The 144179-nt window shown below is 40.3% G+C and overlaps 4 protein-coding genes across 8 annotated transcripts; 2 read left to right on the top strand and 2 right to left on the bottom strand.

Annotated features, from left to right (window-relative positions):
• The first annotated feature begins 7006 nt into the window (after positions 1-7006).
• Positions 7007-17780, top strand: nap1l4a (nucleosome assembly protein 1-like 4a). 3 transcript variants are annotated; one of them, XM_086163884.1, is made up of 15 exons: positions 7007-7090; positions 8000-8037; positions 8438-8513; positions 9718-9862; positions 10408-10512; positions 11388-11522; positions 11604-11675; positions 11773-11912; positions 12716-12861; positions 14135-14154; positions 14268-14387; positions 14550-14585; positions 14728-14781; positions 15747-15781; positions 16138-17780. In XM_086163884.1, the coding sequence occupies exons 2-14, from the start codon at positions 8022-8024 to the stop codon at positions 15750-15752; spliced, it is 1071 nt and encodes a 356-aa protein (XP_086020010.1). In that variant the 5' UTR covers positions 7007-7090; positions 8000-8021; the 3' UTR covers positions 15753-15781; positions 16138-17780. The 3 variants fall into 3 exon arrangements, with proteins under 3 accessions (XP_086020010.1, XP_086020008.1, XP_086020009.1); XM_086163882.1 differs by lacking the exon at positions 15747-15781; XM_086163883.1 differs by lacking the exon at positions 15747-15781 and having other exon boundaries at positions 7015-7090; positions 8441-8513.
• A 12564-nt stretch (positions 17781-30344) lies between these two features.
• On the top strand, positions 30345-31589 carry phlda2 (pleckstrin homology-like domain, family A, member 2). Its single transcript, XM_086163414.1, has 2 exons — positions 30345-31132; positions 31225-31589. Exon 1 carries the CDS (start codon positions 30655-30657, stop codon positions 31069-31071), a length of 417 nt encoding a protein of 138 aa, XP_086019540.1. The 5' UTR covers positions 30345-30654; the 3' UTR covers positions 31072-31132; positions 31225-31589.
• A 20710-nt stretch (positions 31590-52299) lies between these two features.
• On the bottom strand, positions 52300-93867 carry osbpl5 (oxysterol binding protein-like 5). 2 transcript variants are annotated; one of them, XM_086163191.1, is made up of 23 exons: positions 93732-93867; positions 79275-79336; positions 66982-67141; positions 66727-66800; positions 65687-65767; positions 65165-65266; positions 64636-64839; positions 64306-64390; positions 64044-64206; positions 58748-58961; positions 58441-58625; positions 58209-58290; positions 57186-57284; positions 56934-57030; positions 56411-56509; positions 56066-56163; positions 55875-55964; positions 55198-55334; positions 54783-54962; positions 54389-54518; positions 53680-53830; positions 53185-53284; positions 52300-52993 (listed from the first exon to the last, which is right to left on the bottom strand). In XM_086163191.1, the coding sequence occupies exons 3-23, from the start codon at positions 67115-67117 to the stop codon at positions 52858-52860; spliced, it is 2643 nt and encodes an 880-aa protein (XP_086019317.1). In that variant the 5' UTR covers positions 67118-67141; positions 79275-79336; positions 93732-93867; the 3' UTR covers positions 52300-52857. The 2 variants fall into 2 exon arrangements, with proteins under 2 accessions (XP_086019317.1, XP_086019318.1); XM_086163192.1 differs by having other exon boundaries at positions 53680-53794.
• Positions 93868-95505: 1638 nt separating this feature from the next.
• Positions 95506-131110, bottom strand: LOC147224862 (receptor-type tyrosine-protein phosphatase eta-like). 2 transcript variants are annotated; one of them, XM_086163677.1, is made up of 31 exons: positions 130544-131110; positions 115342-115363; positions 115033-115212; positions 114455-114703; positions 113935-114192; positions 113438-113692; positions 112501-112758; positions 112045-112317; positions 110806-111075; positions 110448-110711; positions 109463-109723; positions 108789-109049; positions 106874-107134; positions 105628-105894; positions 105294-105551; positions 104129-104398; positions 103760-104026; positions 103259-103534; positions 103011-103160; positions 102111-102315; positions 100847-100962; positions 100675-100762; positions 100544-100588; positions 100276-100363; positions 99927-100017; positions 99222-99298; positions 98911-99045; positions 98132-98248; positions 97670-97830; positions 97111-97246; positions 95506-97025 (listed from the first exon to the last, which is right to left on the bottom strand). In XM_086163677.1, the coding sequence occupies exons 1-31, from the start codon at positions 130598-130600 to the stop codon at positions 96867-96869; spliced, it is 5775 nt and encodes a 1924-aa protein (XP_086019803.1). In that variant the 5' UTR covers positions 130601-131110; the 3' UTR covers positions 95506-96866. The 2 variants fall into 2 exon arrangements, with proteins under 2 accessions (XP_086019803.1, XP_086019804.1); XM_086163678.1 differs by lacking the exons at positions 95506-97025; positions 97111-97246; positions 97670-97830; positions 99222-99298 and having other exon boundaries at positions 98130-98248.
• Positions 131111-144179: the final 13069 nt, after the last annotated feature.

Genomic DNA, 144179 nt, shown 5'->3' with positions numbered 1-144179 from the left:
GCAACAGGAAACGCCACAGAGAACATTCCAGTACAACTAAAAACAGTCCCCTGAAAGTTAGGAGAACAAACAACAAAAACAAATACAAGACAAAAATAAATTAGAGTAAAGTGGCAAAACAAAGACATCACAGAGCAGTCATGCAGTAGAAATACATAAAAAATATCAACCCTAATCCTGCATGTACTTATGCTATCAGTCTGCTGAACCGATCAGGACTAAATACTTCTATCATCTTTTAATGTGACATTTTTGATTGAAATGTTGACTGAAATGCAAATCCACTTTTTGCTCCTTGCTGAGTTCCACCATTAGCACCAGTTTACATACATACAGATTTAGTTAATTTAGCAAATCCTCTGTATTATTTTTAACTGCAAAAAATAAATAGTTCAGTTCAGTATTAAATTATTGCACAATTTATTTCATAATGCACCCCATTTTTCAAAACAGAAGAGTAATAACACGATGAAGGGTAATCCTATTACACTGTTTCATGTTGTCATAGACGCATTTATCACGTAATGCAATGTTACACGCCTAATATTACAATGTTTGCACATGTGCGAATGAATCCCCAACCTCTGATCTGCTCCAAGTTTCATTGGAAGTGACTTTTTGTTTGGTCACACTTTTGCCAAAAAAATAGAAAATGCTGTAATTACAAATTTAAATGATTGAAACATGCTGTTTCACCAGAGACGCAAGTTTTACTTTCCGCGAGTTTGTCATCTTTCCCAGTGACTAACTGTCTTGACCATCCATGTGACAGAAGCGCCGTTCCGCTGGCCCTCGGCCTCAGCCATCCAGAGGGATCACGGATAAATGGAGGGAGGATGCTGTTTCTTCCTCTCTTAATTTCCCACTAATTTAATATAAAAAGCTTACAAAACTTACAAAAGCAACCCACTCCATCAGATAAAACGAAACAAGATGCACTACGAGGAGTCGTGTCAAAAAATTCCCAGGAGTACTTCAAAGCAGAACCCCAATCAAGTATTTCCAGTATAAGGGAAAGGCCTTTACAGCTTGGTTACAAGAAGTGCATTTACCGAAACTAAACTCCTTTTTCTAACATTGAGATGTTCCAACTTCGGGATCAATGGTTTTGAACTCAGCCTCCCCCCGAAGCATCGGGATGATGAAGGCCTACAATTTAACCCTATCAGTTTTACACCTGCAACCGTGCCTCTCTGACGAGTCTGCTGCTTTCATTGAGGCAAAAAAAAACCTTCTTCTTCTGGAAAAACTAAATAATTCCAAACATCATTAGGAGAGAGAAAAACCAGGAGATGTTCAGCTGTGTTTCTGAAATGAAGCTTGATCTTGATGGTCTCGTGGCACCAGTCATTTTGAAATAATGCACTTTGTACTAGACAAGCTGTCTTCCCACACATCATCTAAATTAGGAACACCTTTTTTTATTTTTAAACAATTTTTCTTTTTTTTTTAATAACAGTACTTCATTTGCAGCTACAGAGGGAGAGGGATGTCTCAAAAACAGACGCTTATTCAGTTCTTAACCCGGGTGGGGAAGCAGCCGGGTAGCCATCACAGGACGATGAGATTTTAAATAAGTTAGAGTGCTTGCAGTAATAGTACGTAAAGGCAGAGGCCACTCTTATTTATATCCCTCCGTAAATGGAGTTAAGGAAAGCAAATGGTCGTTCGCCCTGGCGGATGAGAAAACAACCAAATCTAGGGTGAGGCAAGTCCGTGGATTTTGGGAAAGGTAAGGAAATGTTTGGAGGCGCAAGCAATTTTATCATACGAAAAACATCAATTAACAAGTTGAGCAAAAATGTCACTAGCCGGCTGTTTAAAGCCACTCAGTGCTTAAACTTAAAAAACTAGTAGCATAAAATCAATGTAGGGATTTCCTCAGGAAGGGAAATACGGGAAACCCCTTTAATCTTCAAGTATCGGCCCTTAATTACTAAGGAATTCCCTCAGTCATTGTCAGAGCGTCCACGGTGGCCATTTCCTCTAAAAATGTATTCATAGCAGTGAAATAACATGTGGAAAAAGAAGATAAAGGCTTTATCAAAAAAACGTGGTGACTGAGAGAACCTTGTGGAAACAGTGAACAACTCAGACTATTTTTAAGGAGCTAATGGTAAATGCTGTCAAGTAACATGAAATAATGATGTGACTGAGGTGTATCTAAAAGGCACAAAGTCGTGGCTTATAAATGAGCACGGCAAAGTACCATTTGTATCCAAGGAACCGGGACGTCTAGAGATTTTACATCCGAAATAGAACCCGGTGGGGAGAAATTCTCCTCTGGAGGCGTGATATGACTTTATCCCTGTTGATCATATGTCCTGGCGGCTTCAGAATGAAGCGTTGGGTTTGGAAAGACGGATTCCGTCTAAAATCGGTGAATAGCACACCATGCACACCTGGGTGATTCCTAATTTTTATGAAAAGAAGCTCTGTAATAAGAAAAATGTGGTGAGAGGGGATCAACATGCCTTACGCTGGGCAGCAACTTAAAAGGTTAAGATTTATCTCTATTAGTGAGAACAGAAGATACTGGATTATTTTGACCCATTCTACAAAAGTTCAGCCCAAATCCAAAACAGATGTCTATTTCAACTTGCTCTACCTTCAATTGTGAAACTGTAAAAAAAAATATATATATATCTACATGAAAATAACTTCATTAATATAACTGTTCAGTAGATTTCTGACTCACGGTATAAGAATCATGAACGCAAGTGATAAGAGTCTCAATATTTCAGAAATATGACAGAGTTCCAAAGGTATTGCAGCTAAAGTTCTGGACCATTTAGCGCCAAAATTCTGCACTTACTATATCCATGGCAACCTCTGTCTGCACTTGAACCCTTCAAGCTGATTCAGATCAGTCATGTTTTAATTATTTTGTTTTTGCAAATTTATGATCACAGATGGTTTGTATTTGGCCTTTTCAAAGAGAATATTTTGGTCAGACAAGATAAAGATCCATTTCACTGAAAGTTGTTTTCTTTAGACAAATGTTTTTTCTTTCGTCTTCTGGATTTAAATTTTATTCTTTTCACCCGCTGCATATAGCCGACTTAAATGTCAACCACTTCTGTTTGTTGATAGCTGTACGGGGGCTTGGGTTGTGGCTGCACATTTAGGCCTGATTGAATTAGAAGAGCGCGGGGCCCCTCGAGAGACTCCCGGCACACAGTCCGCACTTAAACAGCAATTGTGTTTGGGAAGTAGCTTTGTCACCAACTTTTATTTATTTATTTTATTTTCAAGACACAAAGGGAGAGCAGTTGAGAGATGGAGAGAGTAAACTTCACTCAATGACAAATGAAATGTTTTCAGCAGATGCAAGTTTGGACTCAGGGAAAGGGTAATATCACTTGTGCTGTTAGTCATCACAGGGCCTCTGCCATGAGCAATGTGAGTGTCTCAATCTGCTCTTCGCGGCAGTATTATGATTATGTACAATGTATATTATACTCAAGTTTTTTTTTCTTTTTCCAAAATTGGCCTTGGCAATGTTACAATTCGCCAACTGTACTTTATATGCATTCCTTATGCAGACCGTAAAAAGAGGAAGTGATCCAGGAGCTACAACACCACAACCCACCCACCCACCCCGGCCCCACTCTCCTGACCCCTTTGATGGATTTTTGCTTGCCAGTCCACATAAAACACAAGAACATTTTCATTTGCCTATTAATGTTTTATCCTCCTTTTTTGGGTGTAATTCAAAGACTACTTTGGTTTATCTTTGACTTGTCTGACTTCTTTTCTGACTTATATCTGCAACAGACCTCTGTGTCTTCGCATCGTGTTTTTTTTTTCCCACAGTTTTTGAACTGTATACCGTGGGGTGCAGATTGTGTTATCATGTTTTCCTATTCTCTTGTTCCCCTTACCACATCCCATTGGCGGATGGGACACAATTTCAATGACATTACTGCTAGAATATCCTACTCACATCCTCCCACGCTGAGGTGCAGAATACAAAGGTCCTGATTAAATCTCATCTGAGGTGTTCCTCATTATGGGGGTCAGTAAAAGATCAACCCAAATCCTTCAAATTCGTGACATCATGACGCTATGAAAATCAACATGAGAAGTCAACCTCGGCAGTGACACCACCGTCACTTGACCTCAGCCTGCGGAGGATGTGTCACAACACAGCACTTTCATCTGCACAACTCTTTAACACCAGGTAATCATCCAGCTAATAAGTTTGCGCATGAACATCTGCACAGGAAGTTTACAGCAGGATAAGAAATGATTTTTGTGCCTTTCGTTTCTCGTGTCCCAGCTGAGGCTTCGACCGTGACTCGCTGCAACAAGAACAGACCTCATCGTACGATACACGGATTTACTTCATCTCTATAGAGAAGCGTTCTTCAAATAAATACGGTTTTCACATCCAAGGCCAGGCCTGCAAAAACTACAACAAAGCGGTAGTGAATGTTTTGCCGGCAGGACTGTGGTTTGCTGAATAGCTTATGGTACTACTACAGTCTGGTCTTGGGGCGTCACATGTTATCAAGACCGGATACAGATGCTGGTCACCAGAGGAAAATTGATTGGAAACCGGGTCTTTGCCGGGTCTCTCGTTGCTGGCATTCTGATAGATGGTGCTGGTAATACTCTCTGCAGTTGATTTTATACACTAAATGACAAATTGATAATGTTGTTCAACAACATTGCTGAAGTGCTTGAAAGTTTTGATGCTGCCAGTTCAGACACCTGATAAATGTTTGTCTCGTATCCTACACGTGTGCACGATATTCAAATCTTATTACCTGTGACATGGCAATTGGAAAGGCACCAGAAAATAGAATAGAGCGGTCAGGTGGGAGCTTCTGTCTGCACAGGAGGATTCAGTAGAGATGAGGACTTACTGAAAGTACAGCTGTGTGTGCACGAGAGCTAAAGATATACAGGGCTGTCTCAGAAAACTAGAATATTGTGATAAAGTTCTTTATCTTCTGTAATGCAATTAAAAAAACTAAAATTACTTTTTCGCGATATTCTTATATTTTGAGATAGGATTTTTGAGTTTTCTTAAGATGTAAGCCATAATCAACAATATTAAAATAATAAAAGGCTTGCAATATTTCAGTTGATTTGTAATGAATCCAGAATGTATGACTTTTTTGTTTTTATAATTGCATTACAGAAGATAAAGAACTTTATTACAATATTCTAATTTTCTGAGACAGTCCTGTATAACTGTCTATTCTTTTACCACGATCAAGTATCACGGGGCTTTTGATCAGATTTATGCCCAGACAAGGCATCCAATTGTATCTTTTTTTTCTTCAACAAATACGTTTAAACTCATTTTTTTGTAGATAAAAACAATCCATTATATATAACAATAACTGGCCAAGGCTCCACTGACTACATCTCGTATCAGCTTCCACATATTTTGCCAAAATTAGCTCTTACTGTATGTTTATTTCTAGATCTTTGGCTCTTCCCAAATGCTACACAATCACATTTGATTTCTGTTGTAAGTACAAATCCTCTCTGGTAAATGTCACACAGTGACAGGCACAAAGTCCGGTCACCACAATTAAACCCCAGGGGCCTCTGGCACTGTCACTTCCTCTCAAGTGTATAGACAGCGCAGTGGTTGATAGCAAACAGAAAGAAGGCCAGATTTTATTGTCCTCGTGTCTTTTACTGAATCTGGTATTTCCGCAAAAAGCACATTTCCAAATGAAAAAAAAGCACAATGATGCATCACTAGATTACCAAAAATGAACAGCTGACTACCATTTGGATCGCCGATTTAGCCTCCTTACTTGTTTTGTCCGTGTTTTTGGAAATTTAAAAATAGGTTTGAGAAACGAACAAGGTGTGATTGACCTGTTTATTTTCTAATTCTCAGTTATGAACAATAAATAATGTAGCGCTTCCCAAATTGCCCCAAACTACTGAAACATACCACCAGTGTAAAATTCACTTTCTGTTTGCTGTTGTTGTTTGGTTAAGTCATTTTTTTCAACTGACTATATTTCTCCATGAACAGGGAGCCTTACGATATCACGAAGCAAAAGTACAATATTCAAGCAACTATAACAATGAGACACCCATAAAGGTTTTGATCCCCAGACACAAATGCTCATCAAGCAATATAAAAAAATGTTAGTTTATCACCACAATCCTCTGCTGGTTCTGAAGGCAGTGAACAATGTTGCTCCACAATATTTACAGGAGATTTTATAATTTTGCACTGCAATCATCAATCAACATGACCAGCTTTCTCTCACAAGCAGCAATTGCCACCAACACATATTTTTGCTGGAATCTATTAGTGCACAGACAGTATTTGAGTTACCAGTTTGGTCAAAGATCTGGTGTATGAAGCCCTCTTGTGGTCCAAACAAAACATTCATCACTACCTTCATCACTCGATTGAAGTTTGTATGACACTAAAAGAAAAACGAGAAAATGTTGATTTCAAAAGTCTGTGTTATTTCTGTGAAAATGAGGAGTTCCAGAAAGTTGTATTTGAAATATACCTGAGTGGTCATGCAGCAGCTCAAGGTGCAGCTCACGTCAGGTTACTTTCTTTCATTCGGGTCAGTGTTTCAACACATTTGCCACAAAGGAAAATAGCAAAAATTACTGCAAAAACTGCCTAAGAAGAAGTCTTAAAATGGATAAAACAAGGGAAGAAATCTGAAAGTGCAACCCATTTCCAAAACGGCCAATACATTCAGTAGATACAAAGAGACCACTGCCCTAAAAAAACTGCAAAACATTTCTGTCACAGGTCATTTGGATTAATAATCGCTACACATATGTATTTCAATCTTGATGCAAAGCCATTTTTCCCATTATTCATAAAGCAACAATAAATAAATAATTTCAGAAACTATTAGCAACATCTCGTTGAGAGTTGAGAAGGCCGAACTGAAGCGACTACCGTCGACACTCCGCGGGAATTTAATTTTCAGAGCATCACCTGAATGCAGCATTGACACTTGCTTTCGCAACTGTCCAATCAGAATACACTATGCTGAGGCGTGTGTGCTGTTCGCGCGTGAGTGTAGAATCTAAGACGCGTGAGGAGCGAATCGTCAAGCGTTCCGATCAGTACAGACCAGAGGTAAGATTTGTCAAAAACTGATGGTTATTTCTTACATTTACCTCAGTCACGTCACGGAAAAGCGTCTTATTTTGACTGACAGCTGCTGATGAGCTGTATTACAGACACGTTGCTGTGCTTCCGTGCTTTTATTAAGCCCGAATGCTCACGGTAGCTAGCTGATATTAGCTTGCCAATTCAGCTAGCAGTGCCTGTCTCCTATGTCGTTAACGATCAGTTTTTGATAGTAACAGTCATGGCTGTTTTACGCCGATCCTTCATTGAAATAAGCTCTAAAATATCCTTTGAGTGGAACAGTGACAGTACTGTAAAATGTCAACCTTTGTACTTGCACTTAGCTCGATCATAGCCTATAGCACGTTGGCTCGCTGTTTATTGCTCAATAGCTAGCCCAGTTAGCCGAGGTTGGCTTTTTGACACCGCCCATACTTGGTTATTAGTAAATATGTATCTAATTGTGGAACGTTTTCCATGTTGTGTTTGCTGTTAACTGTAATTCTCTGTCGCTGTCAGTGGCGGCAATCTTCCCCGAATAGGTGAAATGCTTCCCTCAGTTGTGGTAACGGTAGCCTAGCCAACTGCCATTAGCCTACGAATGCGTCATCGGCCTGCGCTCCCATGCTCAAACCATGTTGATCGGATGAAGTGAGCTCAGCTGGTCTGCCAGTCACTCCCAACTTCCTGCCCATGCTTGTCCTACGCTTGAGTGGGGCTTTCAGATAATGAGACTTGATCATCGTTTTATTGATGTTAGTCAAAGCTACATCATGCACATGCAGAGGGGCCAAGTCAAGTGACATAAAAACACTTCTTTTACTCCTTTTCCACTGTCAGCTCTGTTTATGTAAATAAATTGTATACTTACCCTCTATATTCACAAATGTATCCTGTGTGCTTTTTTTTAATCAGAAGAAAAAGCTGCCACTCGGTAATGGAGGTCAATAAAGGTAAATATAAATGCTGCTGCTTTGTGAAATGCCAGATTGAGTTTTACCCATAATGTACAGAGAGCTTGAATCCCTCTTTCTAATTCTTTTGTTATGCATAGGTAATCTGTTTCATACTTTTCTATCTTGTTTCTAAGAAGTCTGTTGATGTTGATAATCAGAATTTCTGCAATCGCCAACTAGTTCTCAAATACAAGGAATTTGCTGAGATTTATTGGTGCCTATCCTGTATGTGTAAACTATCCTGTATAAAGTTTGAATAGTAAGAGGATTTTAATTATTAGGAAAAGGTTTGCATTTTTTATGTTTTAAGTTGGGTTTAAAACATGATCAATACAGTTAGGCATGTGTCTTGTATTGCCAATAATTATAGTGTGTGTGTATAACTTTTTTGCCTCAGCAGGTAAAGGGGAACAAGGAATGCCGAATCCAGGTGGACAGATGGACAGGCCTGTCGGCTTTCATTACTTGGAGAGGTCAGTAGAATCAGTGAAGGTCCTCCCAGTGGCGCTGTCGCGTTGGTAGAGTTGGTACCTATCAAAGCTCCCAGAGTGGGTAAAACAAAGAGAATATTGTTGCTGGCCATGACAAAGCATACAGTTGTCAGACTATTATCATGCCATTCATCAATCAATTTTCTGTTCTGCTTTGTCTAAACACAAGGTTTTAGTAACCAGTAGCTAGCCAAGCCATCACTTGCTTATTTACTCCTATGTCAAATATAAAGTTTCTGATTATCCTCACTTTATTTACAACCCAGCAGGCCAAAAATGACAATAGCTTATATTCTTCAAACTTTGTTGCTGTTTTTCCCCAAATACTGATTGCCTCACTAAATCTGATGAGATGAATATAAACATCTGCAACTGGAAATTTAGTTTGTTTGCATCTGTCTTGAATGATAGTGTTAGTTGTTTCATGGTTTTGAGCGATTTTTCATCTGAATATTATGTTGAAATTTCCCCTGCAGCACCTAAATATAATCTGCGAGTGACACCTCAATCTTTTCATCTTCATCTTTTGTTGGGTTTGTTTGGTGTAACACAATAGAAACTTAGTAGTTTTGAAAAAAAAAGCTCAAATAACACTTCAATGTTAATGTGTTTAAAAAAAAAAAAAAAGTTCTTATATATTTTTTACAAAGTTGTTATTTTATAGTAACACATAAATATCCACACGACTGGTGCATTTCTTCACATGTGTTTTCAAGCCACTGTGTTTCTTATGGTGTTTTACACTCCCATATTTACAGATTGATTTACACTTTCAAAGATGTGGTTTTGATTCAAATGTGATTTTACTTTTTGAATATTTGTTGTAAGATTAAACTTAACGGTTATTTGCACACCAGGCACAAGTGGCTTGTGCATTCCTCCTCTGTTATTTGCATTTCTAGCTAACTTGTGTGACAGCACTGGTTTATCTTCATAGTAAATGTAAATGCTGGCTAATCCAGACTAGTTGTTAAATATTCTAACTAAATGGAAAAAAGTGGGAGGAAGAGAATCTTTAAGACCAGATAACGGCTAAATCAACTATGATGCCATGGAGAGATTTGGTCTTAAATGTATAAATACATTGTGTCTTTTTACTTTTCACATTGTAGATGAGGCAGGTTTTTTGTGTGTTTTTTTTTTTTTTTTTTTTTTAAATCTTATTCTCATGTTTTCTCTTTGACAGCATGCTTCCCACTGCTGTGAAGAGGCGAGTGAGCGCCTTGAAAAGGCTACAGGTTCAGTGTGCTAACATTGAGGCAAAATTTTACGAGGAGGTTCATGAGTTGGAGAGAAAGTATGCTGCCCTTTATCAACCACATTTTGACAAGGTAATGTGAATTTTTTTCCAGGATTTTTTTTTTCAAGATTTCCCCTTTTTCTTTACTGTGATAAGACAGGTCATTTTTATTTAACTGATACAAATAATAATTGTAGCGCTGTATCAATAAAAACGTAAGCCTTTTGATTAACTGGTTTCCTTTGCACCAACAGGAGATATGAAATGTCTCTCTGGTCTAGCTAAGGTCAGAGAGGCCAGATCCGTGGTGCAAAATTGATACCTAGCATGACGAGTAGTCAACTGTTCTTTTGTCAGTCAAGGCTATTTCCAGTGCTAGTGACAAGAACCCAGCCATTCATAGTATAGGATTGGCAGCTGATATCCTGCAGCACCTGTCAGTTGTGTTTGCATGTGTGTGCATGCAGGCGGGTGTGTGGAAAGGGGGAGGGGTCTATTCTGTGCAAAATAGTTTGGGTTTCAGTGTGCATACTGAAAGTATTTCAAAAGAATATGCCACTGTTTACTCACTTCCACCACAGAGACCCCAAACCCTTCTTTACAGCTGTCATAATGTGTGTGCATTGTGTTTTATAGCGACGAGCCATTATCACAGGCACAGTGGAGCCCACGGACGAAGAGTGTGATTGGCAAAAGGAAGATCCGGTCGAACCACACAAAGCAGAGGAAGTCGAACTAGCTGTAAGTACAGCTCCGATTGGCCCGTCTTAACTGCATGATTTTTACATATTAAATTTATCTTTTTCATTTGCAAATTGGAAAATTTCCTGCAAGCCCAAATGGTAGTATTCAATTATAACAGCTATTGACAAAATTGATTTTCATCACTTGAACTACCCAAAACTGAAATGTTGCTGGGCATAGAGAAATATTTAACGCATTTTTCTCCCCAAATTAATTTCGTATTAAAAAAAAAAAAAAAAAAATTGTGACACATCCAGCTCAACAGCCAGAGTGGATCAGGTTCCAGTGTTTCAAGACACATACACAGCCACATGATTTTCACAGGTGTAATACTAACCAAGCATTGGCTGCCTCAGAAGATGATAATCAGGAAACTTATATTACAAAATGTCAAGACAAAGCAGACAAACTCTTAATTTTTTTGTTAATATGCACTCATGATTTTTCCATTGATGGAATATTCTGTTTTTTCTGTCGACTCCACTGCCATTGTCCATAACTCCCATCTGTTTTGTGCATCACAGTGTTGGTGCTCAAAGCAAAAGGCTTTACGATTTGTTTTCCATGAGAAACAAAGTGAAGTCCACTGGGAACAACCATGGTCAACATTTTTTGTCCTCTTCAGTAAAACAAACAAGAGAAAACACATTAAATGGATGAGGTCAAGCCTTGAAAGAGGAGGGGCTGTGCGTTCTAAGGATGAATTGAGAAACACTGTTCACATCATTTTTATTTACCTCCTTTGAATGAATACAAACAAGGATTTTCTGGAAATAAAATCTTAATTTTCATGGAAGCTCTTTGAAGGTTAAACAAGCCATAATTGTAAATGATCAGTGTGTGCTAATGGGTTCTCCGTTCACTGTCTGCAGGAGGAAGTAACGGAAAAAGCTGTTATTGAGGATAAAAAGAAAGAAGAACCCACACCAGAAGGAGACCCGAAAGGCATCCCTGAGTTCTGGCTCACCATTTTCAAAAGCGTGGAAATGCTTAGCGACATGCTTCAAGTACAGTTCACTGATGCCTCATAAACACTTTGCAAACACGTCCTCACACCCTGACTATCTGACCGTGCCGTGTCCCAACAGGAACACGACGAGCCCATCCTGAAGCACCTCAAAGATATTCAAGTCAAGTTTTCTGAACCAGATGAGCCCATGGTCAGTTTCAAAAAGGACTGTTTTTTTACAAGTCAATATTGAAGACCGCTCCTTTCAAATGCTGGGTGAAATAATCTACCATTGTCGTTCTTCACAGAGCTTCACATTAGAGTTCCACTTTGAGTCGAATGGTTACTTCAATAACGCCGTCCTCACTAAAGTCTACAAGATGAAGTCAGAGCCAGACTCTGTAGACCCTTTCTCATTTGAGGGACCAGAGATCATTGATTGTGAAGGGTAAGGACCAGACGCGCCCGATGTTTATTTGCTTTTCCACTTTTTATGATTCCTGCTTTGATCCATGCAAAAATTCTGTCCATTCGGCTCCTTTTAACTGTGTTCTTTAGAAACTGGAATGAAAAACAGGTGTGAGAAGGAACAGAGCCAAAGCCATAGAAGCTGCCGGGAGTAGCAAATAGAGACCGTCTCTTAGCTTCTCTGCGCACAAATCTGAAGCTAAATATTTCAATTGATGATGTAATTTGTGGGTGGCATGTTGGCACAGTGGTTAGCGCTTCTGCCTCACACCAACAAGGTTCATGGTTTGATTCTGAAGGAAGGCCATTCTGTGTGCAGTTTGCATGATCTCCCAGTGTCTGCTCGAGGCCCCTCTGGGTTCTTCAGTTTCCTCATACAGTCCAAAAGCATACAGTGGGTTCATTGCAGACCCTAAATTGCCCGGACGTGTGAATGAGAGTGACTGATTGTTGTGTCTCTATGTGACATGTGAATGGTTGTCTTTATATGTGGCCCTGTGATGGGCCGGTGACCGGTCTAGGGTGAACCCCGACTCTGAGTGGGGTAAGCGGTAGATGATGGATGGATGGATTGATTGATGGATGGATGGCAATGAATGAATGAATGAATGAATGAATGAATGAATGAATGATTGTAGTTCGTGTTCCCATGCCACCCAGTGGACCAGGATTCCCTGGTTTCCTGGAGTTTCTGCTTTTGTACGTTTCGCACAGCTGCCTATTCATCGCACCATTTCGCAAACCTTCCCTTGTGTGTCTTAATTTCCTCCTCTGCGTCTTTAGATGTCAAATAGATTGGCACAAGGGGAAGGATGTGACAGTGAAAACGATCAAAAAAAAACAGAAGCACAAAGGCCGTGGCACTGTCCGCGTTGTTACCAAACAGGTTCCCAACGACTCATTCTTCAACTTCTTCAACCCCATCAAAGGTAAGAATGCACACCAAAAATAGACACACCCAGCTGTGGACAGCAGTACTTATTCATCTCACCTCCAACAATAGCGTAATCCCTTTGCTCGATAGGATTTTTCGTGGTCTGCGTGCGAAATGAATATATCATGAGTTATAACACAAATGGGGAAGCAGCTTAGAGCAGGGGAGTGATACTGAATCATAACCTGCCAAAAGAACCTCTGTCTGTGATATGAGGCTTCAAAAGGGTTCTACATTTTGATGAGGCGGGTCTTTTTGACACACCCTTGAAGGCAACACACACTGACAAGAACGATAATCCCTGCATTAAATTCAACTTAACAGCAGGTGTCTCCAAAGTTCTTGGTATGGGTTCCCCTTTAGTGTGGCAGATATTCCAGCTGTCACTTCTACTTGTCTCATGTTAGTGTCAGTTCAAGACTGACTTCCAGTATGGTTTTTACAAAATGTTTAAATATGGTTGTCTGGACATTTGTTTATCCAGGAATTGAAGATTGATCTTATATGACAAAATTTGATATTTTGTCATGGGAAAAACCAAACCACCTTTTCACATACCAAAATATTACCTTTTTTTTTCCAGTGTTACACATATGGGATGTAGCCAGTTTGCCATGTATTGTAAATCATGTCAGGGGGGAAAAAAAAAAAAGACTTTCCAGTGGTAATAATTGCAGATAGGGGTTTTATGTTATCCACAGTTAAGTACTGTAACCAGTTCCAAACATAAAATGTTTTGCCCTAATGAGCTAAAATTTAACAAATCAGGAATCCCCAGAACGTAACATTGACTGTCAGGGTCTTCCTCTGGAAATGTTGTTAGGCCCAGTGGGATGACCCTTCTGAAAGTCAGGCAACAAAACAAAGTGACCGCAAAGTGAACAGTACAGCTCATCGATGGAAACACAGAAACGAGAATTTTTCAAATCTATAAAACTATTTCTTTGCTTCTGTTCAGCTGTCATCTGACGATGACCCCTTGCCAGTCCATACTTGGATTTTGCAAAGCTGTTAAAAATCTCAGACTATTTTGTTAAAAAAAAAAAAAAATCTGAAGGGATTTCGGCAGTCTTCTTCATCCTGTGTCCGCCACTGACAAGGTGCAACATCATGTCAACTTGGGTCCCTGAAAGGATGGAATGAATGCAAACCAGCTGAGCCAAGACCTGATGTTTGTGTTGAATGTAGCAGTAGTTTTGACTGAAACCTTAAAGTCCTTTATAAATATTTCATGATTAAAAATGTATGCATTTCTTTTTCATTCACAGCCTCACCCGATGAAGAAATGGTGAGTGCAGTGTGACTTATTCTAACATTATCTTCCGCATGGTATTTTTCTACCGATGGGTTGGATTTGTAGCTGCCGTCTTGAAGTGGGCTCTCTTTGTTCTCCTTCCACAGGATGAGGACTCTGAGGTCACTCTAGCCACAGACTTTGAAATTGGTCATTTCTTCCGTGAGAGAATAGTTCCCAGGGCTGTGCTGTATTTCACTGGCGAGGCCCTGGAAGACGATGAAAGTGTGAGTGTTTTGTTTTTTGTTTGTTTTTTCCCCATAACCTGCTCTGTTATTTGCATCTGTGTTTACGGGCCCAAACCTCAAGATGAAATGTTAAGAGACTGGGAATCAACACATAAGCTGAGCACCTGATCACTGTTGTACCTCTGTTTTTTTTTAATGCAGTTTGACGATGAGGAGCTGGAAGAAGGAGACGAAGAGGTATGTAAGACAATTTTTATTCGCAAACTTAATTAATTAATGTAAATGAGAAGTACTTTAACTGTCTGCCAAACCCTCCAATTAAAGGTTGACATTTTTCATCAGACTTGATTGGATATTTCACAATCTTTCTATTTTCCAGGAACAGGATGACGATGAAGACGACGACGATGATGAGGGAGATGTCGACCCAAGGGTTTGTATCAATTTTGGTTATTATCACATGTACGTGTGTGTGTTTGCCTTCATATATTTTTTTTAGCGGAATGGAATTTCCTTAATGAAAAAGACACAATTAATTAACTCCGATCAACAACTTGATCCCCAGATATTTGAATTACAGCTGGCGTCGTTTGACATCAGCTTTATATCCCGGTTGTAGTATATGCCATGTGTTATATTTGTTAGGCCATACACCACCACCCTCTGTGACAACAAGGGTGAATTTAATGCTTCCCCCTTGAAGTAGCAGGGACCGTTGTGTACAAAATACTTGAAAAACAGTGTATTCAGAAGATCCTGCACTATAAAACCTGTAGGAATATTTTTTTAAGAGCATGAAAAAATCTTCCTTTATAAAGGAAAACCCTGCAGTGTCCAATCACCTTTTCAAACTCACAAAAAACTAGAAGCCACACATGTTGATGACTAATTTTAGGGAGGCCAACTGCAAAAAGAGGCTTCTATCAAATATCAACCTGCCGACCTTGCATTGGATACATGTACACAAGCGTGTGAAGATATCCTGCTCGTGGCTGAGGGGAAAGACGCCTTCTTTATTGGCACCGTCAGTGTTTTCTCCTGATATGGTAGGAGAACTGCATACAGAACAGAGTATAGCACAGGATACAGTCTGAAGAGCCCTTTTTTTTGGTCCTCCTTTTTTTTTTTAATTAAAAATAATCAGTCGTTAAATAAAATTGGGTACGAAAGAAGATATGTAGGGCTTTATCGGTGCCTTGTTCTTACCGCAAGAACCTGGCAGATTAATTATCAGAGAGACACTGTAATTTTCTATTTTAGCATGTCCGATTGACCAAACTTTGGGTTTATACTCAGCAATGTTTTTTTTTTTTTTTAATGTCATTTCATTGTGATTGTGACCTTTTTAATCCATTCATAATGTTGTCTCTCCCTTCCCTGGACTCCCCTTCATTACAGGCATAATCAATCATTCTCACCCAATGCGTTTCTAGGTAAGGAGGACAGGGTCCCCTTAGGTTTCTCACTGACCCGGTGTAATTTTCTGGCTGCTTTCTTTTTCACTGCATTTTTGTTCTTCCCTGTTGTTCAGTTGAGTAGACCACTCACTCCTCTGGATAGACGCGCCCTCTGATCTCTCCTTTCCCCCTGTGCTCGTTTCCATCTTTATAAACCAGAGCCAGACTCTTAACATCGTCTGACTTGCTGTCTGTTTTCGGAAAAGAGGCGTTTCTTTTTCTAGCTTCTCCTTTCCTATTAACCGTCTGGCATTTGCCGTTGAATCGTCAGTGGTTTGAATATATGTTTACTGATATGGTTGTCTCTCTACCTCCTTCCCCTTCGCCCACAGAAAGAACAGCCCCAGCCTGCTGAATGCAAACAGCAGTAGCCGTAGTGAGAGGACGTGGAGACCTGCTGTCATTTATAACACTTCTTCAGCAAGTCCCCACCCTTCTTACAGGCTCCACCGTTTCTTGAACTCTCATCTAATTGCAATAGGACACAAACAAACCAGTGTTTCTACAATGTGCATGATTTTTTTTTTTTTTTTTTTTTTCATTTTTTTTCTTTGGTCTCACTCCTATCTCACCCTTCCTTGTTTGGCTCTCATTCACACTCTAAAGTGGAAATGACTGTAACTACAGTACACGGCCTAACACAGGCAGCCGATTGGTGTCGAGGTGGAGCAGGTTTCTACTGCCAGGAGTCTCTGAACTTCACCGAACAGAAAAGGGAGGCAAGGAATTGATCCCAACATGAGTTTTCACAGAAATAAATCTGTTACTCAGGGTTTTTTTAACGCCAACAAGAGAAATGTTAGCTTACTATGAAACTGCTGAACAAATTAGATATATCCTTTATCTGGGGTTGCTGAAGTGTTTTTCTTTTATGTTCTTTTTTTTAGACCTATAATTTGTCAACTTAATTTTCATATTTAAAGCTATTCATGGTCACACCATTCGACTATTTATTCTCATGTCTTGCAGCTATATGAAGTGGTGGGTATTTGGGAACCCACCTGAGGCCCAGCCACAGTCAGAGGCTTCCTTCCCATTGGCTCACATCTGCATTCAGGCCTTACAGGCTGACAGAACATAAATATTGCCAAGTTGTTGTTTTCCTTTTTTTTTTTGTTCATGTTTAATCAAAATGTTATCCTAACACTGAAGAGTTGTACTGCTTAGCCACGGCCACGGCCAGGTGTATTGGGCATAATAAGCATCTAAATTTAGCACTTGAGTGACAGATGTAACAGGCCTATGAGGACGCATACAGATGGTCTCTCCCAGGCGTCTGACGTCTGCACCTGTTTTTCTCCCATCAACCTTTGAATGCTCTCAAACCCCGGTCAACAAGCAGAGTAACAATCCTTATGATTTAAGTACTTTTCAAGTAATTTTTTTTTTTTTTTGTCAGGATTTCTGCAACCCAGTCAGTGAATGAAACGGTCAGTGAATGTTGTGCTGACTGTGTCCAACCCTGTACCCCTTTTTGTCAAGAGAGCACTGTGTTGATCTGGGTCTTCAACATTTCTGATGCCAAAATAACAATGAAAGAAACTTTGTTGGCTTAAGTTTCTTGCCAGATGTCATTAACACAGTGTAATCTAATACTGCGTTTGAAGTTGGTTAATATATAAATATATATATATATATTAAAATTTTTCTGTTTAATGATTCAATAGGATGCTTGTGGGAATTAAATGGAACACATTGCCAATGTATTTTTTACGCTCTTGGATTCTGACCATCCTGCTGCCTCCTAGTGGCCGCTAACAGTGACGTCTAAATGCTACCCACCCCTCCCAAAAGATTGTAGATCTTGTTGGACAGATCCCAGAGCCAGGATTGACATCTTCAAGTCTACCACATTGGATCATTCGCTAGCAATGGCCTTAACTGGTTCGTATTCGCAATTTGTTATTCGGGCAAGATTTCTTTGCAATTTGTACAGAATTAGTTAAGATGTTCTATTAAAAGTTGTGCAACATCAGTGTTTTTTGTTTTTTGCCTTCACTCTGCTAGTGTTTCACACCAGATTCTAACCAGCCCTGCCAGTGGTGGGGTTGAGCGTACGTAATGGATGGCCCACGACAACTTTAAGAAAAAGCGCTAGTCTATCAAAAGTCACTCGTTCATGTCTTCTACTTCAGAGCCAGCGAATCATTATTGTGTCCATGCACAGCAGGTGTCAATTGCAGACAGTGTGTCACTGTAAAAAAAAAAAACAAAAAAAACTAGTTTTTGCTCATTCAAACGTCCGTGTCTCCTTCTGGGTTTGAAACCTTTATTCTTGTTTTGACTCTGCAATGCTTGGACGTTACAGTTCTCCGGCTATCAGTTGATCTAAAGCATTGCTTGAGATGCTCAATCCAGAATTAAAATAACCCCGGCTGCCATTGTACGCTATATTTAGTTACACAACAGCAACTGCCACCAGTCTTAACTTAATTATTGTAACATTTAGTGGTGAAGTCATTGTCAGCCTGGTATTGCCACGCGCATCCCATCACTCTGTTTTGCTGAGGTCGTGAGGTTTGATTTGGACTCGTGAACCAACACGACTAATACTAAAGACAATCATCACTTCTATTCCAAAAATATGTGATATGTACTGTAAGAACAATCGGACCGATAAAGTTCCTTAATATGGAATCTTCATGTTATACCTAAATAGTCTAGATGTGTGAATGAGAGCGAGTGCGTGCTCATTGTCTATACGTGGCCCTGTGATTGTCCCGCGACTGGTCCAGGGTGAAGGGTGAACACTGCCTCTCACCCAATGACAGCTTAAACGGGCCCCAGCGACCCTAACCTAGGAAGCCACCGACCTAGGAAGCGCGGTATATTCAATGAATGAACAAAAAAAGTTCTTTAAAACCCCCAAAGTGATTTCGTTCTACCACATCGTAGATGCTGAGGATTTGTCTGTCAGATCCCAAGGTTAGAATTAGAATGGAAGGAACACAAGGTGACACACTGGTCCTGCTGGGCCTTTATCCATGACATCACTTCCTGGGTAAACAAACAGTAGGGCAATGAAGGCCGCTGGTACAAATGTGACTTCTTTTTGTTTTTCAATTGGCATCAGCCAGCAATGAATGTCATGAGTATCTGGTGTAACGAAGTCATCACAGCATGCTGTCACGAGAAGGGTGCAACCTCGGCTTCCTTGCAGATGACATGGTGGTTTCCAGGCCAGAGGAATTTGCTTATGGTCTGCCCAAGATCAGGCAGAATGTCAAGCATTCCGTCTTGCAGATAGAGAGAGAACGCACTCTTGTATGAGAGACCCTTGTAGTGCATTATGGGAGATAATGGCTGAGTGGCTTGAAGCCCCTGGAAGAGGATGGAAGCAGAGTGTCCTGGCATCCCGAGTCTCAAGTGCTGAAAGATGGTTTCTTTCTTATCCTGTCACCTATTTCAGCGACACCTTTAGCTGCCTGAGTTTATACCTCTGGCTTCGTGGCAGGAGGAGTGACAACATGTGAAAACAGGAGGCTCCGTCCTGAAAAAAGAAACCCAAACCGATAACCTTATCGGGATGATAATCCTTTTTTAATGTTGAGAAAGGCAGAAGCAGATAACTCCGGATTGCAAGCCGAAGTGACTTTCTCTCCTGTCTCAAACTGTAAGCCGGGTGATTCGGAACAATGTGCTATTCATGTTACTGTGTGGGGGTTTGACCATCGCCTTGCTGTAACAAGGAGTCCGATTGTGTGTGAACATGGACAAATGGAGCTGCACCGGGAGTCTGCCCTTTACGCTTCATACCCAAAATGAGGATCCGAAGCAAAAATTGCCTTTATTTATACCCTCAAGATATGTAGGGGAATTTCGGTAATGAAGTCGCAAAAATTTTTTAAGTGATAAAAGATGTCTATTAGACAAACAAATCACTTTGTTGATGTTACTTTGGCACAGATCTGGCAAAATTGATTTTTTGGACGCCTAATAAAACAAAAAAAGTCATACAGAAACTGAGTCATTACCCTTCTGGAACTAAGAAAATACACTATGAATATAAAATTCAGACCATAGGCAGATCTGCTGTGTCATTTTGAAAAGGTGTGGAGTGGGTGGTGGGATACATGCGGGGGACTCGTCACTTGAATTAACTCATTTGCTCTTTTTGAATGCACAGAGGAACGTGGGGGCGGGGGGTCGAAGAGGGGACCCCCGTTGTCCGGTGCACACTCCTCACACGTGTCTGTGCAAGGAAGCGAAAGGAGGTTTAATTAACAGAAGAGAGAAGACGACGGCAGTCCAGTGCGGACTCTTCGTAACAAAGGCGAGTATTCATGCTGTTGGGATTATCCCTGAATGATGCCATCGGCCACCGTGTCATCTTCCTCTTGCCAAGTCTTCATCCCCTCCCAGCTGCAGCTGCACCCGCCAGCCTCTCCTTGGCTCCAAGGTGCTTTTGGCAGCACTTCTATGGGTGTGAGAGGACAGCCAAGGGCGTATGTGTGTGTGTGTGTGTGTGTGTGTGTTTTTTTTATGTGACCACGTGGTGGTTGGAAGTGATGCAAGCCAGGCGGAGGTCCAAAGAGAGAAGGAGCTTTATGGAGCTCAGCTCAAGGTGGTGTTGAGAAGAGAATAAGCTGCGCTGGCAGGATGATAAAGAGTTCATTACCCCTTGGGTCTAATCATTATGGGATATTGCTACTTTTTTGTCTTTCTATAAGGTGTCAGAAAACTGGATCTGAATATCACCATCAATAGGAATATTTGAAATTGGGTGGACTTTTAATAAAGTCAAGCCTGATTTTATTTTCATGGTGTCAACTAACAACACATCTGTACAGAGCAGGTCTGGGCTGTGCTGAGGAAAAACTGTCTTTGCAGAAGCCTGGAACGGATCCGAGCTCAATGCAGGGTGCCTCTTGACCCGACCAGTTCGGGTAGAAAGATAGAAATAGAAAGAGAGTGTGTGATAGAGATAGAGGGATATGAGCGTCAGGAGAGACAGGCGCAAATTATCTCTTTCTAATAACAGCATCTGTGCTTACGGCTACAAGGTTCTGGAGATGGCAGACGGTAGCGCAGCTAGAAGGTCCCGGGTTCATTTCCCAGGCCTGACGGGACCTTTCTGTTTGGAGTTTGCATGTTCACCTTGTCTATGTAGGTTTCCTCCAGGTACTCCGGTTTCCCCTACCACTAAAAACATGTACAAGGATGAATGAGTGTGTTTGTGAGCGCAACTGTGGGACAACGGATGCAAATTAGCCCATGGCTACTAGCCAGAGTGGTGTGTTTACATGCATGACTCATATGTGTTCATTAACATGCACTGTCCCAACCAAATAAATAAAATAAACATAAACATGAAACTTGATGCAATACTAGCTTCAATATTCATGGAAGTAATGAAATAATGGTGGAGTAGATGACATTTGGGAGGTTACCATCATGCATTAAGGGACATGAGAACAGACAGGGTAAGAAGAGTGGAAGGAATGGGAGCAGAGTAAATCCACAGCAGCATAACTAGGGGTTAGCCGGGCCCTAACTATAGCTTATCTAAAAAACAAAGGTCTTAAGCCTGCTCTTAGACAAAGACAGGGAGTGCATAATCCTCTTTAAAATGTCCACTTCAAAAAGTCATAGTAAAACGAAATCACTGCAGAGGAAGTCATGCCAGTCAGCCACCTGCACACACACACACACACACACACACACACACGAACATGCATAACCTAAACCTTGTTTTAGCATTGTGAGCTGACAGGTTGTAACACGTCACAGACTGATGTGTAATGAGAAGGTGGCGGCGTCTCGGTGGGGATGATCACTTTAAGTCGGTTTTGAGGCGCATTGTTATGATTTCCTCTGCACTATCACTGTGATACAAATAATACCCAAGGTAAAAAAAAAAAAGACATCTAGTGTTGAATAAGAACTGCTTATTTATGTTGGCAATATGTTTTCCAAACAACTACTGACACCTGCCATGACCAAACGAGGCAGTTGATGGTATTTTAGCCATATTTAGACACAAAAACTCATTCTGAAGACTGTATGGGAAACCTGGGGTTTTCAAAGTCATGAGGCTGTTAGGTGCAATTTCCTCAAGGTGGAAGCCGAGAGATGGGCTGGCAGACTTTTCAGGGCTTTGTGAAAACAAATCACAATTTGTGTTTTTTTTTTTGTGTTCTTGTTCCAAACACACAGACATACTCACATACACACACGCAAATGGGCATAAAAGAAACTGTAAAAAACGTCTTTTCAGGTTTGAAATAAACATCTCAAGGAGCTGATTTCTGATAAAAAGGAAAAAAAAAAGTCATTTAAAAGTCCAAATGGAGATTATGTAAATATACCCTGTGTTATAACCACTCCTGCATAATTTGATGAAGCGAAATGAGGTATTTGGCACATCCTCTACCGGAGAGAGTCTTCTATTATGTTTATCTACAATTCTAATCCAAATATTTAATCTTGTTTGTTTTATCCTTACCCAGCGGTTTCCTCTCTGCCAAATATGCATGGGACCAACTTCTCTGCCAATCACAGCGGGGCACCAGGCGGCGCCGATTCATGAATGAACAAGGAATGAGGCGTGGTGAGTCCAACCTGAATCACGCTCCTTTTGTCAATATAAATCAGGTTATGTAACATCATGCACAAAATATGTTAGTATGCTGTATCTTTCTATTTTGTTTAATCATATATTTCCAAGTAGAACTGGTTGGCTATTATATTGTTGGTATTTTTTTCTGCACTTTGTTATCATATGGGTCAAAGTTCTCTATAAGTTCTCCCGAGATTAGTTTTAGTTCAACAGAAAGACTCTGGCTTCATCACTTAAGCTGCAGCCAAGCTCTTCAGACAATGGAGTGAACGCCGCATTCCTCGCCGTGAGAGTCGGCGGCGCCGAATACCTGCCATTGTATGGGAGGTCATATTAGCACGACCGAAATGCAGCCCTCTCAGAACCGCCGAGTAGGTCACATCCCATAACTGCCACCGGCTCCTCCCAAAACGCACAGGGAGGAAGTTAAACACCTTTGTGTTGAGATATGTTGTAATGAGAGGTGAAAACGTTTGGGCCCGTAATTTTACGGCCTGACATTTCACACTCTTCTTCACATTTGTGATCATTTTAAAAAACAAAAGTTTTAGAGTTTACATCCTGTAACCAAGTGAAATTCATGATATCAATTTTCTTCAGAGAATCCAAAAATAATTGTGTGAGACTTGAAATGATTACCTAGGATTAACAGGTTGTGCCCGTTTAACAGACACAGAAGAAGGAGGCCTCTTGTGTTTAACTGCCAAACGTATAATATAAAAAATAAATAATTTGAGATTATCAAAGTGATTTTTTTCTTTAAAGAAACTAAACTCTAAAGACAAATAAATAATAAATGAGCTGACTAAAAATATAATTTCCATTGCTGTCCCATCCCCGTCTGATCTCTCGCTTAATTTGAAAATTCATCGAAGCAAATGGCCTCCAGCACTGATTTGTTCATTCAACAGGTGTATACTCTTTAGACTGAGCTAATAGAAGTTAATGTCTCAAAATCTATAATCGTTATTTCATCAGGCGGGGAATGAAACCGCAGTATGGACTGGAACGCTTCCAGAAGTTTTGTAAAGTGTGTGTATTGATGTGTGTAAGGAGGAGTGAGACATATCTTAGACTACAATTAATTTTAACCAAGCCCAGACGTGGGGGGAATCTCGCTCCTTAGCACATACGCACAAGCGCGCACACACACACACACACACACACACACACATGCACATCGTGGTGAAGGGCATCTATTTCTTGCCTTAACATCGGGGGAAAAAACAGCAATATTCCAAAAATGTTTGCACTATACATCCCATATCCTCCACCTGCTCGCAAGTTGATTCAGCTTTAATGAGTTTATAATCCATGAGTCACAAGGAATTATTTTCTAAAACTGTCTTCCTTTGCTATATTAACTCAGTGTAGCACAATCTTGCACAAAATGTCAGTAATACAAAATGTGAGGCCTATTTGTTACTAACTAAGGCAGCAACATGTATGTTTCCATACATGTGAGGCCAATGCTAGGTAATAAAGCTTTAATAATTTAGCAATTCTGCTGTAGCAGTACGAGTATGTGGAATAATGAGGCTGTAAAAAGAGTAATCTTGGGTGAGATCCGACTTCTCCCGTCGCCATCACCGGCTTTTATGGGAGCAAGGCCTTGTTGTCAGAGGTCATCTCTGTTGATGTCCCTGCATGATTGTTTCCCCGTCCGCCGGTTCGACCGCATGCTCCCATCAGCCATTTGTTCTTTTTCCCACGCTGCTGAATGCCAACGTGGCCAAAGACACACACGCGCACGGCTTATCAGAACAATGCCTGGAATAGCTGCGGAGTCTCATCACAAGGGCATGTCAAACGAGGAGCGGGGAAGGCTGACGGGTGCGCGTGCACGGCCGGAGTCATAAACGTGTCATGGCGTGCAGCTGTGACCTGCAGGCTCTGCTCTACTTGTCAGCGGCTCATCACAGCCGGCTTGTCCGTAGCTCATCGCAGAATGAGTCCGTCCTGCTCTTCCTCCAAACATTACTTTACTTTCAGAGCACTGATCCTTTGCGTCTTAAATGCATCTCTACTGATAATCTGCCCGGAATTTGAATTCATTCATTATTTTTTATTTTTTTGAAGTCCAATCATCTTTGGGCTTTTGGTTTGTTGACTTTGTGCAATGAGACCAGATTTATTTATTATTCCATAATCAGTGGCAAATCAGGAGTATCAGTCACTTCTGACAACATGGCCTATTTTTTTGCATATATGTGACCTTTGATTTTTTTTTTTCTTTAAAAAACAAAACGAGGAAATGTTGCTCTAACAATCTGTGTTTTGTGTGTGTGTGTGTGTGTGTGTGTGTGTGTGTGTGTGTGTGTGTGTGAGAGACAGCTGGAGGCGCGGCTGTTTGCAGAGTCCACACCTTCAATTTTCAATCCACATTTCTTTACAATACACTGCTCTTTAGCCATGATTCAGATATTTATTTAAATCTTCTGTAGGATCAATGAACACAACTAAACTCCAAATGATAATTTTGTCTTGTTTGACCTGAATGAAACAATGTTGACAAAGTGGCCCAAGTTGACCTCATTATTTTTAATTTTTTTTTTTATGGGATGTGAATCACAGGGAAGTGGATAGACTGTTTCTTGCACCAACATGCAACAAACTGCGGAGATCTCTAGTCCTTCCACCTGCTGTCTCGTCACAGCAGAGCGCCCTCGGCGATCAAGCTCCATCTCTCTGGAATAACCAGTGAGAAACTAAAATGAAAAAGCGTGTTAAGATTTATTTTCTTTCTTTCAACACACTTTAAACACAGATTAAAACCCTCCTCCTCTTTTGTTCTTGCCAGACTCTTACGTTTCCTCTGTGTCTGCGGGAGGCTGTTTTGTCTTTGCAGGGACCGCGAGGGCCGGAAAGCGCCGTTTTGAACCCAAGGCTGACACAACACCCTTCCAGCGACCCGTCAGACGGCCGACTCCTCCCTGCCTGTCATGACTGTGCTTTTCCCACCAGCGAGACAATCATGGTGACACATTCAAGTTTTTACGGTTTGCGGTAGATTCAGAAGGCGCACCGCGCGGGTTATTAAAAGGCTTAACTGTCAGCGGAGTGGTAATAATAAGCTGTTGCAATAGGAGAGGTATTGAGGAGGAGCTTCATCATCCCATAATATTAGACGTAAGAAACCCTGACAACAGGCCGATCGAACACGGCTCCAAACTGACGTTGAGTGTGTGTTTACACCCTCACAAGTTCACACACACCTGGCTCTCCCTGGGCAAGCAAGCTCCCTCAAAGTAGGTGACTCCGCCACACACTGAGTCACCACCCGGGCATGTCGGCACATCCTCAAAGCAAAACACACATCTGGGGCGCCGGCTGCCGGGGCAACGGTGAACGAAGCTCGTCCCGACAAAGCGGGGAGGAGGCGCCTCTCCACTAAAGCACACACACGCGTGCGGTTTCCCTTTCATTGAGGACAGAGGGGCCAAGTGGCCCCCGTCTGACTCCAGCGCGCGTCCTTGCGCAGAGGTTACCCGCCAGACGGAGCATTGAGTGATTCACCGAGAAAGAGACGCCCGTGATTATAGTGGTGTTGAAGTGTGAGCCCCGGTGGGTGGTCCTCCAACACATGTATACACAAACACACACACACACACTGTGGCTTCAGGCCTGTGAAGGCACCTATAATTTTGCAAAATGACTGTGTGTGTGTGTGTGGGGGGGGGGGGGGGGGGGGGCTTCCGGAATAAAACAGGGGCGGAGAGATTTCCATATAGTCAAGTGGGCACTTGTGAGTGTGTGTTACAACACACAGTGTTGCCGTCCTGTTCGCCTAACCCGGGGGTCAGGAACCTTTTTGACTGAGAGAGCCATAAAAGTCAAATATTTCTAAATATATTTCATTGAGAGCCATATAGTATTTTTAAAGCATAATAAATTAAATATGTATTACTTTTACTGCGACTTCTGGTGCTGCATGGATTTGTTCGAAGCGTCGCTTTATATTTGAACTTTTCATCGATGTAATTTTATCACTGCATATTAAACATACCGCAGATCCAAATGCAAATTCCTCTGTCCAGGCAGCCTGGAATGCACGTCTTTTTCATTGTCTTTTTTTCTTTTCCGCATCTTTTCTGTCACAAGGATAAACTATCTGATAAAATTGATTTCTTCACCTTTACAATGACCCGGACGTGCTCGGAAGCCATTGGCTCCCGACCCGACCAACGGGTGAAATTTATCTTCAAATCTAGTTTCTGTTTACTTTAAAATGAGATGAGATTAGATGAGATGAGAACAACTTTATTTATCCTGAAGGAAATTGTTGTGCCAGAGTTTCAAGCAAAAACATAACACTAATAGATAATAGTAGGACGGAGGGAGAATAACAAATACAATAAAATATAAATTGTCAAGGTTAAGGCTATCAAGTGTTATAAGGTCTTAAGTACAAAGATTTGAAGATTCCCTGCGGCAGAGGGAAGAGGAATTAAAAAGTCTGATGGCGTTCCTGGCCTCCTGTGGCGTTCAGTGGAGCTCCTTGGTGGTATCAATCAAAATGACAGTATTATGAAGAAATATCACAAGTATTTTAAAATCAGTTCCGAACTGTTTTTTTTTTTCAACTCAAAATTGTCTAGGAGCCATATATGGCTCGCGAGCAATAGCTTCCCGACCGCTGGTCTAACCGAAATTCACAGTATGGATCAAGGTTCATCCCCGAACCCCAGGAGGGCAGAGAACTCCATGACACTTGCCTTCTTACCGCCATGATCCCACTCCCTCAGACGGACTCCGGCCCGTTTGGCGATACGGAGCCTTGACGGACGGTGACCAAATCACATGACCCAGGCCTTCTGTCAATGTGAAGACGGAGCGGCACATTTGAGAGAGATAAGAGAGCGGTCGCACCTCAGGGCGGTGACATCACCGGGGTCAAATCATGACCAATAAACTGGGGTTTATGACCTCTGAGGAGGAATTTAAGATTAAGTCACCAGAGATAAAGGAAGGCTGATTTCATCGTCGCCGATAACAACCCTTTGCCATCCAACCGACGAGAAAAAAAACGTCTGACAGACACGGAAAAAATATAAATGTGACTTGGAAAGTTCGTCGGCGTAGCGTCCTCTCTTTCACATCTTTACGTGAAGATGAGTGCTTTCTTTCAGGACCGCAAAAAATACCCGTGTATTCTTTAAGGTCATATATTTATAACCGGGGGTCGGACTTTGCACTCCAAGGACAGGCGGTAGAAGGGGGGGCTCTAGTTGGGGGGGGATGTTAGGATGCCTGCACAAGGATCCACACCTCAGAAACAAAAGCTCTTTTTAGCTAAATGTCACTCACATTGGACTCTGAATGGAAAGTGAAAAGTTTTCCCCGGATTACTTCCTTTATGATGTAAACGCATGAACGAAGCATTTATCACAAGATTATCCATCTTGGAAGCCCAGGCATCATGTTCGGAGACTCCTCCGTGAGCTAAAATCTTCTTCCAAACCCTGTTGTTTTCTACCTTAGAATGGATTTGAAAGCCCTGTGAGGAAACACTAACGTGTGATTTCAGGATTATATATATAAATGAAACAGAGACGGGCTGTTTCTGCTTTCTGTTTTCTTTCCATCTGACGTTCCACAAGAGGACCCGTTCCGTCCGAGCCTGGTAACTCATTCTCCTCTCCCGGCGCGGCTGCTGACGTACAGTCTGCTCTTTGACTGGAAACCGTGTCTCCTGCCAGATGCGCTAGCGTTTGAGAGGCTCGCCGAGCGGGATTTCCGCAAAACGCCGCCGAAGCCGAACACGTCCGGGGTGACCTCATTGAAGTATGACCTCATGAGACTCATCACAAAAAGCAGGGCCTACTCCCACGGGGGAGACATTTTAGGGGGAATTTGTAATCCAGATAACAAATATTCTGGTTATATTGTTAAAATAATGTGAGGGAAGCTACCAGAAGAACATTCATCTCAAAAACACTCTTGAGTCAGATTTAGCTATTTCCAATTATTTCCTTGGTTTATAACCAAGAAGTCTGGTTTTAAGGGGTTATAATCCAGATTATAAATGAATATTTTGTTAAACGGATGTAAGGGAAGCTGTAAAGAATATATTCCTCGCAAAAGCAGTTTTGAGTTACATTTAACTATTCTAGGTACCCTCTTTGGTTTACAACCGGAATTCTAACCAGGAAATTGGGTTGTTAAGGATTTAAGGAAGGAAGGCTGTTCATCTCAAACGGTGGCAAAAGTAGTTCTGAGTCAGATTTAGCGGTTTCCAACACACTCCTAGGTTTATATTCAGGATGTTAACCCAGGAGTGTGTTATAAAGGGTTTATAATCCGGATTATGGATGTATGAATTTGTGAAACTGGTGTGAGGGAGGCTGGGAAGTTTTAGCTGTTTTCAGACGTAGCTATTACCAACACTTGTTTTATAAGCAGGATTATTCAAAAACAAGTTTTGCAATAAAGGGTTTATAATCCAGATTATAAATGCATACTTTTGTAAAGATGAGGTGAGGAAAGCTGTGAAAAAATATGTTAATCTCAAAATGTGTATGGAGGTTCTCAGTCATGTAAGAAATTTAAGTCGAGTTGCCACAAAAAGATTTTGACGAGGATAAATGTCAAAATCACTTTTTAGTCAAATGAAAATGTTTCCAAAAAATGTCTTTGATTGATTACCCGGATTCTGACAAAGAAGTCTGATTAGTCGCATTAAGCTGTTCAGCGCATTCCTTCCTTACATTAGAACTGGGTCTCTAACCAAGAATTCGGGTCCTAAGGGTTCATAAACCAGATTATAACTGCATCTGTTTGTACAACTGATATGAGGGAAGATGTTCATCTCAAAAAGATAAAACAGCAGTTTTGAGACAGATTTACCAGTTTCCAACACTCTTCTTGGTTTATGACCAGGATTAGAAATACAAAGTCTGAATCCGGATTATAGATGATATATATATTTGATTACATTACATTACATTACATTGCATTCGGCAGACGCTTTTATCCAAAGTGACTTACAATAGAGGACATACGGACGGCAAATACACTTGCAAATACACCATGCACAGGAAATATACAGAACAGTAAGCTTGGGTTGGTGAGTTTTTTTTGTTTTTTGACAAAGACATACACAAACGTACACACACACACACTGCATAGCCTAACTTGCTTCCTGACCTGATGTGGGGCATCAGCGCAGTAAAAAGTCCTGAAAGAGAACAGTTTTTACCTGTTTCTTGAAGGTTGAGATAGATGATGCTAGTCTTGTTGCTTCTGGAAGTTTGTTCCACCACTGAGGTAGTAGAACTGAGAACAGTTTTGCCTGAGATCGCTTAGAGCAAGCAAAAGGTACATATATCATGTAAATATGATGTATATATCTATCTCAAACAGGGGCACATTGAACTTTTCCTTAGTTTACAACCAGGATTGTAACCAATCTGCTTGTAAAGAGTGTAATAATCCAGACTTTAGATCAGACCTGGGCATTTTACGGCTCGCGGGCCACATTCGGCCCGTTTTGACTTTTTTATCCGGCCTGCCAAACTGTTTTCTTTGAATATTTTAATAAGTATTTTCACTCAATATTGAATTTAGAAGCTATTTTTTTTCCTTTTGTTTAACTTTGTACGGATGATTACATACAAAATAGCGTCAGTACATTAATATGATTTTAATTATTTTTTTAGTTATTTATTAATGATTTTAAAGTTGAAATAAAATACCCCCAAAAAATCAAATATTTAAATGGCAATTTTCAGTTTGTTCAATTTACATGATACCTAGTTTTCCCGCACATAAAAATGAAATAAAAAAATGTGGCCCGCCAGCCAAAATAATTACCCACCCCTGCTTTAGATGCATATATTTGTGGAAACCGATTTGAGGGGAGATGTAAGAAATACATTCACCTCAAACATACTTAAGAGATATTTGATAACCAGGATTCTAACCTGGTTATAACGGCTTTATGATCCAGATGAGCTGCTGGTTAGAGAGCGCTCTCGAAGCCCGGGGTAAATATTTGTTTTTACCTCCACGGGAGAACGCGGGTTAGTAATTAACACGTCGCTCACTGTTGTTTAGATCCACCTCCTCCGCCCACGCACACGCAGAGCCTCGAATTACCCCACAGGCAACAGTTGATGCATTCCCTAACCGACTGACGTCAAGTGGGAAGGGCCCCGGGCCCCGTGAAAAGGCCCGGCCCCCCACGCTCGCTCCGCCATTCATTCATTCACAACTTCCCCCGACGGGCCCACGCGGACTACCGGAGCCTCTCCAACGGACACGCAGAGAGCAAGGCGACCCGCACCGAAACATGAGAATGTCCGCGCCGGAGCTCAGCCAGGTCCTCAAGGAGGGAGAGCTGGAGAAAAGAAGCGACAACCTGCTGCAGTTTTGGAAGAGGAAGACGTGCGTCCTGACGGCGGACAGTCTCAGCATCTACGCCGACACGCAGAAGCGCTCCCGGGGAAAGGAGCTCAAACTGCAGTCCATCAAGAAGGTGGACTGCGTGGAGCGCACCGGCAAGTTCGTCTACTTCACCATCGTCACCACGGACAACAAGGAGATCGACTTCCGGTGCACCGGAGAGGACAACTGCTGGAACGCGGTGATCACCATGGCGCTGATCGATTATCAGAACCGGAAAGCCATCCAGGACTTTAAGACGCGCCAGGACAACGAGAGCGCGTCGCCGGGCCAGCAGGAGCGGCGCCTGGCGAGGGCGCCCTGAGACTCCACCCGTGGACGGCCCGGCCCCCGTCCCCCCCCCCCCCCACGCAGCGCCCAGAATGGTGAGGCGTCCGGGGAAAAATAAAAATAAACGCCGGTTTACAAGTAAATGAGTAAAATTAACTTGAGGGTAATCTCTCCCTTCCTCCGCCAGTGTCAAGTTGTGGACCAGAGAGAAATAATCCCAGGACCAAAACGAAATAAAAATAAGAAGGACGACGCCATCCGGTCCGGAGGTGAAGGACCGTGGACTGAGCTCCCACGATCACGGACATCTACAACAGACAGACGGAGATTCCACGCAGGACTGAAGTGAGAAGTGTGGAAAAGAAAAAAGAAAAAAACACACCAAGACAGAACTGTTTAATTTATTTGCTTCCAGATTCTGGTGTGACTGGAAATCAGCCTTTTGTTTTGTTTTTAAATTATTCACGATTTTAAAAATGTGTGCCTTTCAGTGTGTATTTATTGGAATAAATATCCTCATGCGTTTTTTTTGACATAAATCTCCCCTCTGCTCTGGGTTTTCCTTGATTATCATTCATATTATTATTTTTATTATTATTATTACTAGTATTATTAGTATTATTATTATTATCATTGTTATTATTATTAATAATAATAATAATGATAATAGTAATAATAACAATAATAATGTTATGTTATTATTATTTTGAATGATTTTTCTGACACCCTTGGGTGCGTGGTATTGCTGTCCTTCACTTCAGCAGCAGCATTTCTGAGTAAATGCCAGGCATGTGGAGAGAGCGAGAGAGAGAGAGAGAGAGTGGAGGACAGGAAAGTCCCTCTCCGCCCTGCTGGCAGGTGGAATGTGACTCTTTATGGTGACAGGGAGAGTTTCCGGCCTTCGTCATAACTGATAGGCAGCAGTGTGTGTGTATGTGTGTGTGTGTGTGTGTGTGCGTGGGCAGCACTTAGAAGGCTCCAGTCATGCTTTTGAACACACCTATATACTGCTTCAAAAGGTGCGGTTGATACGTGTGTGTCTTTTGACGGCATTAACTGAAGATATTCTGTTTGACTTCCAAGTTTAATTTCGCTCAGGTGCTTCAGAATCCTCCCCACACTCCTCAAACTTACGAAAAAGTTGTTTGTTTTTGCCGTTTATGCCGCTTCAAAGCACACGGTTTAATACACGTCTATCCTTGCCAGCTTTCCGCTCCTATCAGGCCCGAGATGATCAAATAAATGAATTAAGTGCTCTTTAGCGGCCTCTTTATCACAAAAGACTTTTTTAATCAACGGAAAAATAATGTGACTCAACCTCCCTGTCACCGCCATAATCCAACGGTCACATGAGGAAAATGCTGCCCGTCGTTCAGGGGAGAAATCCGAAATTAGGATTATTCTGCGTCTCATCGACATAATTATGAATGCCTTTATTGAAATTTGCGTTTCCGTGTCTCTTGCGGTGGCGAGAAAAGTGAAAACCACAGATCTCTTAGAGTTAATTACGCAAAATACACAACTGAATTCATTTAAAGGCCACTTTTGGCTGGATTTCGAGTTGGGTGTTAGAATCTCTTTAATGGCCAAATATACAACGTCCGCAGGAATTTGACTTGGTATGTCAGCGGCTTGTAGCAACAAATTACATTTAATTTAATTCAAATTTATTAGTTATTAGTTTAAAGAAGTGATTACATAGGTGATCAAATTGGTTCGTGTATTCAATATAAACTTTTTTGTACATTCTTCGATGGAACATGCATAGACCCGTGTTTGTTTGGAATGCAACTGGTAAACGAATGGACGAGACGGTAGAAAACAGCGATTCAAGCGAGAATATATAGAATTAAATGGAAATATAAAATGAAATTTCAAGAGCAGAGCATTAGGAAATGTATAACTTCAAGTACTTTAATGCTTCAGAGTGGTTTATGATATATACTTTGCAGTTCAAAAATAAAGTAAATGTAGGGTAAATGTGCAGGATAGTAGTAAAAGCATATGAGGCACAGCCTCGCCGAATACGCGTGTGTGTGTGTTTGGAGAATATATTATCTTTCCTACTGGAGCTTCTGGACAATAAATTTCTCGGGTGGACCTCGTGGAGCGGAAGTGTGCCGCGAGCGCAAAGTCCCAGAGGTCAGAGGTGAAGGCAACTTAAAGGAGCGGTAGCGGCGGCGTGGGCGGAGCCATCCGCCCATCGCCACGTAAAGCTTTGAAGCAGGATCGCGCTACAGCCGACGCATCAAAGGGTTCCACTGATCTGAGAAGAATTTCCGTTCTGGATAGGCCTCTTCTCTAAAAATACTGCTTCGCAAATTGGCACCACTTTAATCTCTTACACACACACACATACACCCACATACACACACTACCTCAGGTCACTAAGCCGAGGGCCACACAAGGAGCCAGAGGAGATTAAATGAGCTGAGGTGTGGACTGTGTCTGGATCCGCCCACCCAATCTTCATCCTTTCATGCGGGATTTCTGCCTCTGTGAAATCATGATCGACGGACGTGCCGTCAACGAATGCGCCGCCTTCTTTACGCTTAGTGCGGTTACACGAACATTCACAGGCTTTGCTCGTGCAGCGTCACGGGCTGCATCGGATCGGAGAGCGGCGACGTTATGGTGCGTTGCCCATTCCAAAAGACGCAAATGGGTGAAAACGCGAAGACGAGGAGTGCTGAGCCAGCGAACTCGGCGTTGGTCGGACAGCCTTCACAGAAAATGGACAACCACATTGGCTCAGAGATTCCAGATCTGTCTTACATTGGTCGGTTGTGTACTTGACTCCTCTTCTCCTATCGGCTTTTCCCTTCAGGGGTCGCCGCAGCGAATCAACCTTCTCCATCTGACCCTATTCTCCGTATCCTCCTCTCTCACACCAACTACCTTCATATCCTCTCTCACTTCGTCTCTCACAGCTTCCGAACACCTCTTCCTTATTTGACCGACAGTAGCCCTGTTTCCATTGGTTCCCCGTAGGTCATCGGTACCGATGGCGGTCGCCGTGAAACCGGGCCTCGACCGATCTGGTGTGATCTGGTTATTAGTTTTGATTCGAATGTTTGGTTTTGGCAAAAGTTTTACCCCGGATGCCCTTCCTGATGCAACCCTCTGCATTTATCCGGGCTTGGGACCGGCTCAAGGAGACACCGGCCGGTGGTCATGTACTTTACTCATCCAGCGGAAATGAGTCACATCAAAACTCTAACGGAAATTAACAACAACATGGATGCTCTCATAGGAAACCCTCCCGACGCCACTTTTTATTAACTTTAATCAATTCCAATTCCTTTGGAATAAAACCATCACTTTCTGCCCTGCCCAAACTGAACTGTCATTATGCGGTCTTCGCTCATTGTTGTTTTGTTTTGTTTATCTATGCATCCCAGCTTCACTGCTTTCGATTCTTGAAAGCGACAAGAGGCCGGACGCAGCTAAATGTCTGGTTCAGAGGCATTTGCTGAAACACATGCTGCGGGGCCGTGCAGGCGGTGTGTGTGTGTGTGTGTGTGTGTATGGAGTCATCTGTCACGGGGTTCTGTGAGGTGAGGGTCAGAGGGCCAGATGAGTTCATGTCTCTGCCGCCGTTCTTTATCACATCCAATCACGCACTTCTAACCATATCAATGGCATAAAATGTATAACATTTATGTGTGTATGAATTTATATGTCAAGTCACATTTAATTTATATAATGCCAATTCCAAGCATAGTTGACTCTTGACACTTTCCACGTAGAGATAGGTCTGGACCACACTCTTTAAAATAATTGGTAATAGCAGACATGATACGATATTAGCTTTAAAATTCATTCAAGAAATAATATTGGTGAAGACCTGGCAAGACCGCACATAGATACATCATATATTAATGTCTGAATATTAAGTATTAGACACTCTACATGATTGAATATATACATAATACATGATAATTATCTGTGGAAAAAGGGGGTCATGCCATTAATATTTTCTCTAGAAAGAAGTAGATTTTTAATATAAAAAGGATTAATATTCATTGAAGTACATTTTTCTCTGATAACCTTTATACATACTTTATGCTCTACAGCAGGGGTGGGCAATTATTTTGGCTGGCAGGCCACATTTCTTATTTAATTTTTATGCCAACTGGGTATCATGTAAATTGAACAAAATGAAAATTGCGATTTAAATATTTACATTTTTCCGGCATTTTATTTCAACTTTAAAAGCATGAATGATCATATAAATGTACTGACATTATTTTGTATGTAATCATCCATACAAAGTTAAACAAAAGGGAAAAAATAACGAGTTTCTAAATTCAATATTGATTGAAAATACTTATTAAAATATTCAAAGAAAATAGTTTAATGGGCCGGATAAAAAAACGGCAAAATGCCAGAATCGGCTCCCGTTCAAAGATGCTGTCAGCAGCCGTATTTAGCGGTATAAGAACTGCACAGAACAAAAAGAAATGAAATGTAAAGAAGTGCGGTGTGATTGTTATAACAGTCTCATAATAGACTTTGCAGAGCCCTTTGTGTACAGGAATGTATACGGTCACCTTGCTCTTAAATTACACGCGATGGAAAACTTCCTCCCTGTTCGGTAACATTTCAATCCTTTATAATAAATCAATCCAAGTTCAAAAGCAACCCCCCTCCCGGACTCTGCGGAGCATGATATGCAATTTTATTTAGGGAATGACCTCACTCTGCTCCAAACCCTGTCTGTTGGATAGATTACAGGATTAGATTGCAAGATTATTCTCGGTCTCTGTGATTTCACTTGATGGTAAAGTGAAACGTATATAATTCTATTGAATCACCTTAGGTGATCAGAAGTTTATTTATTACCGTTCAATTACAATAGCTATTAACGGTAGCAGCTCTTGTTCGTACTAAACAAAAAAGGGCGTGTATATTGCACGAGGGTGGAAGTCGTGATGATGGACGGCTAAAAAAAGGCAAATAGCAGAAATCGGTATTTCATGGATTTCCAACATCACATACGTCTTCCAGTGTCATCCCGTCACAACAAGCAACTCAAATCTTGATGTAATATCGCGTAACATAATATATGGCGACCCAGCCGAGTGTCATAGAGGGAGATGTATGGCCGGCAGTTATTCCGATCTCCCCAGCAGACCACCTCACATCATAGAAAATTATTTTGAGGAACGGATTCTGTTTCGTTTTCTGGCTCGGCTCTGAAAAAAGCTCGTGAATCAGGGATGTGAGACAGGTAACGGACCCCGACCTGGCCTCCTGGTGTCAGAAAGGTGGAATAGTGCTCGTACCGATGGATGATATTTTATTTTGAGATTGAAGCAGCATCAGCTCAGGCTGTAAATTGCAGGTTCTGATGATAAATTTAGTTGAAACCTGATTTCGTCCTGCATCATCGCGACACATTCATAACGGAAAAGTCAGATTAGCAGAACAGCTGGATGGCGTTTTCGAACCATCTTCCTTCCCGATGCCCCGGTGCGTCAGCTTTGAGTCAGTTCACACAGCTTCCCACGAACCCTCATCGCTCCGGCGCCTTTGTTTCACTTCTGTATCATTTCCTCACTCGCTCTTCCCGTCGAGGCTCGACGTGTCGCCATCGGGACACAACATCCGGAGCCTAATGTAAATAAAGCGTGACGAGAACCCAAACAGCAGAGAGCGGAGGGATGCCGCTCGGCCTTGACGCCAGGCCTCGAGAGATGTGACCGCGAACATCATGGAACTCATACGACAAGCACTTTTCTTTTTCTTTCCCGTCTTATCGCGAATGTGTCAAACGGCGAGATGATTATCTCAGCGAGGAGCCATTCATGGGCTTGTTTGACTGGAAACCAGGTATTTCACCTGCCGAAGTGTCTCAGGTGATCGCATTCCTGAGCGCTTATTCAGCAAATACACACACACACACTCGGGCTGAGGGGGAATTATCGAGGTAAAAGTATTTGAATTGAAACGGAGCGAAGAATAAATTAATCTGAATGTTTAAACAAAGCTTTTTGTGGTCAAATCTGCCATTTCCCATCCTTCGTTTCCTCCGCCGCGCTCCAAAAAGTCATCTGACTCCCAAATTAGCTGAACAGGGTGAATTCCCCTCATTCACAAAAGCGTCATTCTCCTCGTTCGTCCGTCACCGTGACAACGGTGTTTGTTTCTTATCGGACATCGGTTTTTCTGTTTGCTGAGTAACGGCCGAAGAACCCGCCGCATCAGCAGCTTTCCGTGCTGTCATTTCGAGTCATTAAGACGACCGGAATGAGGGAATTCACAACGAAATGGCCGGCGGTCGGACGCAGTCCTTGCCCTTGGCTCGGGAATCAGAACCCCGGTGACACTCCTGGTATTACGAAACCAAATATCAGGAGGGAATGGTGACTTGTCACGGCCTTTCCTACTATGCAACCTAATCGCTACCGACATCCGGAACTATCCGCCTCTGTGTAAATATAGTCCGCAACATTAGGAAGACTAAACATTAACGTCATAGTGAGGTGATATTTTGACAAAATAACAAGGCTTGGGTGTGTTTTTACAGACAGTACTTTGAATGTGGCACCTCTCATAACCAAAACATGCAGGATCGGCGGATATGGTCAACACACACACACACACACACACACACACACACACACACACACACATGCTGGATCTATTCACCCGGGGTGTCAGCAGGGGCTGCCGGGTGAGGATCATGTTTCTGGAGACCCAGCTGTCCACAGAGAAGGTTGAGACCGAGAGAGGAGATACCGTCAGGAATGTCTGCAAGGCAGCAGGGGGTGGGTGGGTGGGTTTTTCGTCCGAGGATGAGTTGCTCTTCCTCTCCGAGGATGACAGCATCTCAAACGTGCTTCTCCTCTTGACTCTTGTGCTAATAATACGCTCGGATCATTTCAGTGCGATCATAGCGGGATGATTTGTCGGAGCCGGATAATCAGCGCAGAGGAAAGGAGTTCCATGAGAATCTTCATCCCGCAGGATCTGTGCACAGAGCTCATAACAAGAGTGATAATTTGGTGAAAAAGACATTTCTTTCAATATTTTTCTTTTGAAGCAGCACCGGATGAATGACATGTGGCTCAGCTTTTTCATTTAAATCTCCAAAATTAGACGACTCACAAAAATGACCAGGATGGATCAAAAGCAGCAGGAGAAGAGAGGCTCTTTATTTGTTCCTTATTTAAAATGTTTCATGCCAAATATAATATTCTCCAACTCGAGACTTGGGCGTTATTTCAAACACACCGTTTCGCTCCACATCCGGTGGACGTGAGATATTTTCTATTGTTTCTATTGTTGCTGCGCTCATTTGGATGTGCATAAAACCGCCAAAAGGCAGAGACACAGCAGAAGAATTTTTGATGCTGGTTAGCAACACTGCAAACACACACACACACACACACACACACACACACACACACACACACACACACACACACACACACACACACACACAATGTCATTACAGTAAATTCCGGACAACGAGCTGCGACTTTTTTCACTTAAAAAACGATGCAGCTAATATATGGATTTTTTTGGGGGGGCTAACGAGGTTCACGTCGCTAAAACATTTATCCTCGTCACATTGGACAGATGAAATAACCGGGAAATTCAGAGGCCGTTCAACTCCGAAGAAGTCGACTTTGATGGTTTTAGTGCGCAGGAGGAAGCCCAAGACAGCGATCGGCTAGCCGGCGCGGTTTATATTGAGATGCGGTCAATAGTCTGGAAATTACAGTAGTAACATAGTCCATGATCTGGTACGGTTATTGTTAATCTATTTGATTAAAGAGGGTTTTGGCTAATAGGTGTTGCTAGATGAGGGTTCAAGGGTCAACAACATGATGAACATTTAGCTTCAGGAGCCCGTGAAGGCCTGCATTACATTAATGACCTCTGTTGGTAAAGGTTGAGGAAAATAAGCCTATAATCACGCTTTCAGAAGTCCTGGTTTCTCCTGTTTATGTCAAAATGTCTTTTGGGAGGACACTGAATTCCGAGTTGCTCCCGACGGCTTGGTTTCCCCGGTGTGTGTGAAAGGGTGAATGTAATCTGGTATAAAGCGCTTTGATATTTCAGGGTGTGAAAGCGCTGTATAAGTGATGACGAGCTGTCAATCACACGCAGAGACGTCCCACCATTCACTCTGTCATTCACACCTAAGGATACTTTCGCAGGGGGCTCAGACTCTCGGCCGCTGGCAATATTTTGTGGCCCCCCTGTCTGAAATCAAACCTTTGTGGTAGTGCAGCCTGCACTTTTTTTCCTCACATGCATCTGGGGGTTTTATACAGTGAGTTTTGAAAAAAAAAAAGGGCAAGAAAAAAGGAAAAAGTAACTTTGCAATGTATTTTTTGAAAACAAAATGATTTTTTGATGACAAATAATCTAGTGACACTGTTAAAATGATATTTGCTTATTTCTATAAAAACCAAAAAAAACAATAGCAAAAAAAAAAGGTCACAATTAAAAAAGATTGATTTAATAACCAGAATAGCCACCATTAGCCTTGTAAACACCGTACCTCCTCTTATACATGCTACCAATCAATTTTCTAATAAATTCTAGTGGCAAATTTTCCAACAGTGACAAGATTTTCTCTTTTAACTCAACAATATTTTTAGGGTGTCATTTCCTCAATTCTTTTTTAATATTGATTTTTAATATTCATTTTTCATGTATTTTTTTTAGAGGGACAGTTCATTACATATAAAGATTTTTATAATTTACCCGTTTACCTCCTTTACACTAAAACAAAGGAAACATTTGGACTTGGTGTTACGTCTAGGTAATAATTTTACTGGTTCGGCCCACTTGACATCAAATTAGGCCATATGTGGCCCCCGGACCAAAATGAGTTTGACACCCCTGCTTTAGAGACTTCGATGGATGATTCACTGGCTGTTTTTGGACTTTAAGAAGCAGCTGGAGATCCCGCAGGGAACAAACTCCAGACTCCCCTGAGGAGCTGTCCCGGTCGGGGTCGAACCTGGGAATTTCTTACTGTGGGAGCGCTAATAAATATGTAAGGATGGAGAACCCATGATTGAGATAATCCACAGATTTCTGCTTTCCACATTTTCACTTGCGCCGAGCGGCGTGGGTTGATACCACCAGCGGAAACGGATTTAACTGACCAATCTGTTAAGATGTCAGCGAGCGGCCCCGACAGCTGGGGGGGGTTTCGGGGCCGGAGCAACCCCGCGCCGCCGGAGTCCGATCACACGGTCGAAACTGGGCTCGGCGGGAAGGTCCGATTACCAGCACCTGGCTGAGTGGGTGTGTGAAGTAACCGTCAAGAACAGATTACAATAACATTACATTCCAAGAGTGGAATAAAAGACATCATTCATTCCTTTAAGAATTACCGGTCAAGATCCGCTTTGGGATTTTGTTACGGATTCGGAGGAAAGGCCTGAATTCGGACGCCGGATTAGTCAACTGGGAAAGAAAGAGGGAGAAATCAACGACGCCGACTGGACTTTGAAATGGATCGAATGGCATTTATCAAGTTTTGGTATTGGATGGTGTCCGGCTCTACTCTTCCTCCCCTTCCTCCTCCCGAAAGGTGCTCAATTTACAGCCCCGGGCGCAGAGGAACGTGTAACGCACAAACAAATGGCGCTCCACGGGCATCAGGAGTGACACGACACTGAGATTCATCATGTGTGCGGTTGAACTGGTAAACAAGAAAGAGGTTGAAATGAAAAAAGAACAAAACAAAACGCAAAAATAGATGAGACCTTCAAAAGAGACAGCTGGGTCTCAGTCCAGACTCAACAAAAGTTCCTGTCGCTGTTCATTCATGTTTCATTGGCTGATAAGGAATCGGTGATAAAGTCCAAACTTTCAAAGCGGCGAGGTCGGCGAACGTTCCTCCTTCAAGGTACGACTGATGGTAACTGACGCCGCTTCCGGTAAATCACATCGGGGCGTTGGCGCGGCGGCGGTCAGATAAAATGCTATAATGACGACCTCGGATAGGGGCGTTTATCACGGGGACGGGAAATTACCTCTCGTGAAAAAGAACGACCGAAATGGAGGGAATGATAAGAGGTGGATTCCAGCGCAAAGATTACAAGAAGAAATAGAAAGATTGTTTGAGAACTCCTCGCCCTCATCGCCACACCTGCACAATCACAATACCTGACATGCTTTTCGGTCAGTTGTAGGAAATGTCTTAACCAAAGCAAACAAATAAAGAATTAGGTGGAAAATATTTCATTGTTCATTCATTCGGCAGCGAATAATACATTACAGGGCGGCGCAGTGGAGCAGTGATGAGCAAATGCGCTTCACAGCAGAAAGGCCGCGTCTTTCTGCGTGGATTTTTCACCGCATCCAAAAACATGCAGGAGGTTCATTGGGGACCCTAAATTTGCCTGCAGTGTGTATGAAAGAGTGAATGTTTGGATGTGTGGAAATGGTAAAGATAATGAACGAATGGAATATTAGAGTTTCATGGTTTCTGATGGGTTAAGATTTAGCACCTGATAACAAGTCATAATAACAATTATTCATTTTGCTTTGATTTGTATTAAAAAAAATGAGTATATGATATTGATTTTTATGGGGAACTCAGGGATGATGTTATTATATCTTACTTGCCACTGCAGCAGGAAAATCTCGTGTGATCGCACCGCAAGCGGCAGCTTGCGGAAACTGGAAAGTCCCGTCATTGGATTTCAGGTTTTCTCACGGTGCATTCCTTCAGTCCCAGATCCTCCGCCGCAGCTCTGCGCTTGGCTCCGGCTCTCCGATCACCTCAGCAGTCAAATATTGACCTGGGAACAAATGTTTCCGCCAATCAACTCAAGACAACAGGGCTGTATTGTTCAAAGATTGGCCCGGGGGATGTTTAGTCAAGGTGTGGACTCACGGTGGCTGCACGGCTTCACGAGAGCCCAAATCCTGCTGGAGTGAAGTGTCAAAGAATGAATGGGTGGATGAATGGACAATTTCTCCAATCATATTTGGATATTTCTGAAATTATTTTCAGGTTGAGATGCTTAATTTCCTCTTTTTTTCGCATGAAATGCAGCTAACAATCTTCCTATCGATGCAAATAATGCACAAATGAAAAAAAAAGTTTATCTTTACATTTTAATCCATAAATGATAGCCTTATTATCTTTATGTATCTATTTACTGTTTAAAACCTGCACAATCACCGAGACCACTGACAGAAGCAACCGAGCATCCTTAAAGTTTATATTTAGCACCAAAACTATTTCGTTTTTTTGATTCACTTTAGAAATCCGATAGCAGCAACCGGGTAGTATAAGAAGAATAAATACTGGAATGTCACCCGTGAGAAACTGGAGTCTCCGCATTTGTTATTTTGTAGTTGTATAGGCGACTTTCATGAACCCTCGGCTACGTTCAATTAAAAATGAGGATGTCTGCATTCCATTCAAATCAGGGAGACTCAGCCTTATTGTTTAACGTCTCCTCACACTGATTGCACTATTTATACCTGCGAAGTAAAAAAAAGGTGAAGTGAAAAAGCCTCGTTGGCCATCCGCTGAACCAAGTCATAAATAATGCCTCTTGATGTCATTCTCATCACAGCGCCAAAGTACATTTTTCAGGACTTTTCAGTCGAAGAAGAGTCTCGTCCTCTCCTGGGGCCGACGCTGTCTGGGCTTCAACCCGACTCCCGGTGGCCTCCCAAAGAAAGCGCCCCATTGAAGCGAGGGGCAGAAAGGCAAACGCTCGAAATGAGAGGAAATCCTGTTTTTCATGGCTCAAGGGTCTTTCCCAAGGGACGGATGACCCGACAGTGGCGTCCTCTGTCCGCACGCCGTCCTCATGGTGGAGCCCTGTTACATTTTCCCAAAGGGCTGCTATTGTAGGTCGGTGTTAATCAAGTTAGAGAGGATGTGTATAAAGGGCACTCACACTGTGTAAACACACTTCTTTACGGCCGCGTCAACCTGCGGAGTCCGAAAGCAGCGGTCATGCACAGCTGAGGGTTCGATGCCACGACCTCGTCATTCGCTTTAGTTACCGATTTGTTTTTCATACGTTAATGGTGACTATCCCGCTCACGTTTTAAATCTGTCTGGATTCACAGTAAGAAGGTTCAGTTCCAATAAATGTGGCCATCTTTCTTTTAGGAAAACCTAAAAAACAGAAATCTACAGAGAACGTAACCATATCATGACTTCACACTTAATTTCCACCTCCTTTACATTTCACAGTGAATCGGGCTGAAACTAGACACGGCTCCGGAGCCAGGGGGGTTTCACTTACATCCCATACTAACATTCACAGCATCTGAAAATTCTCCAGTGGATGCGAAGGAAAATCATAAGATCATAAAGATCATTATCAAAAGATCAGTATGTCAAAAATGTCGTTTTTTTTTTTTCAAACGACATTCCAGACAGGAAGTGACCTCATCGCCAACAGATGTCGCTTCTAATCAACACACTACATAAAGACACACAGCTATATGTCAAAAACACACATGTCTCCCGCACTCAATCGTTAAAACAGGGTGAGAGGGGTCTGGTTTTGTCGCCCCACGAGGGGCATGTTCGTAGCGATCAGTCGTGGAGGCGGGACGAGGCGTTAGGGAGTCGTTTAACACAAAACGCCCAAGGAAACATGAAGGAACGGCTGCAGAGGGAGATTTGTAAATCTTAAATTTATCCATGACAAATTAGCTACAAAGCTGTGATAAAACATAATCCATACACATAGAATTACTCACACGCGCACAGCAAAGATACACTCACAGGCCCGCTATCATATACGAGAGAGAGAGAGAGACACACACACACACACACACACACACAGAGCAGTCTTTCACTGCACCTCCGTCCACACAATCCCTTTTCCCTCGGAAACAGAATCTCCTTTCTTCAGGAGGCAATGGCCGTGTGTGTGTTTGTGTGCGCGTGTGTGTGTGTGTGTGTGTGTGTGTGTGTGTGTTCGTGAGGCTGTGTGTCGGCTACCCGAGCCACGGGGGCAAGGGTTTGGGCCAGGGCGGGGAGGGAGATGTTTTGGAGGGGAGGCGGAGGGGACATGAGGGTGGATGGATTTTTGGGTAATGAGTCACTGGAGCCTCCTTCAAAGCCCGCTCTCCAACCTCAACGCCCCCTCCAACATCCGAGCAGGGAGGTCCGCTGGAATCTGGGCCAGGATGGAAGGAAGAGCTGAGTAGGCAGGCTACATACAGTGTGAATACACATGGATGACAGTCATACACGCACACACACACACGGCCTTTCCCTTGCTAATTGGGGTCAGAATCTCACCACGAAGGACGTGACCCCGGTGATAAAGGCCTCTACTGTAGAAAATGTGAAGGATGAATGTACAGAATGCACTGGTCTGTACTTGGTGAAGTGCAATGTAATTTATTATCTTTCCACTCCGAGTGTGAAGTAGAAAAATCCACCGTGGAAACAAAACACCCACAAGTGTGGTGTTTGTGCTGGAAGAGGAGGTGAGATATAACAGGTCACCCGTGGAACTAAAACCTGTTCTGTTTAGTTTTCTTTCCCAACGACTAAACCGCTCAAGAAAACTAAATTCTGTAATAATTTCCATGACAACGTGGTCATTTCCAAGAGGGGTTGGAATGTCAGTGTCGTAACTGTTTTTATGTCTCAATGTCAAGCCCCTCCTGCTCGCTCAGCAGGAAGCTGTGTTTGAGCCCCAAATAAAAAATAAATAAATAAATAAAATATATGTTTGTGTGTGTGTGTTTATTTATGTATTAATACATAGTTATATAGAGTTTGTGTGTGCATATATGGAAATATATGGTATTTTATGGTAATCTAAAATATAGTTATATATAATATAGTTATTTCATTACATTCTGTATCATAGGCGCTATTTTAAAAAATAAGTATCTTCAGAAAACAAATGTAGATTCTCTAAAAGAATTCTGAAAAATAAGTAAATTAAAGATATATAAGGATAACACCGAGGTAAATGTTGCTAAAAAATGTTTAATTTTACACTCAGAGGATGATGTTTGAAAAAAAGATACGACATGAAACACCCTGACATGAAGATTATTTTGCTTGTAAATGTTTTCAAAGGTCAGTAAGCAAAATATATCATTTGATGCAATAATCATGCATCTCAAAACATACACACACACACACACACACACACACACACACACACACACACACACACACACACACACACACACACACACACACACACACACACACACACACACACACACAGCTGCAGGACTCATTTCACAGCTTTCACTCTCCTGTATATGTCAGGCGACAGCTGTTGCCTGACATATACAATAAAACAAAATGAGAACAAATGTGTGGAATTCAAACTGACATCGGTCTCATATCAGAGGCGGGCGACGCTGAGACGACAGAAACAACTCCGAAACAAGGGGTGTGTGTGTGTAAACACACGGCAACAAGATCAAACACATAACACTCCCGTAGATGCAGTAACTATGTTTAGATCCCATACATACTAATGTAGGCTGCAAAATGGCATGCATGCTCAACAGGTCAAAGGTCAGCCGTGTGTGATCCCACCGTCCACAACATTTTAAGAGCTGTGAATTAAAGATAAAATAATCATCTCAGGGTGGATAGTCTTTGGGATTTAGAAAAGGATCAAAGATCGGGGTTGAATTATCTGTTCTGTGATTCACGGATGGCGGTGGTGGCAGATCCCCCCTGATCGGATGTTTGTTAAACTGATAAAAGCTGAGATGAAACTCAAAGTGAATGGGCACATGGAGACCAGATATCCGGGCAACTTTGCTGCCACGGCAACAAATCAGCAGAAAAAAATGGCACCACAAACAGTAGTTTGACGATCGCTGGCTACGAAACCCCTGGCTTGAAGGTTTCTACGCCCCGGCTGCCTCTGTTTACACTTGTCGCGTCTCTCCACAGCCGCCATCTTCTTCTTTCAATAAAACCACACAGAGGGTCTGATGAACCCTGACAAATGAGAGCACGTCTCCACAAGAAGCTTCATGATTAAGCCTTTTCCCAGACGCCTACCTTTATGAGTCACATATCAGATATTCGATTTATTAAAATCTGTTCGAGGAGGTGAAGAAGGCAGTGATTAATGTCGCAAACTTCAAACTTTATATTCACACCGTCTCCTACCGCAGCAGCTGCAAACAGTTACGACAGATCTTATATAAGTTTCTTATCCACACCTCAAAAACGCTCAATATTGCATTTGTCGAATAAAAATGATGATCGCCGTCATTTTAAAACCACTCATACCTCACCTCGCTCTAATTTAGTGCTAGAAAAGCCTTCTCCTTTCCCATGCTGTGAAAAATATGATGAAAAATATAAGTGAAATTAATTAATAAAATTAATTTAAATGTTTAGGTATCGGTTACCTTCGTGAAAGGACTTAAATTCACTTTAAATCCTGTAAGTCTCTCTTACAATGCGAATAACACTTGAAGATTTGAAAGCATTTTATTTGCATTCTCTCTGAAATGGAGAGCGGGTTTGCCCGCAGGCCCGAACAGATGATCTAAACCTGCAAAAAATCTTCAAATACATCTGAAATTATAGATTCAGTTCTTCCCACACAAAAAAATACTATAATTAGTGTCCGGCATGGTTTTCAAATTATAATGAGAACATTCATTTTATAAAGAGCGGCAGACATCTTAACCGGAACACATGACTATTCAACTATGCTTGGTTTAAGATGATGTCAACCCCAAGTCCAGCTCCAAGGACTGGTTTTATTTATCAATTCGTTCATTATCTGGCTGGCGTCTATCGCTGCTGTTATTGAGCGAGAGGCGAGGATCACCCTGTGCGGTCACCAGTCGATCAAAGGACCACATATAAGGACATACAACCCTTCACGCTTTCTTTCATTCTTATGCCTGGGCCATTTAGGGTCTCCCATGAACCTCTTGCATGTTTGACTCAACACAGAAATCCCCCTTCGGTCAGAACTAAACCAGGGACCTTCTTGCTGAGATGGTAGCTGTAATTATTGTGTTTAAATAATAACCTCTTTGAAGCTCTTAAATGTGTGAAAGCAAGGGTTAGCTTGCACATCTTTGCAAGCCAACCTGCTTTGAGATGACAAATTCAGACAAAACACTCAGCTGTCACATCTTCTTCGGTTTGGCCTCGCGTCATACCTTTCAACATTCAGAGACAGGTGACTTTCCCTGAAAATGATAACCTCATCGTTTGAGTCAGCGGAAACTTGAATGTTGTCTGGATGTCGTCTGCCCACAGAAAAGGGCTTTTAAAAATATTTATTTATTTTGATCAAATAGATCAGGGTTTATTTAGCTACTTTTATGACGGGGCAAAAGCCAGAAAAGGTCAGGTGTAAAAGGTTAAAGGCACGATCAGCGTTTAGGGCGGATCAGCGATACGCTGGAAGATAAATCCTTGGCAACAACTTTTGAACAGCGTGGGTGTTTGGACTTCATGTCAGCTGAGTGGGAGTTATTAGCTGGATGCTTCATCCTTCTGATAATTGTGGTTGGAGATACTGGGGTGGGGGCGGGTGGAGCTGCTGCGGCAGATAAGGCCAGGCTGTTGACTGACGCCTCTCCCCGCAGGCTGTCTCAGACACACAGTCTCCCCTCCCGTTTCCTTTTTCTAAAAGGCAAGTCTGGGCAAGTCCCCCATTTCAGTCAGTGTGATCCAGCTGCCCGAAGGCAGACAGAAACGCCTGACTCCAACCTTGCATCTCCCCCCTTCCCCCCACCCCGTTCATATCCTCACCTGGTCTGGCTGAAGAAGTTGTTTTTACCACCCAATTAAAGCTCAGTGGTTTTGAAGGGAGTTCTGTTATATAAGGAATCATCAATCTGGCAGAGCAAATCCAAGAATAATGATTGATAGCTTGAGAAAAAAAAAAAGAGAATTTAATGTCAAGGAAACTAAAGTTGCAGCTGAGACAAGGCTGAGGATTAGTCAGCCTCAAATGATTTTCTCTTTCTTTTCTCTTACAATGAATTACTTTCCTCCTGGTATTTGATTTAAATCAGTTTCATTTCTGGGGAACTAGAACATTTTGAAACAAAACAAAATAATGATCTCAGAGGGACTGCAAAGAGCATCCAAGGATTATAGAAATGGGAAAAAATGAATTAATGAGTTTGGGTTTTCTTAAACAATGAATGAAAGAAACTTCCCTCAGAATTTAGAAGTGTTTTTTGGTTTCCGTAGTCTCTGAGCAGGTTATGTCATTTATTTTCACACAGAAACGCACTCAGAGTGTGTTTCAAATAAAGCAGAGTGAGACTAAATGCTACCTGGGTGTTTTGTGTACAGTTCAGGTGCACGAAAGGGCTCCAGGTAACGACATTGGTCACAAAACACAAAAAGAACACATACAAACGCACAGTCTGCCAGTCTGCACCTTGTAGATGACATGGTGGTTGTAGATATGCCTGGTATTCACTCCATTATACAGAAATGAACATTGCATTCATGCGTGGGTGCGTGCGTGCATGCATGTCACCACTTACAGGATTTGTAGGTCCCATGGAAACATTGTGCTCTGAGCTGTGCAGGCTTTTCACTCTTTTCCTTCCCTGTATGCAAAAAGCTCATTTCAAGTATGATGTCAGTCTCCATATGATGTGAGGGGAATTCTCTTGTGATTTGCACGACATATAAAAACCATCCCACCGCTCTATATTTTGATAGTTTCACTGACATACTCTGTCATTTGCTCTTGAGAAATCAACAATTTTATATGATCATTGGTATTTTTTAAACAATAGTTCAAACTTCTCAAATTAACCGTGTGTATTTTTATGTGATTCAAAAGTGGGTCATTATTTTGAAATTCAAAACAGTTCTAAAATCAGGCACAAAAAAATAATTGATTAGACAACAATTGCTTTTTCATGGTCTTGCATTACAAGTACTTTAAATACTCTCACTCCATTGCCACATTGAAAAGGGCTCTCCTTGAAGTAAACAAAACATTAATTCATTTATAAATACCATCACTCTTGAGGTTTACGCTTCTGTGGCTTGCCTACTTATAGTTAATACTTTATTCTTGATAATACTTCCGAAATGAGATCTGAATAAGATCTTTTCACCTGGTTTACTTCCAGGTAGTAACTTTTGTCAGATCCCCCTTCACTGAATAAGGGAGACCCATGTGTTGTCACTCGACACACATCTACTCTCATTTTTAGCTGTGCATTTAATTATTTCAGTACCATAGCAGCAACAGTCAATGGATGACAATCTATTTTCAAGAGGCAATGTTATTTGATTTATACATTTTAAAACAGGCAGAATGCAATGATTGAATGAATAGCCATGTCCTTGAAACGTATGAGTGAGTATACGATATGGTTAGTCCACACCAGTCTGAGGACTACGTTTATATACTTTTTGTTATTAGTATCACAGTATCAATATTAGAAGAGCCTTCTCTGTGTTTATCTTTGAGATCTGAATACATTTCCAGAGGCAGCAAACCCCACCTTGTGAAGCAACATATGTGTTTAGGGGATTTTGGGATTAAGGGGTTAATTAAATTTGGAGTTTCATTATGTTCTGATTAGAGGGATAATATCTATCTGATAAATGATGAAATGTTTGACATGTACATCATTCTGGGCTGCTCTATTGTACATAATGATGAGAGCGCACTCTGCAGGGGTCACGAGGTCCTGCAGCTGTGTATGCAGCTTAGCTAGAACCCTTCCCAAACCCTGTCATGATCTTTGTCTTCAGACACAGTCGAAAGAGAGAGACCCTTCACGTAGCTGTGAATAATGTGTGTGTCTGTGTGCGTGTGTGTGTGTGTGTTTGTTCATACATAAAACTTGCCCAATTTCCTGCTGGTGACAAACCCACTGGACACCATGAGGTGAGGCAGAGGAAGGAAGGAAACGTCAGCTCAGTGAGAGGAAGGCTGTCAGAGAGGGAGGTCTATAAAAACAAACAAAAAAATTACTCTGAGATGTTCCAAAATTTGTATCACACTTCAAAAGGAAGTACTGGATATTTTAACTGGATACCAAAAATATGGGCGTTATATATGATTATCGTTAGGTAAAATATGAGGTGAAGCTACACAACAGAAATGCATTGTCTTCGGCATGATGTAGCATTGTTTTGTTTCCATAGTTACAAAAAGGGCTTTTGAAACATGATAATAATTCAGCCAACTATATATGCGATTTAAATGTGTTCAAGTACTTTCCTGGTCAATTATCTTGCAGTTCTTGAAGTTCTTTCTTGGAGAATATTAGTAATGCTTTGCTAAGTTAATTCCATTTAATTGGGGCAAAATTGATCAGAATGTGTCAAAATTAAAACAAAAAGCATGACAGTTGCCAGAAAGTGCTCCATGCCTCAAAGCCAGTTTTGTATGAGGTTACTATCAAAAATTGGAAACTGATTTCATAGTCACCTACAGTTACATTTTATTGTATAGCGATTACGAAAGGATGCCATTTGTGTGACATGAATAATAGCCAAAGACATGAGCAGGGTTAAAATATTTACTGTAGTGCTACAGTACGCAACTGGTATGGATGGACACATCTGGCATCATAAGCTGTGTTCCATAAGACAATGTAGTGTCCACAACATGGCAGAAGAGTAGAAAACAGGAAAAAAAACATTAAAAGAATAAACATAAGTGTACATGAAAGCATTCAAAGGGTCTATTTGCTTCTTGTCTTCTCAGTTTCCCTCCTACTGCTTTGATCAGTACTGGCACTGGACTGAAAAGAAAAACATGAAAACCCAGTAAAGCCCAGGATGACAGACCTGGCTTCATTTAGCACAACTGTGATGGCTTTCTTGCACAGCATTCACGCACGCACACACACACACACGCACACACGCACACATACACACATACACACACACACAGGCAATAGATTGCAACCCTACATAGCCCCAGGAGAACGATTGTCACCCCTGATCTCCGAATCAGATTCGGTAAGGTTTCAAGGTTAATTTCCAAATAAATACATTCTCAAATCCTTTTCATAGCAAACCATAAATGAATTCCCGACACATGTACATACATATATATAGTTAAAAAAAAAATAATCATGAAGTGTTTTACATCCTAAAACAGTCACTTGAACATGGCGCTGACTGAGATGCAAGTTGTAGGTTGTATAAAAGAAAAGGACAAAAACATCTGGTTTGAGAAGCAGAACCATGAAAAGTCCCTTCAACCCAAAGTCCCTCTAACTGGCCAGCAGAGGGCGGCTCCACCGGAAGCAAAAAAGTGGATGGTTCAGGGGTCATTGGAAGAATAATCCCTGGTTTATGGTCCAAATTGCTATTTTACGACAACTTTGCCTGGAAGCATAGCACTATAAATCAGGATCATCTGAATCACAGCTCCATCCAAATGTGAATTATGTGAAATAGAAAGTGAGGTCGAGTAAGACTATACAATTGGGCGTCGTTTTCCAGAGTTGGCAAATTCGACGAATAAACAGATGCCTTGCAAATCATATGCAACAGTCGCCTACAGCCACGTGGGTTATAATTAAGTATGTTTGTCTACAATACCAGGATTTCCCTGTAGCTTGAGAAGTCTCAATTTTTTTTAGGCAGTGTCGACACTGCTGAACATTCATGAGGCGCTTTGAAGGCATTTCGAGATGGGAAACAGTAGAGTGGTTTGTTTGGTACGGTCCTGGAGATGGCATTTGATCTACTTGGAATGCTCCAAGTCATTTCGGGCTGCTATAAAAAATTGGAAAAAAAAAAAAAAAAAGAAAAAAGAGGGGGGGTGAGACCTTTGGATCTTATGGCATCACGGCAGTAATACAAGCAAAGGGTGACGTCACGGTGACTTTGTCCACTTCTTTTATACATTCTATAATGCACATAGAACCCCTTCTATAAGGTCAAGCACTACATTTCCTCTATATATTTATTCGCTCAATCCTCCAGTCCCTTCCTCCACTAAGCACTTCATCAGTTAACTGATTGTACACACTAGTGTTGTGGATTAGACCAAAGCTGTGCTATATCCCTTCCAGTACTGTGCAACAGGCGCACAAATACAAAGATTCTCTGTTTCACGATCTGCCCAGTCCCATTCTCATTAACCATCGTTAGATATACACACATACACACACATACAGTGCTCCTTGTAAACAAGTACTCTTTGTCCTTTCGGAGATTATAAATACTATTTTGGTAAAATCATCATCATTAAAAGACGAGACGGAGTGGACGTGAGCATACATTACTACAAAACACACAGAATTGCACTGTTGGAAGATATTCCTTCTTGTGTATCTTTACATCGTGTTTATCCTCTTCTTTTCTTTTTTTTTTTTTTTTTTTTGGCTTCAGCATTAAGGCCCAAATTCTGGAGTGAAAAGGAAGTAGGAGAAGTCCAAGCGGTGATCTGCCTCCACCCACCAGGCCTATTGTAGGTACTAACAACAGACACGCTGACAAATAAACAGTATTGCAGGGCAATATAAAAAGACACTAAGGAATGGTGAAACATCCGCTGATTCTTTCCCCTAAATCATTCTTCATCATACATCTCATGTTTTTATTTAAAATCTTTCAATCTTCTCTTGTCTTTCATCCCTCATTCCCTGTCCAAAGTGCGTGGGTGCCGGTGCTGTTTCAGTCTGGCTACACTAGGGGTTGCCATTCCTCTCTGCAGGTGACTGTCAGATGGCGGCTATGTTTATTGCTATAATGTCCGTGCTCCTCCCCTCTCATGGAGATGCAGTGGCTTCCAAACACTGATCTGAGGTCTCAGCCCCCTCTTCTGATTTGAGTTTGTGCTTGTGGGAGGGACCTGATGCCGGATCAGTGCTGGAGTGGAAACCTCCTCCCTGGGGCAGGAGCTCAGGTGAAGACGTAGTTGAGGAGGAGCTGAGAGACGAGCAGAATGCAGACAATCAAACAGTGGCGGCCTGTTAGCGACACGCTGTTGTCTGCTGCCCTCTGGCGAGCCAGCTGTTGACTTAAAGCCAACAGGTTCCTGCAGAGAGAGACAGAGGTCAGAACGTCATTGGAAAAGAAAACATTGAGTATTACATTTCAAGGTTTAAAAAGTAATTCTACTTCTGACAAATGTACTGATGTCGTGGATTTATTTCGCCATCATAAGTTATGAACCCAAACCCAGATTTTGACTGTTAAATGACTAACATGTGCAGTACAGTGTTTTACCTCTGGATGTCCTGCTGTGTTTTCTGTATGGAGGAGATAGAGGCCTCTAAGAGTGAAATGTCTTTTGCCTCTTTGCTGCACCGAGCGCACTCGGAGAACTCTGGTGAGGACACAGTGAAGAAATGACAATCGGTTTCAGCAGCGTAACTTGCATTTGAAAAGGCAAAACAACATCTCATATGACTGGTGCTGGAGAAGCTTCCCCCTTAGTTTCATTATGCTTCAATGCACATCAGCAGCGACTTGATGTGGTGTGGCGTTTCATCCCAACATCCCATAAAGCATCTGTTAGGTTGCTGTCATGCATTACTGGGGATAAGACGCTCTTTAATTAGTCCCTTCGTGGGTAAACTTTTAGCGAACACTGTAGACGTCATTCAGACTGACAAGTGTCCAATGAAATTCTTGGTGCATGTTGTGGAACATGGCTTCCTGTGGGCACTAGATAGGGACATCTTGCACTAATGGCAATTAAGTATGATTTAGCTCCTTTACCTTCATTGTCAGATGACTCATGCGTGGGTTCTGGGGTGCTGCTGCTGCTCTCAGTGTTCTGGCTACAGCTGGATGGCTGGCTGCTTGCTTTCCTGTGCTTCCCATTAACCTCAGCCTGCCAGGAAGTAGAAGAACAATTTGCTTGACTCCACTGCTGATACACAGAAAGAACAGTATGTGGTGATGATGCGGCAGCATGGCTGAAGTTGGACTTATCAGTTTATAGTAAGTAGCATTTAAAAAAGGGATTGCCTTGGGCTGCAAAGCTTCTGAACTTTGTGTCGTACACTCCATCGATTACTCATGGTGGGAGTTTAATGCCAAATTCAAATTTAAGTTGCACTACGGTTGATTACTAAATAACTAAATGGATTACTGATATAAACACTGGAAGCAGCACATTTTTCTTGCCGTGTGTGTGTGCATGTGTCTGTGTGTAGTTTTTAGCAAAGCCAGGGGGAAAACACAATTTTTTAGTGATTATAATGGTTCAATCTGTTTTGTAGTGGCCTGAGCATATCAGCTGTTATCGGTTTGCCTTTCAAAATGCTGATGTCTGGTAGCATTATCTTCAGCTACAGCAAAAAAGCCAATCAGTTACAAATGAAATTTTAACCAAGAAAGTAATATTAATAGCTCAAGCAACGCCTTGTTGATGAGGATAGGGCCTTGACGAAGGTGTAGAGGCTGGTGTTAGAGTACGTGATACCTTTCGCTGGCTGGACCAGCTGTGGCTGTAGGAAAGCCCGTTGCTTTGCTTTAGCACTCTCTCATGGGTCTGAATCATGCCGTCTCTCTCGTACTGAAGCAGGCAGCGCTCTGGGTCCCAAGACCTTGTGCTGCCAAAAACGACAGCACAGAAGGCACGTCCACATCATGGTTGTACATTACTGTATTCCACTCAACAGAAGTCACTGTGCTCTTGAGGCAAGGTAAAATTAAAAAAAAAAAACACTGGGAAACTACTTCATGGATTTCCAGACTCACTCTACACAGCCAAGATATCTACCTCTGTGTGAAGTGACGACACTTTAACAGGTACTGTACTCATAAAATGTATCCTTGTTCAATTACAGAGAAATCTAAAGAAATCTAGTTCATACTCCATATGCTTGTACGTCCATTCAGAGGTGACAGGGTCTTGCTTGAAAAGATGTGGGAACCAGGGTTTGTCGCCTCTCTCCCGGGCCTCTTTACGTTGTGCTTCCTCCAGCACAAATTTCTCCTGTGTGGCGCGCAGCTGATCTCGATCCAAAATGGCACTGGTCACATGCGTCCATAGCCTGTCATGAGCGGGGCAAAATTGTAAACATATTGTATTCTGCACTGTGTTAGAAAAAGGAATAAAGGGAGAAGGTTCTATTTCCGCTTGTATTTACACCTCTCTTTATGTAGATTTCAGATCCCTGGTGTTGTGGAAGTTGCTCTTGTGGTTTATTAAGTTCTGTCATTCATAATTTCCCAATTAAAATAAGCACAGTGATTCATTGAAGAAAAAAAAGCACATATGTGGTTTACCTTTCAGACTCAAACTCTCCCTGTTGGTTTAACTGGACCACTTGTCTCTTTAGGCGGCTTCTGCGGACCTCTGGGCCTGGGTTCCACAACGTTTCCTGCTGACCGGTGCGCTTCTCATGGATGAACACCTCACTGTCCTGATTAGATGAAGGCATAAAAATATTCAGCCCCTCCATCCAGATCAAATCACCTCAGATCTGGTATTACAACCATTGTAAACCTTTCCAGAAGGCTACACATCTTTACGGGCACAAAACTTGTTCGGACAACGAGAACCACGGAACAACTTTAATGCTAAGGTGAGACTTCCTGGCAAACCGGTACGGAGAATGTAGTTTAACCAGGTCTGTGGAAATTAGGTGTTAAGACAAGAAATCAAGATGAGGAAAAGAACAGGCATCAGGAACTGTTAAGCTCAAAAAGAGTAAATAAATCTTGATTTCTGATTCCATTAACTGTGCTCTAAATACATAGACAACTGTCAGTCAAATCTCCAGATTGACAGTTGTTTTTGATACTTCCTAGGATATGTATCATATTCATATGCAAAGGAAATTTAATCAGTTCTAACCAACAGTGACATGAACTTTGCCGTCATTTATTTTTCCTTGAACTAATGACCAGTTCTACTATAACTACTACAAGCTATTTGCTATCAAAGAGAAAAAATCTCTTACCCAGTGTCCATCAACAGTTGCTAAGAGTTCATCAGCCATAAAGATCTTCCCGCTGATCTGATTGACAGCGCAGGACCCTCCAAGGAAAGGCTATGGTAAAAACACAAACAAATAAGAATTACTTTCCATAACTGAAGCAGAGTATGTCAGAAAAAAAAAATCAAAAAGCTGCTTCTTTTTTTTAAATGTACCTTGAGTTTGAACTCAAGTTCTGAGAAACATTTTGTTTTCTCACACTCGATCGTAACCTTCCCGCCCAGCTCTAGTGTCATGGTGCCGTACAGGATACCTTCGGGAAAAGACACACACTATGTCAGCGCAAAGGAGTGTTACAGACTCCTGGTGAATCAAATTAACGATGGGGTGTGTGTTTCTTGTTATGGTTAGCGAACATGGCAGTGACTGTTATTTGAAAGCTGAACTGGAGAAAGGAACAGAGAGATTCAAATCTGCAGTGGCTTCAAAGTGTACTACCTTGAATAAAAAAAATGTTTCCATAAAAGGCAGCAGACAGTAATTAGCAATTCCAGCATTACCTTTGCAGTGAGCGTAGGGCATGGTGATGACGTACTCTTCCTCTCTGGCCAGAAACAGCAGCCGGGCTTTGCCATCCAGAATGGCCGACAGAGAATTACCTACGTAGCAGAGGGACACATTGACAGGCAGAAAACGTAAGCGTCCAATGGGTAACATCAGACAGTTTCAGCATTCAAATGGGCACATAACCATTATTTATGTACAAAATAATTGTTCATACTTTTAAAACAGTTAGTGTGTTTTGTAATGATTTTGTGTGAATGTAAATCAATTCGAATGGCATTTTTCCATGTACATGACCATATGAAATGTAAGGCTAGCATGTCAGTAGGCACGGTTGTCCATTTGCAGAAGTCATCTGATACATGATTGATGTTGGTATTTGTTGGTAATACATTTAAAAAAAATAAAAATCTGTTTTTGGTTATCAAGTTCATTATGTTTATTCTTCTGACAGCACTACTATTTTTGGCAAAAAATCTACAAACACAAACAGATAGCATATTCTTGGAACTTGTTTACCATAAAATTTGGACTTTGCTAAGATGCTCCCACTGATAGAAAAGCCATCCTTCCGATTGGAAATGTAAAAGGCAGAGATGGGTGGATGGTGGGACACCTGGTGGAGCAAAAGAAAGGTAAAAGGCAAAGGGTAAAAGGTACAAAGTGATTTGTCAGGCGGCGTCTTTCTGTAAGTTTGATAGTCGGTAAAACATTTCACACAAAATGATTAATTTGTTCTCATATAGGTTATGGTTATGACAGTGATTTAACCTGCTCTGCGATGTAGAAAGTGCAGCTGTCGGTTTGAGGATGGAGCCAGCAGCAGCGGAAGGTTTCTCCCAAGATTGGATTGTAAGGCTTCTTCAGACCCTGAGAAGTATTAACAAATGCAACAATGTTGGACTGAAATGTACACAGAGTTAGGCCATACTACATTACACCAAACCATATCTTGCGATTAATTATGACAAGCATACAATCTCAGAGTCCTCGTTGCTTCATGAATAATCAACACCATGTTGCCAGCATACTTCAGTAGAATATAATACACAGTACCACATGTCCCATGTACAAACATTCTCAAAAAATGAACGAGATTGATATACTACTTTGTCACTCCAGGTTTGGTTTATCTTTAGACAGAAATGATCTACAGGTGGGCTCTTCTTTTCTCTCTAGAAACATACATTAATCTTGTGATGCAAGATGAAAGAAATTGCTCTGAATGTGTCCTTCCCTCTTCCAAAGAAGCTGTTTTAGAATTTACAATCAAAATTTGGAGCAATCCATTGGTTTCATTATGATTTGTTAAAAACACCAAAAAGATGTTCATGTTGCTGTTCCAGTGTCATGACATAGCCATGTGCAGTGTAATGCTGATGATGTATTTTATTTAAGTATGTAAGAGTGACTAGAAACTGGTCAGTGGTCTGACTTTCGACGGCTTCATCTCTAACCCATCCTATCGAGTACATGTAGGCTGCTCTGCGTTACTTTTATGATTCGTCAAACACTTGATTATTCAGGTATAGACTGACGTAGCTGACATATTATAAAATGACATGATGGTAATCAATGAAGAATAAATGTACAACTTACAATTCAATATTTGATTAATTTTCTTTATTGCAATGCAAATTTACAGAACAGCACTATGAAACATCTCTACCTATTATGTTCTTAAGTGTTCAAAATGCTTAATATATCTAAGTACTGAATTTATTTTTGGATCATCTAGTTAACAGTTCCCAAATAATTGTGTGATTTGATGTTTTCTCAGGGAAGAACTCCTACCTTGGGCTTCTTATAAAAGCCAGACAAGTACCATCTCAAGACGTGCTTGATCCGACCGTATGCGCTGTCCTCAAATGCAGCTCTGTTGCAGGGAATATGGAGGGCAGACAATTGAAACCAGCCCTTGTAAATACAAACCTAAATCTGTCTGTTTGGGAAATGCCATTACAATGCCATGTACAATTATTACCAAACAACCCCAAAAAGCAATGAGAAGCTAGGAGTTACTGACTGTGAGAGCAGATCCGCATGGTAGTAATAATCAGACAGCTTGTCCAGGAAAGAGCGGGGCTCGAGAATGAACGTGGGCAGCACCACTTTGGAGAGGTCCATGCCAGGTCGCAGCTGCTTCAGAAGACTCCAGATCAGACCCTTGTTCTCCTCGGACACTGTCTCAACCTGTGATGCCTCACCAGCCTAAAGAGAAATTAATAGATAATATTTAAAACAGCTAAAACCAGGATGCGGCGGTCACAGAGAAGCAATTAAACAAAGCAGCATTCATTTTTTTCTCCACACAATCAATGTTGGTGCCTCACCTCAGCCATCTCCTCTGTGTTCTGCTCAATGTAGGCCGTAGCCTTTGGCAAAGGTGACAGCTCATCTGATTGATCCATGTCACTCTCTTCCGTCAGCCTTCCACCATTCTCATTTGCTGTAGTATCCCAGTCGTCATGGGCCTCTCGCTCCGATTTGTCTGAAAAGCCATCGTGTTCCATGTGGTGATTGCCGAGCAGCACAGAGTCGTTCAGCCTAGTTGTAACAGAGAAGACATGACCAGTGAAATAAACCTCATCATGTAGTACTATTTTACAGCAGACTTATTTCTGCTGCAGTCAATGTTAGTGGCGTCGTCCCATGCTTGCTATCGGAGTATATCATCACCACCATAATTTTACACTTTCTGTTCTGTGACATCACAGCATCCTATTTCACAGTGCCGGGAACCAGACCATGCTTTGCCTTTTAAATTATGCTGCCTCTCAGTGACTTCAGTGAGTCTTGTGATGTCTGTGCAACTATGAAGATTGCAGTAATGCAGCTCCATGTGTGGCAGCGTGTGTCGATCCACAGTGAAGAAAATCAGCTGGTGCAAATCATATTGCACCATGAGAGGCATCACTTGCAGGGTCAACTTTTCAAAATTCCATGCTTAGCATGACACACTCTTACATACACACACACACTCATGTGCACATCCATAGACACTTTTGTTTTCTTAATTACAATTAGCATCATAGTTGCTATGTATGCTTTAAAGTGACATCCAAGGCTCCCCTATCAAAGTGTGGATTACAAATAGTGCTGGGATGTGTAAAGTAATCCAGAAATGATCACATTGCATTTGACATTGACCTGCAATGACCAAAGTGGGCATAAATTTCTCCTTTGCCTGACTTGTAGCCAACATAACATGGAACAAGAAGTTGAAGTTGTTGAAGAGTGGTGAGTTTGTAGTGCACAACAATTCCTGCAAGCCTATTTTCATACCTTGTATTCTAAGAATTGTAAAGAATTAAAAACTACTCAATAGTTTTGAGCGGGTGTTTATACTTTTGGGGGATAAAGGTAGGCAACAACAGGAAACACAATAAACTTTGAAACATGCTCATAATTTGGCTCAATTTACTGTCAAACCCAAGTTGACCCTGTAAGTATTGCCACTTCTCTTTCTGTTCACAGCTGTCTTTAAACAAAATTGTACCACCAAATTTCCCCAGGTAGCTAATGTATCAGAGTAACCATGTAGTCAAAACAAAGCTATTTTAATGAATTTATGTTGTTAAAAGTGATGTGAAAAAGGCATCTGCAGTTTTTAAATCACAGAATTCAGCATCCAACCAAAACATTGTTTGTTGACCTGTGATAGGAAACACATCAAAAGGAGTTGACAATGACAGACCATGACCTTGGGGATTGAAATTAAGATGCCAACTGATACAGACTTAGAATATACAGACCTAGGAAGTGTTATTGTTCACATTTAGGGCATATGTGTTTCAATGGCATTTCCAGTTCAAATAATCCTATATATAGTCCATGTTCCTTTTGAAGCTTTGAAGAATACGTTGTCAATAAGTAGGAGGCATCGTGCAGAAAAACTGCTATGAAGGTCAGTGTATTAATGCCCATGTATAATGAGGCACACTGTGTTAATTCTCTCCACAATACAAATTAGGCTGACCCCGAGACTCTTGTGTGCATTTAGCGAAGCTGGGCTGTCTGGTTGCCATGACAACAACTACCTTACATACACCATAAATAATTACTATGACCACATTGTTGGGCTTGCTATTTGTGATGTGACTCATAATTTTAACTGTAAGGGGATTTTTGACTCTGCTTTCATTTGGGGAAATGAATGGACTGTGGACCCAAAAAGGACTTCCCTTATCTTTAGACAATATGATTATAAGCCCAGATATCTGCACATCCCCACAGTGTTTCACTGTTGATAGAATTATGCAGAAAATTGTGAAGATGTAGCTATATAAGTTAATGTCAGTGGACAGAAAGAGTGGACAATAATGAAAACCAACCATCTGCAACATCATCTATCCCTGTTGGGGGAATTTAATTAAATATTTTTTTACAGAAACTACCAGGATGGACAATGAGACATCCCCGAGACATCAAGAGAAAGGACTAACTTCTGTGTGCAAAGGCTAATGACAAGTAAAGGGGATATGTGATCCAAGAGCAAGTGTTAGACCTGGATGTGAGAGGACAAATGGCTGTGGAATTAGGTTCTGGGGGAGCACTGATCAAAGAGAATGTGCGGGTATAAAAATAGCAGTGACCCAAGGAAGGTAAAGATGGAGCAATGAAAAACTTAAGTGCTTGTAACACTTGCATACGTGAAGGAAGGGACAAGAGAAAGGTCAAATGCTTAGAACCACAAGACCTGTCAATGTTCAATCATTGAGCATGACCTTAAAGCAAGGACAAAAGTTGTTTGTTGTGCAAGAAAACCTCAAGGTTAGATATGGTGTTGTGGTTGGAGGAGGCAAGAATTATTCAAATTAAACTTAGTGATATGCAACCAAGCCAATAAAAGGAAGTTAGAGAAGCAGTAGGACTTTTTCCAGGACTGCTTGTTGAAAGCACAACATATGTTGCTACAACCAGCCAAGGTCAGCCAGCACCAGATGATTCATAGCCTAGAGTAGAAAAGCCTCAGTCATGAAAATGACTGGTAAAAGAAAAACCCAGGGGGAGAGTGACTTGGTAGCAACTGTCAGGAGACAGACTGGCAGCTGGGTTACGGAGGGGGACTATGTTTTGCACACCACCACTGTTATTGTTCAGGTTCAAGACACCCAATAAAGATGATGACATCAGTGCCTCCTGCCCAACATATTTTGGGTCCTGAAGCCTCTGGTTGGATATAAGCCCTCTCTTATTCCATAGAGAAGCACAATGCATGGACACAACCACACAATTACTAGTTGTGAGAAGACCTTTTTAACATGGATCAATTTCCAGATTATAATTCTCTCCAAGACACAGAAAACCAGACATTACATCTGTAACAAAAAATGTATTAGCCAGAAGAATCTCAAAAAAGAAACTCCGTGATGAAAGTCACACATCATGCTATAAATGCACAAAGAAAGGAGGAGATAGAATTAGAGATAGATGGGGGGGAGGGGGCAGACACAGGACCTCTGTGCAGTTAGTTTGAACACTCATCCAGTGAGACAGACAACTTTAGGCAGACAGACAAATAAATACAGTCTTTGCATTTGAGTATGATAAAGAACAGAAATAACAGATAGTGACAAAGGAATATAAACTTGCTTTCAAAATTCTGTGACAAGATAAAGGAAATGAAAATCTAACATAGCAAAATTGAAAGTTGAATTATCAAAATGTCGACAAACCAGAACAATCACATACCTGAAAACTCTGAATGAGTATTTCGCAATATCTATCAAGCCAAACACCCTGGGGCAGAGGCAGCCACTTACCTTAAACACGAAATGCATACACTGTAACCCTTCCTCTGGCAAATTTGAGTGCAATCAGTGATGTAAACGTACAGACAATTAGTCTGTCCTCCTTTCTTTTCTACCTAGAGCCTGAACTGTATATTTATCTATGGTGGACTGCTTCCTGATAGCGTGTAGTGTTTGCTGTCGCCTCGCTCTGGGTGGTGTATGGTTCACGTTCAACTATCTTCCTGCTCCTCTGACAGTCATGTGATCTTACTGGTGGCATTGATTGGCTAGGAAAAAGGGGGAGAGCGGAGAGATAACTGCTAGAGGGAGTGTGCAATAATGGAGAAGGGGGTGGGGAGGAAAATCTGAAATGCGGGATGTAAACAGGTTCAGAGACATACAAAGAGGAACAAGACCAACGACACTGCAAAAAACCCCACATGTATACAAAAGGGAAATTAGACACACTTGCCAACCAACAAAAATGGATCTGTACGACTACATTAAAATAAAGCAGCTCTCCGTACTTCTTGATCAAATGGTGCTCGAATGTGGTTTCTGGTTATGACAATGTAGCCAATGGCGTAGTTACTCTGACCCCTGGAGTTTATGAGACGACTACCTTAAAGCTTTTCTAGAACTGACAGTCCTTTGTCAATATTATATGTATATGTATTTTTTCTTGATTATTCATAGGATGAATCACAGGCTCCTGGAAAATCTCATCACCGATAATGAAACACTCAAATACATTAAAATCTTAAACCACTCCGATTGCTTTTACTTGTTTAACTAAGACTTTCACAAACAAACAGAGCATCTATGAATTGGTAAAACTTAAAACAACTCATAATAAAACTGAGATGCGAGATGGCATTTCTATTCCATGTTTACAAACTATCCTTAGGGCGACTGTTGGGCTGATGATAGGCGGAGGATTTTTCTTTATTTTTTCACAGACCACCAGACCCTACTGAGTACCAATCTTAAGGCTTAAGGTCTTACATTTATAGAGATATCATACAACATTCAAAATATACCAGTACTGAGAGTATTATCACAAATGTAATGGGTGCTTTTCATGAGCTTTATAGGCACACCCTGGTAACATATCAAAAATCTTGTAGACAGGCACAAAAGCAAACCACCAATTCATAATGATATGTTAGCCTCTTCTGCAAAAGTAACTCAAAGCTGACTGGCAGCTAAACATTTGACACTAGCTAAACAAAAACTGACATTTGAAGCCTTTCAACAATTTGCATTATTGCTTATGTCAGTTAATCCAAAAGTCTTGTGCCTCCACCCTGTTTGACAAGCCTTATTGTAGCTTCAAAAGCAAAGCAGCCGATGGATTAAAAAAAAAGGGTGCGTCTTACTCAGAGTCCACAAATAAGCCTCAACCTGAGCAGCTTTTCCTAGTAAACTCCAATGTTTATTGTTTAAAACAGTTCAAATTCAGTCAGTCTTAACTAAGGCAAAGATCGCAGATCCATTGGAATGGGGTATTACAATAATAAGCAATAAATTCTATTTGGTCATAAGAGTCTACGATAATATAACAATGTATACACATTACACAGCTACAAACAACAGCAACTTTTCTGGGATACTGGGAAATGTGCTGAAATGCATAGAGGTTCATGTTGTTTTACTAAGCAACTGTGATGCAACGATTGATGCAATGATGTGCAGTCAGCCTCCATGTGGCAATCGTTCAAACAAGAATAATCAATTTTCTTGTTCTTGGTTTGTAACATAAACCACAGATTATGTTTTCAAACCTATCATCAAACAACTCTTAATATGTAAGACGATTAGAATAACTTTGGTTAATGTCATACTTCTGGAAAGAGTTTGGGTAAGCATGTGTTTTGTAAAATCAATTACTCACTGCAGAAGCTCTGCATCAGAAAGAGTGGTAGACTGTAGTAAGTGGAGAATGTGGGAAGACTCTGAAGATGTGCTGATTTCCCCTTCTCTCCCTGATTTAGAGGTCAGCTTGGAGAGGCTGGAGCAGCTGAGTGCAAGCTCCAGGGCATCCATCCAGCATCGGCCTTGAGAGACAAGGCAGATTTCACTCTGAGGTTATTTTGATTCTGCTTTACACATGTGGGAATCCACACACAACTAGAGCAATAGCACAGAATCCTCACCGTCGGACTCCGACGCCGCTCTGAATATCAGGTAGTTGCTTGGTAGAGGCTGTGTAATGGAACCAACATTCTCTCCTTTTGGACCCTGAACATATGGATCAAACAGCCATTATAGATACATAAAATTATTCATACAACAAATCAGAGATTGTGTAAGTGAAGAGAAGAAAGAAATGCCCGTCAAATGAAATTCGCATAGTTGCAGTTTCAAGTTGAACAAGAAGTAAAACTGAAGAGATGGGGAATGGAAACTATATCAATCATGATACATACTGTTGTAATACAAGGATTAAGAAAGTATACAAGTGTGAGTCTAAACAGTTGTCTAACCTTGACAGCCCAAATGGACTTTTCCAATGGGTGATAGAGCTTGAAGCAGAAGCCATCCTTCTTCGAGGGTCTCTCAATCAGCTTGCATGCACTGAGCAAGATGGTGCCTACCCAGTGGTCCGCTTTAGGGGTCTTATAGATTAAAAGAACCCCTGGCTTAAGAGCACACCACAGCTTGGTCCAACCCTTTAAGGAGCCTCGAATCTAGTGAAAGAAATGAAATGAGGAAAGTATCTATATACACAACTTATAGTATAAACATATAAAATGCAGTGCACTTTTTCTCAAGTAATTAACAAAGAAAAGAAGGCTGCTTACTGCAGACACACAAACACATTCTGAAGCTGTGAAATTGTTCATCTGATACAAAACAATAGGTAACAGTGAAAGTGTAATTCACAGCCAGGATGGAAATTAGCAAGAGGTGTAAATAACAAAGCAAAACATTTCAGATGCATGTTGTTTTTTGTTGGCATTTGTGCTATGTGAAGCAGTTGTGTGCAAAACAATAGATGCATCATCTCTATACCTTTAACCAGTTGGACATGATGACAACACTTGGATCCTTTAGTGCACTAAACAGTTCCTTAGCTGCCCGTTTCTTCTCTTGTCTGTAATTCTGCTTCTGGACCTGTAAACACAAACAAACATACAAACACACACAGAAAATTTTAAAATGAACAAACACATGAATGAATCATCAGTCTTACTCGTTCAAGAAGTGGTCCAAAAAGGCAAACACTAGGTGGAGCCAGAGTCAAACACAAATGAGAGCACGGTTCTTCAACCTTTGTTTATCAAGGACAAGCTTCACTGGTTGTCATTTGAAATACAATAAGTGAAGATTGTTTCATATAACAATAAAGGCTATGCAAGGTGAGCAAGCTTAAAATATGATTAAAATGGCCTTGTAATGGTCTATAGTTCTTTACTTCAGAACCTTACTTCATCACTAAGAAGCTTTGACAATATGAATGGATGAACTAAAATGTCAACAATGCACCATATTTGCTTTTCTCATTGTTTTCTTAATCAAAGATGCTCAGTGTACCTTAAGGGACTCTTTTCGGGCCAGCTTTTCCGTGGGGGAGGGGCAGTCCTTCTCAAGCCCATTAAACATTCTGGACTCAGACTAGAAGAAGGGGGAACACAGACTTTAAATGATTATAAAGTAGAGGAGAAAAAAAATGCAGAGATTTTTTTAACTAAAAGACAGATGAACTATTACATGTCACAACTCTTAAGGTACTTACATGTTCAGTTCAAGACTCTGCAATTAAGTATAATGTACATTTAGACTGTATGATTATGAGCAATTTTAAAATAGTTATTGAAAACCAGTTTTCCCTTACAACCTTATTAAAAGATTCCAGTGGTGCACTACCACTCGATCTTAATTAACTCCAGTTATATTTTTTTTAGCATGTTTTGTTTCATAATTACCTAACCGGTTTTATGGTGAGCACTAAACCAATATGACTCAAAATATTACTGAATGAACCCACAGGGGCACTTCAAATCATCTCCAAAATGGTAAAAGAAGACATTCTCAAGGCACAGAACACCACTAAAATTCAGTATAAATGACCTCATGCAAACAGTAGGCTTCAGCCCATCAATTATCCCATAAGAGCTATTGATAAGGAAGAAAAGGGTAAAGGCTCAGCTGTGCCTCTGTATCATTCTGCACATAAACAAGCTGTATTATGAGGTGAGGTAAGGAGACAAGAGGAAACAAGGTGAGATTGCCCAGCTGCCAATGGTAACATTTATTGAGGACCCCTAATTTGTATTTCCAATCTTTACAATGGAGGCAGATTGTTCAGAGTAATGTAGTACAACATGAACAAGAGAAGCAGTGCCATCTCACCAATGGTCTACCTTAAAAAATAAATAGCTTGTGGATGAAAAAAAAAAATGCAGGTTTTTGTCTTAACCTAAAACTTTGAAACAAAGCATTATATAGTTTAGTCAATAAGAAAGTCGATACAGGAGAAACCAACATTAAATAGAGATATGGATCTACAAAGTGAATCAACTAGACTGACTTTATGAGAAACTGTGTTGCCCAATACGGAAGGCGGTTCTTACCTTGCTGCCCGGTGACTGGGCAGGGCTAAGTTCATTACTCAGCATGGAGAGATCCTGTCTGTCTGTATCACTACCTGGTGGGAACCCACAGCACATACAAACAAACTCGATAAATAAATCCAGCAGCAGACGAGAAAAGCTTGGCAGCTCCAACAGCCGCACAGAAGTGCAGGCTGACATACGCTGATGTGTACAGAATAAGCAGCACTGATCTAGCCACACTGTAGTTTTGTAGGATGTTCTTTAATTTTTTACCTGGACTGAGGCTGTAGAGATCATTGTCTCCTCCGTAAGACAGGTTCCGGGTGAGAGAGCGGGGGTCAATTTTGGGTGGGGAAGTGGCATTGGGACACAGTGAAAATCTCCGTTGAAATAAATTCTCCTCCTTCATCCCGATATCCTAATCTTGTCCTTTCTAGGGGAAGGGTAATGGAAAAGGAAAAGGAGAAAAGAAAAGAAAAGAAAAGGGTAAGAAGAAACAAACAGATGGTTATAAAAACAGATGGGATAAAATATACATTTTAAAATGTTTGCATCAGTCACAAACATTTTATAAAAAGGATTCACCATGTATTTACGAGACGTCTCTTCATCTGTCTGACGCCATGACAACCCATTCATGCGGCAACAAAGATCTACTGTATGCTGACCTGTCCGCCTGTCGACATAATGGCCCTGTGCATGGTAGTGACAAGCAGCTCAGACTGCACACGGTCAGTGATTATGACAGAGTGTGACTGCGCTCAAATTCAGTCACAGTCCACAGAGAGACACCAAAATGACGTACTATCGACTCCATGCCAATTTCTCCCAAGATCAAGACGCCTATGCCTAAACGTGCCAAAAGGCATCAGCTCATTTAGAGATAACCTTAATAGGTAGCATGATCTTTTTAATACAGTTATATTATATCATGTTTGTCAAGCTCATCCAAATCCCAGAGGCTACAACAACTGCCATGGTAAACATTGTCCAACACTGCTCAAAGATGGATTCAAATTTTTGGAACAGAAAATAACAACAACCAATTGTCCATATGGAAAACAAAATAAGGTCAGAGGACTACATTCCTTAGCAGATAAGGTAATAAAAGAATACTTTAATATACAACATTCAACCACGGTGGAATCTGTTTCATCCACTTGCAAACTGGCCCCTCACCAAGGTAGCATGAACCCAACATTTCAAATTTTCCCTTGACTGCCGAAATGTAATTTGCTGAGTGGCAGCACTCAGCATTATGTTTGGATGCAGTCACATTAGCTTTCCCTTATGTTGAATTTAAATATCTTATTAAAAACTAACTAGAAAAAAAACATCCTCTCATGCCACCAGAATAGCTTCTCAGAGTCTGTGAATTCCTTGGTTTCTCCCTCGTGCTCAGAAAACGCTGAAACTCAACTGTAACATTTGAAATTAGGCCAAAACTCGCAGAGGCAACCAAATGGAAATGTAAGTTTGTGAACAATGGGATAATGAAATATCAAGCACAAACATCCAACGTTACTGTTGGCAGGCAAGTTTTTCAGCACTTTCTGAGCACATATTCAATACAGTTGTAAAATCCTGAAAAATAAGAAATTCCCTGTGAGCAAATTATGTAAACTTATTAGTTTTGTTTTGTTTTTGCTGCATTACAGTTTGTTACAGAAAAACAAACAGACACAACAATAGGAGACAGATGCTTAATTCCATGTGTGCCAAATAAACATTTATACTTCAATTCAAGTGGCTCATTGGGGTCTCTGTAGCATTTTCATTTCTAGTAAATTATCTAAAGACTCGAAATTGTCCATGGGTAAGAGTGAGAGACTGTACTGGATTGGAATACTGAATAGTGGCACTGTAGAATTATGTAAGGGTGAATTGATTGGGTGTCTCTGTATGTGACCCTGTGATTGACCGGTCCATGTTAAATACTGCCTCTTGCTCAATGACAGATTCACATCGCCCTGGCAAGTGTGTTGGCACACAAAGTCATATCGATAATTATTCTTGACCTTCCTTTTCAAAGCCCATCAAAAGGGCATTTGGAGTCCTACATCTTACTGGGTAAGTGAAACTACAGCAGGACAAAGTTGTTGCACAGAAGTGCACTCAGTTTGCTTCTGAGCTGTGGCTAATTGTTATTAAGGAGAAGCGTCACGTTTTTGTACACTATAACCACTCTGACAAACAAAACGGGCATTGATTAAAGCGACACGGACATTGACACAGTTTCTGTCTATCCTTTCAGATCAGTGTGGAAACTTTGAGTCTTCTGTGAAACCTTTCCTTGTTAATGAGATGCGTATGTTTTTGATCCCTGAAGACACAATCGTGTAACACTTCCCTCCTCCTGACTGCTTCTTCTCAGCCAACACAATCTGTCTCCTTCTTGTTATTTCCTCTACTGAGCTGAGTATTGACAATAAGTATTTATAGCATCTGTCTAACTCATACAGAGGGTTGTGGCTGTTTCAAGACAGATCATTATGCTTGTTCAAACAGGCTCTTTGCTGATCACAGAAAACAGGACCTGAGTGTAAAAAGTAAGGTTAATGGAGCATAGCTGTTACCACCTGGGTCTGTCTGAACAACGCCGCACTGCTCAGATCAATACACCTCCATTCATTTACTTTCCACGCAAAAATTCATACAGCCTTCCTGGCAACCAAAGTCTCGCCTACAGTTTATAAATTATAACATCCGAGACCAGCGTGGTACATCGAAAGAATTCACTACACATTGTCAGGCTTTTTCATTTTCAACTCTCCGACATTATTCAGCTGTGGCTCCAATTCAAAATGAAAGACGATAAAACATCACCGTAAACTTCAGACTCACAATAGAGTGAAATCTACAAATTTATTCTTCCAAAGAAGGGGCCTTATTTGTCCTTGTGCAGCAGTTCTATAAATAGCATTACATTACTGCAGTGCATGTGTGTATGTTTCATCCAGCAAGCCTGCATGGAAAAGAGCTTGCTTGAAGCTTTAGCATTACACAACAGTCAACACATTGAGCTGCCAAACTGCCAAACTGGATGGGGACAACACATGTAGGCTTGTGTGTGTGCACACGCACTAGCACACGCACATACAATTAATACCACTTACAGTCCAAGGCTTGTGGTGGGTCAAGATGTAGTGGGCAGACAGTCAGAACAGCAGGACAAACCAATCACAGGCAGTCCTACTGATGCAGGGTGGGATTAGTCAGAGGTAAAAAAACTACTGGCTGGGTGTATGAGCACATTATGCAGTCTGGGCTTTGCATGGGTGTGGCATCCATGCATGCTCACTGTTTATGTAGTATGTGGCCCACACACTACACAAACATTAAGAACGTTTAGAAGACGTGCCAGGGCTGACATTGCAAGACAGAGGCTAAACGCTTGTGAGGGTACATGTTTAACAAACTAAATTGATGCTTTTCTGTGGAAGAATGAATGGTCATGGATGCATACGTGGTGCCATTTGCAAGAGAAACTGCTCCTCTTCCCAAAAGCAGCACTGCAGCTTTGTACTGTACACACTTAACACTCTGATCTTAATAGCTGTATGACCACAGTGGCATGCACTTCAAAACATTCAAAGTTCACATCAACAATTCATGTTTTTAAAAAAAAATGACAACCTACTCCAGTGGAGGAGCAGCATGCTGAAGTGTTTTCATATTCCGACAAAAAAATGAAATAAATAAAAGAGGATTTAACAATTCTATCCCCTGATTTGAGCATTTAAGTGTTAGCCTTCAGGAAGCAAAACACATTGCAGGGTTTGTTTATCTGGCAAAGTACGACAATGCAATAAAAGATACTGGGAGATTATTATGAGAAAGATATTCAAAATTATAAGAGGTACAAAAATCAGTCTGGACCCAACAACAAGCCATGAATTGTATAATGAAAAATGAAACATGCTAGAGAAGCCTTTTCAAAAATATATCCAAGGGCGAACTAAAAAAACATTCTGCACTTTCAATAGTTACTCATCTTCTGGGAAATCTTCCAGTAATAGTGGAAAAAAAGACGTGTGAAAAATGCTAGACAGTAACTTACATTACTGAACAGTTTCATGACTAAAGGCTATCATCCGTTACATTCATGTAGCACGGAAGCACAGCTAATATTTACCCAAAGATATAAGTAACTTTGGAAATCATCAGCAGAGTATCAACAACAAGTCAATCCGTAACGCACATCCCTGTGTTAAATATTAACCCTGGCCAGAGCTATGACTACAACAGACCTGGGCATTTCATGGCCCAGGGGCCAATTGTGTCCCTTTGGCCATCCCTCATCGGCCTGCGTGAGGTCAGTCAGAACATGAATGAAAAAAAACATATTTTCTGTTCATGTTATACAACTGGTTGCTTTTCTGTTATTGTTGGTCAAACCCTCCAACACTGTTCAGGTTTATCATATGGGCCTGTGTAAAAATTAATTGCCCACCCCTGGACTAGAAGAAGAGATAAAGCACAACAAATAACCAAGATTCACTGTTGCTTTTCTAACATTAAATCAGTTGTTTATGATCATATGGAGAATTTTTGTTTTAGAAATCATTACAACAATAGGAGACAAGGAGACGGGGGAGGAGGAAGAGTAGAGAAGGAGGGAAAAGAAATTGTGAAATCTAGGACTCAACACACCTTCAAATTCCAACTTGAGAGCTGTTAATATGCGCACGTGATCTAACCCGGACATATAGCAGTCTCTCTGGGAGATCAACGCTGCTTAAATATGTTTTTTCCATAAAATAATGTTGAATTTACAAGTGGATTAAAACACATATAGAAATGTAAAACAATAGCATCAACCTCAGTCAAGACAGCTGGCTCTATGGAGCTACCAAAACAAATAAAGCAATTTACAATGTAACTCCATTGCCAACATTCTAGTAAGCATTTTCTATAGTCCACCAGAGGGCCACATAAAGAAAGATGCAAGCGCTCATCCCCCACTATCAAGCTTCCATCGTTGTACTTCATCTTTTGCCTATTAGTTAAACTGATCCTTTACATTTTTTTGAGTATTTCTACACTGCCATTGACTGGCGTACCCACCTCTCACCCGATGACAGCTGGGATAGGCTCTATCATCCCCACAAACCTGATTGTAGGAAACACAATAGATAATGGATGGATGGGTGAATTACTTCTACATTCATCTGAGCACAACATTTTTCACTCAAAAAACTCAGTTTTGTAACGAAATCTTGACAAAACAATCTAGGAGCAGTTCTCCTCACTTCACCAGGCGCATAGACCGTCAAAAATATGCATACCAGTGAGATATAAGGTCATAATCTAGGTGTTGTGTTGACAGGGCATTGCTTGATCACTTATTTAATTGTGGTTACCCCGGGTAAACACAAAAGGAATAGTAATGTGGAAAACATTAAGATCACAAGTTGATGGTTACTTTGCCCCCTTCAGCTCAGTCTTTTCTTCCTTCATTCTTTGAAACTAAAGCACATCAGTTCCAGAAAAACATTTATTTACATTTAAAGCATATATTTGCTGCTGAGAAATATAGGTATAGGATTTACTTGGATCAGCAAAAAGGAAATGTCAATACTGGGATACAAAGCAGAAGATATATTGAGTTTCAGCACAATGTTGGTCCTCCAACATTACTAACGCCTACTTCTTAAGAACATTCTGAAGGTCAAAAGTTGTAAATTTAATGCAGAACAAGTAATATTTGTAGCAGTTTTTACCATCAGTACTACCGTTTCAAGATATTTTCACTACAGTATAATCTTTCTAACTGATTTCCAGACAGATTAACCAAAAAAACTATTAGAAAATGTGTATCCTTAGAAAAAAAACAGAAAGCCCACACATTCATTACAATAAATACAGGAACAAAACTGAATGATAGCCATACACAGATATCTCCCCGAATGCATCTAGTGAATTTTCTCAAATTGAATAGCAGTGTAAAGCACTGTAAATACTGAAAGCCAGTTGTTCCTAACAGAAAAGATGTGAGACCAAGCAGAAACTCCAGTCTTCCAACAGCATCCTCAACCCAGTTAACCCTCCAGTAGATGGCCACATGGCCTAAATATATACATCTATTTTTTAAATGGTGGTAGGGTGGGGTTTTAAACACACAAGAAGACATGTTTTTATACTGCTTCATCATATGAAGAGCATTTCTACCATTCTCTTCTCCTGCAAGATCATTCACTTCCACGATTTTCTTTTCTTACATCGGATTTTTAAAATTACAACTAAATCACAGCTCAAAGTATGGTTTGAGTTAAGAATTTTCAGACAGTCCTAAATCCTGTGAATGATTTGTATATAAAAGAAAAATGCAAAACACAACATGACAATTGTCTAATTCTTCATAATGCATTTGGACCATTTGGAAGATATACTGATACTAAGGATGACCGACACAAACACAAGATAAAAAAAAGCAGAATGTTGGTTAAAGTTGAAGATACAGGATATGGAAATTATGTTAAAACTATCAAGGCTTTCTTATATCATTCCAGACTATTTTTTTTTGTCTTTCTGAATCCAATTTTGAATTATGATTTTATGTAATAATTAGAGCAGTGGCTTGACCAGTGCTCAGTTCTACAACTTGCTATTGCTTGCTGCCTTGAACAGTTTTTTACCCATGAAAACAGAATTCAGGGTGTTCGATGTTGGCATCTCAGCACATATCTGATATGCAGGGCCCGTAAGTCTCTCCTGTACTGAATCGGACACACCTTATCCGCCTTTTAAAACCTCTGTCAGCCTACTTTTCAATCTCCTTTACAGCAGCGTGGTTTTAACTTTTCAGAATGTAATCATTCACTCATCAAAATGAGTCAAAGTTTCAAAGTTATAAATGAAACATAAAATGTTTCTGCTGATTCATTCATCTCATTCACTTTCCAGATTCTTTTTCAGACGAGGCCCGATGCAGCAGCATTCCCTACTTGGAGCAAGTAGCTTTGTAGGCTGTTAAAATGTAAGACAGGGGATTTCCCCAAGAAACCTTAACAGATTAATGATAATAACTTATCTTTTATCAATCCCCTTGGGGAAATTCATCCCCTCAATTAACCTATGGATGAACCTTGAGCAGGAGGCATGCCGTCCCCCAGCGCCGAAGGGGCAGTTAGGGGTTCAGTGTCTTGCTCAACAACACTTTGACAGACTAGGGGGAGCTGGGAATCGAACCAGGCATGTTCCGTTCCAAAGATAATCGCTCTATCTCCTGCGCCACACCGCCCATAAATTATTATGTCATATTATATACTATATTAAATATGGAATACAAAAATATCTTTTCAAAAACACACATGAAGACTAGAAGGAGAAACTAGGTCTAATGTTACTATTGGAGAAAGAGAGTCACAGGCTAATTTTTGTGACACTGTGGGAGGGTGTGAGTTTGGTAGTTCTATTCTTGGGCCTGCCTGGGGTAAAGGTATATTTTAAGCTCACATAGAGAAAATGCCTTCCAGTGTAGTCCAACTTCCCATTTTATCTCACTTAAAATAGGAAACCCCTTTGTTCTTTATGGGTGTAGTAATCCATGGCCTTAACAAATGTTTTCTTCACCTCTCCACCCTCCTCTTGACCTACTCCAGAAGTGATCCCAACACGTGCAACTGTTGATAAAATACCATGCAACTTTTCTATTTTCATCTGTTCAGTTGCCCACATGGTGGTCCAGCTGTTTAGTACCAGTACACAAAAATCTTCTGACAAGGGTCAACCAGCAGGCAAAGGGCTTGAAGAAAGCTGACAGGTTGAAAGGAGAGACAAAGGATTGAGTTAGGAGAGTTAGGGTTGACAATGGAACCTGCCTCCCCAATTGCATGCACTCCAGGTTAGGCTACCAATAGACTGAAACACCTTCAATACACAAAGACACTTTCTGAGAGCACAGGCTTCTGTGAAGGAGAAGAGACCTAGAATTCCTTACAAGGGTATGGGAAATTAGCACAATCTCGACAGAGGGTGAGAAGTAGGCTGTAAAGAGTGAGTAGTACAGATGTGAAAGTCTGAGATGTAGATTTATATAAAAAAAAATGATACAGCATAATTCAAGGTGTTTCTCTCTGTGCTGGCTGATACAAATAACAGGAGCTTTTAAATGGAAGCCATAAAAGTACAGTCATGTCATTTGAGAAAAATGTGCGTCACATTTGTTTCAATTTGTCCTGATAGAGGAGCAGCATTATTAGAGAGCAGGAAAACAGACTAATCTGGCTGACCGTCCCAATGGTTGGACCAAAGTCAAGAGTTGCTGGGTGTGAGAACTAGCCTGAAGCAGACCACGCCAAACTAAGCTGATAGATGCTCAAATTGCAGTGATGCTGGGCATGGGCCCTCCTTTTACATACAAATGCATCACTACAAAAGATGGGACAGGAACCTACACAGAGACATAACAAACATACCAGCTTTATTGAGATCCATCATCGAGGATGTTCAGTACTATGGCACTAAAAGATACAATCAAGGAAGTGTAATGCATAGTATTCTTTGGTGTTTTGGTGGATCGGTTTTATGGTAGTGTTGATGTATAGTAATGATCGATTTGGGGGCTATAATTTGTGGTGCTTTTAAAATGCACTTTCGGGCAATCACAATGCTAATTTAGGGTATGAAATCATGCATCTTATTGTGCTATCCTACTCCTCCGACTGTACCTTAATCACCCCTGTTATGTAATGCTACCACGACATGAGGGGGCACCTTCTACTAGCAATAGACATCAACTTTGTACTCTGAAAGTTAGGGGTGCTGAAAGCAATACTTTTGAATGGGAACCTTGTGCAATTTTGCTTCCAGTTTTAGTTGTGGTTTTATTTCCTCAATGCTATCATTAGACTTACTTGTGATAGCAGTATTGATGATGTTTTGTGCAAACTTTATACGCTGCGACAGACAGCAAACCTGTCCTATAGGCATTAATGGGTTGTAGGGCCAAGTTACCATACATCTTGCAAAATGGGGAGACAAGTAAACACTCCTATGTCCGGCACATTTCCATGAATTCACCAAAACCTATATCAGCAATACAGACTCATAAATTGGAACAGTAATATACTATAAGTGCAAGAGAGTGAAAAAGATTTAGACATTTCAGACTGGAGATGACAATGGATCTCGCGATGAGCAATCACTCCTTGACTTGAAACTTTTGAAGAGATTAAAATTAGTTTTGCACACTTAAAAACAAATGGTCTGTCACAGAATTTGTATCAGAAATGAGGCCAACACTTGGGGGGCATTCAGTTTTCCCTACTGCAGATTACATTCGACAGTAACATGGGCCTCATTTGAAGTTATGTGCACAAATGTGCTTTGCAGTTAACAGCAGCATTAAGTGTCAAAGCTAATCAATGAAAATGTCGGTTCAAAAAGTCAGCACCAGAACACATGAGACAAACTACTGCACTAAAAGACAATGGCATGTTTTTCAAAACGGAAGATAGGAGGAGGAGAGAGGTTATTACAGTACTTCCAACTGACTGGCTGCAGCGTGATTGATCATGATATTGACTTTTTCAATTTCTAATGTCTTGATTTTTTAAAAACTTGGTAATCCCTTATAATGAAAAATGACTGTATTCTCCCTGGTAAAAATGCATATAATATATAATATTGGAGCAACTGTGATGGCAGAGAGAAGGCTCAATAATGGAGGCAGGGTGGACCAAATATTCTAATGACTTCTACAGTAGAGAAGTATTTGTAAGAACAAGCAAAATTATAGGGCACCCAAAAAAAATCCAAACATTATTTTATACCTTAGACTTTAATCGCTGATCAAATCAGAGTAAAAATCCATTCTCACAAATGGATTTGAAAAAAATAACAGTTTGCAAGGGAAACTGGATGGTCAACTATGTACCAAGAACTTCTTGCATACATGACTCAACAGCATGTATCCAGGCACAGAACAGTAAAAAATGATCTACCTCGAAGACACAAGAATACATACTTGGCGAAAGACAGTGGGCTGAGAAAAGAAACAGAGCAAGGCATTACTCCTCTTTCGTTCTATTAAAGATCAACATGTTCTCTGAGCAAGCTGTTTGAGGACTTTGCGTAACTATCTGAAGGAACATTTTGTAGCCAACCATCTTACTGCAACCCCAAACAGTTCCTTCTGTCTAACCCAGATTAATTAGACATGCCCTGTAAGATGCTGATCCCAGTTTTGACAGAGTTCTTTACTTCTCATTGGGAGAGCACTATTCTAAACTTGCAACTTGAACCAAATGTGCAGAAACAACCTAATATAAAAAAAGTAAGCTTCATGAATATATGTTGGACAAATTTAAGCAAAGGGCAAAATAAATGTAAAGTAATTCAGGGCAAATTGCAAAAGAACTACCTCAACTTCGAACCTTAAAAAGCCCAATTCCATAGTTCTCAGCTCGATAATGAGTGGATGCATGTACTGTACATGCTTCCATAGTGTCAATTTTTTTGAGAAGACATATCTGACTCCGAAATTTTAAAAGCAAACTGGCGGTAAAAGCAGATGTTTAAAATAAACATTTAGTTTTATTTATTTACTTTATGACAGTAAAAGATAATTTGGCTTGTATTATTTTTATTTTTATTAAAGACATACTCTTTCATAGTCAGCAGTATTAACAAAGCAGTTGTATGAGAAATCAATTGTATTGTGCTATTTTTGAAATGTCTCCCAAATGATGCATAATAGGGTATCTACCCGCAAATAATTATACAAATGTATTGACTGATAAAGAAAACATAATGGAGGGTAGGGGTGTCTGACGGTTCTATTGTGATCAAATCTGATCACATATCTGCTCTCCTGACCATCTGCTTTTGTCTGCATATTAGAATGAGGATCTCTGTAAGCCTGTATTTTCATCAAAGTAAGACAAATGGAGGCCAACTCATTTTATAAGGACATTATAACTATCCAAATTGCATAATTCTAAAATAAAATGAATGAAGTTTTACATATTTTCATAGCAGAATTTAATTTAATACAGTCAAACTGTGTTGTTCATTACAACTTTGTAAACACCTATTCTTCTTCTTATACATAATTTTCAAAGTAAAAATATGAAACAAAAGCTATATTTTCTAATAGCTATTTTGTTCATCAGTCAAGCTTGAAATGATGCTCAATAACACACACACATATATATATATATGTACATATATGTGTACATATATGTGTTTGTATGTACACACACACACGCACGCACGCACGCACACACACACACACACACACACACACACACACACACACACACACACACACACACACACACACACACACACACACACACACACACACACACACACACACACAGATGCTATTGTTTCACAGTACTACAGAAACAAAGCAATATTGCTGGCCCGGGCCAAATGCGCCACTGTCATACATAGTAATGCCCCTCCTCACCAAGAGTTCTATTGAAACATAAGAGAAAATCTCAGCATGGCACCAGATCTTAATAGCGAGAGGTCGCCCCCACCCCCAGCTTTTCAGTCATGTGGAACTTCTTGGGTCTTGCATTGGGCAAACCAATGCCCACTGTAATGCTTAAACAAATGCTGTAGCAGGACTAATTTATTCCAGCAAGTCAAACGGAGGCACACAAGGGAAAAGTGCATGCACTGTAGGGAAGTACATAACTAACACACTGTGTTGTGAGCACTTATATTACAGATTAATGTGATACACTCTACTTTAGAGAGCCTGTAGGGTTTAAATTTGCCATGGGATTATTTGAGCATACATATCCAGTATGTATTTTTGTTAAGCTGTCTAAGGATTTTCTGGATGAATTCATATTTGTATTATTTGTCCAGGGAAGGGACATTTGTTTTAATAAGAACTAGTAAAACCTGTCTGGTAACCACTGTAAAATAAACGAAAAGAACAACTAATGAGCTAGTGTAACTTCTAGTTCAAAAAGCAACCTAATGAAACAAACTATAGATACTTTGCCTCCAAATGATCTGCTGTGCATGTCAAGTGTGTGGATAAAACTGCTAACCACAAGTGTTAACAAACCATCTTTTCATCAGCTAGAGTCTGTTCATCGGCTGTTAAAAAAGACTAGTAGGCGTATAAATATGTTGTCAGTTCAGCTGCTATGTGAAGTAGTTACAGATTAGAAGTGACATCACTCACTTAACAAGCTTATCCATTGTACCCGTGTTTGCATACAATATACAATACATTAAATTGAAAGAACTACTGAAATGAAACAAACATTTATCTATCATGCCACATACTGTATCTAGTATCAATCATACTGCCTGACAATGATATGAATAACACTTCCTTGGGGCACAAAAGCACAAAGAATTACAATATGGTTCAAGGTTTGAATATGAAGACATGTTTTTAAGTCTGAATTAAAAAGCCTAACTAAAAAGAGTCAGCATTCATTGGGAAAGCAACCAAATACACATTTTAAAGCTCAACTAACAAGTGGCAGGTGAGCGAATAAAGGAAGGAATGAAGAACTACAAGTACATCATCTAACTCAGCTTATAAAATTGTTGTGACTTGAAAGAGGGGAGAAGAGACCTCAGCTTACCTTTCACCAGAACCACAGGAGACGCCACATCCAGGGCCCTTTGTTGGATCCGCCTGTGTCACCTACAGAGATGAACAAATATCTGTGAGCTTACAGCCCAACAGTACAAACAGAAATACTGCCTTATTCCCAGTTCCCCTCCTTCCAATGCTCCTCCTGGTCACACCACTGTGCCAGCAAGGGAGGAGTCCCTCCCGGCTCTGGTCTCAGGCCCGGGGGAGCTGATAACGTCTCTCTGCATCTGTTTGTCACCTGCGCAATCACCACAGCCACTTTATTACACACAGTCAACCAAAATAGATGCAATAAAACTTGCTGGAACTTGTTGGAACTCTGAGCAACAGATCAGTCTCCATACCAACTGCAAAAATTATATCAATGCATGTGTTTCGTGACCAGAAAGACAACAGTTATTTTGCCCATACTACAGTAATGGGAATGTGACTCCATCTGGGAGACAAACAGCTCACCTCTAACACATGCTAGTTTGGAAAAGAGTTAATGTTCACATTGGCAGCAACGCTTGGTCAATGTAAAACTATAAAATTCACAAGGCTAAATGTGCATTACAGCACTAAGAAGATAGAGTTGGTCAATTACCTGAAAATATCAAACTGGATATCCAGAAAATCTGAACGCCTGAATTGTGTTTTCACAAAATGGCCAATCACAGGCCTCCATCCTCTCCAACTAGTGCAATGCTTCGTGCAAAAGCAAATGTGTCATGCTGAAAGAAACGCGGAAAACACTGTGCCAATGATTCAGTCACAAAGTCTACAGTTCATGATTATCAAGAATTCTACATTCACTATTTGGACTCATTTTGGCTTTTGGGGGGAGGATACTGAACAAAAAGAAGTAAAACATAAACAAGGCAGAAAATTATTCTTGAAAAAAATTGAGCAATAATTATTGTTTAAGTATTCTTAATAAGATTGATCATATCCATAGTATGGATTAAGTCAGTATTAAGGCAGTATTAAGTCATACTGCCAAGCTACAGAGCAAAGGCTACATACAAAATAAGATGGATGCAATTTATTGGCAATAGTTCTCCTGCAAATCAGACAAAATTATTTCAAATTACTTCAGGAAGAAGAATTGACAGAGAGTATAATCCACATATAAGGTAAAAAGTGGTGATGAAATCCCACATTATGGTTTTCTTAAGAACACAGTTCTTTTATTTGGATTCCCCAGAATTTTTTCCTCAAAGCAGCCGGGGCGGAGAACAATGCATTCTTGAACAGCTGGGGTGTGTGATAAGGTACAAACCCAAACACGTGGCCAAAACAAAGTACACATCCATACATTTCATGCATCTACGCACAAACAATCATTAAAAGTAACTCTTAAGCATCAAAAGGTCTACACCCAATTACCAAGTAAAATGTCCTACTATAACACAGGTGTGAATGGGGTTCGTCTCTGGGCAATCCTAGAGAATCACAAAATATAGAAGTCCTTGTTGAGTTAAAACCATTATGTAGCAATAACTGGAACATGACTTTACTTCAATTTTTTTTACAAGTATTTGAGGGCTAAAAAAAAGGCAGAAACCTTCTTAACAGCTGAAATGTATATCAATCGTGCCAGAATGAGGAGTGAAAGTGCCTTTCATTTGTATTCATTCATTCATTTATGGTATTTGCATTAATGTAAAAAATCTGTGTATGCTGTGAAGTATATCGTAAAGGTGATATTATGTTTCCATTGACCCAAAACATTGTTCCATTGTTAATATCATTATTGTGATATAGCAGTCTAGCATTATCTTTGGATAAGGCTCAAGTTAATTACCATGTCACAAATCAACAGGTGTGAGTAGCATTGGCTTGTGCCTCTGAACAAAGCAGCTAACCATAACACTTGAGGACATCACTAGCCTAAATGAGAAATGGACTGAGTGAGATTCCATACATTTCAGAGGGACAGACTGGGGGGATGCATTCAAGGAAGCAACTAAGGTCAGACAGAAAAGGCGTCAAAAGAGGGAAATAAGTAACCTTAAGATGAGCAATAGGAGCCACACAAACTGATATTTTTGATCATGAATTTTAGATTTTACTACAGAAGACAAGGATTTGTGTGGCATGCATAAAATATGAAACAACTCATACGAAAAGGCACGCAGGCTAAAGGCCTCAGACTGAAAGAAACAACACTGTGATCAAGGACGTGGCAAGTTTCACGCCAAAGTTCAAAGTTACAGATCCATCTTTTTACATACACTTCAGCTCTCTTATGTCAGAGCCAGAGCATAAGTTTATGTTCTGAGGACTAATGCTTGATAATGTGAATGACAGGCTACAAAGAAGCAAAACCACTAAATAAAGCTTTAAAACCCTTTGTAGGATTTAACTTTGTGAACACTCCATACTAAATGATTGCAGCATGCTGCAATGGCTATAGTTAGAGCACTAGTGGTTAGCCTGTTCAATTCCACAACCTGCTATTTGCATGATTCTTTATGCATCCTCAGCTTCCACTGTTGAAAAAATGTGTCTCTTGTTGCTGACGTGGATCAAGGATACAAGACTGAAAAGCACTTTGTTATGTTAACTCACTTTAAGGTAATTGAGTGGCTTCTGTGTACTTTTGGTATAGCTTTTGAGATAAGTAGATTTACTCTACCTGAGATTTATACATATACATATATATATTTTATATATATATATATATATATATATATATATATATATATATATATATACACACACACACACACACATATATATTACAGTATAAGGATTGCTATTCTCTCCCTCCATTGTAGAATGTACATAAAAAGGTACAAGGTAATTATTACACAGAGCTGTCTCAGCTGCTATCCCATCAATGTCTCTTCAAGATAAAGATAAACTGAAAGAAAATTAAGTAAGCACTTGGCAATATTTAAGAAAGAACTTCTGCTTCAAGTTCATAAAGTCATTAAAATGCCAATCAGTGCTGAAACTAGCAGCTAATAACTGAGTGAGGGGGGGAATCATATTTGTTGAAGAGAATATGAGCCAGTGAGAGACAAATTGAGCTGGTGGGAGTAGAAAGTAATAATAAGGTTAAGAAAGGGGTGAATATTTACAGTTACAAATCTACCATCATCCATTTTGTTTTTGGTGAAGACGGTGATTTGTACGCAATATAAAATTAATCAGACACTGGCTGTTCTTAGTGTTATCATTCAGGCCTGTGTCTTCTGGTCCTTTGTGCATTACAGAGGATATCGTCTTACTTGATAGACTTGTCCAGAAAAATGTATAAATAAAATTTCTCCATTTGTAGTTTTGACAAAAAAGCATATGGAAGAGAATTTAACACCGCCACATGGATATAGTGGGACCAGCTCTACAAACTCTCACAAGTTTGCCAAGTTTCCAAGCAGAGTCAAGGCTGACTCCTCGGAAGGAGGCCCAGGGCTCAGTCTGCCCAGGGCGAGGCCTTGTGTCTTTGGCTAAATTAAAGGAAACAATGACAGAACAATAACTTGAGGCAACGAGAGTGTGATACAGCTGGAGATCTGGTATATGCTAAATACAGGGGCGATTAAATGAAAATACCTTACCTTGGCCAGAGTTGCTTATCAATAACTAAGCGGCACCAAATGACAGTAGATTCTGGCTATTATGGTCATAAGGAGCCAGGAAAAGTTGCTCTTTAAAGAACATAGAATATAAACTAAGCATCTTTTGCCAAAGCTCTGCTGCTACATACCCTCAGGCTAAGTGAGGTATGATATTTTGGAAAGGAAAGGAAGCATTTAAAACCAAGCTTGAAAGGGGGGGACTGTTTTAAATTTAAAAAAAATGACAATGGAGAATATTCTTGATAGTGACTGCAGCCACACATTTCTTCCAGAGGCAAATCAAGAGCATCTCCTCTCAATCCTGCTACAGATGTACATCACACCACCACTTATCTACCGCTTATCCTACATTTAGAGCTGCAGGGGATGCTGGAGCCTATCCCAGCTGTCACTGAGCAAGAGGCAGGGTTCACCCTGGATCAGTCGCCAGTTGATCGCAGGGCCACATACAGACAAACAACCATTTGCTCTCTCATCTACACTCTTTCTAAATTTTTACCAATTAACCTTCTGTATGTTTTTTTGGACTGTGGGAGAAAACCGGAAAACCCGGACGAAACTCAAGCAGACACAGGGGAAACATGCAAACGAACATGCAAACACCACACAGAAAGGCCATCTGTGGGAATCGAAGCAAGAGTCCTTTTTCTGCTGTGAGGTGGGAGCACTAACCACCGCACCATTGTGTCGCCTGGTGTATGCACAGGCCTGCTTACAATAAAAAAAAATCATAAGACTTGATATGCTATTAGCTATCAAGGTATTCACTTCAATTTGCAAGTAATGCAATACTTGACCATCACAGAACAGAACTTTAAAGATGGATAACATTTATCAATCTGCTGTCATTGCAAATGATATGCAAAGATCACTTCAGTCGCTTGAACTGAAAATATGTTATTGATGTATTCATAATTCAGCAAAACATCAAGGATTCATCCGCTGTGCATGAATGTCACCCAGTAGAGTGCTGCCACTTTGATTGCATTTCTTTTGTCTGCACTTTTCACTGTGACGTCCATCTCAGACTTCCGTATTAAAACTGCCACAACCTCAACATCTGACAACTTCCCCACTCATGGCAAGACACCTTCATGCATTAGGCAAGTTTGATATTAATTACTGGTTTAAGAGTCAGTCTTCTGTACACCTGATATATATGTATGTCTTTTTACTTTTTACACTTGGTGTTCAGATTTAGAAAAAAAGAAAATTGAAAGGTAACTGAGTCTTAGAAATGGACGATGAATTCAGACTGATGAAACAAAATCCATGAAAACAAAAAGCACTGTAAATTTCCATCCACGTGATTATTTAACACACAAATGTGTTCAGGACAAGAATCTCTGCAAGAAACATTGAATGTGTCAGCCAATTTTGGTTCAGACTAAAGACAAACAAATGCACATACTACTTGTACTTAAATAGTAGCAAGATCCTTTATGTACTTCAACAGCTAAAGGTACACAGGGGTTTACACTGAGTCAAAATTGAGGGGAAATTGAACCCATACATGCATACATATAGGGAATTCCTCTACAACTTCTACAAGACTTCATGAGCACTGTGTTTTAAGAGTCTAAAGACGATTAAAGAAATTTAAATTTATTTTATCGCATAAAACAAAAGATTTGATTATTTTATAGAAGTTTTTTTATATCACAATTATTCCTTACAAAATGTACATGAAAGCAGAATTGTGTCAAAGCTGCAGTCAGCAAATATGTATTCTTTAATCAAACATGTTTCTTCAATAAATACCAACAAATGTGACACAGTAAATCACATTACTCAGGAGGGGTGGTGAAAACACTTAATACAGCTTTGAGTACTGCAATATTGCATTTGTCAACATCAATGGTCAAATATTGGATATACTTTTAATTTAGCTTCGTGAGCTGCCACCTTACCGTGGTGGAGGAGTTTGACTTTAAAAAGGGGGATCAGAGGGTGTGCTCCAACTATAGGGGATCACACTCCTCAGCTTCCCTGGCAAGGTCGACTCAGCAGTGCTGAAGAAGAGGGTCAGCCAAGTCGTTGAACCTCTCAGATCCAGAAGGAGCAGTATGGTTCTTGTCCTGGCCGTGGAACAGTGGACCTGCTCTATTTCCTCAGCAGGTTACTCAAGGGGGCATGGGAGTTTGCCCAATCAGTCTACATGTGTTTTGTGGATCTGGAGAAGGCATTCGACCGTGTCCGACGGACAATCCTGTGAGGGGTGCTCCGGGAGTATGGGGTACCGAATCCCATGATACAGGCTATTCGGTCTCTGTATGATTGGTGGTGGAGACTGGTCCGCATTGCCGGCTGTAAGTCTGACCTGTTTCCGGTGAAAGTTGGACTCCGCCAGGCCTGCCTGTCACTGATCATGTTCACAAAGTTTATAGACAGAATTTCTAGGCACAGCTAGGATGTTGAGGGGATTCGCTTTGGTGGCCGCAGGATCGCGTCTCTGCTTTTTGCAGATGATGTGGTTCTGTTGACTTCATTAGACCATGATCTCAAGCTCTCACGGGAGCAATTTGCAGCCGAGTGTGAAGCTGCCAGGATGAGGATCAGCACCTCCAAATCCGAGACCATGGTGCTCAACTGGAAACTAGTGGAATGCCCACTTCAGGCCAGGGAAGAGGTCCTGCCCCAAGTGGAGGAGTTCAAGTATCCCGGGTCTTGTTCACGAGTGAGGGAAGGATGGAGCGGTGGTGGAGCGACAGGTGGATTGGTGCTGCGTCTGCAGCGATGCAGACTCTGTACCGGTCTGTCATGGTGAAGAGGGAGCTGAGCCAGAAGGCGAAGCTCTCAATTTACCGGTCAATCTACATTCCCACTCTCACTTATGGTCACGAGCTGTGGGTAGTGACCAACAGAACAAGAGCATGGATACAAGCAGCTGAAATGAGTTTCCTCTGCAGGGTGACAGGATTCTCCCTTAGAGATAGGGTGAGAAGTTTGGTCATCCAGGAGGAGCTCAGAGTAGAACCGTTGCTCCTCTGCATAGAGAGGAGTCAGATGAGGCGGCTCGGGCATCTGGTCAGGATGCCTCCTGGACGCCTCCCGGGGGGAGGTATTCCGGGCAAGTCCATCTGGGAGGAGACCATGGGGAAGACCAAGGACACGCTGGAGGGACTATGTCTCCAAGCTGGCCTGGGAACGCCTTGGGGTCCCCCCAGAGGGGCTGGACCGTGTGGCGGGGGAGAGGGAGGTCTGGGCCATCACCGCTCCAGCTGTTGCCCCCGCGACCCGACTCCGGATAAGTGGAGGAAGATGGATGGATGGATGGACTTTTAATTTAATCTTAACATCAGCAGAACACTGGTCACAATTACTTGATTCAAATTCAAAGATACAAATATTTCAGAGGCATGTTTCCATCTTAACACCCCATGATGCCACTTAACACAGAAGTCAATTGATTAATCTATTAACTACCAACAGGTATGTTGAGAAACCTACGGAGCCTCTTAAATGCAGATGCGATGCCTCCAATTCTTGGAGGTGGGTGGAAAATGTGGCTACTCCTGAAAATGATGGGCTATTTTTCCCAGACAAAAAATATCCCAAATATTGCTAATGAAAGACCCAAATAAATTACCAACAGTCTGTTCCTTTCACAAAAATTCTCATTCTGTCTGCTCATTTTAATCCCTGTTAACTGAAATTATCTCCTCATTCTGTACCATCAATATACTGTATCTTGATGCCTGTTCAATTTAGATTACATTGTGAAGTCCTGCAAATCTAAAAGTACTTAGATTGAATATTATGCTGCACTGCTATTCTGCTTGCATTTCAAATACTGATTAGACTACAGGACACATTTAACCCACACTTGTAAACCAATATGTATATGCAGAGAAATACTCTGATGAAAGCCTTTGCCCAAGGCACACCTTACACTTCAAATACTTCAGAGATGACTTTGAGAGGAATATGACTCACAACTTGCTTTTAGTTTGGTTATTTTTGTGGTGTAAAATATTTTGTAAGACATTATTCAATAGAGTTGCTTATATTGTCAAACAAATTTCAACATACTATTTCCCTTTTTCCCCCCTTCCACCTGTATAAGGTTCAACCAGCACAATGATATAACAGGTGGGTCTGGGAAAGCAGTGGTCTATAACTGTTCTGTTGTATAGATGGAAAAAATGAGAGCAGAGTTCAATCAATTACGATATGGTTTGAAAAATGGAAATGAAATATCTTAAACAGGCTCCAACTAGAACTCTGCATGAGCAGCTTTGGTTGGTGACTCATGTTGTCAGAGGAGACAGAAAATCTGCTGGTAACCTAGTACATCTAAAACTCATTGATATGGTTCAGCCTGACCCTTTTGGCCCTTCAATGTCAATTCATTTACAAATGCAATATTTTGTGGGAGGCTTCTGTTGCACTGTCAGCCCTTCCGAATCGAGAGGAGGGTGCAGTCGAGCATTTCATCAGCACTGACACCTGTGACATCTTTCTTTTCGGCTACTACCACTAATGTTTGATTCTGGTCAACATCTAGTGTGCTCATCTGAAGTGCAGGACTATGATAACATTCTAAAGATCATTTCATTTCATTTCATTTGGAAATGTCAATACTAATAAGGGGTGTGGACTACAAGGAATCTTTGATAATTTGATAAGAAAACAAAATGACATGAAACTTAACTTTGAAAGTAAATTTTCTTGACACTTAAGTGGAGATTTTGACATCATAATCACACCGTGTGCACAATTATTAGGCAAGTGATTATTTTGACCATATCATCATTTTATCCATAATTTCCAATTCCAAGCTGTATACACTTGAATGCTTATTGGATTGACTGCTGATAAGGTTATGTGTATTTGTGTAACAGGGGAGGGTGTGACCTAAGGAGATCAACATCGGATAAAGGTGTGCATGAATATTAGGCAGATTCTTCTCCTCAGGAAAAATTGTCCAAAAAAGAGACTTGAGTGACTCTGAAAAGTCAAAAATTATAAAAATTCTTTCGGAGGGAAGCAGCACTCTTGAAATATCTAAGATATTGGGGCGCGATCACAGAGCCGTCAAACTTTTTGTTGCAAATAGTCAACAGGGTCGCAAGAAACGTGTCAAGAAAATGCAAATTAACCACCAAAGATTTGAGAAGCATCAAACATGAGGCAAAAGTCTGCATCTTTCAAGAAGACATTGATTTTTATGCAGACAACACTCCATCACATGCATTAAAGTACTCCACTGTGTGGCTGGCCAGTAAAGGCCTTAGAGATGAAAAACTAATGACATGGCCCCTTTCTTCACCTGACTCAAACCTTTTTGAGAACTTTTATGCCCTTCTTAAGCAGGAAATTTACAGTGAAGGTAAACCCTACACCTCTCTGAATAGTGTCTGGGAGGCTGTGGTTGCAGCTGCACAAAAAGTTGTTTCTGACCAGATCAAGAAACTGACTGACACCGTGAATGGAAGGCTTGTGACTGTTACCGAAAAGAAGAGTGGCAATATTGGTCACTGAGGTTTTATTTGTTTTTGAAATTTCAGAAATGTTTATTTGTAGATTTTTAGTTTATTATTCTCACTTTAACAGGTAAAAAGGAGATGGGTTTTTCATTTAGTTGCATAATAATTCTGCACACTAATAGTTGCCTGTGTACATATAGATATTCTCTTAAGAAAGCCAAAACTTCACTTTTACTACTTAAATGTTTGGGTCTGAGGGTTTAACATTTTAGATTGACCAAGAGCACTGTAGTTGTACAATAATACAACTTGCCTAATAATTGTGCACACAGTGTATATCAAGTAGAAACCCTGCTGGTAAAGCACAGTTTTCAAGGCAAACAGACACCCGGTATTAAGCCTACTGATGGTGTGGGTGGAAATGATGGTGATGCTGAAAATAACATCATTAACACTAATTTCTCCGGATTCCTTTTAAACTCAGAACTGATTAACACCCAAATGTGCATTTGTTCTAACATGCATTCAGTCATGTTAGATATTAAATTCATTAGGCCACTCTCAAAACAGATAGTAGAATTTGGCAGATAACATTATTTGTAATAATAATGTATCTTTTCTCTGTAATAAGCTGTAGGCAGGGTCTTTGCATCTTGGTGGGAAGAAAAGCCTTAACTAACTACCTATTGAACGAAAAAAAGACTACTTTAGACCTCAACTAAGTAATTCTCCAAAAATCGATTGTCAATTTTCCTCTGCAAAATTACTAAAAGCAGTATTGGATAGATCCTCTGAAGAAAATTGCCATTATTTGTTTTGATATGCATTAAGGTGTAATTTTACTTTGCAAATATGTCTGTGACAAAAGCATGCAATGACCGGCAAGTCAGAAGTCAGAGGCCAGGATTTAGAGCCAAGCAGTCTATGTGGACTGATGTTAAAAACATGGGATAATAAAGCCTCTAAGCAACACCTCTGAAATCCAACAACCTGTAAAAAAAACTGTGGAAAAAAGGCTCAGACAATCAGTATTTGTCAAATGGAGGGCTGCATGCCATTCATTTTCAGGCATTGGGTAAATTCTGTGATTGTGCCGTCCTATTCAGACAGTCACGGCAAACCTTACATGGCCACTTGGGCTTTGTGTCTGTAAAACAAATGTGTACGATTGATCTGAAATCAAACTCTATTTAAACGGCCAGTTCCCAAGTGCCAAGTCTGCATTAAGCAGATTGACTCAAAGCAGGAGGATTCACATTGGAAGTGTTTGCTTAAAACAACAACTGCTGAAGAAACGTAATTTATGCAGGAGATGCCCACAAAGGGTAATAATTACAGCAAATATATCTAAGTGGAGGTATGGAGAGCTTTGGTAACTTTAGAACCAAATGCTGTCTTCACAATGGTACTGCCATACTGTGGTGTAAAAAAACTGCTGTGCGAAGTTTAGCACATCAAAAAGCTCCATACATGACAGGGAAGGAGAAGTGAGAGGAGGATATTGATCCAGAAGTCCAAACACTCCAGCCATCAATGTCTCTGTAGGAACAGCATGCTATTTATGGTTTTAAACCTGGCATAAAAATACACACACAAGCCACCCTGAAGCCTTGGAACTGACCTCTGGGGTCACAAGGTGCAAAAACCCACATTTGTCTTTAGTGAGGGTTGAAATGCCTGACTGTAAGGATGACATTTAAGCAGTGAGGTAGCGTTTCTGCTTTAATAAAGAGACATCAATATAAATTGGTTAAATATGCAACAGCAGCTGGGGAAACATATTTGGCAACAAGGAAAGGGGAAAAAATTGCACAAGGTGCACCATTGACAGTATTCTATAAACGATTTAATAGCACCTACAAAACTGATACGTGTTGGGCCATGCAATATTCAATCAATCGGTCATGCACAACTCTTTTTTTCTTTAAGTTAAATAAAGAAATATTATCATTTATTTCAAAAGTAATGCATGACAATTTCCACAATGACTTTTGATTGAAAAATATGTCATTCCATGAGAAAGAGCAGTTGTGGACTTAAAAGTCAAACTAACAGATGTTTAGGACATTGGTGTGTGTGTGTGTGTGTGTGTGTGTGGGGGGGGGGGGGGGGGGTGTAGACCCAGCAAGGGAAGGGGATGATGGCACGACTGCTGGAAGTGCATTTGCTCTCTGGGGGGAACAGAGGCAGTCAATATGGAGCAGTCTTAGCATAGACCCCGTCCCCCCTCCCTCAAATGGAGGGAAAGCTTTGGTGTCACAGGGGGAACTGGCACAACACTGAACCACTTATCAAACCCTGGAGAAGAACTCTCACATCCCAGGGAGATACATGAGAGGAACCAGCGTAATAGCTGGCGGGGAGGAATTTCCACGCGTTCAAGACCTTTTTTTTTTTTTTAAAGGAAACTGCTCTGGTGTGAAGCAGCACATTCAAAGTTTCGATCTCACTATGACTGCCGAGATAGAATGTGTCTGACTAGCACATGAAACCACATTATGCAACAGTACCAAAGAATCTAGCCAATCTAGCAGCACAATAAATTAAATAAAAAAAGATCACGAAAGCAGACAACACAAAGATACATAACTTTACCTAGTCAAGGAGATTAGAGTCAGGAACTTGCTACGTTTATTTGCATTTTAAGATTATTTCTAAATATCCATGAAAATTTGTGTTAATAAATATTCTATTCCTGCAGTTAGGTCTATTAATGAATTTCGACAGAGTTTTTCTCACGACTACCTGCTCTGCTTACACATACGTATGTGTATGTGTGCCTGCATGTCTGTGCATGTGTGACCCCACCCAGAGAGCATAGCACAGGCAAAGTGAAAAAAAGTTAGTCAAGCTACATTAACTGTTTATCCACCCAGTTACCTAAACGGACAAGTATGTTGGATTTGTATGTCATATCTGCTAACCTGGACCTGATGACAGGAAAATACAGCTAAAAGTTGCTGGTTGTGGTCAGGCCACATGCACCTCTCCAAGCACCATATTTGCCCCCCCCATGCACATTAGGATTATGCCGTCATCACCACAAGGCGACTCAATTGGTCCATTATTTCAGATAGACCCGTGGTGCGTCATAAATCCACTAATAGTGATGCCAGTCGTCCACCACATCTGCTTGAAAGCTCATTATGATACATTTTCAAATCATGATTAAAAATAAACAATATAAGCTCAGCTGTGCAATCATAACTAATGAACAAAACAAGAGGTGCAGTCTGCGGATCCTATTGAGCATTTTTGTCAGTTCTTGCCACGGCTCCATCAGCTGTTGTCACTAATAATATATGATAAAAATGTTTTCATAAAAAATTATTCAAGTTATTATGTAATATTGTAATCAGATCCCAAAATGGCAAAAACCACACAACCAAGAAAAATCTGAATATTGACTCTGTTGAGTCCAGCCCCACTCGCAACCCCAGCTGGAGTTAAGCCAGGGAACTGGGTGGCTTCTCTGCAGAGGTCAGCTCCACGATGTCTGCTTTTAAGTTTGCACAGCATGGGAGCTGGAACATCTGTTCATGTGTCTTCCTGAGAGGAAAAGCAGTGATTAAAAAAAAGCACTTAACACCCACAGAAACTGAGTGAAACGTTCTCCAGCCAGAGCTTGAGTTGATAGGCTTAAGGGCCAACACCATTAAATATCCCTGCCTGATTAGTGCAAGGTAGACAGTCATATGTCACGGCCAGAGTTACACTGTTAACAGACCAACGCCAACAACCTTCCAACATTATAAAAGCTGTAATAGGGAAGAAATAATATTCCGGTTTGTTTGGTCATGAGGGATTAGGACATAATCTTCGGGGCCTTCGTCAACCAGTATCCAGCCAGGACATCCTTGCATATGCAAATAGAGTAGGTTCTATTGTTATTGATCATTTGACCTACTTCTCATTATTTGACATTCAACAGACAGACATGTCGCTGTCCCTGCGGCTCACTTCTTCCACATGACATTTTCCAGTCACTCAGTATCATATTATTTCTGACTAACTTGTCCCTGAAGTGAAAGTGCAGAAATTAAAAGCAGTAAATAAGAACTTTCAAGAGCTAATATAAAACAAAACTTGATCATTTTCCTTGCACAAATAACTCAAGAAATTAAAAGGTGAGAGCACAATATGTTAACGCTGTGAATGCAGGGCAGGTTCTCTCACCTTTGCCATCTTTGTCTCAAAAACAAAAATCCGGGGTAAAGACCTGATGTATAATCTGTCTAGCACTCTGGAAATAATTTCCCATTGTGCTTCAATCTGCACCTCTTAAGTGACACATTCCACTAACCCTTATAACTATTAACTAAATTGTATATCTGTGTTATTCTCATCTCTGGCAGAGCTTAACTTCACATATTGGCCCACATTTTAAGATGACTAGCTCTTCTATCTTTGTCTGCTCTGTGAATAGACAGAGAGATGATGTAAAGTGGCACAGAAAGAAACCCATGTTTAATATATCTATCTTCCAACGAAACGTTGTAAACTTTAACACAAGGCGATGCTTTTGAAAGGGTATTTGTGTATTTCGGGGGAGGGCAAACACTTCTTTTTGTTTATGGTGTGTCTCTGCAAGTGCAGATTAACAGATGCGTTCATGTATCCTGAATAAAGGCTATGTCACTGGAGGAACCCATCGACGTGATGATCGGACAGGCAATAAAGTCTGTTGCGTTTTTAATTTACGGTGACTGAACACATCACAGAGGTTGAGCGGTCTCGTCACGTCAGTGGGCGGAACCGCGCGATAAAGACGCTTTTGGCCTGCGGTATCTATATGTCACCTTCCATGTAAGACTGAAGGATTCTCTGCAAACCAAGCGATTGTTTATGACATCGTGAAATACACGACTGTGCACTCATCCATCGAAAACGTAACCCGGGAACGGCTTCCGACGTTCTCTCATCCGAACCCCACATGTGTTCTATGTAGGTTAAGGGTGTCCGGTCCTTTGAGCCGTTCGCCCGGTTCACCGTTACACTTGTTTACGGTAAATGCGTGCCCGGAGATCCCCGACGCCTTGCTCATCCAACCTCCGGGTGGGATCACGGCGGGCGAAGTGAACAAGTGACAGCCGAGCAGGGAGCGACATGGGACGCCGCTAACTCGCTAACCAGCGGTTTACTTTACGTGGCTAATGCTAGGTGGACACGTTAGCCGCTGCCCAGTCGCGAGGAGACTAAGTGGCCAAATTCCTCCAAACATCACGTCGGCAAAGTGTTCAACCGCCACAGGGCGTGTTTTGAGTTAGAAGAAAATGAGATAAAACTCCAAGGTTTTGTATGTAAATGTTACCTTCGCTGACTAGCCAAAGCTACTACATTAACTGAAACCCGCGATTGTTGAAGAAACACAAGTGATGTTAGCTAAAAATAGCGAGACATCCTCTCGACGTGTCAGTGTGTTGTAGCAGCAAAACGCAAACTTACTTGATGTCACCCGGGTCGCAATCACTCAGTCCCGGATTCCTTCCAGGTCTCAGGTCATAGCACGGGGTTGCGGTCAACTGCGGGGTACGGCGTGTGTTTAGGGGGTCTTCTGGAGGAGAAGTTGCTCCGTCTCAACATGGAGAGTAGTGGAGGTGACTGGACCCTCCTGCTGCAGTTCATCTGGCTGCTGCCCATTTAGGGAGCACTGGCGCCCCCTGTGGCCGTGGTAGCGCACTACACCTGCTGCAGTTCACCCATCGTGGTAAACAATATTGCTATTTTGTATTTTTACTTTTCTTTAGTTGTTGTTTCTTGAGTTTTAAATGTGGATCAACTTGATTCAGCACTGGTAGGTTTGCAATGTTAGTCCCCAATTCATTTTTTTTTAACTAAAGTGCCTTTAACTTACTTATCATAAAATCAAGAAGTAGCAATCTATTTATGTACAACTGTCATGTCGTACAAAAAGACGAATAAATACCAAAATAAAAATCAAAATGAAGAAAGAAAAATAGCTCAGATGCACTGCGCTATCTGATGCTGTGAGTGCTGCTAATGGGTGGTGTGCTCTAGAACAGACCTTGGCATTTTATGTCCCGTGAACCACATCCGTCTCATTTTGCTTTTTTTCCGGCCCGCCAAAATATGTTCTTTGAATATTTGAAGAAGTATTGTCAATCAATATTAAATTTAGAAACTCCTTATTTTTTCCTTTTGTTTAATTTTGTATGGATGATTACATACAAAATAATGTCGGTACATTTATATGATCATTAATGATTTTAAAGTTGAAATAAAATGCCAAAAATGTAAATATTTAAATTGTAATCTTCATTTTGTTCAATTTACATGTTACCGAATTGGCCTGCATGTAAAAATGAAATAAGACATGTGGCCCGCCATCCAAAATAATTGCCCACCCCTGCTCTAGAATCATCCTTCATGTTTCTTCCAGGGGATCATATGTTTTGTTATGATTCAGTAGCTACTAGTGGAACGACTGCAGCGTCAACTCTGTGGGTCTTTATTTAGGCCCTGTGAAATTAGAAGTAAAAAGGCCTCACATTGCTGGTTAAATCCACACAGCAGCTCCAGTCCTGACTTGGTGATAATATCCGGAAGACAATGCATTTAATACTCAAAATATAGTTCAGAGTAATCTTTTGACATACTTATTTTTCATATATATTGGATAGACTGGCTGTGATATGGCCTAACTCCAGCTCTCTGTATGGATTTTTTTTTAACTCACAGCATAGGGAACAATAAAATATGCCTCTGAATGCCAAGTCTATTTTTAGGGACAACTTGTGGATCCAAGAGATGAAAAAGAAGGGGGGTGGCATTTAAGATGAGAGTAGCATAACGCTCGCACAGGCCAACATACTGACATCTTTATGTATGACTCCTGTGCTTTGTGAACACGCTCCTAATGCATCCAAACATCTCATCGATGAAGGTGGTAAAATTAGAACTTCTCAAAGTTTACAGTCGTGTCTGTGTTAAAGTATTTCCCTCCGTAAAAAAATAGGAATGGAATTATTTATTCATCCTTTGAGGGTGCACTCAGCTACCTGCAACCTCAGAGTCACTCTCAATAATGCAGAGTTGTGCCAGCTCAGCCCTCCTCCGCTGTGGGCAGTACACTCTGACTACTTTGACCCATCTTTTCGATTTAAAGGCAGTCAGTGAGATTGATTCCTGTTTTACATGGCAATAGCCCTTAAAATGTTATATACAAACACAAAAACAAACAAAAAATTAAAAACAGATCAATCATCTCATACACTTTAGTCGATAACAGAACGATACTGCACTGACATCAGTTGAGAGCATGAAATGTACAGAGATCAAGAAACAATAATAATTTATCCTTTATTAATCCCTCAGGGGGAAATTCATTCTCTACAATTAACCAATCATGGATGAACCATGATCAGTAGGCTGCCATCCATCAGCGCCAGGGGAGCAGTTAGAGGTTCAGTGTCTTGCTCAACAACACTAGGACACACTAGGAGGAGCCAGGAATCGAACCAGGAATGTTCTCTTCCAAAGGCCAAAAACGATAAGTCCTTCCTCATTTCATGATTTTTGCATTGTACCAGCAAGCATCTAAAAGCAAATAATTCAAAAAATTCCTATATCCTCTGTGACTTACTTCTGAAAATTCTAAGTGCTTACAATAATTCAGGATTTTACAATAAAAACAGATATAAAATAATGATTAATCAGCTACAGTGATATTCTTAAAAAATGAACATAGACCTTGTACCTACCTCAAATACAGCTATGCCCCTTGAAGCAAAAATAAAAATATAAAAAAAATAAAAAACAATGTTTTAACATGACGGGAAACTTAAAAGTCAGCACAAGATATTTACATTGTCATTTCTACAGAGAATCTATGATTCAGACTAAAAAATAAGATCCTGAGCCATTAAATGTGATAAAATTGTAACAATCATGTTAGAACTAAAGAAAATATATACAAAAAGAGTAGAAACATGAATGCATCCAGTGCATTATTGACTGCAAGACATACAGTGTGTGTACACAAAACACTGAAGAAACAAACCTCTTTAACTTAAGTCATTGCACAGATCAAGGTAACACAAGAGACGCAAAGTGGTATCATAGAAACATCAGAAGTATTCCATATTCCACTATTATCACGACAATGCCATTTGGCACCTATTTTCTTAAAGCACTTTGCGATTTGAAAAGGCACATGTTGAAGGAAATGTCAGCAGTTGAAGGACTCATTAATTACAAATTTATCCTTCACAAACATGCAGTGTCCAACACACCTGAGCCATCACATACAGTAGCGAGCAAGCCCAAACTCAGATGAAACAGAAAAGCCATGTCTTGCAATTAAAAAGACAATATGGAATAAAAACTGATATTATAACAATTGAAAGATTAAATATAGCTAATGTTTTGGTCAGTGACTTTCTCATCTCCTTTAACAGTTCCCTCCATTTATCTGGAGCGATGGGCAATACCCTGTTCCACAGTGTAACATTGGTATATACAAAAATAAATACATACACGCAATCTTTTAAAAGTGTTCCCTTTACAAAAACTTGTTCAGTTTTTTGCTTAGACTAGAGCAAAAAAGTGGTTTTCCTGGGCTTATTTATTGCGGTACCCATTCCTGTGAAAACCGTTTGCGGTCTCTAAGTTCTCATAAATGGAGAGTGCAGCTGTGTTCTGATAGATTAGATCCACGTTGGTTCCAGTTCTTGATCTGATGATGTCCCTCGCGCATTGGTTTAAGAACACATACTGGTCCTGTGGAACCATCGAAAGAGAGGTCATAAATGTTCAAGTATCTCAATTCACATTAAGGAAATTTGTGTGGCTTTCTGGGTCTGACCTCGGTCTGCACCATCAGGGGCCGGTGCATGCGCAGGTCGTGAACAATGCTGTACAGATCTACAACATTTTCCCTTTCAATCTGGAAGATTAGATGGTCAATGGCTATGAAGGTACCTGTGCGTCCAACGCCAGCACTGAATATGAATAAAAAACACACAGTGGAAAATGAGGCCAGATGGTTTCTGGGTATGTTTTGATTGAAATGTATGTTAGTTTTTAGGAATAAAAGACTGTACAAAAACAAAACAAGCCATTTGTGTTGTGTTGATGAAAGAAAACATTTGAAAATAACAGGTTGCTATTAAACAGTCGCTATTAAATTGTCTTCAAAACTCATTGGTGGTTTTTGGGTTTCAAAGAGCAAATTCACTTAAACAATTTTATTAAAATTTGAATGCTGATTGATGTCCTGGAGGTTATCAAGATGGAGATTCAAATGTAGACATGGAGCCTGAAGTTTTTTCATTTAAAATATCTCCCAGTTAAGAGCGGCTATTTGGGCGCAGAGAGTGTATCATGTATCACACACAAATACAAGTCCAAGACTCTGGTCAGACCTGCAATGGACAACAGTTGGAGTGTTTTTGGAGTACTGGTCCATGTGCTCTCGGACCAGATGTCTGAAGCTGATGAGGAGCTCTGTGGTTTCTGGCACTCCGTGATCTGGCCAGGCTGTGAAGTGGAAGTGACGAATGGACCGTGTCTCTGCTGTTTTCACCTGACAGGGAAACGTAACAGACATGCACACAGTCTCAACAATAAATTTTGCTACCAAGCATGTTGAGGCGTGCATGTAGAATGACTTCATTTTAACCCTTATGAAACAAATATTTTAGGATGTTGCATAGTTAAGGACAAGTTAGATTACTTATATATCAATTCAAGCTCAGTACTCTGCTGAATACTAAGTGTGTACTGCCTTTTCAAGGCTCAGTCTTACTTTATGATTAGTGATAGTGTGGATAATGCTGAGTATTACCACTGTGGAAAGGTTAAAGAAGTTACATTTGGCCACTTACATTCTTAATGTTAAAGTCCCTGATGGTCCAGTCATCAAGATATATTTCAGAAGTTGTTGTCACAGTGATATATTCAAAGTGCTTGGTGCCCTGATGCCAGTACTGCTCACATTTGACCTGGATAGGGGCAAAACGTTTGTGTGAGCACTCTGCAAGAACTCACAACAGTGTTTGACAGATATTTACCGACGAATGTTGATATTTTGTGAGACGAGGAGGCTAGTGGGATGACAATAACCATACACATTTTAATGACATAGAAGTGCATAAGTAATGCACTGTGAGGATCTTTTTGTTTATACCTGTTATTTCAAATAAACCACTATTCACTGTTTTCCGCTTGAAATGTAGACATTACTATACCTACACTTGATTGATATCCAAGTAAATCATCATGTCTAAGAGTAGGACAGCAGCAAGTGAATGGGATCACCTCAAATAAATGCTTTCAGATCATCATATCTTTATTTTGAAGATGAATCAAGTAACATGATATATTTTACGTGAGATAAACTGCACTAATCAGATGTTTCAGCTATATTTTCTAAACAGGGAGCAAACATTTGTAAACATTACAAAGAATGTAGCTGTTGTGAAAATCGAAGCGTAATATAGAATAACTGGTAAAAAATGCTAAAAAAATGTTTGTTGAGGCTGCTGGTTTAACAGTAAGACCTTCAATGGCAGTGGATTATCAATGATATGTTATTGTTGTGATGATACTGTTGTGAAAATGAGCTAACATTTCACAAAGTTAGTCACTGGGAACGTGAACTTACTCTTCCTTGTTCATTGCATCGTGTCAGCATGACCATAGTCTGTATATTCTTCTCCCATATCATCCTCCAGAACTCGTTGACTGTTCCGGGCAATGGACCCTGAGCTGCGATGAACTCCTTCTTGGAGTTGTATCCCTGTCAAACAAAACAGCAGCCCAGCACAAGGCGCACACCCCAACCGTTAAGATTTCATCAGATTGTAAAAAGTTGCAGACATCAGTGTGATTCACATTCTAAAGAGAAGAAAAAGAGCGAGTGGTTCAACGGGATGTTAATTGCTCTTGAAGCAATGACTGAGTGTCAGTACGCACCGGCATGTAGTTAGCATTGATGTAGTCGTCATATGGATTTCCGTGAATAATAGAGAGTTTCACCCTAGTACAGTCATCTAGGAGGCGAGAGAAGAGGTTCATTCAAAAAAGGCAATGTGTAGGAAAGTGTCAGCTGTATGATATGCTTCTCTCTTAAATAGAATCTGAACTGAGGAATCTGGACTGAGTGGCTGAAAAGACAAACATACAATATGTTTAATAAAGTCCTTTATATAAAGGGGTACATACTCAAAGAATTGCTATGAATTAAGTCACATTAAAAAGTCAAGTGACAAAGTAATTATATAAGAACTAAGGAAGCTCTAAGTGAGAAATACTCAAAAACATGACAAAAAATTATTATTAAAAACATTTCGTTATCATTACATGACTGATTGGTGACATAAAACATTTCATTCTCAACTTTATCTCTTTTAAATTGATGTCCTTTTTTCAAATGAGTTTTGATTCTTTGATAGAACTCAATCTCAACTCACAAAGACATGACTTCCTAATTTCAGCGATAATGTTCTTATACTGTGGCTTTATCATCTTTTAATAATTTGAAACCACCCCTGCATGTCATCATCATCGGCTTTGAAAGAGCATGAAAATGGTAAAAAGTGTTATAGAGGATGATTCAAAGAGAGAAATTCCCGGTGAAAGCAGCAGAGGTTGTATACTCTAGTAACATTGATGACTCACAAGGAAGGACATTGTTGTAGCGGTTCTTGGGCTTGTTCTCCAGAGTCAGAGCACTTGTTCTCGACTGATCTGTTCCAACAAGCTTGAGGTCCTTTAAGACAAAATGGAGGTTTTAGAATTGGGTGGCGAACAATATGTTTCTGAGGCACATAAGGTTCCAAATTAATAACCTATTGGTACTTGTTATGCATACTGACATTTCTACCCCTGATAAGCACAGCCTTTCGGGTCATTTAGACAAAAGCTAATAATTAGTGTGTGCATTTTCACTCTTGTAATTTATGTCAGTGACTTAGAAATTCAAGCGACCTGAATTTTTAAGTTGATTTCATATTTTGTTTTGTCTCACCTCAAACTCCTCGGCAAAGCCGCAGTTGGAGTCGGCTCTGTGCTTTTTGTAGTAAACATCGTAGTCCTCCACCCTTACTGCGGCATGTCTGCAAAGAGGACAAGACTGATGAGTAATCATTCCAGCTTCCTCCTCCGTCAGGCTACATTTTTTTAAAATGTGCACTTGGGCATTATGTCTGATGAAAAAAAAAAGAAATATTAGGAAAAAAAGCAATAGAAAATGACAGTTTTCCATTGAGGTGTATGAGTTATAAATGAGCTCTTACCTCATGGAATAAATCTGAATGTCTGACGTTTCTTTAACAGATGACCTAGAGTGCAGAAAAATGTTGTAATTTTTTTAAGCTCAAATCATTTAACTTAAAAGTAATTGTGACCAATAGAGTTTTTGGCAAACCTTCTCCAGTGAATGATGAAGCCTATCAGGATGATGAAGAAAACACAGAAAACCCCCAAGCTCGCTCCAACAGCGATGATGACGACAGCTAAATTTTTGGCAAAGAGTGCAAAAATAAAACTCAGAGAGGGTTCAATCTGTTTCCAGGAGTCCTTTTAAATAAATGCAGTACCTGGATCCTGTAGTAACTGGATTGGATCGCAGAAGTGTGTCACTGAGGCAAGCGATTGGAAATCATTCACAATGTTATTTTCTACCCTCAAATAGGTGAATAATACAATGGCGAATCTGCAGGATAAAAAAAAAATAGAAAAATCGTTTTAATTTCACATCACTTTAACGTACGGCTGTTTTTTGTACTGAAAATTGAAATGACAACAACGACAGCATTTTACATGTCTACACAAACACCTTTGACGCACATACTCAAATTAAAATTTCATTGATGACAGAATATTACTGTCAGTATCATGTTATCACATGCAAGTAAGTTAGTTAGGTTCTCTCATACTATTGATAATCCATCAATGCAAAAAAGGCTAGTTTTTTGACCGATGATAATGGATTTTCACATGCACAAAAACTTTTCACTGTGTTTTGACAAAACAGAGAGGTTTCTAGTTAGAATGCCAGTAACCATTGCCACAACCATATCGACTGGTTGAACAATTGTACGGAAGGAAATTCTCTACCACGAGGACAGCACACGGCGAGACGTATGTGTCTGGACGACATCATGGAGTTGATTTTTATAAGTAACATACAGCAAATGCCATCACAGGAACATAAACTGACATTGTTGGATCAGTGCTAAAGATTGTCGAAGCATCTAAGAAGCATGCACTCCTCCATTAAAATGCATGATATGTGAGAGCCCACAGCCTGTTTAAAAAACAAAACTGCATAACAGGAAACACCCCATTAGTAAATAAGCGGTAATTGTGTTCAAGTCTGTCGGGAGTTTCTCCTTCCTCAGGAGACATTATCTTCCATTTTAGTAGATAGTCCTACAGAGAGGGAAAGATGCAGCCAGACAGAATGGTTGCTGTCAGGGGGAAAGGAGGGAGGGCGAGGGTGGTTGAGGCAGGTCTCTCGTCTCTTAATACAGCTGGTGTCATTGTTTAACTCTAACTCCTTTTGGGCAACATTGGAGAATGTTAATCTACATATTTTCTGAATAAACCTTTCAGAAATAAAGGACTAGCATTATCAGAATAACTTTGATCGTTCTTTATATTGAAATGTATGAGTAGAATTCATTAATTCTACTGTAATTACTTTTTTTTAATTTAAGACAGTCACTTTAGATTTACAGAAGTTACTTCTTCTTTTCCTTTCGGCTACTCCCTTCAGGGGTTTCCACAGCAAATCAACCACTTCCTATTGTGAAAATTCTGTACAATCTGCTGCTCCACATTTAATATTCGAGGACTTACTTGTATCTTCCGCTGCTGCTTAGGGCACTATTGATGTAGTCCCCCCAATGAGATCCATCTCCGACATCTATGATCTGAGTTGCCTCTTCACTTCGTGACTGAACCTTTTTCTTTACAACTGTTGCCAAGTATGCTGGACTTTTGTTTTCACTCCAGTCTTTAAAGGTTTTGCCCAAATACTTGCTCAAATTTGAATTGTCTATCTCTGTAAGGAAAAAAAACAAGTAATTTTTAAGAGCATTATAATGTAAAGGTAAAAAGTAATTCAGAGGAAATATGTGGCTGTCTTGTATAACCAATAACTTATCAATGAGGTACACTTGCTGTATATAACAATCTTCTAGTATTTTTGTAGCTTGTTTCCTTCATTTTTAGTGACAACAGGTGATAAATGTATCAAAAAATTATTACCTGTCCTGCTGCCACAGCTATATGTGCGAAGAGGGATTTTTGTACCCTAAATATTCTATATTTATTGACAACTTGTTCTATGTATTGTAATTTGTTTCTGTGTAATACATGGGTAGGATAAACTTTTGAATAAATAAACAATTTGAGTGTTGCCAATCATTAAAAAACATATTTGATTAAAGATATAACACAACAATTTTTTGAAGCCCCAGCCTTAAAATTCAAGTTCTCTTCGATAAAGAGACAAAACATCTTATTTCTCTCTCATCATCTCTGTCAAACTACTAATCAAGCATTCATTCCTACAAATGAAGTTTTGTTAGTAAAAACTAGAATATATCCCTGGCTGTTAAAAATGCGGTTTTGCCAATGAAAAATAAACATGAAAAACAATGAGCCCAATCATATTATGATAAGGTAAGAACAAAAGCATTTTAGTCATGATAGATTTACATAGTTACAAGACTGTAGGAGAAGAAATACACTAACCAATGAGGTCCTTTGCAACCAAGACACCTATATGAGTGACTGGTCCATTCGTGTTCACCAGGAGGCTAGAATTGATCTTAATAGAGAAGCTTTGGTGAGTCCTGCTTTCCAAGCTCACCAGTGACTTGTAGTTCTGTGGGATTGGTGGCCCTGAAGAATGAATCAAATATTATACAGATATCTGCTGTGAAAATAGTCAATCAAGTTAAGAGGTACATTGGGATTGTCCTAAGGGAGCAATGTCCTACTTGTGATGCCAGTTTTGCAGGTCTGAGTCACTGGAGTGCTGGCTTGTCCACAGCTCACCGTTTCCACCTTCAGCACGTATTCAGTGTTGTAACGGAGGTTGGAGATCGAGTGACTACAGCTTTGGTTGCAAGTACTTGACCTGTTGATCGTCTGTGTTTCATTTGCAGTGACCTGGAAACCATGATATCGGCCTTTCGGTTCGATCCAGGACATGACGATTAGTGGGTCAGAACCGTTCGGACCCATGCACGTTAAATTTTGCACGGGACTGGCAACTGCAGCATAAAAGAGAGATGAAACCATATATGTGATCAACGTGACTCGAAATAAATTTTTGTATCATTTTGAGCAAACATGGGCTCCATTCCCTCACTTCAAACCAATTTTCAGGCTTGTTTAACAACTGAGATATACAGGACTTGTTGGGCAAACTGAATGGACAGTCAATTATGAAAATTATGAAATCATCCAAATAATACACTTTACATTTTTACACATACTTGTGCATGTTGATCTGTATTTCGGAGCAGCCTGTGTTCCATCTGAGGTCTCTGTGGTGATACTGAGGTCGTACTGGCTGCCAGGAACCAGGTGCTCGATGCTGTGCTCTGGTTCCTTGGTTATGATACTCTTGGGAACGGACCAGTCTGAGCTTTCCCAGGTCAAATTATAACGATAGCTTTCCTCATAGTCAACAGGATGTGTCCATATTACGCTGATGTTGTCCTCCCCGGTCAAAACCTCAACTGACCCTACACTCGGTGGTTCTGATGGTTACAAAGAGATGGGGGTGTTAATTCACACAGTTAAGCAGGAAAAGAGAAGGGCTAATGGAGGTACATTGTATTAGCAGTGAAATAAACCCTTACTTGTTGTGACCATATAGATGTGAATCACATCACTCAGAAAATCCCAAACACCCACTGTTGCCAATGAGATGTTATAGGAAGTCCCAGGGACCAGGGATATGAGAGTATGACTGGTGTTTTGGGTATTGATGTGTCCATCTCCTTGGGATGATGTTTTTGTCAGTTGGTACTGAAATGATGCCCCGTCCATCTGCTCAGGTCCTGACCAACGGATTTGAATTGAGTTTGTTGTCTTTGACAAGACCTCGATTGGCCCAGGTGGGTTGGGACCTTGAAGGACAGAATCTCAGGATGTAAATTTCAGCAGGCAGAGTGACATGAAACTAATAATTCTTGACATGATGTGTTAATGAGGGTCCATGAGGGGTGGTCAATAAAAAGTCTTGAACTTCATCAATCAACAATATTTCATTCTGTTGTTTTGCATTTGTGTTCAATTTGGTGATATGAAAATAGCACACAAACAAAACGAATTAATATCCTAAAACATTAGATTCAGTTGTAAAACTGGCAAAAGAGATCCTTTTCATGGATTTGATCTCTAAGTTTGGGCTTAGTTTATTATTTTTGAAGAACCAATATGGAAAATGAACGAATTGCAAACCCAGGATTTATTATAGGTTGAAATGTGAAAATATGACATTGTCACACGAGATTCAAAATCACAAAGCCCTATTTCCAAAATTTAAGATTTAGAAACTCGGATTGTTATCAATGTACCATTATCCTTTTAACTACATCTAAAACGTGCTGATGTGAGAAGAACTTCTCCGTTAGATGTATTTATAGTCAATAGTTGCATTTTTTCTTCCAGAAAACTGAAATAGGTCAAAATAATGTTGTTTTGCAATATTGTGCTTCAGTACTTGATTACTGTCACACGTGTGTGCAGTAGGTAACCCTCATTTTCCATTAAGGATGGAAGGCCCTTCACTGTGAGTACATCCTTAAAAGCACCATTAGCGTTTGATCAACAATAATAGTTACGTGAAAACATGATTCTATGCATTAAAAGCAGATCATATTTCTGCTTTGACTTTCCCTGTCACACGAGCCCCATGTTGTGTAAAAATACTGAAAATAAAAACAGCCTAATTATGTTCAATATAATAAAAATGAATCTGTATGTACAACAGTTACAAATATCAGACTGCACCATACTTACTCGTGGCATTAGTAACATATTCAGACGACGCATTAAAGTCTCCGCTGTGCAAGATGACCAAGGCGCTGTACAATGTGCCCGCTGACAGGCCCTCGAAAGTCATGGAGTTTTGAGAAGCGTTCACTAGTCGCTTGGAAGTCGTTGAAGAGTTGAGAAGAACAACATAGTAGTCCACATTGCCAGGAGGGGGCATCCATGACACCTGGAGTGAACTGTTGGATCCAAGGTTGACCATACTTGGCTGCACTGCTTCAGGCTCTTTTGGAGAGAGTTTACAGATAATGAAAAAGCTGTATAATTTGAAATTAACATAAACAGCAAGTTAGAATCTTACTGGTGTATGCAGAAAGGCACATTTCTTCCCCCTCTGTGTTATCACCGACTTGCACAGAAACACAGAAGCTACAGTTGGTCCCTGGGGGAAGCCCTGAAATCTGTGCAACCTCCTTCACTACTTCCAGCATTTCAGTGGTGTATCCTGGGCATTTCGTCTCTACCTTATACGTATATTCTGATTTGTACTCGGATGGTTTCATCCAAACCAGACGTATTGCAGTTGAATTCAAGGTATCAGAACGAAGCCAGCTTACACTGTATGGCCCTACAAACAGGAGACAAAGTTATTCTTCGTAATTCTGCTTCTGTGTGTATCAAATAAGTGACAGAAATAGATGAATAATGATGGTTTGCCCTGGTAAAAACAGAGAAAAACAGAAATCCATTTCAATCATGAGAAACACCGGGAAATTAGTTTAGAATACAGTTTTAGAAAAGACAATAAGTTTAGATTAGAATTTCCCCTTTGTGGGACTAGTAAAGGAATATCTGATCTTAAAATGTACTGGAAAACAAACAAACAAACATTGAAGCATTCTCCTTTATCCTTCATCCAAGTTCCCTGAGACACATAACACAGCCATCCAATGCTGAAATTGTAACATATTTGCAGCCTTATTTTCTCTTCTGGTCATTCGTAATTTGCAATAACTTGTTGAGCAGATTGAGAAAAAATAGACTGATTAATTGGGAAAGTAATTAATAGCTGGTGCTCTAAAACACAGAGGAACCAATATGGCACAATCCATGTCAGTCAGAACAGTAGAGATAGATTAAAAGCTTGGAAAAAGAGAGTGAGAATGATATTCAACATATTTTTTTTTTTTGTACTTTGGTTGACTATTTCACTTGTATATTTAGGGTTAAAAGCTCTGTCTCACATGCCAAACATTATTTAGATGATGGGATATACAATTTTTGTTGAGTCAGTTCAAACATCTGGAGACCTGGATTCCTTCTTTGTGTTTGTTTCTATTTGTTAATTTACTCATTTACTTTGTATTATCTTAATTCCTGGTCATAATTTCTGGCATTATTTGGTTGTCCTCTCCTGTCCCATTACCTTTTCAGGGGAGTCTGTATTTTAGGTTTAGCCATTGCTAATTTAAGCTTTGTAACATTGAGTCCCTGTGTTAGTTAAAATTTTTATTCTGCCCTTTTTGGATCAGGATTCATCGTGTTGATTCCCACACAGAACGTTGGTCCAAACTAATTCAAATGTTGGCAGTAGATACAATACATACGTGTGAAGAGGGACATTGTCATAGGAGCTGCTGCAGTGCCATCTGGTGTCTTTGTCAAGACAGTGAAGGTGTAGTTGGTCCCGGAGAGAAGGTCAGGGACGACGAGAGTGGTGTTGGAGGCCTCGTATGATGTTTTGTTGAACTCACTGGTGACATTCACAACGTACCGGTAGTAATGCCTGCTCTCTCTTTGTTCCCACACTAAGGTCACATTATCTGTGGTGATTTCTGATGCATTCAGGGACGTCACAGAATAAGGTCCTGAGAAAATGAGACAAGTGGGATACAGGCAATGCTTTTATATAATAATAATAACAGCAACGGTGATGACACTGAGCCAAAAAGTAGGCTTCAGTCCTTACTGTGAATGCCTATATACAGTCCCACATTAGTGTGTGCCTGACATGAAAAAGGTTTAACGGAGACATCAGTTGTAAACTGGATGGAGGCAAAAGGCATCTCCGTCATTCCCAAATGGCTACAAAGATGTTTCTCAGCTACTGGCCTGTATGAATGGAAATCACTCCAGCTAACCCTAAAATCCATCATCCTTGGCTACAGGCAAGAGGAGGCGATGCTGGGGATGGAATTAAGGCTCTCCTCTGACAGGCCAGTTGCTCAAGCAAATGTCAGGGTCGAGACTGTGAGGAAATGCATGGCCAAGGAGGATTTGCAGAAGGTGCTGGGAAGACTGCAAGACCAAGAGGAGGGAGGGAAGGCCATGGATGGAGCAATCCACCCATCCTATGGTCCGGGGCGAGAAGGAAGGAGAGGAAGGACCTTGTTGCTGCAGAGGTCACCGGGATTGAGCAGGAGCTCAGAGTGAGGTCTGTGGCACAGGGGCAGCAGGGGCGGTGGACAACTTGGGAGGATGCTGGGAGCTGAGCACTTAGCTGGGCACATCTCTGGAAACAGCCTTAGGCTCGGCTCAGTTTTCTTATTAGGGCAACATACAACACCCTACCAAGCCCTCAAAACCTGCACAGATGGCTCAGAACAAAGCAATGCTGTGACCTGTTTGGGACCATCAATGTCTCTCTCCAGCATGTGCAGTCAGGTTGCAAAAAAAGCACTGACACAGGGTTTGCACGGATGGAGACATGACCAAGTGCTCATGAAGCTGGCAGAGGTGCTGGAGATGAGTCAGTATGAGGCAAATGACCAGTCCATCAGAGAGCCAATGGAGGATCCACAATGCATAAGAGCAAGAGACCACCCACCAAGCTATTAACATAAAGGGCAGAGTGGAAGATGGAAGTAGACCTGTGTTGGCAGCTCCAGTTCCAACAGGAGATATGCATCACCACCTGAAGACCAGACGTGGCGCTGTGGTCAGCAGCTGTGAGGTCAGCGATACTGATTGAGCTGACCGTGCCTTGGGATGAGGGACTGGAAGCTGCCAACATGAGAAAGAAGACGAAGTATGCGGACCTGGCTGTGGAGTGTTGAGATAGTGGATGGAGTGTGGGAGGCAGGGGCTTTGTGGGCAGGTCAACATCATGCCTGCTCAAGGACTTGGGACTGTTGGGAACTACAGTTAGCAGATCCACTAAAGAACTTGCTGAGGAAGCAGAGAAAGCAAACTGCTGGATATGACTGATATGGTGAGAAAAGGGAGCAAAATCCAGTTAAGTTTTGCTGCAGGGGTTATCAGGGAGATGTCCTTTTTCACTGCCCCGCCACCATAAGATGTTCTGGGTTAAGGGAATTGAGTGGTGGTTCCCAGCTGAAGACCCTGAAGCGGTATGTGGTCAAGTTTAGGACTGCCCAGGGAAGAGGATGCCCCTGCCATGCACGGTCCATGCCTAAGGCCCAGCAGGAAAGACCGCCTCGCTGTTATTAGTAATCGTGTTGAGTCCCATACAGAACTTTGGTCCAAACTAATCAAAATGCTGGAAGTAGATACGATACATACGTGTGAAGAGGGACATTGTTGTAGGAGCTGCTGCAGTGCCATCTGGTGTCTTTGTCAAGACAGTGAAGGTGTAGTTGGTCCCAGAGAGAAGGTCAGGGACGACGAGAGTGGTGTTGGAGGCCTCGTATGATGTTTTGTTGAACTCACTGGTGACATTCACAACGTACCGGTAGTAATGCCTGCTCTCTCTTTGTTCCCACACTAAGGTCACATTATCTGTGGTGATTTCTGATGCAGTCAGGGATGTCACAGAATAAGGTCCTGAGAAAATAAGAGAAAAAGTGGGATACAGGCAATGATTTCATATATAATTATATATATATGTATATATATATATATATATATATATATATATATTAATAACAGTATCACTGATGACACAGAGCTAACAAGTAAGCTTCAATCCTTACTGTGAATACCTAAAAACAGTCCCACATTTGGGTGAGCCTGACACAAAAACGTTTTAACAGAGAAGAAATATTTTTTGCCACAGTAAAGGGAAGTTCTTATCAGCATGGTTTCTCATTGAAGAGGCTTAAAAAAACTGCAAGTGATAAGGGGAGAGGGAAGAGAAGGGGAGGCAATCATATCCAGATTATCCAGATACAAAAAAAACAATGACAATTTACTGGGAATGCTACCTTATATTTGCAAACACTTCTAACTGCACTTACTGCTGTAGCTTTCTGCTGTCACGTTTGTTGTGCTCTCATAACCACTCATGCCTATGGTCACTACGGTGATGGAATATAGAGTTCCCGACTCGAGATTATTCAGAAAGAACCAGGGGTTGTTAATGTAATTCCTACTGGCTCCTTCGACAGATACGGCAAAGCTGTACGAAGCATCGTTCATGTTGCTTGGGACTGTCCAGGTAAAGTTGATGGAGTCAACAGTCTGTGACTGCACAGTGATGGGGCCTGGAGGGTTAGGAACTTTTTTGGGAAAAAGAGCAGGACACAGTTTCGATTACAAAACACATCAAGTGAGGACGGGCACAGGTAATTCACATGGCGTGCATCAAATATACATGAAAAGACATCACGATTATAAAGTGGCTCACAAGTTACATTGCAAATGGATGACCTGTTGATCATCTCATCTTGGATGCTGGATTACATATTGCATATTTATGACACTCTGTCACAGTTTTAAGAAATCCTATAATGAATGTGATAGATAATGTTTTTAAATACAAATGTATTTGATGAGTACAGAAGCTGGAACAAACCAGATGGCGCACACAATGACATCTGTGTCTCCGGTATCCCCACAGGTTAATGGCAAAGATTTGTAAGATGTACAACAATATTTTAAATCATTACAATTTTTAACCTACATAATAAAGATTCGGGTTTCCTTGCCTCATTGCAAATCTGTAACTGTAATTTTAATGATTTTATTATGTTTATTAAATTTTGACACCGTTTGGTACTCATTTCCAATTTTTGAGTGGCGAGGATTTCCATTTAAAGTCAGCTTTCAAGTACAGGCCACATAATGTTCAAGTTAAGCTATTACCAGCTACTAAAAAAGCACAAGGTCAGCTTCTACTATAATATTCAAATGCACTGAAATGTAAGTGTTATGTCATCTGTTCAAAAGTATCATCAACAAAAATGACTGTTTCAGGCAATATATTAAAGATTTAAGTCATACCTGTTTGTTGTGATAGTGTCATTCCAGTAGACTTCACCTCACCAACCACTGCAAACACCTCAAAAGAATGCACTATTCCAGGTGTTAGATCGGAGAAAGTATATCCCTCCATTGTAGTTGAAACATTCTTAATCTCCTGGGTACCATGGAACAAGAAAACCAGGTATGAATATGAGGGTTTGTGGTCACTTTCTCTGAGCCACGTGAGCTGGATGGCGGTTGTGTTGAACTCCTTGACTGTGAGATTGGTCACTGCCTTGGGCACTGCCACACACAGAGCAAAGGGTTTGCATAAGACTAAAACCACAATAGAAAAGCTTTTCTTTTGACTGTGGAATGTGTGGACACTCATACTTACTTGTATAGTTGAATGTCCTTACGGCGGACGAGCTACTACCGTATGCTGCGATTGTCTCAACAGTGATATCGTACCTAGTTCCTGGCTGAAGGTCGGTGATGTCAGTGTAGCTAGCCATCACTGTTCTTGTATTCTCAAGTGAACCAGATGTGTTGTATGTATTAACTAAGTATTTGTAATACTGCTTGGCGTCCTCTGGGTCTGACCAAGTCACTTTTAATGTGGTGGTGTTGTAGGGGTCAGCTAAAAGATTCAGGACTGGGTTTGGAACTGCAAATACAAGAATACATACCCATAAATGAGGAAAAGAGTAAAAAACACATTTTCTTTTAGTTGTTACATAATATACTGTTAATTGCAGTCATACAGAGCATATACATATTAGATAAAATACAAGTGGGACCCAAAGTAAATGTTCCTGACAGACCACAAAATCATTGATGTGAAGAATCTAAGAAGATTTTCTGTCTACTTCTTTTCCTTTTGGCAGTGCCCTTCAGTGGACGCCGCTCCACAGGGAACCGTCCACCTCCATCCAACACTATTCTATGCATCCCCGTCACCCTCGCAAACCAATCCCACGTGCTTCTTCACAACATCGATGAATCTCCTCTTTGTTCTTCCATTCGGCCTTCTGCCAGGCAGCTCCAACCTCAGCATCCATCTTCCAATCTATTCACTATCCTTCCGCTGTACATGTCCAAACCATCCCAATCTGGCCTCTGACCTTATCGCAAAAACATTGAACATGCACTGTCTGCCTGTTGGACTCAATCCTGATCTTATCCATCATCCTCACCAAAGACAACCTAAACATCTTCATCTCCGCTACCTCCAGCTCTGCCTTCTTTAATTTCCTCGGTGCTGCAGTCTCTAAACTATAAAACAATGCTGGTCTCACCACCGTTTTATACACCTTTCCTTTTATTCTTATTGATATTCTTTTAATCACACATTAGCCATGTTGAACACTTTTCATCATCTTTTTTCCACACTCAGTATTATTCTGGACTTATGACCCCACAACAAGGTATTTAAAATTGTCTACCTTTTTTATCTGCACTCCCTGTGATCTCACCATCCACAAACATGAAAATATGATAACATAACATATGGTGCAAAAGTAGATGGCTAGATTAAAGAAATAGTAGGAAATAAATATAATAGGTATAAATAAATGATCAGGAATAAACAGCTTTCAAAGTTGGAAGAGTAGAGTATGTGCATTGTTGCACCTACTGGTATATGCAGTTCCATGGATCGGCACGCTGCTTAAATTCTGGGGTCCGACTGTTTGAACTATGAAATTGTATGAAGTTCCTGAGGAAAGCCCGGTCAGCTCTATGCTGGTATCATTGCTGTTCTTCTGGATTGTATCGCCTGTTGACCCGTAACCAGTAATCAAGTAACTGATCTGTGTGTCATTCTCCATCCCAGCAGGGGGAGTCCAGTAAAGAACAAGCGAAGTGTTTGTAATGTTACTGATACTGAGGAGGCCGGGACGTTCAGGCACTGGGAGGGGTAAAAATACTTAAGATCAGTTTCAAATACTCACAAATTGTTCTTATCCATAATCATAACATTGTCTTGTGAGTGCTACTGATTTCTACTAATATTCACACATTACTTAAAAACTATGTCTGACAATGAACCTATGGAATTATAAGAATAGGTAAAGTGAGGAAAGTAACTGACGTGTGGCAGAAAAGGTGAGGTTAGATGTGTTCCGGTAGTTTCCAGCAACAGCGGTCACCACAATTTGATATATTTTCCCAGGATATAAATCCTTGAAATAAGCTGTAGTAGCTGTTGTTGTGTCACTTTTAAAATCTTCCTTCTCCTCATTTGAGATATTCACCACAAAGTGATTGGCACGACCCGCAGACAACTTCCACGTAATGTTCAGGCTAGTAGAATCTGCAGAGCCAGTAATGATCTGCGGCTTTGCCGGCCCTGTACAATGGGAAAAGAACAGTTGTCTCACATCTGAAATTATCTTATAAGTCTGTTTATACAATGAGAGTCTGGAAATAACTTGTGACATGAAAGACAAAAGGGTAAAAATTAATAAAATTCACTTTAGAAGTATGTGTTCATACACAAAATTAACCGTAGACCAGGTCCTAATTGCATTTCTGGGTTATAGCCACAGGGGGGCTCAATGAATTACCCTTCCTACCCTTTTTTGGGCTTTTATAAAGTTTGCCCTGTAGTATGTACAATGTTGATGGGAATTAAATGTGTATTACACCTGCCCGGGGACAGTGTTGAAAATAAGCCAACTAACAAATACTGGCACTTTACAGAAATCTTCAATAGAGTTCACTGTCCCAGTAACTCTAAATTTGCAAATGAAGAAAAAATGAATAAACCAACACAGTGAATGAGTGATGAATACAAAAAAATCAATCGATGTTTCTTATCCAGGCACCTTAATTGCAATAAATGCATTCTAGACCATGTAAATGTTTTTAAGTTATCATTATTCTTTGTTGGTTTGTTTGTTTTTTAAAATTTTTGGCTGTTGTTGGTATAATTCAAATTTCTGTTCCTCATCTTCATTTTGGGTTGCTAATCATTTGTTTCCATCAATATAAAACAATAGAAACCCCCCAAAAAAGGATGAACTTACTTGTGAAGGTGCTTTTGTGTGTTATTTCCCCTTCATTGGAAACATTTGCCACAAAAGCAGCCACAGTGATGTTATACTGGACTCCAGGGATTAGATCATTTATGTCAAAAGTGGTTGAAGTGGTGCTATTGGTTCCATTTCTCTCTCCAGTCCAATTAAGTATATACCCGGAGGCATTGCCCTCCGGTTTCTCCCAAATCAGAGAAATAGATGAAGTTGTGACTTCAGTGTGGAGATTCTCAACCTTTGCAGGCCCTGTCAATGGAGAATAAATAAAGATAGCAATTTTGCTAGTCATTGTTTCTCAAAGCCCAGCGGGCATCCTCACAGATACCCAATCTCATAAGAAAACTAAACAAAGCAGGAAATATTCAAATTTGATGAATTATATTACTTGACATTAAATGTTGGCATTTCTGACCTAAAATATGACTCAAACCAATTGTCTCTAAATAAAAAAAAACGCAAATGCGCAATTTTACTTGTAGACTACCTACTTGTTGTTGAGCAGAAGGTGTAAGCCTCTCCTTTTGTGTCATCCTCCACAACAGAAACAACTGAGATACAGTAACGTGTGCCGGGGATCAAGTCAGACAGCACAGCGAAAGTGTTGTCCGTGTGCATGACCTCTGCTGTGCCACCATTGTGCCACGTCAGGTCGTAACCAGTAACTCTGCTGTTAGGAGGGCTCCAACTCAGTAAGATGTTAGTGGTGTTGTAAGCGTCCACTTTAAGGTCCTGAATTACACCTGGTGCTGAAGGAGGGGAATGGAAAAGATCCAATGAATGTTTGAACTTCAGGGATCATGATTTTTATTGAATATACAACCTGAGGGGACTTTGAGCAAAGTAAACGATTGAAATTTCACAAAAGCTCATTACATCACCCACGCAAATCAAATCTTCATAGCAGAATATCATATAAAGAAACTTCAACTGCACACTGAAAGGGAACTCTAACACAATAGCAGGATATGATATCAAATGTACGCGAGACTATTACCTTTACTGCCTTACCTGTAAACAGTGAAACTGTCTTTCCCTCTCCTCGTGTTTCATTATCCTCTGCCACTGCAGTGACTGTAAAATTGTACTGCATCCCCTCGGTCAACCCAGTGATGTTTTCATGTGTCTTATTCACATTTAATGTCTTGTTAGACCACTGGACAATATAGAAGGATCTCCTGCCCCTCACTTCAGTCCAGGCCAGAAGCACAGACGAAGTTGTGATTTCTTTGACAGTTATATTTGTTACTGCTTCAGGCTCTGAGAGCAGGACAACCAAAGAATGAGGAGGTAAAAACATAAACAAATCGTTGGCTGACAAAAGGTTAATGATAATGTGCAAGTAATTGAGCGGGTTAAATGTATTTAGCAACCATTTAGCAGGTCACAGTCAATTACATTCCAGAAACAGGACAACTTATGATTGTGGTCAATGTTTCTGTGCATATTCATAATTTTCAAGTAACTGATGAAGTGAAAAATGATGGTTACTGATGTAAAGTGAACTGCAGGGGAAGGGCACATGTCGTTTAGGCTTTCTAGCTTTTCTAGCAATACATGATTGATTTATAAAAAATGGACAAACTTACTGGTTGTGACATCTTTGCTGCAATTCAAGCATTTCAGGAGGATCGGATAGACGACCCCAGGAACCAGACCAGTGAGTGAACCATTTCCCGAGAAGTTTTCGCTTGATAGAAAGCAGTTTGGCAGTGATACAGATGTTGTTGTTGTAGTTATGACTTCTGTTTCATTTCTGCATAACTCAGCTATCAGATGGGTGAAGACCAAGTAAAGGACATAGTAGAATTGATTACTTATAGGAATGATGAAATTACATGTGAATACTTGGGAGAAAATGAACATAAAGGTGTTGCATGAAATAAGTGTGTACTCACAGGATAATTCTGCTTGGGAGTTCTGACGAAAAAAAAAGTGAATAGATTAGTAAAACAACTTGCAGCAGCAGAGGGCAGCACTGGGTTAGAAAGGACCTCCGCAGAAACTCAAAGCGAAATCTCTATCAATGGAGAACATCAGTGGGCATGGTATATTTCAAGTTATTTCATGAATCACATACTTTATGGTATTAGGTATTGCGCTTCCAAGGTCATTTTTTCTTTATCTTGGAGATTATAAAAAACAAAGAATCATTGGTCGGAGCCAAAACTATGGTTAAATATTATCCAATTATTTAAATGGCAATGGTTGGACTGGCACTGCAGAGCAAGAGCCCAACCCAAACTAGACTTTTTCAGCCGAAATTTGACGTGAGAAGTTCATATCATGACAAATGAGTGCATATCTTATATACTGTATTGTTGACATGAGAAGTGGAAGTACGGTGTGTTTAATATACATGGTACTAGGTAAGTACGTTGCAATTTCAACACATAATACTGTTGAAATGTCTAAAACAACCAGCTGTGCCAGGCATTGTTTTTGCATCTATTGTCAGTTTAAAGACTTGACGTGCATTTTTCCTTCTTCAAAATGGAAATCAGGTTGACTAAAGGAAACATCATACATTGATCAAATAACAACTACAATACATCAATTACAATACCAAACACCAGCTGTCACCTGTATTAGTAATTCTGATTAAACTCTGATATTGCATCTGACATTCAACATATCAAAATCATTGTCGAAACAATGAAGTAAATATTACAATCTAATCAGGTTTCACATTTAAATGATGAACAGTACATATACGGCAAAAAGGATATATAACCAGTCATTAATATCAGCTGACTCACATCCTGTTTTCTAGTTTTTCTTTTAATTTATTGTTTTAATAACAGGTCTGCTTGGTACTTGCAATATTCAGGCATTTAGACTGTTTCAAGCCACAACAAAATTGAAATGAGAAAATACTGCATTGGGACTGTATAAAATATTTTTGAAGTCATAAGAAATAGTCTACTTGATCATTATGAAAGTGGTATCATATGTTATTTGGTACTTCCTTGAATAACTATACAACTGGTCCTTAGCTTCGAGTAGTAATAATAATATATCCTTTATGAATCCCTCATTGGGAATTTTGATCTCTATTTTGAACCCATCATGGATGAACCGCAAGCAGTAGGCTGCCGTCTACCAGCGCCAGGGGAGCAGTTACGGGTTCAGAGTCCTGCTCAACAACACTTCGACACACTAGCAGGAGCCCGAATTCAACCAGGAATGTTCGGTTCCCAAGACAATTGCTCTACCTCCTGCGCCACGCTGCCCCGCAAGAGTTAACTAAAGAATTAAAGAGTAACTCAATGTAACTGAGCAGCAATTATTAACTGCAAGTATAAAATGTTTTGGAAATTTGAGAGGCATTGTGTTCCAGAGGCTATACAAGGTTATATTTGTTCAAGATATTAGATATTAGATATTAGTTATTTAGATGTAAGTATAGACTGCGTCGGAATTATATTTTATTTTGCTGTTGCATCTTCCAAAAATCAGCAAAACACTGAATTTAAAGTCAGATGCTTAAACATAATTTACATTTTAATTTGTGGCGCATCCTTTTCTGTAACTATTATCAGAACCTTCTTCATACAGGAATAAAGAAACCTTGTGACGGAGCCGAACTGAACATTTTAAAACAAGGAAGTGAACCCTGTTAATAAGCGTATGTCCTCAGGTTGGATTAAAAATTGAAATGTAGAAATTCCTTATCACACGATTACAGTTAACTGATGCCTGACTCTCCACACAACGAATGACAGAACAAATTATCTTACAACTCCATGTCAACCACCTGCCACTTTCTAATCTGTTAAAGTCACGACCATCATCCTCAGTCACGACTGAATACAGTTCTGATTTCAAATGACTTATTTAAAAAACTAAGAGTCACTCAGACCTACTGCCTTGCCTACTGCATAGATAAACATTTGACGTCATTGGTTAAAGTGACATCGACCTCCTCCCTGCTCTGAACCTGAAAATAATCACACAAGAGGCAAATCATTGACAATGTCTAACAGAGAGAGGATAGGCATCACAGGAAAATAATCTGGGTGGGATGTGGATGAAATGTACTTCAGTTAAGAAGATGCCTGCGGTATCCTTATGGAGGCTGTCGCTCATGGCAGGGGAACCAAAGGGTGTAAAATACAGACAAAAGTCCCATTTTAATTTACACATACGCAACACGATAATATGTGGCTGACAAAGATTTGTAGCCGAGTATATATGACTGTCAGATAGATGTTCTACTGTTACCTAATCCATTATCTATAATGGATTTGAAATGGCCCGATTCCATTAACCCACAGTCTTTTATACTGATAAATGTAACTATCATGTGAAGGGAAAAAGTAGTTTTTTGACTGAACATTTGACTAAATATAAAACCATCCTCATTATAACAATAAACAATACCACAAAGGGCGCAGAACATCTCCATATACTTGTCAGAGCTGACCAGAGGGACTTGATTGTTTGAAATATGACTTACTTTACTGATTGACCACAGTATTATCTCAGTCATACATTGTATTTTCATTGCTTTATTTGACTTAATACACTGACAAAGCATATCTAAATTACATATTTTGAATGGAACAAAGGATTGAAAGGGTCAATACTGTCTCTCCCACCCGTCCCCTGAGACCGGTGTCCTCTCCTTAACATTTCCTCAGTTTTTCACCGCGGTGACCCTGCCCTTCCTGCCTTCCCTCCGGGACTCCGTTCTTTGTGAAGTACAAGGTGCATCAAGGATTCTGAGTTGTTAAGAGACTCTTTACAGCCAGAAATGCATGCAACGGGCAGGAATATAGAATATCTGATGTATTTAACGGAAAGAGTAGGACTGTGTGTGTGTGAGTGTGTGTGTGTGTGTGTGTGTGTATATATGTGTTTTGTGTGTAACTGTTGCATTACCCATTTGTAAAATGACATCAAATAGTAAGGTTTCATGTATAAAAGAGAACTCACAGGGACTGCAAATTGAGCAAAGACACTGAAAAAACAAAGGTAAAAAGACAATAACCACCCGTCTTCTCCGCTGGCTGTGTCATGTAACATCTGACTTTTGGACAATTGCGTACATTTATACATATATTTTATTTGAGTATTTATTCTGTAAAATTAACAAGGTATATTTTGGTATTAAATAAAAACAAGTAGATATAGTTCTAAACATTCATCATAATTCAGTACCAACCAGCAATCGTCTTTTGAAGGGACTTTTTCCTCTCATATTTAACAGAGTAATATTAAGATGCTCCAAGTTCCCTTTTCTGTCAGTGCCTAAAAGACACAGCAAACTGATCCTTTTTTATTCTCATTTTAGAGAAAAGGCTGGCAAAAGTTTGTCAATGAAAAGGATTTGGCGTAACATCGCAGTGAAAATGTTTATTTAATTTTTATCAGCATAGTAGCCAATACAGATACTGTTATGAAAGTGATTTATGTCTCAATTGCTGCTAGTGAAACTCAGACAGATCTCCATTGATGGCTGAGTTATCTAAATCAGCCCTCATTCAACTAAATAATGTCAGAATCAATAACAGGCTGTCAAACCTCCAGCTCCACTCAATGAAATAATACATAACATGTGTAATTTTACTAATATTTCTCTTTTTTGAGACAATCTTGTGTTGTAATACAAATATTCATATTAATTGCCTTCGGTGGACATGACTGGGCTGTGACCGCGGCATGTTTTATTTCACTGGACTCGCTTCTTCTCGCAACTGCATAAACAAAACAACATCTTCAGCCATTTTGCTTTGGCATCAACTGAGAGAAGAAATAACCCAAGCTTGAAAATCCCATTTGGGGATTACTGGCCTAGAAACACTTCGGGTCACATTTTTACGAATCCACAGGGAGAGCCATCCATGTGGACACATTTCCTTCTTCCTCGGTTGCTGCCCCTGTGTCGCCAAGTGAGAGCCAATTAATTTTTGCGAAGTTCTTAATGCCAAGATGTTTCAAAGATGGTCCTTAAATGTAAATTCAGGGCATGCGGTACAGCCAGAGTTTAGTCTTGTACTCCAGCTCAAAGAACAATATTTAATATTCATTGTGCAACAACTTGGCAGACACTCAGCCGTTGACCCTCCTGCCCCGTCTATCGTATCGGTGCCCTTTGACTAATCCTGTCTGCAGGAATAGGAGGAAATGGCTGTACTGACCACTACATAAACATTACATCAACCCAGCCTGCCACTCTTAATTCCCTCTCATTCCTCCCAGTCTGTCTCTGCTGCTTGCGTCCTGATAACGCACCAGTTCCTTCCTCCCTAATAACACCGAAACCCCCAAAACAATTCAGAAATCACCTTAAAGGCTGTTTTCTCAGCCCACTCAACCCTCGCTCCTCAGGATCTGATAAGGAGGGACATAATAATAATAATGTACAGAACAAAATAATTCCACGTGACTGCTGCCCTTTAAATTCCCCAAACATGAATTGATGAAGGATGGATGGTTGCGCCCCTGTTGACTTACTTGTTGGCAAAAGAAGATTCCACTCGCCGCAAATTGTATTAGCATGCCGATTATCCTGTTCAGTATAGACTGCTCTTCTCTGTGTATGTGCTGGCATCTCAACCTCCACTTCATCTGTTTTCACAGATAAAGACTGAAGTTCCACTTTTCTTAAAATGGATGTGTGAGTGCATAAATTATATAAATGTGTGTTTGTGTGTAAAGCCAAATACCCACTTATACAAACACAGTTTAGATAAGCATTAAGATTTATTTTAACACGCTAGTGAAATATTTAATTTTCGGCCACCTCTTTTTGACCTGAAATTCAAAATGCAACCAAGTGTTATAACTGTCTTGATCAGCACATACATGACTCATCAGAAAAAAACATCTAGAGCTTCCCTGAAGGGACTGAAAATCCCAGCAGATGAACACATGCAAGTCATGTGGAGCGGTGAAGTACATGCTTAAAACTAAATGTAGTGCAGACAATGATTTGATGACCAGCTGATCACAGCTCGTTCCATGTTTCTCATATGTTTTAGGTTGTAAGCGTCACTAAACCGCCTGGACGCTATTTCTGCTGTCAGGTTCAAGAAACACTGTTTTACACTTTGTTCCTTTTTCCCTTGTGTGTCTTGTTTCTTTAAATTTAAAGAATATTTTGAGTGGTCAAAGCACACAAGCGCTCTTACTTTTTCAGGTGAACATTTATGAAATAATTATAAAAATAATTATAATAAGCATATATAATTATATATGCTTTTAGTCTAAAAGTCTCTAAATTGATAACTATGTTTTTCTTATGATTTCTTTGACTCCATTTACAAATACATACTATTTGAGTGTGTGTTTGTGTGTGCGTGCATATTTGAGTGGGTGTTACCTGCTTCTTCTTTAAACATGATTTATAAAGAAACCAGGTGAAGATTCATGTTTAAGTGTGAATATGAGCAGACGTACATAAACTATAACTCTCACTGGGTTGCCCTGCTGGTCTTCTATTTTAAGTTCATTGCCTCAGATGTTTCTCTCACTCATTGTTCCTGTTCTAACATGACTTCCTGCACCCACCCAAAGACCCCAGATAACAGATCTTAACGCCATAAAGAAATTTATATTGCCTTACCTACTTCATCACCTGAGCTCATTGAGGTCAAATTAAGGAAGAAAAGAGCCACGCGACATGGGACAATAAATCCACACTTGTCAAATGTGAACTGTCCGGATTCACTAAAAGGGGAATTCTAAGGCTTTTCTTTTTTTCCCCTCTTGTATGTAGAGATTCCTGTTAAAGAAATCAAGAATCGAAAATAAACTAATGAAACTGAATTTAAGAAAAGAAAAAAGTCCTACAATAAATATTTAGGATACTGTTTCAAAAATGAACAAGTAGTAGAGGCATATAAATACTTCACATATGTACATATCTGTACTGATCATGAAAAATGGAAAAATATGAATATATGTGGACTATAGCCTGTTATATAGAAAAAAAATGCAATACCACCTAAAAAACACTTTTGAAACTTTTTGGTCTCAACTTAAACAGCGGTTTCACATCTTGCAGTTTGAAAGCCCTTCACACAAGATGTCATTCACCCAGTCACACACAGTGACATGCCGATAGCAGCAGAGCTGCCATGCAGGCATTAGCCGGGCCATCCTGAGCTATTTGGGGATCAGTGTCTGGCCTGGTGACGCTTCAACATGCAGGGTGTCAGGAATAGACCCAACAACCTTCCAATTAGTGGGATACCCACTCTACCAACAGCTTATGAGCCTCATAAATCAAATGTATTTACATCTCTGTATCTATCTGTATCTATCTATCTCTGAGAAAGCAATAAATACTTAAGCCAAAGGCTAAATGTATTAATGCACAAAACTAGCTTTGTTTGTTTACATGGTCCATGTAAACAAACACAAAAGAAATTAAAAGAAAACTAAATTATTTCAACTATTACTTGCCTAAATTTACAGTTATATCTTTCTGTCCATGTTGATGAAGCCTTCAGGTGTGTTTTTGACAATTCGTTTGTTCATATTCTGTGACTTCCAAAAAAAATCAAAAAATAATTACAAAAAACATGTCTGTTAATCCTAACAAGAAATTTCGTTGTGAGCATCCTTTTGAGGAATATTACATGAATATGTATTATAAAACAAAGACAAAAGCTATGTCTAAAAATATCGTCCGCCTCTTTAAAGGTCCCGGCTCACTTTGAGTATGTTTGTATCAGGTATCATCCTCCCACAGCAAAATTCCAACTCCCACTATCACCGGTCACATCTGAGCATATGGAAATCTGCGACGTAGTGACAGTGACTGTCTCCAGCTCTGCAGACTGGCAAACTACACTCAGTAGATTGCCATCTGAGAGCAGAGCACAAGCATTTACAGCTTCCCAGACAAGGGGATCAACATGAAAGAGCCGGGTCCACTTTTTGATGGTGGCGAGTAGTGTGATCAGCCTGGTTTGTGACATGTGAACGTCCCCCAACACTCTTGGATGGAAAAAAAAAAAGTGTGCAAGACTTCAACCTTTAAGGAAACTTTAGTGAGAAAAAAATCTGTTGTCTCCCTTCTCCAACACCTGTTGCTAATGCATTGATATGGTGATTTCCCAGGGGCTAAAGCTGAGCACACATTGGATTGGCTGTCTGAGACTCACTTGGTCACTTTACATATTTTGTTTTGGAGGTGATGCGACTACAGGCAAGCAAGGCTTTTCTCCTGCGCTGCAACAGAAATTCCCATAGAAGGAGCAAGTCAGGGTTTTTTTCTAACCTCCATTTATGACAATTTGGCAGAGAAGACTTTATGTTCAAGTGTTTAACGTCAAGGACTCACGAACTGCCACATTATGACAGATGAACCATGTAGTAGGAATGACTTCATGAATATATAAAAAAACTGAACATAATTTTTGTCACTATCCACATATTAAAATATCAGTCTGCAGAGATTCTGCTTTGACGATGGTTTAGACTAGAAACCATCATCCCTAACTGCGGGATAATAATTTGTCTAAACTTGAGAGGAATTATGAATCAGCTCCTCACAGAAGGCCCGTAATCTGCTGGATTATGATGAGGAGGAATAGGCAAGTAAGGAGCCTTTAAACTGGATGAAGCGAATGATTCCTTTTTTCGTCCCTTTACACCCAAGATAAGTTAATGTCTAAACTGCTAGAGGCCATGAGGAGGCCAGCAACCCTAAACCAGCATGGATATATAAGACATGTGCGACAGAGAGGCCCAAGATCCCGTGGTGGGCATGATGAGGGCCTCTCACTCCTCCTAGAGGGTGGAGAAAGTACTCAAAGCAAATTGTCCTACAGATCAACTTCTCTCTGTGCAGCCAGGGCTCTCGGAGGAGGTCAGAGCTTCATGGAAAAGCCCCACCTACTCCAGCAAGATCCAGAGAACATGTTTCCTACAAATAGGATACTGCCTGTACCATCTTAATGATGTTCCTGGTGGCAGAACAAAAGAATCATCCTCCATGTAAACCCGACAATTTCAGTCCACAACACATAGTTCATACAAGGCATCAAACCGAAAATATCACCTCCATTCTGACATCCGATTAAGGAAACTTTTTTTTTCTGAATACTCCATCTGAGAGAAAATATCCTGTATCAATGATACTAGTCCAAGTGGAGGAGGAACTGTATGGCAATGTTGGTAACAGAAGTGGGAAATGGCTAAGCATAACCTAGGCAGACAAGGAAAGGTTATACCAGGTAATTAATCATTCCTGACCATGTGTTTGTCTTCACTCTTGATGTTATGCCTCAGTGTTGTGGGACAAAGACGAAGAAGAAGTAAGCCATCTCGGATTCAGATAACTGGTCATATACCTCCCAGGTGGCTCCAGAAATGTCTTCTATACTCCAAGGCAGCTTAGAGTTCTGACAAGTTCCTAACAGGCAGCTTTACTTTTAGTTTTGTGTATTTCCCATAAAAAAAACAAACATTAATGTCAAGTTGCAAAACAGATCCCCTGGATGTTTATGAAGGATCTTATTCATCCCGATCATGTTTTTCATTGTTAAATCTCTTCTAGCAGCTGGACTTCTTCAGGTGCGTTGCTTATTTGTTTTGTTATCATGTAAGTCTATTAGAACTGTTTTGGAAAAAAGGACAAAAATAAAAAAGAAAGTCGAGTTGCTCCAACATTTTATGAGTTCTCCAAGGTAGTCAGGGGCAGGTTCCATCTTGTCTGCCAAGAATCCGTATGACCATCACTCTATCTTCTAAATTGTTTTTTTTCCATCACTGATCTGTACGTGTGTGCGATGCCTATAACATCTGCCTTTCACCTAAGCTACACCAGCATCCACAGTACTCACTTGTACAACATGGCCCGTCCTGCCTTTCATTTATTGAGCATTTGAAAACTGCAAGCTGCAAGCGTTAAGCTACTTTCACATGAGAGGGTCAGTCAAACTTGTGACATTTAAGTCTGTTCAAACGTGTAAATTATGAACCAAAACCCAATAAACAAAACCAATGCTTTTCAAATTTGATATCCTAGAAGCACACACACACACAAGTAAAATAAGTGACCACAGTTAAAAAAAACCCGACATATTTCAACAGAGTATAACATCACATAACTTCTCCATGTTAGGTTACGAAATCGAAGACAGGCGTTCAATCCTAGCAGATTTCTCCTGTCACAAGGGAGAACTCTACTGCTTGAGCCTAAAGCGTTTTCTGACGAGACAGCATTTAGAATTCATTCTGAAAAGAGTTGCTGTCGACCTCCTACTCGCTTCGCTACAGCTTTCTCTTTCAAAATGAAAGAAATTCTGTTCTTTGAATACAATGTGATTTTTAAACAGATGATGGCGCTCTGCAGAAAGAAGGGGTCACCAAAGGGTTGAGCTATTCATTTCTGGGACAATATGAAAAGAATATGCCGAAGTATTTGATAATCTATTAAGCGTTTTCTTACTAGGGCCCAACGTATCCATGTAGCTACACTGACAACAAAATACACACAAGAAGTTAGAGGACAGACATACCTTTACTGGATGTCATAAGCCTGGGCAAGCAAGACATAAATGGATGTGGACGGACATGACTGAGTGAAACAAGGAAAAAAGAAGAGAATTTCGTATCCCCACAGCCTTGCTTAGCCATTGAAATGCTCAGGGGCTAATGTTAAAATGATAGCCAGTTGCTGACAATAAGGCCTTTGAGGCCTTTGAGATGAGAAGCTACTATTTCATTTCCATGGACTGAGGAACTGGGACTCTTCTGTTGGGATTCACTAGCAGAACCTTCAACAGCAACATGTTTTGGGATGTTAATTTGAAACTGTCCTTATCCAGTTGTATGGTGAGTGGGCGCTGGCTGGAGTACTCCACAAAGCATGACTTGATCTGTGACTTTTGCATAGAACAGGCCAATAATGTAAAACAAGACGCAATGAGGCTAATGCATTCTTAATTTAGATGAAGTGAGACAAATACGTTTTTGATAGGGAAGCTGTATATTTATGAGTCCTCCGGACGTCATGAACTTATTAAGGGTTTCTTGAATTTGTATGAGAATATCTCAAAGACAAAAGACGAGTTTGATTTGGAACATTCCTCATTAGTGTTTAAATACAGGCCAATCTTGTAAGTGTTAGAAAATGTGCCATTTCCTTGTTCACTGATGTTCCCCACTGATAGCAACGTCCCAACCACCCAAGTCTGTTGTGAGAATTTAGGCTTCAGATCAAGAGCGAAATGGCTGTACAGGGGAAAAGAGAAAGGCTCCACAGCACGATAAACTCATGCAAAGTGTTGTACTTTTCCTGGGTCATTAGTGACTAAATGTCCAGCCTGTTTGCACGCACTTTCTTTGCACCAGGCCTAACAAACCACACATAAATCACTTGTTTTATTCTTAGTGCCATCACAAATCGATTAGCCATGTTTTGCATGGTGAAGAATTGGCATAAAAGGTTCCCTCAACTAAGAAAATGCTCTCGTGTAAGTAAACACTGCATTGATGTCATTTTTAGAACAAATCCGTGACAAAGAGGAGCGACATACTTGACTTGAATTTTGATTCTACAAAGTTCAAAGTTTGTTGTTTTTATTCAAATGAAGAATAAACTTATACTGATTTGAAAAACTTAAGTGAACTTATCTTTATAATTGCAACATTTTCAAATTCCAACATTTTCAGTCTGACTTAAAGTGATGCAACTGCGACATAAGTAAAGTCATTTATTGAGGGATAAATAAAATATGTTTGTTTTTAATTCTTGGAAACTTGTGTGGCAGTGAAGCATCATGGATAAGTTGGACAACAAGTTGTTTTTTCTTTCTTTTCAAATCCAGAATGAGAGGGAAATATTCATCTGGAGCTGTAATGAATTCAGGAAAGATCCAGTCAGTCATAAATGTCCGATCTGACGGGAGGACACTGGTTGCATTGTGTATTCAGTCTTGGAAGAAACTGATCCAGACACACACCCTGTAGTAGACTTAACATGAACAGAGAAACCATCCCATAATTTCCACCATATTGATGGATAAGGTAAAGTTATGTAATGATACCACAAGCTACTTATGCAGAGTCTTTTGTTATGATGAGAAAATGTCAGACCCTCATGAAACCTTTTCCATGGCAATATAATTTGAGGTAGAAAATTGTGATATGGATACATAGATTTATATTAAGTCTAATACACGGATACAACTGTTGTCAGTTCAACATGATACTGTACTAATAACCATTAATGTTTGCACACCATGTTACAAAACAATGACTTTTTTCAATGACAAATCAGCTGAAACATCGTGATTTGATGCCTTTTGTCAACCTCCTAATTTTAAACCAAGGCCTTGTCTAACAACAATCGGCTGAAAAATGTGGGTCTAATAAAGAGATACTGACACTTCTTCAGCATAAAAGCAAACCCAAAGTGAAAGAATGGACCTCTGTCAAGCAGTTTATGTATTTGGTAGATTAATGTAAATGATGTGCTTGAGCAGTCACACTGCGAACATGATGAACAATGACATACTTTTTGATGCAGACTCGTAACCACGTCACAGTCATCATTGGCCTCAGATATGTTCGCTCGGTCAAATAAAGAAGTTTAAAACTTCAGGTGGGTGAATTATTGACTTTTTAACAAAAGAAATACTGTGGGGTTATTGACTGTATGCAAATGTGTTCCTATCAAGGAAGCTAACCATTTCCCTATTTCTAGTTCAACTTCCTCAGTTGCATTTTTTTTTTTCAAATCTGAGGTTGCTGTTACAACACTTTAACAAGAAATATTGCTAATGTTTTAAGATGTGTGATCGATACGAGATTATAGATCAGAAAAATTGGCCCAAAATTAAACTTTTGAAAAAAAAAAAAAAAAAAAAAAAAAAAAAAATCTCTTAGAAATGACTGGAAAATATTGGTAAAAAAGAAAGAAGAGAGAAAATGTAGCATCAACTGAATTTAGCTTTGATTATCAGAAACATTGTACATTTTTGTTCCTCCTCTTTATCAGATGCAAAGGTGCTTCAGCATCCAGCTTCTAATTCTGTGACTTTAAATGTCCACATTTGAACCTCAACACAAAATTCAAGTTTGAACAAGGCTTAACATTTAGCAAATCAATCCGCACATTGAAATTAGCTTATCCCGTGTGAATGGTGGTTTGTATGCAACAGGTTTTGTAACTAAACGGGTCCCGCGAGCTGGCTTTGGGAAAACCTATTCCCAATCCATTTTCAGGATGTTTAATTTCAATCTAAGTAAAGACCATATATATTTGTTTTTAACTCTACCGTTTACTGTCTAATTTTATACGTTATATCTGATCATCATAGTCAGTAAACTGTGTTACTGCTGGCACATTCATATTTGCATGCGTGCACGGTGGCCTCATGTTTCAGCATGTGCGCTCTTCATCAAAGATTATGGAGCATCACGCCTTTCGTTCCGTATCAAAAATGTACCGCATCGTTATCTGAGTATTTAAAATGAGACATTACATAACTGCATTTAAAGGCACAGTGAATAACTTTTCCCGTTAGGAGTCACATTATAATAAAACCAATTAAAAAAAAGATACTTTAACAGCATCACTAAGTAATTTCAGTACCAGGTAGGTATTTCGCTTGTGTCAGGTAACAATTCATTACCTTTCGCGTGTAAGTCCATCTTTGCCTGGCCCGTCAAGGATGTTAATTGATAAATGAATAAATGTATCGTAACTTTATTAGCGGACACCATTACGAGCATGAAATATGACATGAGAGGAGTGTAACACAACAGAAACAACGCACACAATCGCCATTCCCACCAACCATTCGATTGTCTGCCGAACCGCTGTTGATCTTGACGAAGAAACACAACTGAAGGCACCATCTAAATTCATCTTGTTGTACCATAAGTTGTTTTAGTACTATTCTTGAGATTTCCTGTGCCCACTGAGGATGCATTCATGGCTCCTTACCCATTCATCAACCATGTCTAGTTAGTGAAACATCTGCCCTAAGGTGCAAGGAAATTGCCACAGATGGTAGTTATTGAGCGGAAATGTTATAACTACCATCTGTGGCAATTTCTTATTTGGTATTTCTTTCATTGCAGAGTTATGTAGATCTTAATATTTGAGATTATACAACACAACCCGGCAGGGCACAAGAGCAATAAAAGTCAGCTCCTGTTGTTTTTAGAAATTAAAAATGGCTGTATATAAAACCTGCTATTTGGAACAAGAACTTAGTTAAATTTCTTCAGGCCCTTTTTACAGCATTTTAGGGGTTGCAGTACCCTGTCAAAATATTCCCAAATGAAGGATTATATATGATGTATTATCTGCATTTTTCTAAATAAACCAACTTATTCAATTGAATACTAGAAATAAACTAACATTTTGACTCTCAAGCTTGTACATTTTCAGCCCGTTGTACCTAGACATCACCATTTATTGAACAACGGAGCATCTCTGAGATTAAGTTGATTTTAGAGTCAAATTGATACATTTCATACGAAAAATGACAGAATGAAATATCCATTTAAGTGGCCAGTTATCGAGAAAAAACATAAAAACAATTCTAGTGAACACAATCACTTTTATCTATTCCTTATACAACAGAAGAGAGTAGTTGATCCAAATCACAAGTATCAATGCCAATATTCACTGAATTGTAGTGGAGGATGTGCAACATCACACATCCTCTTTAACAGCAGTTTATTTTCCTAACACGAATTAGTTGTTTTTTTTCCAACCGCCACTTTTACACCATAGATGAAATTATGCCAAACAGTTTCATGATGCTGAAGTCTAAAGGCTCTGTCACAGGAAGTGTATCCACAATTTGACATTGTGCATCAAAATGTAGGAATAAAAGTGTGTGTGTGTGTATGTGTATGTGTGTGTGTGTGTGTGTGTGTGTGTGTGTGTGTGTGTGTGTGTGTGTGTGTGTGTGTGTGTGTGTGTGTGTGTGTGTGTGTGCTCTCATTGCAAGACATGGGTGCCATTGGGACAGGGACACTGAGCTACACCTCATTCCATTCCCGAACCTGTTGTTTGGGCCACACACATGCCATTCTCAACTTCTTTCACCTTGTTTCTCCCTCTCTCTCCTGAAAGACCAGCGGGACGAGGACAGGTAAGGCCTTTGGCTGTTGGATGCCCCAATCCATGTATTACGTAAACTTTTCTCATTACCCTGAGCAGAAGCTGAACAGAGTCCAGAACAATCAAAAAAGGAATTTAACCACATCTGAAACATTACAATAAGTAATCAGGTACTTTTCTCTGTTGTGCCCGGATACGGATAATGTTTAAATAGTTTTAACGCCAATAAACATTCAATGATAATTCATTGAAACACTACCAGATTTTGCGTAGCTTTAAAACAAATGTCTCTTATTGACATGTAACAATAAAGATGACAATTCCAGTCAATACATTTTCAGTTATGGCTAAATTAGATCATTTGTGGCAGCCAATTTCTTTTTCCACTGCGGAAAATATCATTTAAATGTGACTTAGTTCAATGCCTCGCACTTCTGACAGTCTTGGAAGTAAAAAAGAGTTTTGCCTTCCATCAACGTTTACAATAACTTTTTCTAAAAGTTGCAATATCATGTAACATGTCAGGCCGTCACTGACATTGACCAACCCAACCAAGTCCAACAATATATACCATTATTTGTAAATTATGTACACACAATGACAGTTGTTAAAATACAAGCACTTCATGACTTTTGTCTCATTATTTAACTATTAGTTGATGGTTTCGTCCTTATGATCATGTTTTAATTCACTTAGCCTTGTAGTAAAGGGTTACATTAAAATAAATAATCTGTTAGTGATATTTTCCTCCACCTTGCCAGGGTCCCTGAACCATAATCTTACAAAATACCAAAACTGTCATCTATATAACATCTTCCAATTTGTTTTGAATCGTAAATAACACCTTTAAAACAGGCTTTGCCTCCCATTCTCACAATCCTGCAGCGGTTTGCAGAGTTGCACAGCTGCGGTTACCTGGCCAGCAGGTGCAGCCGCCATCGGCAGCACCATCACTCAAACGAGACGCCCTTTTCTCATTGGGCTCAAGAGTATCTCTTGCGGGACAGAGGAGGGGGGAGGATAAATTCAGAAATAAAAATAAAAATAATCATGTTTACCTTAAAAAACGCCAGCAGAGTCCACAGAAAGAAGATGGAGCTCAGCGGCGGCCGCATGATGACCGAAGGTAGAAAAAGTTTCGAGACTTTTCTACGCGCTGACCGCTCTCATGCCCAAACTTTGCTTTCGCTGGGAGGGAAAAAAAAAATAAAAACAAAAAGTTTTTTTTTTTTTTTTTTTATTCGTCGTCCTTACAAGAAAAGTCGTAAAACACTGACTACATCCAGAGGGCTGGGAGACGCCGTGGACCGTCTTCTCGCCACTAACGGGGGAGGAGCGGCGGCCCGGCGCGTCACTCCGGGAAGTTCGGTGGAGTTGGTGCCACTCCTTTCCTCCTCTTCTCCTCCTCCTCTTCTCCTCCTCAACCCCTCCGCTTCATCATTTCACCCCCAGACTGTCCTCTGGAAATAAATGAGAAAGACTCATCCCACATTCTTGCCATAGCTTGACCACGGACGAAGGAATGCGTCCCTCCTAAAGAATCCACGCGCGGGAGCTGCCAAGGCAAACGTTAGTCGTTCATCCTCTCATCATCAAGTGACTGACACACACATATACACACACAAGCACACACACAGACGCACACACACGTACGCGAGCGAGGGGACCTCAGGCGGAAATGAACTTGTCACGTGACTTTGAGAAACCACACGTCAGCTGCTTTGACTTTCTGAAAATGAGACTTGAAACTTTTGCGTTTTTGCCATTTTTTTTTAAGATTTATTTTATTTTATTTCATTTTTTATCTTATTTCATTTTTTATCTTATTTCATTTTTTATTTTATTTTATTTATATTGTATTTAATTTTATCTTGTTTTACTTGAATTGTTTTCATTTATTTTGCTTTACGCCCTGTGAGTCCAAAGAAAGTGGTAACCCACTTTCTTTAGACTCACAGAGCTGAATAGAGTTTATCACCTTTGTCATCAGTGAGCAGTTTAACTTTATGCAAATGAAAATGGGTTGCGTCAAAGCAGCAGCTGCTTCAGCTCTAGATCAGGGTTTGAATTGAAAAAAAAAATGAATTCCAGAAATCTTTCATTTATATATTTATAATGTATGGGATACTGATCACTGTGTGTCATGAGTCTTTTATTTTTGTTAAATTATTTTATTTTATTTTGGAGGAGTGACTCAAATAATAAAACCATTGATATTTTCATTGACAATGTATTGTCTGTATGTCTGATAAGTGATCGCATCATCTTAACTACGAAGCACATTAGATTGCTGAACAAGAAACAGTGTTGCATCGTGTATCATTTCCAAAGCCTGAGCAACAACTTTACTGTAAACTTGCTATTCTGGTAACCACACAGGATGTCTGCAGGGCTGCTTGACTGACCTGACTCTGGTGCGGACATGAAATTAGCAGCGACGGAGGTCCATGACACTTTTGGTGTGTGTAGGGTTACTATGAAAGGGTATGCAAAGCAGTCCTTGGAGCAAACGTTGTTTTGATGAAATACACGGTGAAAAGCCAGACCTGTCGCTCTGTGGATGTTCAAGGGATTCTGTGGGCAAGCAAATGTCTAGACATGTACAAAGTCCAATCCTCTGCTATACTTGAGAGCGCCTCCATTGTTTGTGTTGTACATTTAGACATGGGATGGGATGACTGGTATTTGTGGTATTTCTCAGGCTCCCCCCAACTGTGATTGGATAACTTCGGAAAAGGTGGCTTTACTTAAACAGATGAGATTTTTTTTCTAAATTCAATAGCAAACTAAAATTTTCTACCTTTTTTCTTAACTTTCCTGGCATGTCAGTCTTCACATGAAAGGAGAATGGTACAAAATTTGTGACTGTGCATGATAAGAGACAGACAGCGGAAACTTTATTTATAGAGCTTTTTTTTTATCAGTCTTCTGGCAGAGCACAGTGCGGAAAACTCAAGTTGCAATGAAAGCTTGTAAAAAAGCACCTTGTTTCAGGAAAGAGACAACAGCCTTAACAACTGTTGAAGTTTTTGCCAACAACCAAAATGTGCATTTTTTTATTTCAAAAACAATCAAACATTGAACCACAAAGTTTTATGAAATTGGAGTTATTTTGTGAGAACTTATTCATGTGTGCACATTATTGTGGGACAATATTAAAAAAGGGACCTTAAGAGACTTTCATGTTGTGGTTAAATTTGGCTGCGTAGATGCTCTGTGTCATAGTTGTGTGGAGAAACACAAACACTGTCATTAATCAAAAGGAGACCTCATCTTCTTCCTTGTCTTTTTTGGATGATATCGTGAGGCAAAGTTTGTTAGAGGCACTTTTAAGTATCTGGACAAAGCATTTGTCTTTGTTTGTATGGTAAATTAACAAATCTAATCATGCACACACTGCATATTTCATCGTGCATTTTTCATTTTATCATACAAACAATGAATTCAGTCATGATACAGTGTACTTTCAAATTTTCCCGAGGTGTGATTGGTCAATATGAGTCATGTAACAGAAAGAAAAAAATCACAGACAAGAAAATTTTCAACCAGGGGAACAAAAGATCTGCTATTTTATTAAACTCACTCTGGTTTTGTCCATCTTCTGTGACACTACGGCCCCATGTAAATAGCTGTGTTGGATTTCAGCTTCGTGACTTTGCAGCAAATTTTGGGTGGAGTAACACATTATCCAGGAAAATGTGAATATTATCATATGAACTGCTTTGCTTAGATGCCTGCAGGGTTCTAGGGTGGGGGACAGGCGCCACGAGATGATCCCTGATGTAATTTGCAAAATCATTAAAAGAAATCACTTGCCCTTAGTTCAGTGACATATATGCTTTTTTAAAAGGATATGACAATGTACTGGTCACCTTTAAATGATCTTAAACAGTATTTGCTAACTGCCAAGGAAAAATCTAGTTTAACAACATAAAGAAGAACATATTTTAATTTTTAAAATAATGTAATGCGTTTGAAAGGGGCTATTTGTAGTCCATGTGGTCATCTATGCTGTGTAAAAACCCTTCATTGTATTTAAAGTCCCATGACAACCGCAGCCTTTATTTTATTTTAACTTGTTTAAAGGTACACAGAGTTAGGCTTCAATGTGCAATGTGCATTTTGAAGTATTTCCCAGGATAGAAAGTAGTCTTTTGACTTCCAAAAGACCCCGAGGGACTAAAAGACATCTCTTTCCCTCGCTGTTTGACCTCACAATATAATTTGATTTTAAAAAGTCAGATGTTTAAATAGTTATTTATTTACTCACTTTATTGTTTTACACAAAGTTTATATTGGACCTTGATAGCTGCAATAATACTGCTTCAAATGTGATGGGGCTTTTTTTGAGAGCTCCATAATGGCTGTTACACCGCTGTTGATAATCGCTAACAGAGCCGATATGAAACGGTCACTGTGTTGCTCCATTCCCAGGGAAAAGTTATGTAAATCTCCAGGGATACTTAAGCATGCCTTTCTTTTTAATGCCCTGTTTTCCATTTCTACTTTTTTACCATATAGAGAGAGCCCTTCTTTTTGTATGTTTCTATACCTTCATCTGTCTACAGATCGAATGTCTAGTAAATGCATGTGATGCGATGCTGGGGGCTCGAAAAATCCAGAGTCAGGGAAAGAATGCAATACATGGATTTAAAAATACGCAGCCTGACTGAACTGGTTTCTCTGGGTGGTTGTCCGTTGACACTCGTCTTTAGCGCGACCACTTGGTCTGAATTACAGTGTATAACTGTCATCAACACAACACAAATATCCAAGAAGCTGAGACAGTACAACAGTGACACTTTGTTAAGCAGGAACTCGCTTCAAAAGCTACAGCGTGTTTAAGAGCTTCCACACTACATTACACCACAAGAACATCTCTCCTGCCTCTTGAGACCTTGCATACATTAAATTTACAGATGATATCCCTATTGACAGATACAGATAATCGTAATAATCAGTTTACCAAAATGATCATGAGCATTTTCTTTGTTGGGGAGATATTAATGAAATGAATGAAATAAAGTAGTAATGGCCTTTTATAATAATATTCCTCTGCAAAAAACAAAAAAGCTCCCATTTCAAGCCCCTTCGAAGCAATTGTGTCTTCATGATGGATGCATGAATCAGAGATACCACTTCATGTTTTTGAAAGCACATGAGTAATGTGAATTTTCCAACTCTTTTCCAAATATTTCCCTAAGATTTTCCCTAAAAGGGGTTTTTGTATGACGGCTGTCCTGAGGTTAACGGCTTGAAGCCACTTGTCTCCAAAAATGTTGATGGGTCACCAGTCTGACCCATTTTACCATTACATAAGCTGAATGAGTTGTTGTCTCGTTGTGAATAATTCTGACCTTGCTGCACTCGGTCAGTGTGGTTCACTCCAGCCTTACTTAGCATTCGCATCTCTGCTAACAAATATGTGATGCTTCACACTCATCTACTTTGGTTCGAATCTAAATTCCATGGGGTTGCAGGTTAAAATGTGAAACAATGAAACAATATGAGACGTTACTCTGGTCAAACCTGCTTACAAGAGTAATTTGCATTAGAAACATAAAGAGGTGCCAAGATGTTTGGATAAGAAGTTGTAAAAGCATGTAACTTGTTTGTTTTCTCCCTGACGTAATATCTTTCTTTGGGTAACATCGGGGGGAATTGTTGGCTTTCTCAAGAGTGATTTTAATTTTAAAAGCGGCCATTTAGACAAAACAGATTTGAAAAGTGTTTGCTGTGTCTGAAAGAGTGTTAATAAGTAAGTGGAGTTAAAGAGAGTGAGAAAGAAAACCACTCTGGTGAGATCACTGTGTATTTTATCAGAGTCACTGGAAGGAGCTTCAAAGATGCACAATGACCTGGTCAGAGTTCAGACTTAAATCTGAAAAAGGCGATCCTTTGCATAGTTTCCCTCCTTCAAAGACATTCTGAGTGGGAAGTAAGCTCGAGTGTTTTAAGTTCCAGATCAAATAAAGAGGACAATGGAGGAATGTTCTGAGTGTGTCGACCACGTCGCTGCCAACCACAAATTCACCCTGAACGTCTTATCATGCACTGGATGAAAATGTGTGTACAAAACAATGTGGATAGAAAGGAGCATCGGAAAGGCATCCTTTTCCTCTCTTATTTGAAATGCATTCCAACAATGTCTCACCTTTACATCAGATATAAAGTTCGGGTTAAAGGGCCGGATGCTTATTTGCATTCCGATCTAAATGACTTCTCCTTTTGTCTGCAGCCTTCTGTGTGGAAAATAAGAAAGCATGATCAACATCTCAACCCAGTCAGTCTATTTAAAAGGAACTTGAAAATAAATATAAACAATTTTTAAAGTTATCATACAGAGCCATCTGTTTGCTGAGATTTAATTTTGGTTTCAAGACAACTCCCAAGAAGCTATTTCATGAATTTCCTGTACGGCATCTGCTGAATTGTGATTGTTGAAATACAAGGATCAGTATGCTGTTTTTTTAATCTATCTATCTATCTATCTATCTATCTATCTAACTATCTATCTATCTATCTATCTATCTATCTATCTATCTATCTATCTATCTATCTATCTATCTATCTATCTATCTATCTATCTATCTATCTATCTATCTATCTATTTTTTTCTGTTTCATTTTACGCTTCACTCCCACTTTATAAAAAAAAAAAAAGAAATATCTAAATCCAGCAGATTCTGTCTGCAGGGTGCAGCACTTTGGAGCAGAAGGTTCACGCATAGTTACTGGCAACGCTCAAGAGGTTGTTGCTGACCATGTCATAACCTGCAGCTTTATTTAGCTTTTATCTGAGTGGGAGTGAGGATCCCCAAGTATAATGTACGTAAATATTTGAAATTTAACCGAATTTGTCCGGTGATCAGAAATATTCATATCTGTAATAAAATTAAAATAATGTAGCGTTTTAGTCAGGGAAAACACTTGGTTGATGGTAAAACATCCGTTTAATAAGACCTGTTCCCACTCAATTCCAGGTAAAAAAAAAAACGGAATTCCTTGCACCTCAAACAAAACTTACAAAATTCCAAGCAACCCAAAAATCACACAATCAACAAGCATCTTAAACCCCAACATTCGTGACTTGCTACAATAATTTCCTATTTCAACACATTTTATCAACTCTTCATATAGCTCAGTAGCTGAATTGCTTGCCTGCTGCTAATTTTTATTTCAGTCAACATTTCGATCGTGAGAAAGGGTTGGTCCATAATAAGAAAGTGATTTAAAAAAGTAATAGGTAAAGTTCAAAAGTAAACATCTTTTCAATGGCTTTGTAAGTTTTACATTTAACCACACTCCCAGGAGGAGAAAAGCTACTATTCTTGTTGTGTTTGTTGTTGTATTTGGAAAACATTTTAGTTGTTCAATATCTCAATCTCCCCTTGAAACTTTCAGTTTAATACGATTGAACCTTTTGCACCGAGACACAAAGGCCTTCTACCGTTCTGGTTAGCACTGGCCTCTGTTTACTAGCATTATCGGTTGTGTCCATGTGGATTCTTCTGTATAACCAGGGTATTATGATTATGATTATGATTGTACAGCATCTCTATTCCCTATGCTTCAGAGTAAAATGGTAATTACCTGGCTTAATCACATTTCTCGTGAGACATCAGATAGTGTCATGATTGAAAATATCTTAACAAAACAAAAGGTGCGATACTAGAGTGGGTCTGAAGCTGAGAGAAAGCCCTGAGTGTAATCCCTGCTAACAAGTGATTTACTGTTTTCAGGCCCGCCTCCGCGAACTGTCTAGTATAGCAGCCAAAGAGTCACAGATAGAGACCCATTAATTGTCCTTAATATAGGCCATGGAGGATTCAAAGCTTCAGGGTATAATTTTCTGATTTCTTCTCCAAACCGAGCCTTTCGTGATGGACAAAGATCCATTTCAAAGATCCATTTCTCGTAACCATTCTCGTAACTATTCAAATATGGCCTATTCTGAGACCTTACCGGGCATCGTGATGCCCAAGAGCCACTCGATGAACGAGGCCAGAAGCTGCCCTCTGCTTTGTGCCACTGGAAAAAATGTATTCTCACTATGAGGCATTTATTCCGCCATATTGGCCTGGAAACAAGCCCGTCCAAGAATTTGAAATGTTGATCCGGAGACAAAAATGGGAAAAGAAGAGAAGGAAAACAGCAGAAGTTTCTTTCCCAACTGAAAAAGGAAAGCTTCTCGGATATTTCCAGATCTTTATTATAACAAGCTACTGTATTTATAATGAGGAGAAAGTTTGGGTCAGAGTGACACCCCAAGAACCTAAAGAATTTCACCTCTCTGTCTAAGTTGCCCAATTTCCCTTGGCCATCATTGCTTCACAAACCTAAAACCCAGAAACTTCCCTGTATTTCCTCACGCGCTTGTACGGAATATGCATCTCTACGCACGAAGTCTATGAAAGACAGGCCGAATACAATATCTCTTATTTGCCCCTTGACAACCTGATATACATATATATATATGTATGTATACATGCACTGGTCAGGGCATTCCCTTCCGGGAATATATCCTATTTCAGATGTTTCTCCTTTTATCGAGTACAAAAGTATTTTCTTTTTGTCCAAACTAAGCTCTCCACATTTCAATTTTGGTGTGAACTGTCACTTTAAGGTCGCAGCCCAGCTGGACGATGTCATATTTTTAAATTTAAGCCCATTTTACGACTAGCATTCCAGCTGAGACGCCGACACACTTAATGGTATCAAATTTCCATTTTGAAAACTGTCAAGTCAGTGACCCCGCGCTTCTCAATACTACTGTACTTCCTTCTTCGCTGCTCTCGATCCGTCCACAAACTTCCTCTAACTCTAGACTCCATGGAACCAGAGAGGATATACACGTAAAAAGAAGCAACATCAGGCAGTACATCATGAAGGGCGGTTTCCCTTTAAAGTTGTGTTTATGTGGAGGCAAAACACAGTTTTTAATTATGCTGCATCAAAACTGTCCCGGCCACTGTGAGACCAGAACATTCCACACTCCGCTCTCTCCTCTCTCCATCTGGATAACTCTCTGTCTCACTTGTTTGTTTATGTTGAGCAAATGGTCATAATTGCCGCCGCGACCCACGGACATGTGTGTTTACATCTCTGCTGTCAGAGCTTGTTGTTTAGTTTCGGACATCAGAGTAAACAGGGACACGATCGAGTGTTTGAGACGGCCCGATCCGAGGCCCTGTCCCTCGGTGGGATTACGCACAGATGAGAGGATGTTGCTATCAGAGGTGGGGTCACTGTTTTAGCAACTACAGCGAGGGAGGAGACGTTCTGTGTGGACATTAGCTTCACATGTGCTATTTAAACCTAGATAAAAAACTTCAAAAGCCACTAGATAAGTCTCAGAGTGACTCTTGTGCGTCTTGTTGTATCAAATAAATTACATGTGCACATATGTTCCATCCCAACACAAATAATGATAATATAATAATAGAGTGGTATTGTCAAATGTTAATGCAGCCTCAGGGTGCCAAAAGCAAGTGTCTTTTTGAGGCATTTGGGGCCAAAAACAAATATGTGAATTGAACCTACAACTCGAGTGCTGGATCAGTCGACGACCCAGGTTAAGAACGACTGCCGTCGGCTCAGATAAGACTGAAATTGGGCCTCTGTGGGTCGAAGAAGCAGAGGAGGATTGCGTGTTCAGGTCTGGGACTGAAAGTACTTTCAATATTGGGATGGGAAAAGCTAGAGCGGTGATTCTTACCCTTGTTGGAGTTACTGAACCCCACCAGTTTCATGTGCACATTAACTGAAAAATAAAAGAGGATTTTTTTCTAATTCAAGACATAGGTATATGATTTAGTGGTGCACAAAATGAACTGTGCATCAACATCACTGTGTTCAAAGAACCAAACCAGCAAAACGTGATTGTCACACAAAAATACAAACATGATGATTAATAGGCAGAATAAGAGGTGTTCCCTTAGGTTTGCCAGTACTAGCCTACAATTGCTCATTTTGGCATTGCAAATCATGCAGTTAGGACGCGTGAATACATACTGTACACATTCCTCCGACCACTTCCCTTTTTTGCTTGACATAATTAGTATGAAGGGATTAAAATATTAAGAAAGAAGTCCCACGCCGTACTATAATGACAGTCGCAAGTTGACTACTGAATGCACCAAATCTCATGATGACCTGCAGCCAGTGATGGCCAAGCGAGTGTGTCGTCACAAATTATATGAATCGGGCGTGTGTCTTCACCTCCACCAAACCCCTTCAAGTTCGATCGAACCCAGGTTAAGAACCACTGAGCTACGGAGTTGACAATGATGCAGAGAAGAAAGGTGGATATACTGTGGGTCCAGGAGACCAGATGGGAAGGAAGCAAGGCTTAGCAGCCAGTTTTCAGTTGCACTATCATGCTACTGATGGGAATAGAAATGGAGTAGGAGTTATCATGAAGTTGGAGCTCCGAGCCCCTTCTTGTTTGCAGTGGCGATGAACAGGCTGAGAGATGATATCCATGATCAGGATGTTTGCAGATGACACAGTGATCTGTAGTGAGAGCCGGGAGCAGGTGGAGGAAAATCAAAGAGACGTGGAGGTATGCTCTGGAAAAGAGAGGAATGAAGGTTAGCCGCGGCAAGACATAATATATGTGTGTGAATGAGAGGAACCAAATGGAACTATGAGGCAACTGGGTTAGACAGTCAACAGTCCAGAGGAATGAAGAGTGTGGCGAAGAGGTGAAGAAAAACATTCAAGCAGGCTGGAATGGGTAGAGAAAGACATCAGGAGTAATCTATCAGCCAGAATGAAAGGAAAGATGTACCAGGCGGTGGTGACACCAGCTATGCTGTATGGTTTTGGAGACAATGGCATTGAGGAAACGACAGGAAGCAGAGCTGGAGGTAGCAGAGATGAAGATATTGAGGTTCTATTATTATTAGTATTAGTATTAGTATTAGTATTAGTATTAGTATTAGTATTAGTATTAGTATTCGTATTAGTATTTATTCAGGTTTATTGCCATTCATTCGCTGTGGCGAGTGAAGGGAAAAACTGAGAGAAGATTATTATTGCTGTTGTTGTTGTTGTTGTAGGTAGAAGACATTTGTAAGATGTACTACATGTACTACTACTCCCTAATTTGATGAGATTCTAAATTCAAATTTTGTCAAAGTGCTCATGAAGGGCATTATAAGAATTTTTAGTATTTGAATAAAAGAAAACTGACACTGTATCAGCAACATGACTATCGCAAATGTTAAGGTACTTAGAAAACCATAAATGTTTGTTCTGTTTTATAAACAATGAAAACGGTAGGGTATGTTTGTGTAGATTTTTTAATTTCATTTTCTTTTCCCTTGATTTTTTTTTGGCTAGGTTTGCAGATTTAGTACCCCTTGCATTTTGAGTTATTTTGCATGAAGTATACTTATGTGGCTTTAGGTATATTTTCGAAATGTATGTATGAATTGAACATGCAATGTGACTCTTTAATCCATTATTAGTTTTGAAATATACAGAAAATGTTTCATGTTGCTTTCGACCTCAATTGCAACATATTTCCCCTGAAGTTCCTGAACAGAGGGAACTATTGTGTTTGAAAAACAAAGAATCTGACATCTTCACCAAAGGCCGTATGTTTATAAATAATACATTTGGAATATTTATCTCTCTACGTAATGTTACAGATGAATTTCCATCACGTAATCAAGACATGAAAACAAAAAAAGCTTCCTCTTTTTGATCGCCCAAAACTGCAGCTTATTGAGAATCACGGCCTTGTGCTTCACTGCAGGGAGGGGACAGCGCTGATCAAACTCTTACGCAGCAACATTTTGTGTCTTGCCTTTGTTTTGATCAGGGTCACAGAACAAAGATTCAAACGCATGTCGATCCAGTTGTCAGCAATTAGAGGTTGCGATAGAAGTTGGAAAATTCAAATTAAAACTTTGTCTATCAAACTTAATTTACATTTCTATTGAGATTAAATGCTTCATCTGACCAGTGATTAATGATACATTAGCCTCGCATAGCTTACCTTAACAGTCGCAATCTGCACACACGGGTGGATACACTTCTGCAAAGTTTTACCATTTTACACGGATGGTCAAAATAAAACAATAACGCTACATGGGACTATGATCAGAAATATTGAGGGGGAAAAAAAATCTCAATAAATTATGGGAGAAATTATGTATATAATAATATATAAGAAATTATCCAAAGAAAATGGGAGCTCTTGCTTCCTGTTCATGTGGAGTAAAAGTGAAAGAGAAATAAAACTTCTGATCATTATTTTTTCACGGAAATATATCTTATAATTGCACTAATTTTCCCCCAGAGGATTTTGTGTAACATCACAATAAATATCCAAACAGTGTCGACGGTGACAAAGCTGAATTTACTGTCAAATAACCGGCTTTGTTTGCTCGTAAATACTGTTTCCCAGCAGATATAATGCTCTGTGTGTCACAGAACAAAAGAAACAAGACGAGGTCGTCAGACCAAAACATTAACGCTCCCAGCCTCCTCAACTGTAAATGCGGTTAGTATAGCCAGCCAGTCTGGTTTAGACTGTGTTTTATGAGGCATGTGTTAATAAGACGGATTCGGTCGGCTACTAGTCATTCATAAAGACACCGGCGGGGGGTCGTGGTGCTGCTAGATGCCCCTTTTGTAACCCTTTTGAGGAATGCTGCTGCTCCACTTCATACACATGCACATACTTCTGCATTAATCTGTATGTTCTGAACTACATACACTTTCTTGGAAGAAATCATTCTTCTTGTATATGACAAGTTCAACTTCTTATAGAAGCATTTTAGGAGGAAAAGAAAAAAAAATGTGGCATGAACATGAGAGAAAATGAGGAAGTGATATAATAGCTTGTTGTTTGGGGTGAAGCTGTTTGTGAACCAGACAGCCGAAGGCCACTGGATGTCGGCCTCATTCCCTGTATCATTAATTAGGTTAGATAATGCTTTCACACTCACTGTTTACACTTTAGCAGTGACCTTGCAGGTGAAGGGAATAAAAGGTGTGTGTGTGTGTTTGCGTGAGTACATGCGTGCACGCCCGCATGTATGTGTATGTGTTTGTGGAGAGAGAGAGCGATGAGGTCATTTTGAAAAAAGGACACGGATGGGAAGATAAGAAAGCAGAGGAGTTCATTTAGCTGATTGAACCGGGGGATGTGTGGGAGATATACGGACAAAGAGGAGAGAACTATGAAGTGGGTCATAAATAGTGAACGAAAACGGTGCAAACGTGTTTCAATTCACCACTTTGCACATTAGATGTGATGTCACACACTCACAAACACACACATAGGCATATCTCATTCAAAACGATCGTGAATAAAATCAGATCTCCCTCGAGCTTTAATTAGTAATGTTCAACCCACGATATTGTGACGTTGCTTAGAAAAGCCAAGAGGAATAAGTCAAGGTTTAGTACGGCGTTCGTTCTCTCTGCCCACAAAACCGTGGCTGTCAAAAGATGATAAGCTCTCTAATTAACACATTAAATCTTGTATTTTTCACATTCAGAACGAACGCTCCAATCACAGCCCTGTTCAAACAGGCTTCTCCTGTCATTGTGTGTCCATTCTCTGCAGGTCACTTCAGAGAGCTACCATATGGCAGGACAGGAAGGAGGGACAGAGACTGACTGAGAGGGGGGGGGGAGAAAGAGAACACAACACACTCATAGGGGAGCCAAAAAATGAAATCAGGTTGTAAGGAACCAGAGAGGATCAGAGCGGAAGTGAGAGAAGGGGAGTTGTAAGGCAGAGATGTGATAGAAGAGATGAGAATGGTGGGAGCAGAAGGAGCTGAAAACATGGAGGGGGGGGTGTAGGAACAGCGAGGACCCCAGTGATTCGGGGGGGGGGGGGCAATCATACCGTGGGGAGGACAAGGTGTGTAGCAGAGGGGGTGTGCACTGCTCATTGTTGTCTTATGATCCCACCCTCACAAATACAAATATAAAGAACATGAAATGTATTTTTTTTGTAATATCATATCATATCATATCATATCATATCATATCATATCATATCATATCATATCATATCATATCCGTCCATCCATCCATCTTCCTCCGCTTATCTGGGAACCGGATGGATCCGGCTTACAACTGGCAATGCGGACCTCCGACACTGATCATACAGGGACCGAACAGCCCGTATGACGGGGTTCATTACCCCATACTCCCGGAGCACCTCCCGACAGGATTGCCCATGGGACACAGTCAAATGCCTTTTCCAGATCCAAAAAACACATGTAGACTGGTTGGGCAAACTCCCATGACCCCTCGAGGACCCTGCCGCAGGCTCTGCTTCCCCGTCAGAAGGCATTTCAACGGCGTTGAGGAGGTCTCAACTTCCTACCACCGATCTACATATCAAGATGAGGCCATCAGCGCCCTGCACCCACTGTACACAGTGTTTACGGAGCAATGCTTCCCCCTCCTGAGCCACCGGATGGTGGACCAGAATCTCCTTGACACCCACCGGAAGTTGTTCTCCATGGTCTCCCCAAACTCCTCCCACACTCGGCAACCACGAAGCTGCATGCCGCTTGACTGGTCGGTATCTGTCAGCTGCCTCCGGAGCCCCACAGGCTAGAAAGGCCCGATAGGACTCATTCTTCAGTTTGACGGCATCCCTCACCACTGGGGTTCACCAGCGGGTTCGGTTGTTACCGCCCCGACAGTTGCTGACTGC

This window comes from Fistularia commersonii, chromosome 17, assembly GCF_037954325.1.
Source record: "Fistularia commersonii isolate RoL2024-O1a breed Wild chromosome 17, RoL_Fcom_v1.0, whole genome shotgun sequence".
Lineage (NCBI taxonomy): Eukaryota > Metazoa > Chordata > Actinopteri > Syngnathiformes > Fistulariidae > Fistularia > Fistularia commersonii.
The sequence above is the reverse complement of the archived record's forward strand: the minus strand, read 5'-3'. Positions and strand labels throughout refer to the sequence as shown.

What these genes read in the sequence shown, in the direction of transcription:
- phlda2 (XM_086163414.1), top strand. Translation starts at nt 30,655, where the DNA reads ATGAGAATGTCCGCGCCGGAGCTCAGCCAGGTCCTCAAGGAGGGAGAG.
- LOC147224862 (XM_086163677.1), bottom strand. Translation starts at nt 130,600, where the DNA reads ATGCGGCCGCCGCTGAGCTCCATCTTCTTTCTGTGGACTCTGCTGGCG. An exon ending in GACAGTTTCACTGTTTACAG is followed by an intron (nt 114,193 to 114,454) that starts GTAAGGCAGTAA and finishes CCCCTCCTTCAG; the next exon opens with CACCAGGTGTAATTCAGGAC. An exon ending in GCTTTGCCGAGGAGTTTGAG is followed by an intron (nt 100,018 to 100,275) that starts GTGAGACAAAAC and finishes TTTGTCTTAAAG; the next exon opens with GACCTCAAGCTTGTTGGAAC.
- osbpl5 (XM_086163191.1), bottom strand. Translation starts at nt 67,117, where the DNA reads ATGAAGGAGGAGAATTTATTTCAACGGAGATTTTCACTGTGTCCCAAT. An exon ending in TGGACGTACAAGCATATGGA is followed by an intron (nt 54,519 to 54,782) that starts GTATGAACTAGA and finishes CGTTTTTGGCAG; the next exon opens with CACAAGGTCTTGGGACCCAG. An exon ending in GCTGGTCCAGCCAGCGAAAG is followed by an intron (nt 53,831 to 54,388) that starts GTATCACGTACT and finishes GTGTATCAGCAG; the next exon opens with TGGAGTCAAGCAAATTGTTC.
- nap1l4a (XM_086163882.1), top strand. An exon ending in CAGAGGAAGTCGAACTAGCT is followed by an intron (nt 10,513 to 11,387) that starts GTAAGTACAGCT and finishes CACTGTCTGCAG; the next exon opens with GAGGAAGTAACGGAAAAAGC. An exon ending in CCTCACCCGATGAAGAAATG is followed by an intron (nt 14,155 to 14,267) that starts GTGAGTGCAGTG and finishes CTCCTTCCACAG; the next exon opens with GATGAGGACTCTGAGGTCAC.